General features: G+C 43.5%; 2 protein-coding genes across 14 annotated transcripts; one reads left to right on the forward strand and one right to left on the reverse strand.

Annotated features, from left to right (window-relative positions):
• Positions 1–17,468: 17,468 nt before the first annotated feature.
• Positions 17,469–45,216, reverse strand: LOC119038394 (uncharacterized). Its single transcript, XM_053664538.1, has 5 exons — positions 44,962–45,216; positions 44,244–44,407; positions 29,014–29,229; positions 24,448–25,133; positions 17,469–20,990 (listed from the first exon to the last, which is right to left on the reverse strand). Exons 1-5 carry the CDS (start codon positions 45,214–45,216, stop codon positions 20,968–20,970), a joined length of 1,344 nt encoding a protein of 447 aa, XP_053520513.1. The 3' UTR covers positions 17,469–20,967.
• On the forward strand, positions 23,708–74,419 carry EVA1A (eva-1 homolog A, regulator of programmed cell death). 13 transcript variants are annotated; one of them, XM_053664645.1, is made up of 6 exons: positions 24,622–24,708; positions 48,566–48,645; positions 50,949–50,981; positions 52,613–52,735; positions 59,132–59,298; positions 72,902–74,415. In XM_053664645.1, the coding sequence occupies exons 5-6, from the start codon at positions 59,199–59,201 to the stop codon at positions 73,276–73,278; spliced, it is 477 nt and encodes a 158-aa protein (XP_053520620.1). In that variant the 5' UTR covers positions 24,622–24,708; positions 48,566–48,645; positions 50,949–50,981; positions 52,613–52,735; positions 59,132–59,198; the 3' UTR covers positions 73,279–74,415. The 13 variants fall into 13 exon arrangements, with proteins under 13 accessions (XP_053520618.1, XP_036986751.2, XP_036986748.2 ...); XM_053664642.1 differs by lacking the exon at positions 50,949–50,981 and adding an exon at positions 45,100–45,249 and having other exon boundaries at positions 24,626–24,708; XM_053664643.1 differs by lacking the exons at positions 24,622–24,708; positions 50,949–50,981 and adding an exon at positions 23,708–24,031.
• Positions 74,420–144,179: the final 69,760 nt, after the last annotated feature.

Consider the following 144,179-nt stretch of genomic DNA (forward strand, 5'->3'; position numbering starts at 1 on the left):
CGCCTACATGCAGAGATTATCTCAGCTGGATTTTACTAAAACTTTTCTATTTGGGTTAAGATTTCTGGGCAGGGTGAATTATTTCTGTTCCCTGGTTAAGCCAACCTGAGGCTCCAAATTCCGAACCTAACTTGCCCTTCATTGAACTTGGAGGTGGCCTGAGAATCCCCACTGTGGATGTCTCTGATGCCCCTGCACCAGGCTCATGTGACAGTCATTAGCTCTGCTTGCTAAATAGTTATGCTTCTCTCTTCATCTTGGCACATAATAGAATTAATTTCCTGGCTCTGGTGACTGAGTGGGACCGTATAAATAAGTCTGATCAATGAGCAGAAGCGATGTGGTTACTTCCAGGTCACAGCGTTTTATTCTCCAGAATCTGGTCCCCTCTCTCCATCTGCACGGTGAGTGGCAATGTTCCAGGCGGTGGACGTTCTAACATCTTGGGCTCCTACGTGATAGTGATGTACGGGACCTCCTTGCTGACCCACAGAAGACATAGGATATTAGCAAGAAAGGAATTTTTTATTGTTTGAAGCCACTGAACTGTGGGGCGTGTTTGTTAGTGTAGCAGGATCTAGCCCAGGCTGATGATCTAGCTGGTGATGCAGACTTTATTACTATAAAGCCTCCTCTCTTTTCTGTTTTTACTGGGAAGGAACATGTCCCCTAAACAATTTGATTCTTTATGTTTTTCCACTTTGAAGACTTGTTATTCACAAAGTTCTGTCCCCATTCTTTTTTTTTTAACCTCACGCAAGGACAAGAGAGAGGGGAGAAGTGAGGGAATGAGAGAGGGAGAGAAACATTCACGTGAGAGAGAAACATCAGTTGGTTGCCTCTTGCATGTGCCCGGACCAGGAATTGAACCTAACTATGTGTGCTGACTAGGAATTGAACGTGTGACCTTCTGGTTTATGGGACAGTGCTCCAGTCAACTGAGCCACCCCTGCCAAGGCTATTCCCATTCTTGCATGAAAGAACACTCCACCCCGCTCCCCACCATTAAACTGGTGAGGGACCTGTAAGTATTCTCAGAACAGCCGGTAAGTGTTGAGAACACCATGTTATCCGTTGAGAGACAATGGCTGTTGTTTCCCTATCACATGGGACTCTGATAATCATGCACAGTGGAGCATAAAGCGTGTTAAAGAAAATTCTACTTGAGTGTGTAGAACACTTTGTGAAATAGTATCTTCTAAAGACTGTCTTACAAGGCATGTTTCTGACTTTTTTGAAAGCCAGCGGTGAAATGAGTGTGGGTTTTCTACACTCAGCAAGTGTGAGCTCTGTGTTAAGACTTGGTTTTCAGAGGTCATTTTTTCTCTCACTTTGCAGCTGAGAAGCTGAGAGCCCTGGTATTCAAAGAAGGAAAGCGTGGTGTCGCCTCCTGAGTCAGCACGTGGTGCTCCAGCTGTGCAGCCCTGACTTGTCATTATTATTCTTTCCCTTAAGACGAGAACATAAATTGAGTTGCTGCTTTCTTTTATCTTGTTGGCAAAATAGTCAGGAATGCTATAAAAATTTTTATTTATTTATTCAAGAAACAGAGAAACATTGATCTGCTGCTCCACCCACTTACACATTCATTGGGCGACTTGCACGCCCCGCACTGGGGATCAGACCCGCAACCGCCGTGCATCAGGACAGCGTCCCGACCGGGGGAGCCTCCAAGGCCTTTGGATGCTCTGGGTGGTGGGTTTCCCTTATCACCTAACAAGCAATTGTCTATCTTTCTACTTAATCTGTTATTTGAATTTGTTTTCCGAATTTAGATGCCTTAACTGTTTGTTCAAGTAATAAGCGTATGTATTCCATTAATAATAATTAGATATTGCAAATAATGCTGAAATCTCCCCTTGCCACCTCTCATTTCCCATTCTTCTTCCAGGGGGAAATTGCTGTTATCAGTTGTACATGCACATTTTTTTACTTTATGCACATATTTACACACATTAGGTACCTGTAAAATTATGCAATATTTTTGTTTTAACTTTTTTATACACATTGAATTTATTGTACGTACTGTCTACAAATTGCTTTCTTCACTTAATGATATATCTTACAGAGTTTTCCATGTAAGTATTGTATAAATACAGAAATCTCATTGTTTTCTGTTTGCTTTCTACAATATAGATGTGCCATAGTATATTTAACAATTTCCCCATTTAAAAGCATTAAGGTCACTTCCAAGGTTTAGTGGTGCAAACAATGTGGCCACACGTGTAGTCGCAGGTGTAACTTTGTACAGTATGTCAACACTTCTCTCGGGCTGATCAGAACAATGGGATGGCCTTGTCAAGGGGTCGGGAACTCGCATGTAATAGACTCTCCTCAGTCTCCTTCCGATTGGCTGGGTCACGACCTCGGAGCAGCCATTTCCCTTTGTTTTCGCCACCTTTCGTATTAAGAAACTTTTATCTCAAAGATGAAAACAATGTCATATACATTTCTCCAATTAATAGGGAGATTAAACACTTTTTATATTTTTATTTCTGTAAATTACTTCTTTAAAACGTTTTCTTATTTCCCATTGGATTGTATGTATTTTTTATTACTGATTTGTTGGAGTTGTTGATATATTCTGCATACTTGTTCTTTATCTTTCATATTCATTGCAATTATTTTCTGAGTATGTCCTTTTGAACTTTGTGGGGTTTTTTTTTTCCTGGTTGCCTCATTACCTCTCTTTTCCATTGGTCAAGTTCTTCTGTTTCCTGGGTTTGGTGCTCCTTTTTCATTGTGGTAGCTTTCCTCAAATGTTTAATGATTTGTGACTGTGAGTGATTCTTTGTATTTGTTTTTCTCTGTTAACTGCTCGTCATGCATGACCTGCCTGCGTGCCTGCAAGGGACAGGGTGGGAGGTAGGAGCGACGCATCGCTTGCTGCTGTGCTTGTGTGCGACTGTGGACAGTGAGCCCAGGTACGTTACTCTAATCATTGGGCTCCTAGGCAGGAGAGTTCCTTCTGTCTGCAGGGGGTGGTGAGGTGCCCAGGGCAAGAGTCCACTTCTCCTCCCAAGCACACACACTCACGACTCATCTCTGGGCTCAGAGAGCAGTGTGGTCTGCTGCCAGGTGCAAGCAGATCCATCCAAGTAGGAGATGGGAAGGCGGAAGGAGAGGAGAGATTCCACACACCTGGTGCCTCTTACTGTGGAACCTTAGACAGTAACCCTGTTAGTCAGTTCAGGGACCCTCCTGTCTACTCTCCTGGCAGGTTGCGCCCTGTCTGCACTTGACCTTCTGTAGCTGCCCTCTGCTGTGTGTATTTCGGTTGTGGTTCTCTTTTTCATTCCAAGGCTATCCGTATTCCGCATTTTAGTGATTTTTTTCCTGATTTCCGGTCCACTGAGGGTACATCTTGATTTCTAGAATAGATTATCCTTTCTAAGAATTTGGAATGAAGGGAGAGGTTGCCCTTCGAGATCTGTCAGCTGTCCTGAGTCAGGTCAGAAGTCATCCTTCCTGGTTTGCATTACACTATTCAGTCCGGTACTTCTGGAACATTGGATGCTTCTCCTGAGCAATAGAGAACAGAGGTAGATGAGAGGGGTTGCTTCATTAATGTAAATTTTCCCATCTAGCTACAGTTGTGAGATTTTATATACATATATACGGAAGGGACCCAGGTAACATTAAAAAATCCATTTTTAAATTTATCTATGACAGTTTTCTCTACTGGAATTTCCCCAAAGGCCTTATCCTGACTTATGAGCTGCATGTTTCACTTCTGTTTGAGTATAATTTACATATTCATATCCTAGTCAGTTTTCAAGTTGCAACATGACTATAGCCGTTACTCAGTGATATGTCCTCTGAGAACAAAACTGTCCTTTAACAAACCGGGCCGAATGAAGTGAAAACAAACTGGCCGTAGATCTCGCAGAACAGCCTTGGTTTGTGGCTTGTGGCTTATGGCTCAGGGCCGTATTTTCATAAGTTGCTCAGGCCTGGGACAAGTATGTGCCCTTGCAACTTCTCCTTGCGTAGGCCTTGCTGCAGGCAGGCAGGAAGAATTCTGCTCATGGCCCATGGGCCTTGGCGAGCACCCTAAATGCTCTCTGTTACTCCCCCCACCCATGAGAGTGGGAAAAGGTAAAGAAAACCTCAGTTTTCAGTGAATTTCCATGTTATTTCATCCTGGGTTGACACTCCCTGGGTGTGACCCCTCCCTACTAATATACACAATACCTTGGATAAATTTAGTTCACATGTCACAGATGGGCCACTATAATTAAAAGTAGAACTGGCGTCTACATTTACATTAACAGAGAAAGTGGGTGACCCCAGCTTCCATTAATCTTATATCAGGAAAGCATCTCTCAGAAGGCTTTTCTACACACTAAGAAAGGGAGGATGAGGCAGGCTCAGTTTTCTTCAGGACTATACCTTGGAAGATACTTGAATTAGTTGAAGCAGAGAATTAAAGTTCCTTTTATTTAATATCATCTGAAGAGGTTCACTGAATTTTTGTTCTCAGATCAAGAACTTTGGGATAAAAATACACACCCCCAGAGACTCCATTTGTCAGGCCCTCAGTGGCTCAGAGAATTTTATAGGCTTGGTGAAGTGACAAAGCATTTGAAAGTGCAAGGGGGAGGCCTGGCTGGTGTAGCTCAGTGGGTTGAGCTTCAGCTGCGAACCAAAGGATCGCTGATTTGATTCCCAATCAGGGCACATGCCTGGGTTGCAGGCCAGGTCCCCAAAGTGGGACATGTGAGAGGCAACCATACATTGGTGTTTCTCTCCTTCTCATTCTACTTCCCTTCCCCCTCTCTAAAAAAGTAAAATCTTAAAAAGAGAAAAAAGAAAGTGCAAGAGGGAAAAGTCGAGTAGCTCTGCTGGATTGAAGGAAGTCAGGTATTCACACTGAAACTGGATATATTTTCCTTTATCAAACTGCCCCAAGTTCAGCAGGAATACAAATTTGTGGAAATTGTCAATATTTCACGGCAATGAATTCAAAGTATTAAAAGAGTGTCAGATTTTTTTTTTAGTGCATACACATCAGTCCTTAAGTTTCTGTAGCTGCTGCTGACATGGAAAATTTAGGCATATTCAAAACAACAGAATATCACCTCTACCAGTGAGACTGCTGGGATTAAAATTATTTTGTGTCCACTGGGAAGAAGCTGTGTTTCTGAAGTTCAGAGACAGACATTTGCAGTGTAGACCAAACTATGAATACAGTCCATAGGTTTGATAACAGCTAAGCCTGTTGATCTCAGTTCTCCAATAACAGGGAAAAAATTAAACTGAACCAAGTAACAGGCTGTAAATGTTTTATAGAAGCAACATTTATTAAAATGTTTCCTGACTTTGTTTGGTATTAGAGATAAACAACCTGTATTTGTGGCTTGCAAACGAGACTATCAGTAAAGCTTACACAGAGCCCACGCACATGCGTGGTTCATCGGGGGGAAGACCAATTGCCCAGCTAGAAGCGTGCCGTGGAGGGTCAGTAATCCCTGCCGGCTGCCCGCAGCAGTCAGCCTTCCTAAATGCTTGAGGGCGGTTGCGCACAAAGAGCACAGGTGCTGGTGCCATTCTTCAGGCTGCTTTTCCTTCTGTCAAGGAGACGATGCTCTCTTTCACCCTTGTGCGTGAGATTCTGTTCTCATCAGTGATCTATCTGTAAGGAACCCTCTTGGAAGGGAAACGCCGGGCTCAGCCGAGTGACGGCTCTCGGAGATACAATGCATCGCTGTGTACTTAGTTAGCGTTTGGTGTTTTGCCTGTGGCATTTCAACTCCCTGACTCGGATTTTCTCTGCTCTGTATTTGACAGTTGCATGAAGCATTTTTTGGTAATGAGACTTAAATCTTTGCTCTGGATAAATGCCATCCTTAAATATATGTTTTTCAGCTTGGACTGTTGCCACACTTATTTTATGAACATTTGTCTGCACTAAGATGTAATTTTGGTTTTTTGTCCAAGGTCTGTGACAGATTTTAATCCCTCCCCCTCTGGCTTTGTTTTTCATCTTTACGTACAGGACACTCACAGCAGTTGAAATATCTCTGGCACACTCTTCAATCTTGATGGCTTTCTTGCCTCTAAGCCATTTGCGACTGCATGGAAGCACGTAGACAGTTGTTTTCCACGCCCACCCCCGCTCCAAGCTCTAATGGATTAAGCCGTAGTTCATGTTCTTTAGAAGAAAAAACCCTTATGAGTTACTTTATGCGGTGCAATCTTCAGACTTTTATTCTCAGTGCTTTATCTTTCTACAGGCAGGCAAAGCCCAGGGGAGAGGAGAGGGAAATTGACCTCTAAACTGTTTACATAATGAAATGAGCTCAAATCTTTTTATGGGTTTCTTTGATTGTGAAAGTAATACAGAAATACCTACTAGATAGAGGTAGAAAATAGAGGAAAAGAGAACCACCACTCAATAGCCAGTGAAAATGTGTATTAGTTTTGAGTTTTTTTCTAATCTTTTTTTCCATTTGCTTAAATTACATAACTGCTTAATAGCAGCTAGGGTTACGACTCCAAGTTGTATCCAGCTTTTAACTTTCATATTACATCATAAACAGTTCCTTATGTTAATATCAACTTCATAAACATTTGTAATTGCTTTAAGACTTTAAATTATAGAGCTGCAGCATAATTTAGCAACTTCTATATTGTTGAGCATTCTTTTCCAAATTGTTATGGGTGTGTGTGATGATGTAATGATTATCTTCGTACATATGGCTTTTTACAATTATTTTCCTAGGTTGGTAGTTTGCTGCCTAGAATCAGACTCAAGCCTTCAGAATAAGTCTCACTAACATAAAGTTCAAATATTTAAAGAGGAAAAACAGGGAAATCTGAATAAACATTTACATAAGCATGGTACATGTAGCACAACTAAGAAACCTGGTGTAGGTGCCATAATTGACTCAAGTATAGACTTTTTCCAAATTTCTCCAGTTTTTCACTGATACCTTTTTTCTGTTCTAGGTGCAATGACAAATGCTATATTGCATTTAAGATTAGACTTTTAGCCCTGGCTGGTGTAGCTCAGTGGATTGAGCACAGGCCTGCGAACCAGACGATCGTGGTTGGATTCCCAGTCAGGGCACATGCTGGGGTTGCAGGCTGGTTCTCTGCAGGCCAGTTCCCAGCAGGGGACGCACAAAAGGCAACCATACATTGATGTTTCTCTCCCTCTTGTTTCCTTCCCCTCTAAAGATAAATAAATAAAATCTTTTTTAAAAGATTAGACTTTTAGAACATGATGACAGTCGTTTACTCAGAAAGGGAGCTGAGCTGTGTGTTCTGGGCCATAGCACAGCTAATGAATCTTCCTCATACCCTTACTCATAAATGGCAGCCTTGCCATGGGTGGGATTCTTGAGTCACCATTTTCCTCCTTTAAATATCTGACCATAAGTATCATGTTTCTTATACATTTCTTTTTCTACAGTCTAGTCATGCTGAATCCCTTGAGGTTTCCTTCTGTGACCTGGATCGCTGTGGGATCTGGCTTCTCACATGGCAGTATCTGGCCAGGCTGCCCCACCCTGATGGCGGGCGGGCAGCCGGTCAGAACCGTGCTGATGCTCCGCTGTCTGGGCCTGGGGCCGGAACTCAGGAGGTCTCACCCTCCCAGAGTGCATCGCAATTTCCACCACCTCTACCTTCAGCTCCTGGCTGGAATAGAGTTATTAAAAGTTGCTTCAGAATGATTTCTTTTAATTTAGGGTAATAAGTGATAAACCAAGGAAATCAGTCTGAGGCTCAGTAAATTTGCAAGGTTCCATTTCTCTTTAAGGGTGGAGCTGCCCTTGTTCAAGGTTTGCCTAATTCCAAAACTCATGTCAGCGGGGCCTTTCACTCATACTTTCATTTTTTTTCATAGTCACCAATATGTACTAGACTTCATCTAATTGGTATAGTCTCAAGGATCCACGTTATTCCCTGTTTGAACATCTGAGTGTCATTTAATCAATCTCTACTCTGATTTGGGGGGAATTACTGACTGCTTTGTTGATCGTACTCTGCGTGTTCCTTCAGCAAACTGGCATGGTATGGATTTGGGCCTGGGAAGTTAACTTCACTTAACCGGAACCACTGTACTACTGCCAGCACAACTGGGATTACAATTTAGGGTAGAAAGAGTTTGGGCACCCTCCAGATTAGGTAATGATATCTGGTGGGGCTCAGCATTTTCTGAAACAAATTAACAAACAAACAAATCTTCCTCCTCTCCTTATTGATCCCAGCTATGAGAGGATTCTGCAGGGTGAAAACATGCTCTATTTTCAGAGTTTGTATGGCTGCAAATTTTAGGAATCACTTGGCTCTCTCCTATATGCAACCCTGGTCAAGTTTTTCTAAGTTCTGCCCTTGGGCTGACCAGACCATGGTCAACGTATGGGGTAGGCAGGCTCTTGGAACAAGAAGACTCCTTGGAGGCAGCTATAATGCTGACAGGCTGGTGGCATTCAGCATGGCTCTGGCAGGATATGGAGCCCTCTGACCACCTCTCAGTCTGGGCCACCAACCCCATCATGGCTGTTTTCTCATAGAACTGGGGCTTCTGGGTGAGCCCAGCCCCAGCGTGCAGTGCTATCCTCTCAACTGTTGGTGAATTCACTGTTGGTGAATGTTAAAGCAGAAAATCATTAAAACAGTTTGATGGAGTCACATGCTCTGATAGGGCAATAGCTCTTTGATTTATTTTAATTGTTGCCAAAATACAAAAGAAGTATAGAGAATAAACAGCAATGTATCCAACTGGAAAAATACACAAGTGCCAACATTTTATCATGTTCGCTTTAGTTCCTTCCTAAGGAAATAAACATCACAATAAAGCTGAACTCTGCTTTGCTCACCTCTCCAATTCCATTTACCTCCTTCCCTCCCCAGAAGCAAGAACTATCACGCATCTGTCATGTAAAAGCATAAATACATATAGACTCACAAATACTCCGTAATTGATGTTGTAGAATTTACATGAATGGTAACACATAATGTTATGTGACTTTTCCCATTCAACATTGTTGTTAACATTTATTTTTGTTGATGTATAAAAAATACAGTTTAGTAGTTTAAATTGCATCATTATATTATATCATATGTATATACCAATACTTCCTTATCTGTTTTTCTTCTGATGGAAATTTGGGACATCTTCAATATTTTGTGATTACAGACAGAGCTCCCTTCTAGAGCATAAGTTCAGAATTCCATCCGAGGTATGAACCCAGAGTGGGAACTGCTGGGTTGTCCATTTCCGTGTTGCAGTTATTATGAAACAGGACTCCAAAGTGCTTAAACTAAATCATACTTATATTTGCAGCATTTGACAATTCCTGTTTTCCTTTATCCTGGCCAATAGGAATATGTCAGACTTTCAGGTTTTGTTGTATAGAGAAATGTTAAATGAAAGTTCAGTGTTGTTTTATGTTTCATTTTCCTGTTAATAGCATTTTCACATAATAATTACCCAGTATGTTCTGCTTCTGGGAATATAAAAAAGGGATATTTATCCTCTCAATAAAATGGCCTTTATTGTAGTGAAGCTTTAAATTTAGTCAAATTAATCAAGCCTTTAATTTCTGCTCTTTGTGTCTTATTTAGGAGTTCCCCTTCCCTTTCTAAGGTTATACAGATGCTGTTTATTTTTTTCAAAAAATCTGGAATTTATTTTTGAATGGTGTGAGGTACAGATCTGGTGATATTTTTCAACTATGAAAACTTTCATGTGGAAGTTACATTGTCTCAGTTCCATGTATTGACTAGTCTTTCTCCCAGTGATTTACGATGCTTCATCTACTTTATCCCAAGGACTCATACTTGAGTCTATTTCTGGGCTTCTTATTCTATTCCATTGGTCTATTTGCCCATGTCTGGGCTGTTATTATTCTATTACCTTACTTGCTATATTACTTTATAGTAAGTCTGTAAAGGTTGTAGGTGAGTTCTTCAATTTAAAGTCATCTTAGTTACTTCTTGACCTTTTTTGTTCTTCTTATTAGAATTGCATATAACTTAGAGGTTAATTTGATAAGAATATTGTGCCAAAATATCTTTCCTTTCTTCCTTCAAAATCATCCTATTTAAAGAAATAAATATTATAATAAACTTGAATTTTTCTTTTCTTTCTTACTCTCTTACTCTGCAAGGTTGACTTTACTAAACCACCTTCTGGACCTTAGTTTCCTGAGCTATGATATGATAATATCGATGATCATTATAGAATTGTTATAAGTAATTAATAGATCTACCATCTAGTAAACCTATACAATAGACTATTGAGTAAATAAATAGACTATCCGAAGAGTTAAGAGACAGAATAATATACCATAAAGAGAGACAAGGAACTGTGAAACAAAAACAATTTATATGTGAATCCTGAATGAAAAAATTTCGACATACAAGAAACAAAAGGAATCAGAAATTTTGGAAAAAAATATTATTCTAGTCTCTGAAATTTAAAATACAAATCAGTACATAGGATAAAGTCTAGAATGGGAACTCTCTAATCGATGAGTTAGGGTAGAGAATGGTAGAAATTGCATAGAAAGCTGTACAGCTAAAGAAGTAAAAAAAATCGAATGAAATGACAAGGAAGTCAGGCAAATGTTTCAACAGAAATTAAATAAGAAATAAAGAAGTATGAAGTAAACAAAATGACATATGGCAGAAAGTCAATAGTAGAGGTGATAATAACAGAATGTCAGAACTATAGAAAAATGTGAGTTTTAAGATGATAAAACCATACAAGGTGCTGAACAGGATGAAACCAACTCACAACTAGACATATTAATGGGGATTCTAGAACATGAACAATAAAGAGAAATTATTGAAACTTAACAAAAAAGTAATAACAATTAGATTGGCAAAAGTCATTTCATTAGTAATGAAATGCCAAAATATTATTTTCATATTATTATTTGAACATAATAATATGTTCAAAGTTATGAAGAAATATCACTGTCAACCTGGAATTCTATACCCAAATAAACCATGGTATAAGAGGGAAAAAATAAAGATATTTTTCAGAAATATAAAAAAAGACAAACATCTACCTTTTATAAGCCACTGAAGAAAGAGTTATTAAAGAATCTATCTTAGCCAGAAGAGAAATACATTCAGAGTGTAAGAAAAGGCAAAGATAGTGATATATATTGGTAAATCTAATGAAATAATTGAGGGGGTTAAAAGGATAAAATTAATATAAGGAAGCTGTAGATTTCAGTGAGGAGATAATACTCTACTTCAGGACAGAGACGGGTGACAACCATTGGAATAGAGCCAGAGACACCCCAACAAGCAACCTGAGGTGTGGTCTTAGCTTTTAGTAACCTTTTACCTGGCCAGCCCAGCTCTGGTCTATCGCCAGGCACCGAGTGCTTTTGAGTCCCATCATCCCCTAGGAGTTGAAATCCCATATCTTAACAAGCTCAGGGTGCTGTATTAAAATACCATAGACTGGGCACCTTAAACAAAAGATATTTTTTACCCTCACAGTTCTGGAGGCTGGGAAGTCCAAGACCCAGGGGACTGCACATTTAGCTCTTGGGAAGGGCTGGCTTCCTGGCTCTCGAAAGGCTGTCATATGATGTGCTTACGTGACTTCTCTCTGTGCTCCTGGAGCGGGTGAACTCTGATGTTTCTTCCTCCTCTTGTAAGAACACTAACCCCATTGTGGGGACTCCAACCTCATGGCCTCATCCGTTACCTCCCAAACGTTCTACCTCCTAATATCTTACAGGGGATCAGAGCTCCAACATGTGAATTTTGTGGGGACACAAACATTCAGTCCATGACCCTCCTAAAGAAGTAGAATTCTAACCCTCTCCGCCCATTTCTTGATCCATAGGTTCAGCCTCTGTTCATTACCATCTCATTCACGGAAATGTTTATCTTGTTTGTGAGCATGTCTTACTTAAAATTTTAAAAATATGTATTTATTATTATCTTTGGAGCATAAGGATAAATTTCAAGCCAAAACACATAGTATTATGAATGTTTCACTGACTGAAAACCCCTCAAAGCCTGGGAGGGATTATCTGTTGTCAGCTCAGCATTACCACCAGCTGCTTCCACAGACTCCCTACAGCATTAAGGAGAGGCCAAGAGTAACATTTCCCAGAATCCCCTTCTGTCTATGATCCTAAATTAGTGTCAGTCAGTGAGAGGCATTTGCATGTTGGAAGGCAGATGTACAAGAGGAATTGCACTCTGCGGATGCAGATTTGAGGTTCTCAGCGGCTTCAGGGCACTCTTGAGTGAATGGCCCTCTGCTATGGGCAGCCGAGATAGCCAGAGGTAGCCTTTAGAGAATCTCTCACTTCAGAGTTTCCGGCTGAGATGGATGTTTGAAATTTCTCAAAGTTTTCTGATATTTGAAGCAGCTTGCAAGTAAACTCTTCAGAACCTCTGATGATGGTGAAGCAAGCTGAGATCCTCACAAATGGCCTCTTCGACCTTTGCTCCAAGACCTGCGATCAGATGTAAGCCTCAAATATCCTTTTTTAAAGGATTTAATACTTGGAGTAGATTGAGGAACGTGGTACCCGGCCTTCAAGATGCCCTCCATCCCCATGATTACTTTCTCCTGGTATCTGTGACTTTGTGGAGTCCCTTCCTGGAACTGGTACAGGATGGCCCGTGTAATCTGTAAAGTGGAAGGGCCAGTGTGTGATTACTGAGGCTAGATCATAAAAGGCATTGTGACTTCTGCCATGGCCTTTTGAAAGAAGTACTCTGTCTGAGGAAAGCCGGTTGTCCAGGCATGAGGCTATTCCAACAGCGCCCTGGAGGGGCCTACCTGATGAGGAGCTGAGGACTCCCACCACAGCCAGCACCCACTTGCCAGCAGTGTGAGTGAACTGCCTTGGGGAGGACCCTCCAGTTCCAGGAGTGTCTTCAGATGGCTTCAACTCCCATCAGCTTCCTGAGAAACCCCAAGCTAGAACTTCCCAGCTGAGCCACTTCTAAATTCCTGGCCCACAGAAACCATGACAGATAACAAATGATAACTGTTGTTATATGCCACTAAGTTTTGGGGGGAGGGGAGGGGTGATTGTGCAGAAATAGGTGACATAGTAGCTTCTATTTTCCTACCAAACCCCACATTAAAAATGTCTTATTCTTATTCTTTCCAAATTGTCTCATATACTATACAGTCACTGAACAAAGGGAGTTAGACATATTGACATTTTCTTGCCTGGCATTATTTGACAAGCCCAGGCAGCTTGTGTTTTTCAAACTAGTTGCCAATTTCCAGCTGGAAGAGTTGTTTATATCTCCCAAGATTATCAGAATGCTTATTCTGACAGAAGCATTGCTCAATCTCTTTGCAGAAAGATGACGACAAGTTTGAGAGTGGTCAGAATGTAAGTAATTGAATCCCATCTCTCCTGTTTCCTGGTTGTTTTATCTTGAGCCAGTTCCTAAAACTTTCTAAATTTTAGTTTTCTTGACTATTAAATGGGGTAGTACCTACCACACAGGTTCATAAACAGGTTAAAATTTTAAAACATCTTAAAAACTTACAACGCAGGGCCTGGTACATGGTTATCATTTATTGATTATTTCCATGGTGATGATGCGGTGGTGACGGTGATAATGATGACAAAGTGTAGACTTTGGTGTTTGGCCCTCAAGGCCTCCCACAAGTTCCTTCTGTTTCAATTCTCTGTTGTTGTACAACATATCACTCCCAAAATTTGATTCTAAGAGCGGGACCACTTTATTATCTCTTACAATTCTGTAGGTTGACTGGGATCAGTTGGGTGGGTCTTCTGCTCCATGTGGTATCAGCTGCAGTCATCTCGGGGCTTGACTGGGTTGGAATATGCAAGATGGTCACTCACACGGTGCCCTTAACGCGGCCTGTTGGCGGGGCGCTCAGCGGGGGCTTTGATCAAAGAGCCCCACGTGCCTTTTCCACATGGGCTTGGGCTTCTCAGTGTGGTGGCTGGATTCGAAGAGGCAAAGTCCCAAGAGCAAAAGTTCCAAGAAGCAGGAAGTGAAAGCTACTGATTTTCTTAAAGGCTAGGTCCAAAACGGGAGCAGCAGTATTTCTGCCATGTTCTATTTGTTCATCAGTCATGGAGCCAGCCCTGATTCGAGAATAGAAGTACAGTCGTCCTCTTCATAGGGATAGTGACAAAGAATTTGCCACCATTTTTAATCTACCGCATTCTCCAATTTCCTTTCCAACTATTTCCCAAATTATCCCTAAAAGTATCCTATGAAACGAAGTAAGTCTATTAGCTTCTCTAAATCATCCCTGGTTGTTCCTTACTTCTCTGTCTAGAGCAAGCCTAACCCCCTGTCCCCTATAAAACTTTCCCTCCCCAACCACTAGGACCAACCGTCAGCACTGATCATCGATCAGTGCCTCCTGTGCAGTTTTCTTGGTGACAACACGTGTGCCAGTGGCTTGACACTTTCCAGACTTGATTACTTTGTGTGTAGTTTCCCACTGAGTGGGTTTAATATGTCTTGGCTTTCCGCATGAGCCCGGTACGGGTCTTCCCATTAGTCAGTACTCAGTAAGTATTTTCTGATTGAATAATACACGTATACTTTGGGGAGGCAGTGCTGGAAGGGACTGGCGTTCACTGAACACAGACTCAAGCAAAATGCTAAGTTTATGTGCATCATTTCATGACCACCCTGTAAGTATTCTCAGATGAGGATACTGAGGACTTAACCTGACTTCACAAACATGGAAGAACCAAAACTAAATGCAGATCTGTTGGATGCCAAGACCTTTATCATTCATAGTATTGTCCTGTCTGAAACTCCCTTCAAATGAAGCTCTCTGGGAAAAAGAGGGGAAATCTGTGTCACTGTGGACTGCGGTTTCTGGAGCATTTGACCCGTAAACTCCCCGTTGGAGGGGCACGCTCACTTCAGCCTGGCTGCGTGCGGGCAGTTCCCACCGCCTGGGACCAGAGCTAAACATTAACCCGCTCCAGCTCTGCTTCTCCTTTCCTTTCCAACTCCCGAGGCTCCGGGTGGTTTTGGTCGCAGACCCTCTCCATTATTATTTCATTTTAAACAGCCTCTGGGCATCATGATGACATGTTTGGAAACACTGTGCATATTTGTGGTGATTAGACTTTACTAAAACGTCTACGTCCCTCCCCCTCCACGGGCCTCGTGGCTCCGGCATTGCCCGGGAGCCCTACTTAGGCCTCCATTTGAGGAATCTCAAGAGTGCTCGTGGCTCCGTCTCCCAGCCTCCGAGGGGAGCAAAATCGCTGGCCAGGCACTTCCAGAGGGTTTCAAGGGGATCAAAGAGAGAAAAGCAAACATGGAGGAAAAATGTGCTATTTATTCTTGGAACAAAGTTACATTGGCAGTTTCCTCCTCTCCAGTAATACTTGTTTTCCTGAAAGGATTACACGCGCCTTTGCTTCCTCCCATAGGATTTAACCACCGCCCAACTCTCGACCTGCAACTTCGACCTCCTGCCCCCTCCCAACCAGGCTTTCGGTTTTCTCACAAGCCGGGCAAAAATTAAAGAGATTAAAATCATCTATGAGAGAAAGTGGGTTAACGCAGCTGCTGCAAATGCCCACGTCAGCAATCCAAGTCAGCAGCTCCAATAAACTCAGCCATGTGAACGCACGTCCCTGGGCCACAGACCGGGGGTGGAGGGGTAGGTGGGGGTGGGGTGGGGGGTGGTCCCTGAGATTTTAGGCCTCTCTCTGGAGAAGGAAGAAGGCTAAGGCTGAGTGAGGTGGGCTGCACGGAGGAGGTGTCTCTCTTTGGGAGAGCAATTTCTTTCATAGACATTTCAGCTTTCACTAAATAATTGAACAAATTTATTGAGGGTTGTGGGACGGAATAATTTACTGAGATACTCTCTGCAGTCTTGTTTTCTCTGTTGTGGGTACCCTTCTCTCCTCTGGCTCAGAAAGTAGTAAGCCCCTGGCACACCCTGGTCTTTGGGTTTTTTTGCTGTTGTCGTGGGGCTGAAAAGAGACTTTCTAGTACAAGACATACTTACTCATCCTGCTTTTGCTTGAGCTGCCTGTCTCATTGAGGGGAAAGGTGCTGTGCTTGGCCGGGGCGGGGAGGGGGCTTCGGGTGTCTGAGGCTGCACAGCCTGACTGAAGGCGGAGTCCTGAAAAGGAAAGAAAGAGCCGGGTACCTGGGGGTGTCCATGGGATACGAACACCTGGACCCGCCATACCCACAACACAGCAGGTGTGGTGATGAGGCAGAAAGGACTAAACATTAAGAGCTGTGGCCTTGAAAAAACCCTGTGTGTGTATGGGGGGGGGAACCCCAAGGCCCAGCCTCAGAAGAAACCACCTCCTGGTTGGGCCCAGGCTTGGACAGTGAGCCTGGAGGAGGCGCCGGGGCAGACGCAGCCCGGGGGGCCCTGATTGCGTGCCCTGTACAGTGTAACTCACCAGGGGCCTCCCTGTGGGTCCAGAAGGAGGCCTGTCCCAATAGCAACTGAGATTACATTTTCAGGGAGAGAGTAGAGAGCTCAGGGCAAGTTAAATTCAATTTAGAGAAATAAAAGAAATGTGAGGTTTCTTGCGTCCTAATCAGCTAGTAGCACCTACAAGGTTCTTGGCACTGGACCAAGCTTGAAACAGATGAACAAGTACCTATTACCTCACAGGACTCCGATCCAGGGGAGGCGACCCGGGGCAGAGCTCAAAGAGAATGCCTGTCGCAGATGCTGGGTGCCTGGGAGGGAGTGCTGTCTCTCTAGGGGGAGGGGAGATTTCCAAGAATTGCTCACTTTTGTTCTGAGCCTCAGGAGATGAGCCGGAATTCTTCAGGGGAGGATGGGGGTGGAGTTGAGAACATTCTGTACAGAGGTACAGAGGCATGAAGTAGCAAGGCATGTCTGGAAGACTGTAAAGAGGTGGATACTCAAAGCGTAAGTGAGACAGGTTGTCCCCGGATGGGTGGGAGCGGCAGGCAGGGGCCACCGTGAGGGCTGTGCATCCCCGACAAAGGAGTCTAGACTTTATCCTGTAAGAGCAGCTGACCCCTGAAGAATTTTAGTGACGTGAACAGATGTGTCGGTTATGAAGCCAACCCATCTAAGGAAGATCACAGGGCAGAAGTGACCCCGGTGGTGGGAGGGGATCTGTGAAATGGGGCAGTGCGCAAGTGAAGACAGGAGAACTTGGGAAGAGGGAAGAGGCCGGCAATGAAAAACACGGCCAGAGGTCACCGACAGGAGCTCAGGGGCAGCCACTGGATTTCGAAATTTGGACGCTATCTGTGCCTTAAATAAGGGCAGTTTCTGCGGTGTGTTGGGAACAGAAACCAGACTGTTACTGAGCAGACTGGGGCCCCTGTCCATGTGATGCTTTGGTGAAAGGCCCAACAATTAAGGCTGGAAGGAGCAGGTCTTTATTTAGAACATTCCAACCTCGGGGAGAGCTTAGAGCACCTCAGCTCAGACTCCTTTCCCACGAGACCCAGCGCTTCCCAGGCTCTCCACCGGGAAGACCTATTTCTTATATGTGCAGGACCTATGTTGCCATGAGCCTCTGTATAATAGTTCAGAATGGCACATTCTGTGTTACTCCGGATCACGGTGAAACTCAGGAAAGGCACAGGGCTTAATAGTCCAGGTAAAATCCAGGTGCAGCCGGTCAGGATCTCTCAAGGAAGCCCTTTGCAGGTCCGGAGTCAGCTGCAGCAGGCACGCTCGTAGCAGCAGCAGCAGCAGCAGCAGCAGCAGCAGCAGCAGCAGCAGCATCTCCTTTCTCATCAGTCCAGGCTGCATGGCCTCCTTCCTCTCTATACACGACAAAGCTCCTCGTTCACTTCTCCCTTCTCACTGCAGACTGCATGGCCCAGAGCCCTTCTCCTTCCCAAGCCCCATGACCAAGGAGAGAATGGCTGCTGGGCTTGAGTTTAAATCCCAGTGCCTCTCTGTAACCCCATTTCTGACTCCTTCCACAGTGGGCTACATCTCCCTGTCCTGCGTGTCTTCTGCCTTTCTCTGGCTGCCATTGTTGGTCCCGACAGGCGTGGCCCCATGACCCAGAGCAAACCACCACCAAGCTCTTGAGCAGGCACCGTAATCAGGGAACTGCCTCCCAGTTAACGGTTAATGTGTGTGCTGTAATCTCCCAGGCTAAGACACAAGCCAGGATACATTCAGAAAATCAGGCCCATGTCCCTGGCAGCACAGGTCTTTACGATAACTATGGAGCTAGCGAAGTTGCTGTAGACATGCAAATTAACTCTCAGTGGCCGTCCTCAACCTCTCTGATCTCCCCAAGTCAGGTGTATGGTATTTTCCTGAACCTCACTCTACCTCCATATTGAAGACTACAGTCAGTTGAGGACTGAGTGGAAATTAAGAAAGTGATGATAATAAATGCACCCATTTGTTTGAGGTTTGGTTATGAAAACAAATAAAGATGGGGCAAATCTATCAATGGGTATACAATGTGGAAGACTTCTTTGATAGTAACTTATTCATGTGCGTAAGACAATGGGGCGGATTTTGACATGTTCAAGGTTAAGGGGAAGGAGGGAGTGGAAAGATCAAAGACAAGAATGAGGAAGTTGAACAAATAAAAAAAGTCCAGAAAGCAGGAGGTTGAGGCCCAGAGACTACCCCCTGACCTGACAGAACTTCCCATGTGCTCCCGGGGCATGGAGGGTTGAGGTCACAAATCCGAGTGGCAGCTCTGTCCCCTGTACCTCTCATTACAGTAGTTCCCCCCTTTTACCCTTGGGGGATATGTTTCAAGACCCCCCAGTGGATGTCTGAAACCTCATGTAGTACCTAACTCTATATATACCCAAAAAAGAGTACCTAACTCTTTTCCTAGACATACATACCTAGGACAAAGTTTAGTTTATAAATTAGGCACAGTACAAGGTTAACGACAATAACTAATAATAATATAATGGAACCGTTATATCACAATGTACTGTAATAAAAGTTATGTGAAGTCTTTCTCTCAAAATCTTACTGCACCGTGCTCACCTTTCTGCCTACAGGAAGCCCTCTATGATTTCTTTTCCCCATATCCGAATTGCAGCATCCCTCCTCCTGCCCTTGGGGAGATCACTGAGTAAAATAAGGGTTCCTTGTGCACAAGCACTGGGGTAGTGAGACAGGCAGTCCGAAAGCTTTGGCGGCTACTAAATAAGTGGTTAACGGGCCAATGAGCGTGCACAGCCCGGATACGCTGGGCAAGGTGGTGATTCACGCCCTGGGTGGGAAGTAGTGGGACTGCGAAAAAATTCATCATGTTACTCGGTACAGCCCACCATTTAAAACTTGTACACCGTTTACTTCTGGAATTTTCCATTTAATATTTTGGCCATGGGTTGGCCACCAATAGCTGAAACCATGAAGTGACATCACGAATAAGAGAAGACTACTGTACAAGTAAACCCTATGCTTCTGAGAAGTACAGTGAACCATGAAAAAGAAATCAAAAGCATTGTATTATAAATACATTAATCATGCCATCTAATTTAAAGGATTCCCAATGTGGACCTTTTGGCAAAGCCAATGAATCAGAATTTCATTTATCCCTGTGCCTCCCTTGTAATCCCACTTCCTGTTGCGACCATAATCTCAGACTCCTCGGTCAGACTGCCCCATCCCCACCCCCCCTGGAAAAACAAAAACAAAGTAGATCTCAACTCCCATCAACCGTGTCCAGACACACGCGGCCGACTGGCTGCCGGTGGCAGGTACCAGTTTAGGAGCGGAATTCACTCCAGGTTGGGCACTGGGGTAATGAACAGAGTGCCATTCATTCGGTTTGATTAGATCTAACACACCTGTTCTGTAAAGACACCGTGTTCCAGAACTTGCTACCAAGAAATTCATGACTTAGAGAACTGATTACGTGAATGCTCTGTGAGGCGTTCAGAACTCTCACAACCATCTGTTCTAGTTAGTGCCCACCCTTCAAGGAAACGGATAGTTTGGTAGATTTTGTCTTCTGTTTGCCCATTTATCTTTCAGAACAAATCACCTGATGAATTTCTCAAGCTCACACCTTTCGCAGTTGCGGAAAAGAAGTCAGGAATCTGGCAGGGCTGCAGGCAGCCTCGTAAAGGAGCATCAAATGCTGCGACAGGGCTCAGTCGTTCTGTTAGTTGAGCTACCTTAATTCAACGTTTATACTTTGTTTTGAACTCTAGTCTTTCTTATTCCTTTAAAATGTGACTTAATATTTTGCTACATATGAAGTAATTTTAATAGGTCATAGATGTCTCAATTTTATGAGAATCTTTGGTATTTTCAATGTAAAAGTAAACATTTACCTATTTAGGGTCATATTTGTGGTAGGGACCTCACTTGCATTTTCTTAAAGATCAATGATTAGCCATTTCACTGGGCATGTTTCACAGTTCCACTGCCTCATTTTTTTATGCTTGAAACCTCTAGTTTTTACAGTGGCTTCCTGTTGGTTGTAACAGAGTATTTTGTGTGAATGATTTATTAAAGTGCTGCTCATGCTTATTTAACCTTGTTGGCCAAGATGAAAAAGTAGAGGAGGTGTCAGCCTGGGCATGAAACTCTCCCTGTGGAAAATGAAGGGGAAAAAGAGAAGCAAAATTTACACTCAGCTATGTTTATACTTTAACTGGGGAATATGTTTTGATTTAAAACCCGTCATTAATCAGAGGTAACTTTGTATTGGGCAGCAGCAACGGGCTAGAGAAATATTTTGATTTCTACTCTATTAGCCGGAGGAAGATAAAGTGGTTTAGCCAGAAGTATTTAAAACTCTAGTCTTCTGACCAGGGGCCACGAGGAAATAATTCAAGGAAAGACAGGCCTCCAAGTCACAATAGGTTGAAGACATGCTTCATTGATGCTTGTTCCTCATTATCTCATCTCTTCTGGGCACAGGGCATTTTAAGAAGGGTGGGGCAGGTGATCAGAACACTGCGGGGACCCGTCGTGTGCTTATTTTCCCTGGCCTTCTTCTTCGGTTAAGAGTTCACTGAAGACTCTGAATGGTGCTCCCAGCATCCCCTCCTCCTCCTTCATGCAGGTAAAATGTCACTCTCTGAAAAGGAAGAGAAGGCCTGGTGAACATGGGTTTTACGACTTAGTTGTCTACATCTGGAAACTAGAACTTCAAAGGGAGCCTCTCCATCAACAGTAATTTATTTAGCGATTAAAGGCATCTATGAGACCTTGTACAAAGTTGCGGAGAGGTTGGACTGTATATGGGCGGTGCTATAGTCTTCGACCTTTGGTGTCCGGAAGCTGCTAGTGGCTAATACTGTCAAATGACTAGTTTCATTTCAGCAGGCTCCTATGAAATGAATGAATTTAAATGCCACCTAGTTAATGGCTATCCATGCACCTTAACAGAAATCCCATTACTTGGCCAAGGGAATGTAATGACAAAAGTGAGACAGTGGGTTAAAAAAAGAAGCAAGCAAGCAAGCAAGAAAAAGAAATTGTCCTGCTTCCCCACACTAATATTTCAAATAAGTACAGATCTTCTTTTCAGGTTTACTTTTGCTAAGAATAAATATGAAATGACTGTAGGGCAAAACGTTTTTTAAAAGTCTCAGCCTTCTGATTTTCCTCATTAGCAGTGACACATTGGTGTTTCTGTCCGCACATCCATTAGCCTCTCACTGGGCCATGAGGCCATTTCCTTTGTCTTTCGTTACCCAGTTTACATGACGGTCTTGCCCCAATGCTCCTGGAGAGCATTCACTACTTCTGGAATTCATAAGCTCTGCATGTTTGAGGCTTCTCATAAATAGCAATGCCATAGCAGACAGGGCAAGGATTCTGGTTTCAATAATTTGTGCTTTCTGGGGATGGAACAAGATTTCCTCTCCTTGACCATGTGGGGATGACCTCACTCACTCAAGGCTGAGATAAGTCCAAGAACTTTTGTCAGCTTGGCATTGTCTTAACATGCTTTGGACGGGGAATGATTTCGATAGTTTTCTTTTCCTGATGAATTCTGGAGATCACTACTAGACCGAGCTCCTCGCTGTTTTGTAAAGTTATCCGTTAGGACCTAGGCTTTGTCTCTGCATTTCCTATAGAAGCGGTTCTCAAACCTGACTGTTGTTTTAATGACCTGCAGAGGTTTTCTTTATTTTTTATGTTATTTTAAAAAATCCTTTTAAAGCTCCACTCAGAGATTCTGATTCAGTGGGTCTGGTCTAGAGCCCAACTTGTTATTTCAAAACACTCCCCAGGTGAGATAGCTTCTGGGAGCATAGGACCCTGGAACAGTCATTCCAAAACCCTCCCTTCAAGGTTGGTCTCTATGCAAGCATGCATGCTCTTGACCTGTAAGAGCCCCCTGTGGGACTCTCTGGCCACGTACGTTCAGCTGTACAAGAGGCAGAGGCTGATCTAGATGGCAGCTCACTTCCTTCCATATTTGGGACTCCTGTAGCCAGTACAGAGGTTCAACAGTATCTTTATCAGAACGAAATGAGGCAATGCTAAGCAAAGTATTTAGCTCAGTGCCAGGTATGTACTAAGCAGTCAACGAATGTCATCAGTTCTTAATAGTAGTAGTTTTAAATCCAAAGCTTGGGTCATGGGTCACAGTGCTTCCAAATGCCCTTTCTCTGGCTTAGGGGGCAAATGCATAGGCTCCAGATTAGGGCCAGTCCATGGAAAGTCTATGCCATCTACTGGCACCTGTGCCCTATTCATTCATTCATTCATTCATTCATTCATTTTGTACATGTCTACTGAGCACCAATTATGTGTGTAGTGCTTGGCACACAGTCCTTTGACCTCTGGTGTTTGTGCACGGTTGTGTACGTGGCAGGGACGCAGTGCTACATCAGGAGAACCTCTTCTCAACGCAGCCACCTCCTCTGCCTGCCGGTAAACCTGGGGAGTTAGTGGAGCTGTAATGATGGCGCTTTGCATCCCTGGGGGTAGAGTGTCAAGTTAGTCAGATGTGTATTTTACAGATAAGGAAACTGAGGCCTTAAAGAGAAGTACCGGTTCAAGTTCAGATAATAATTTAGTGGCTATGGGAGGCTAGAATCTGCTTTCCTGATTAGGCAATGCCCTTTCCAGCTGACAGTTGCCTCTATTAGGGCCACGACTTACCACATTCTCATCCACAAACAGGTGTTCTTTTCCTTTCTGAAGAGCTGCATTTCAAGGTTAAATGAAGTAGCCCTTGAATAAATCTAGAACAGTGGTTCTCCACTCGGACTATATTAGGTCATCTGGAAAGCATTTCCAAAATATTGATTTTGTAGTCCCACCCCAGACCAATTAAATAAGCATTTGTGGGGTGGAGCAGGGGCCTCGGAGTGGCTGTTAAAGCTCTCCAGGTGTTTGTAATTTACAGTCATTGTAACGTACAGTCAGCGGTGTAAAGAGCAGTGCTTCCAAAATGCTGATGAACATTTGAATCATCTTGGGCTGTGCTAAAATGCAGATTCTGATTCAGTAAAACAAGTGGCGCTGGAAAGTCCCCATATCTAACAAGCTCCCAGTGGATGTTAACGTCACAGTCCCAGGACCACACTTGGGGTGGCAGCTCCTGAGATGCCCTGGGATTCTGGTCATCCACTGTCACTATCAGCCTCTGGATTCTTGGGTCACTAGGTCTTACCAATTCTATCCCACTGCTCCCTGCTGCTTCTCTTGACAGGCTGCCTTAACGTTCTCTTCCCTGTTGGCCTACCTTCACCCCCCCCCCCATTCTGGCTGTGTTTTCTGCTAAACTGCCTCTTCGTGGGGCTTTTTATACGTCTTGCTGCTGCCTATGCTGTTTTTAGTCCGCAGAAAGTTCTTCCAGCCTTGACCTATTTCTTAAGAGACCACCGCATCCCTGGACCTCCTCTCTGCCAGCTCCTAGACAATGACGATAGCCTCGGGGCAATATGCCCTTCGGGTTAGATTCTGCCCAGCTCAGAGTCTATTAGGCTCTCAACAGTCACTGAATTAGCAAACAAAACCCTAACTCTGAATGAGCAAGGCCAAACAAAGATCTCAGCTGCTCTTCTTCCAATCAAAATGCACGCTACTTCAAGATTTTGCATCAGGCTGTAAACTCCCCACTGAGGGGGGGAAAAGGTTGATCAAATTTACGGTAACAAAGTAAGTACTTATTTCCTGTCTGGGTTGAGTGGTTTAATTCAGGCTCAAAGCAGGCAGCGGGACAGAAATGAGAGGATGGATGCTGGCAGGAGCTTAGAGGTCTGCTTTTAAATCTGGGCTCGTCCCAGCAGGGGAAAGACCGGGACAGGGTGGGCAAGGCCCCTGGGGAGCCTTCTGGGGGTCGGAAGCGCGGGGTGGGGGCGGGGGGCCGCGGCGGGAGCGGGGGAGGCAGGCAGGAGGTGGGCGCGTGAACTAACTTGGCGAAGAGGGAGGCGCCGCACGCTGCAACCGTTCAGGTTTCGCGTCTTCCGAGCGCCCACAGGGGCCGCCGGCTTGGGGAAGGGGGCGGGGGAGAGGGAGGGCAGGTCCGGAGCAGAGGGGCGGAGGAGCGGGGAGACCGAAGGAAATGAGACAACCTTTTCCTCTCACTGCCGCGGGCTCCTCCGGCGTCTGCGGGGCTCGGCGCGAGCGCCCGTGAGCACCGAGGCGGGACGCCGCTCTGCGCGCGGTCCCCGGTGACTCCTCCACTGCGACTTCCTCCCGAGGCGCCGGCTCCGGCCCAAGCCGCGGGCACCGATCGGTCACGGTCTCACCTCGGGGACCCGCTCTGGGCCCCCAGCGCGGCCCGCGCCCCCCGCGCGCAGCCCCCGGAAGTGCGTGCGGGCGGCCCCGCGAAGGTAAGCGGCGCCCCGCGCGCCCCGCATCCCCAGCCCGCTCGGGCTTCCCGGGAGCGCGCCCTCCGCGGAAACGCCCGGAGCACTTCTGACCTGAAGCCGCAGCTTTGTTCCCGACCCCCTGCCCAGGTGTGGTGGGCTGAGTCCCCTGGGAACTCTGCTGCACAGCGCTTTCTTTTTGCCTTCTCTTTCTCCACTTTCCTGTGGCTTCCCCCGCCCCCTGCCTTTTTTTTTCTTTCCTTTTCTTTTCTTTTCCTTTTCTGATCCAACAACTCCCAGTTCCCTGCCTTTGCAGCCTGGCTTCGGGGGGTGGGTCCTTCCCAGATCTCCGCGTCTCTCTCCTCTGCCTTCGGGGGCAGCGACTGGCTTTGACGCCGGGCCTGCCGGCTGCGGACCTGCCTGAAATTGCCGTGGCCCACGCTGAACTCCTTTACCTGGCTCCTTTTGGAAGCACCCGGCTCACCGCGCGCTTTTGGCGATTTCCAGAACCCCGAATCACAGCGGCTTGAGGCGTGAAAAGGCTGTTGGCGCCCCCTAAAGTCCCAGGGGGGCAGTCTGCTGGTGGAGAGGTGCAGTCAGCTCCTTGCCGCTCTGTTTCCCAAAGATTGGGCTGGGGCAGCAAGTGGGGGGAAGGGGTGGCGGGGGCGCGGTTGTGTGTGGAGAGGAGCACTGGTACTGGATAAGAGAAGATCACGGGGCATAGAGGTAATAAGGAAGGTTCTTAAGGCGAGGGGGACCAACCACATCGTGCTAGCTTGCCATTTTGCTTTTAATAACTCCTTGAATTCTCACATCAACTCTTTTGAGTAGAAACTTGTATTCCTATATTTGCAAACGGGCAAAGTGAGACGCATAGAGGTTAACTAGGAGCTCAAGGCCACTCAGCTGGGAAGGGGGCCAGCCAGGATTTGGGTACCAGCCGGTTTGTAGGACACCCAGGCCCAGCCCTACAGAGAGTCCTCTGTCCAGTCTGAGCAGGAACCTACCACCTCCCGCTGGCACAGCACTGGCAAACCAGGTTTTTTCCCTTTTGAGTCAATGCATTTTGATTCTATTCAAATCCAAAGACTTAATTAGTACCTACTATCCTTCCAGCTCAGTGCCAAGCACTGAGATTTCACCTATGAACCTCGCTCTTCCATCCTCTTTTTCTCATCCAGCCTGTCACCAAATCTGTGATTCTGCTTGAGAAGGATGCATTGAGTCTCTTTCCCGGAAAGACAGTTGAGTTAAATGGCTAAGAGTGGGGGACCCTGGAGCCAAAACTGCATTTGAGTCTTTGCTGAGGCCTTTCTGTGGCCGAATTTCCTCATCTGTAAAATAGGAGTGGGAGAATTTCGAGCAGTAGTTTTCAACTGGGGTTTTGATTTGCATCCAAGTGACATCTGGCAATGTCTGGAGACATTTTTGGTTGTATAAATGGAGGTGGGGGAGGATGCTGCTGAATTTCCTGTGATGCACAGGGTAGCACCTCTCCTGGCTCCCCACAAAGAACTGTCAGTCCCAAATGTTAACAGTGCTGAGGCTGAGAAACCCTGATGTCACGTATCGGTTTGTGAAGAGTGCTGTTATTCCCAACTCATCCTCTTATCTGCTCCAGTTTGGCCAATTGTACTAGGTTTTGTCTCCGAACCTCCCTTCATTCCAGTGCCAGAATACTGTTGTTAAAATCCCAGCAGGCCTTGCTACTACGGTCCCATAATACCCTGTTGGCTCCCAGAACTAGCAGCAGGGGTGGAATCTACAGCTGTTTTACAAGCACCGAGGGCAGAGTGTGTATCAAAGTTTGAGAATCACTGTCTTACAGAATAAAATCCAGCCTCTGATGTTGGCGCACATGGTTATTCATGACCAGCCTCAACTTACCTTCCCAGCCTAACGTGGTGCAATTTCCTGTGTGTGCCCGCTGTATACCCAATTCATTAATCTTTTGGTATTCTAGGTCCTGACTTTTCAAAATGCCCTTCATCCTTGGCTGGCAAATTCCTCATTGTCCTTGGGGTCTAGAACTCAAGTCCCTTTCTGGGTGGAGCGTCCTTCAGGTCCTCTAGACTGTCACTCCCTGCTACCCCAGGCCCAGTCCTCCTCCCCCTTTTTTTCTTTCAATCTCTCTCTCGTAGTATGTGCTGCATTGTATAGGGATCCCTAGTTCATGTCCCTAGGACCTAGCATGGTGCCGTGCTCACGTGGTGCTTAAGCTTGTGGGCTTTGGAGTGAGGCTGCCTGAGTTCAGGTCCCAGCTCTGCCATGCATTAACTTTGCTCTGTGACCTCGAGTGTGTTGACTCAGTCTCTCAAAGCCTTATTGGTAAAATAGGAAGAAAGAGTCTGCCTTCTCTGCAAAGGAGTGTGACGAACTAAGGAGATAATCATTGTAGGTTTTAGTACCGAGTGCCTACCTCTGTGCCAGGACATGGTTCAGGTTTAGCATATTAGGCTTTTCCTCACTTAATCTTCATAACGATGCTTTTGAGTTAGTACTGGTATTACCCTATTTTCCAGACAAAGAAACGGAGGCACAGAGAGGCTAAGCAGTTTGGCCAAAGTCACACAGTAAGTGAGGAGTAGGACCAGATTCACACAGACATCTAGACTATAGAACACACCCTTCACACTGTGAGGGTAAAGGCGCAGCCTAATGCTGTGCAGGTAGTAAGTGCTCAGTAAACGTGAGCTGTGGTTTGTTATGTGCATTAATGAGATCTGAAGTCCACTGGGTTTTCCATCCACACCACGCTTGTGATCTGAGACTGCCATTATTTTTACAATTCTTCTTTCTTTCCTCTCCTCCTCAGCTGCCCTCAGCCACAGGGGGACAGGATAGTGGGGTCAGTCCACTGGGTCACAGTACCAGCTCAGCACCAATGAACTTGATACTAAACGGAGCCTTCACCTTTGTCCTTTCCAGGCATGTGCCCCTTGCCCTGAGCACCTAGCACATAAATATTGCTGAAATCAGTCGGTAAATGTGGGATGGACGGGTGAATGCCGCCAACGGAGTCTCCTACCTTACACTGGATCAGGTGCAGAGTACGTTTTCTCTCCAAGTGTTTTGAGGAACATTTGTGTATATTAAAGGTAAAGCTTGCTGAGAGAATTTAATGACCCACATGGGGTTTTGGGGGACCAGGTTTAGAACTAGTCACTGACACCCTGTGTGAATTTGAGTGCAATACCAGATACTAGGTGATGGCCGGTCATGTCACCAGTTTGGAATCTTTTATTTCCCTGAATGCAGTCCTGGCTTTGAAAGCTGAGTCCCCCCCTTGCTGGACCCTTGACCACTTACTTGGTAGACCAGATCGCCTTACACAGATCCCTGCACATTTGTGTACTCTGGCTTCCTCCACATCTGCAGTCCCCTGAATTTGCTTATTTTGGCAGAGTGCCCCCCAAAAGTTCAGTGGGGTGAAGTTACCTGGTGTGTGCAAGGCCTTGTGGTTTTGTTAGAGGTTGCAGAAATACTCCAGTAAGGCTGCTTTGGAGGGTGGACAGGGTGAGAGCTTTTTTGGCCATCAGCCCATCAGAGACCCTTCAGACCCAGACTCTCTCTGCCTGCAGGTGTTACCCTGGGTCTCCCGTGTCACCAGCTGCCCAATCTGAGAAACAGATTGCCCTGGGGTCCCAATGCCTGGAGTAAAAGTCAGACCCCAGATCTCCAGGCAGCAGTTGCATTTTCACTGAGGCTTTTATATCCTGGTCCAGAAGAGAAGCTAGCCCAGCGGGGAATGTCCGGCCTGGTGCCAGGTGTTCAGACCTCTGATGTCACCCTTTGTTGACTGCTGTCTTGGGAAGCACCTGCTAACTGACCAGATTCTTAATTAAGCTGCTTTCTGCTTGTGTGTGTAGTTCTAGGGAGAGACATCTCACCCTGTTAGGTCTTGGGCTGTTTGACTCTATAGAATCCTGTTTGGTGCTGTAGGGGGTGCTGGGTCTAGACCAGACTAGACTAGAGTGGTGACGGAATCTTGAGGCATTAGGCTGTGCTTGGAATACATGTGGGATGCGTAGCTCTGTGCTGGATGCCAGAGACACGAACGTGAAGAAGACCTGGTCCTTATCATCAGGGAGGGTCACAGTCCATGGCATGTGACGGACACGCGAACAGGTCATCAGAGTGTGTTAAGTGGACCAGGAGAGATCGGAGCAGAGAACTGGCAGCTCAAAGGAACCAGCCATCGTCTCTGCTAGAGGAGTGAGGACAGTCTTCCAAGAGCAGAGGATGGTTGACCTGGGTCTTAATGGAGGAGCTTGCTGGGTTTGGGGGGACTGGTGACGATGGCTGTTGCAGACAGGAGACTGTGCGTACATGGTGCAGAACCAAGAGAGGGCCTGGCAGCTGTTGCAGTAATAGTGTGGTGGGACTAGGGGGCTGGAGGTGGGCCGGGAGGTGGGTTTGACCGTCAGCACTCCAGGAGCCTGTTCCTGCTGCTGGGAGACAATGGGGTGGTCTTCGAAGCTCAGGAGTGTTGGGCTCTTTGAGTGGAAGCCCGCCTCCTGTCTCTGCTGGCCGGCCTCTTTCCTCCTGGGACCAGGGACCAGAGCCCAGGGACTGGAGGAGAGACAGTGTCTCCAGTAAGAAAAGAAAGCACAGTCATAAACAAAGCTGTGCCCCTCAGTTGGGCATCGGTTTTTTTGTTTTCTTTTCGAGGCTGTGGCTGGTGAACTGTGATGGCCCCTTCTGAGTCTGGAGTTTTGAACATTACCTTTAGAGCATCCAAAAGTCTGGATGAATTGCTATGTAATTGATAAGTTTTTCATAACTTAGAAGGGGGGAGGAAAGAGGAAAAGAGACAGAGAAAGAGACAGACAGAGGCAGAGAGAGACAACACACTCAGATAGATATTGATCGGATCTGTCCTAACTAAACTCAGCATGGGGCCCAGCAGATCCACTGTCGGAATGGACACATTTCCTGGGAACTGAGTCATGTTTGCAGTTCCTCTCTTCGAACCCCAAGCCTTTGCATCGATTTCACCACAGGGGATGGATACAGATGCTTCTCGAGTGGATGAGCTATGTAGGTGTTTCTGTAGGATGTCCCAGACTTCATTCATTTACTCACCACCTAGTGACCTCTTGGTACCTAGGAGGTGCTTAGTGAGTGACAAAGGAGTGAATCAGTGCTCTAGCATGAAAGTCACATCCTGTCTCTGCTCAAAGTGCCTGTGGCCTGAATGGGGAGAGAGACAAGAAAACAGACCAGCACAGCGTGGTGGACTAGTGCCCTGACAGAGAAGACGTGCGGGCAGGGGCAGACCCAGACCACCCAGGAGTCAGGAACAGAGACAGGGGAGGGCGGTCTCTTCTGAACACCCTCCCCACAGGTCACGCGGTTCCTAGGTGGTTCCCAGTGTCTGATTATAGTAGTGACACGGATGCTCACAGCCATCCTCTGAGGTCGGGATCAGAGAAGGAGGAAGGGCCCCGCCCACAGCTAAAAGGCGGACCTGGGATCAGATTCAGACCACTGGACTCCTCCACCATTGCCCCCGACAGTCTCAGGGAGGTCATATTACCATCAAAGATGCTTTTAGAAAAGGTGATTTTCAAGAGGGAAAGTGCAGGTGGGTGGGCTGCTGAGGCCAGGGAAAGAACAGCCGTTTCCCCCAGTTCCCCCCTTTCCCTCTCCCCTGCCTAATGTCTGAGACCCTGCCCTGGCCAGCGAGAAGCTCCCTGCCCTGGGGCTCAGCACCTCTCCTTTCCTCCTCTCACCCCTCTCTGATCACCTGGGCAGCTTGCACTTTGTCCTCCACCATGAGAGGAGGCGGAAATGCCACTTAGAGGAGAGGTCACCATAAACTTGTGAGGAAAAGAAGGCTTTTTACAGAACACCTGCTGTAATTTAAGCCTCTCCCCTTTGCCCTGTGCCCTCCTGCCTGTTAGACAGGCAGCCGCTGCAGGGAACAGATTTCAGGGGATCTTGTTTCTGCGCAGAGACCCTGATCAAAGGCCTGCCTGAGCTGTCTTGCCCTGGGCATGGACACAAACACGGACATGCTTGTCCTTTCACTGGCTTGTCTTGCTGGGACAAGACAGGCCACAGCCTCTGTGCGTGGGATGGAGAGGGAAGGGCTGTTACTGGAAGACACATGCAGTACCTTCCTGCAGCTCCTGTTCTGTGTGCCACGTGGCTGAGCAGCCTCAGACAGCGGCTCCCTTCCTTCCTGCAGTGAGACGTGCCAGTGAACCTGGGGGTGGGTGCGGTGAGCCCTGGAAGGGGTGTCAGCGGTGCCATTTACCTGCTGTGAGGACCTGGCCCCTTTGTCTCTCAGCAGGTGAGTTACATGGGCGGGGTGACTGAAATTCTCCATTGTGAGAGCCTACTGCATGTCAAAGCAGTGGGGTGCAGAAAACGGTGACTTGGACTTGTGGAGTCTGGAAAGACACACACGAAAGTGGAGTGTCCCTGTGGGTGGGCTTGTGTGTCCACTCAGCTCCAGCTGTCAGTGTTTACTGACAGCCCTGTGTGCAGAACCCAGTTCTAGGCCTTGGAGACACAAAGATGCACAAGATAGTCTTCCTTCCCAAGAACCTTAGTAATCCGGTATGGAGACAGGTGAATCAGAGGTAGCAACACAGCATGTTACTGTCCATCTCTCTTGTTAAAGTGAGTTCTCTGAAAGCTGGACGTGTGTCTTATTGGTTCTCAAATCACTGGAGCCTACTGGAAACTTGCGCATAGTAGGTGCTTGATCAGTGCATGTTGCTCCACTCCGAAATGCTGCACTGGAGGCCATCACAGAGCGCTGTGCGCATCCAGACACAGGTTGCTAACTGAACTCAGCCTGGCAGCAGGTGGGTGCAAGAGGACGTGCATCTAGGAGGCCGAGATGGAGGCGTCCAGGCTGATGAGAGGATAAGGGCGTCCCAGGCAGAGGCACCAGCGAGAAGGACAGCATGGCTGGGCGAGCAGGCATGGTGTGCTCCAAAAAAGGGAGGGAGGGAGGTCTGTAAATGGACAAAGTGAGCACATCAGGAAGACCCTTGTTGAAGACCGTATACTTTATTCTGCGCTGGGGGGCTATGTCATGATTTCACACAGAAGAGAGGCTAAGTCAGAGTTTCATTGCAAAAATAGACCTCTCTGGCAGCAGCGTGGATATTGAGGAGGAACGAGACCAGTGGCAGGGAGGCTGGTTAGGACACCATTGCAGTCAGTAGGGTGGGAAAGCTGACTCAAAGTCAGACGAATACCAGTCTGCATCCCAGCCCCACAAGGTCTCTGTGTAACTTAGGCTGATAATTAAACGTCTCTGAGCCTCTGCCTCCTCACCTGAAAACAGGGACTCTAATTCCTTCCGTGTGGGTGGTGTGGACAGTGGTCAGCATTATGTGTGATGAAGTGTGTGAAGTCTCTACTACCCTGATTGATCCATAATTGGCATGTGATAATAGTGGCCATTATTAGTAGTGGTATTAACATTATATTATTATTTAATACTCACCCAAGGATATGTTCACTGATTTTAGAGAGGAAGGGAGAAAGAGATAAAGAGAAACACTGACGTGAGAGCAAAACATCTATCTTTTGCCTCCCACATGAACCTCGACCGGGGATCAAACCTACAACCTCTTGGTGTATGAGACAATGCTCCAACCCACTGAGCCACCCAGCCAGGGTGCCAATAATATTTTGCAATATTATGGTTGCTTATCATCCAGGTAAAAAACAGTGAGGTTCTATCTAAGACACAGGTGATAGCGGTGGAGAATTGGGCACAGACTCAGGAGATACTCTGGCAGTAAAGTTGACACAATTCGGTGACTGATTGAGTGGAGAAGTAAAGGAGGGGCAGGAGTCTAGGATGACTCTGGGATTTTGGCCCGGGGAACCAAGTGGCAGCGTAGTAGGGCTATTCATTAGGAGAAATAACGGAGGAGAAGGAGGAATAGCGGCATTTGCAGGAAAAGATGATGAGCTCATGGTCAGACACACTGAATTTGAAGCATCTCAGGGATGGCCAGGGGGACGTGTCTAGTGGGCACGTGGTTTTAGAGGCTGACATGGAGAGAGGTCTTAAAGAAGATGCACGTGTAAACTTCTGACGAGAACGATGAAGTCCTGGCATGGCTCGGCTGCTCAAGCAGAGTGTACAGTATGGGAAGAGGAATCGCATGGCTGATGCTAATTGAATGTGTACTGTGTGCTGTAAATCCTTTATGTGTATTAATCCTCTTAATAACCTTTGCTAGGAAACACTGTAGTTATACCTGATTTTCAAATGAATAAACTGAGGCACAGGGATAGTAATGGCCCAAGGTCATACAGACGGATCCAAGTGATGGACCTGGGATTTTAGCCCAGGCTGTCAGTGTCTGGGCCAGACTGACTGTGGGAGTGGGGGGCCTGGGTCGCAACACTGACCTCTGACAGAGGGGAAGGAGAGGGCCTAGTGATGAAGGCAGTGCGGGGAGAGGCTGGGCGGGGAAGGTAGTAAGACATGGGAGACTGGAATGAGGGAGAAGAGTTCCAGGAGGGGGAATCAGTAGCATCGAGTGATGTGGAAATGACTAGGAAAAGAAATGCAATATTCTTGGATTTGGGAATTCAGAGGCTATTGGTGGCTTAGTGGACTTTGAAAGCCGAGGTTGGCTGAGGACAAGTGTGGGGTGAGGAAGCAGAGACCCCAAGCACTGGCAATTCTTCCCAGAAGCTGGGCTGTGCAAGTGTCGGGAAGAGAAGGCGGTAACCAGAGCGTTAGGTAGAGGGGTTGTGTCGGAGATGGGGAAGCCTGTTAATATGTAACTGGGGAGAGATGAAGACGGAGGGGACCCCACGAGGTGGCTGCAAAGGAACCGTGCCCACTGGGAAGGGAGTTCTGCTGCCTTTCCTCTTCCACCCAGATTCGAAATATTTCTCCGAATGTTCTGGACACCTTCCTTATTAATGGTTAGAAGTCACTTAGAAGTCCCTGATAGGTGTTTGGGACTTTCAGCTTTTATTGGGTAGGGGAGACAAAATTTCTTTCACAATACCCAGTTGTGAATCATTACATGTTGTTAAGTCCAGACCATATCAAAGTCATGTGTGGTGCATCCTCCTCTGAATGTGCCTTTGAAATAATCTCTGAAAGGGCCCAGCGTGCTCCGTAGACACCAGGATGATAAGGGGAATGGGTGGCACAGAGTTGAGAGGGGAGAGGAAGGGACACAGCATAATGGGGGCTGGGCTTGGGGTGGGTGGGGGGGGGAGGAGACTGGACACTGGCTTCCAACTGAACCTACGACAGCAGATTCCCTGAGCAGAGAGAAAGGTGATTGGGCAAAAGGTAAGTCTGTGGAAGGAGACAGTTGCTTGGATCTTATAGGAAATGGGAGACACATTATAAGGAGGTTTGCTGGGTGACAACCCTCTGCTTAGTAAGAGCCTAGAAGCCTAGATATTTGGCTGCTGCCATTTAAGTTCTTAATAATGGAAAAGACTGACATTTCCTTACGAATGCTTCGTTACCAGGCTTGAAGGACACAGGTCCAGTAGGCTCTGAGGAGATGTATTTATTTAGAGCCAAAGACAATCTCTGTGTTTAACACATAAAACTCCTTTGTAGCTCAGACCAGAGGTAGATACCATAGAGGGTTAATATTTGACTTAAACAAGATACTCGGCTTTGCCTTGGTTCATGGTGCTGCCATCCCTAAGGCTCAAGGCTGCCAACTTCATAAACTTGCTTTGGTTGAAAATGCATCTTTGTTCTTCTTAGAATCATCTCATGAAATACACACGTCTCCACAGAGGGCCTTTATGGATGGGTCTGTCCTGAAGAATCAGAAAGGCCACATAAGAAATGGCCTTGGGGGGTGTGTATGTGTGTGTGGAAAATAAGCAGCAACTCAGATGAATTATTTGTTTGATATTGAGCTTTGAGTATCAGAAAGAGTGAATAGTACATCTTTCAAGGGTTGCATTCAAGCTTGAAGTTCCCCTTGGGACTACACACTGTGAGAACCAAAGGAGGATCCTTCCTGCTTAACCTCCTCCACCCCATCTTGCCAAGGTCTCTCACTGCATGTGAGCATGGTGCAGAGTGCCTTTGGCTGAGTGTGGGTGTGATGGACAGATAGGATGCTCTCTTTAGGGACAGAAGGATGAAACTTCGGGAATCTTGCCCACCTTTCTCCAGCAAACAAGGAGTGGACGATGTCCTCCAGGAGGGCACGTCTGGGATACTAACTGGTTCAGTGCAAACATGGACTCAATCGTGTAATCCTACATGGACTTCATCCCCGTTCCACAGGGTCTGAATTTGCTGTCATGGGAAAGGGCTACGGAAACATTCCACACTGGTTTCAAGAGTGACTAGGGCTGTATCCGTGCTCCAGAGTTATCAGTGGTGCTTATGCCCATCCAACCTTCTGGACCGCGGGGCTGCAAGAAGGTCTGAGGGGCAGAATTCAGCATGCCCAGAAAATAGCAGCTTTGATACCTTAGATTCATTCATAAAATCTTTTTTCCCCATTTATCCAGTCATTTGTTCACTGAACAAATTAAGCAACTACCACGTGGCTGGCTCCAGACCAGGTGATGGTAATGTGGGGGTGAATCCAGCAGTCTTAGTTCCTGCCTTCCCGCAGTTCACAGTTGTTAGAGAGAGACAGTCAGGAAATAAACACACGAAGAAATACACAGCCACAAACTATGGTGGGGACGATGCTGGAAAAGAACAGGTGCTCCGGGAGGGAATGGGCAAGAACAGGGAAGAGAAAGGGTGTCTGGTAGGGAAGACAGGTATGTGGACCCCTGTCTACTGTGTACGACACACCATCTGTTGGCGGGATGTTGCTTCTAAGGAGGGAGTTCCTGACCCTAGGATGGGACTGGGGGGAGTTTTGGAAGGTTTCATAAAGGGAGGGATATTGAAGAAGAATCTTGAAGACCAGGTAGAAAAGTTTTCTGTGTGAAAAAGGAGTGCTCATATTCTAGGGGAAGGGAGCCTGGCGTGTCTAGAGGACTCAGTGGAGATGGAGTTTAGGCTGCACGTAGGGGACAATGAGAAGCGCGTCCGGAAGGCTAGGGGAGGGCTCAGGCACACGGCTTAGACTGTATCACAGAGGCCCACTGGAGGGGGCGATGAGCTGCCAAGGGGAGTGTTCTAGAACAAGTTACCAGGAGACCAGCGAACTTTTTCTGTGAAGGACTAGGTGATAAATATTTTTCATTTTTATTTCATTTTTAAAGATTTTTTTGTTGATATTAGAGAAGGAGGGGGAGAGGAGGAGAAACATCGACATGGGAGAAATCTGGACTGGTTGGTTGCCTCCCATACACACCCCAACTAGGGATCGAACCCACAGCCTCGGTACTTGCCCTGACTGGGACGCTAATCTAACCTTTCGGTATATGCGATCAACTGAGCCACGCTGGCCAGAACATTTAGTGAACATTTTAAGCTTTCCTGGCTGTGTCACAGCTACTCAATTCTGCCACCGTAGTGCACAAGCGGCCACGGGCAGTGTGTAAATGAGTCAGTGTTCCTCTGTTCCAATAACACTTTACACATAAGAAACAGGCCATGGGCTGGATTTACCTGTGAGCTGAAGTTTATCAAGCCCTGCTCAAGAATGCAAGTGCTGGTGGCTCCGACTGGTGTGGGTTGGGCTTTGCCTGCAAACAGAAAGGTCACTGGTGCAATTCCCCGTCAGGGCACATGCCTGGTTTGCAGGCCGGGTCTCCTTTTGGGTGTGTGTGAGAGGCAACCAATTGTTATTTCTCTCCCATATCAGTATTTCTCTCCTTCTCTTTAAAAATAATAAAATGTAAAGAAATAAAAACTCTACTTCTGGTGGCTCCGTGGAGGGTGGACTGGACGATGGGAAAAGACTGGAGGTAGGGAGGCCAGTTAGGAGACATTGCTTTAATTCAGGGGAACTGAGGGAGAGACCATGGGGAGAAGTGGTTTGTGAAATGCTTCAGCATTAAAAGCATAGGACCACATGACCAATTTAATGAGACCATGTCTGGTTGTTTCCTTAATGCTTAGTGGGCTGATTTCTCAGTGGAAAAAAACGGTGGCTGTGGTGGAGGTGTGACTCAGAACCACGTGCAAGTCCCGGGAGGTTACCTGCTGGTCACGAGGCACCACGCTGGGAGCATTACACAGATTACCTCGGTGTTAAGCAGAATTCTTAAGGATATTAAGTTGTATTTGCTATTTTCCAGACTGAGGTTTAGAAATGGCAAGTCACTCGCCCAAAGTCACATGGCTGGTAAACGGTGGAATTGAGATGGAAGGGGGTCCGGTGGCAAAGCCTGTGCCATTTTTAAAATGTGATCTTCTCCCCGCCTCACCTGTGCAGCTCCTACCTCAACCTTTCTTCTCTCTCTTCAGACCCATCTTGCCTTTTAAAGTTCTCAACACGTCTGTGGCTTAGTAAGAACTGAACCAGTGTTTTAGCTGCAAAAACTGTTAGGTGTGAATTATCCTGTGTTTGAGGAAGGACATGTAGCCAAACTCAGAGCTGGACTTAGAGGTCTAACTAGACGATTGTGGTCATGTTACAACATGAAGACGGTATGGTATTGGGTGTTACGGGTCAGGAAATCCCTGAATTTCAGTACAATGCCTAGATCAGAACATTGCCTTATTCTGTGAGTAATACAGAAGCACAGGAGGTATTCGTCAAATGAGGTAATAATATCAGATATGGGGAAATTTGTAAGTGTAAACCCTGGAGGTCAAGGTTAACATCTGAAAGAACAAATCTAATGGGTCGAGATCAGTTCAGTTACCATTCTCTATCGGTTATCTAGTAACCCTACTGATCATTAAGTTAGTGTCTGTCCAGGTTCAAATAGAGACTGCCTCTGTGCTGAATATTTTCAGCAGGACTTTAGAGACATAGAAATATTCAAGAGCAACCCTGATTGGTGTGGCTTGGTGGGTTGGGCATTGTCCTGCAAACAGAAAGGTTACCAGTTCAATTCCGGGTTAGGGCACATGCCTGAGTTGTAGGCCAGCAGGTCCCCATTTGGGGGTGTGCAGAAGGCAACCCATCGATGTTTCTCTCCCAGTCTTTTTCCTTCCCTTCCTCTTTCTCCAAATATAAAGAAATAAAATCTTTAGAAACTTCTATGAAAAATATCCAAGAAGAACTGAATTATATCATGGATACAGAGGCCCTTTTGGTGAGACCTCCTGGCCAGGATTGCTTCACATGATAAACAGAATGGCAGAGAGACCTCCAGGACTGATGTGAGTCAACTGCATGACCCACGCCTTGGGCCAGGGAGGATGGACATTCAGCAGGAGTGGAGCTCGTCCAGCACCGAGGAAGGAGGAGTGCCTCTCGGGGAGGTGGATGTGTCTGCGTAATTGTTGATCTGTTTTGGCAACCAGGATGTATTAGTTTCCTGGGGCTGCTGTAACAAAGCACTGTGAAGTGGCTGGCTTCGAGCAATGGCAGTGTATTGTCTCACAGTCCAAGGGGGGCCAGAAGAGGTGTCCCTCTGAAGGCACCAGGGTGGCTCTGTTCCCTGTTTCTCCTCTGGCTTCCGGTAGCCTTAGGCATCTTGTGCAGAGGTGGCTTTTCACATAGTTTCCCCTCTGTGTGTGTCCGTGTCCAAATTTCCCCTTTTAATGATACCGGTCACATTGGAGGAGAGCCCACTGTACTGACCTCATCTTAACTTTGGTAAATCTGAAAAGACCTGATTTCCAAATAAGGTCATATTCTGAGGTACTGGGGGTTAGGACTGTCACATATCTTTTTTGAGGGACATAATTCAACCCAGAACACAGCTCTTTTCCCATGAAGAACTCAGACTGTTTCCTCAGACTGAGGTGACCAAGTTGGGCTCAGTCCAGATCCCACTTCAAAGTATTTTCATCTGTGGTCATTTTTTCTGTCCACTTCCTCCATATGATTCTTGGGACAGGAGGGTTCTGTCTCTATTTGCTCATAGTTTATCATATTTCAGAGGGTTTCCTGTCCTACCTGCCCCGCCTCTGCATTTGCCAGTGTTCTCCAGGACACTCCCTGCATGGTGCCCCCCAGCCTCTGCTTTCCCTACTTTGCACTTTGCTCGTTCACTCATATACATGCTGAGTTCCTATTGCATTCCAGGCATACACTAAGCTCCAAGGATAGAAAGATGAAAACAGTGAAAAGGACAGTTCCTGCTCTCAGAGTTCTCATGGGAAGCCATACAAGCAAACAGTGTGAAACAGTTGGGAAGGGGAGTGTGTGCCAAGTTTTACTGTGCTGTCCTCAGCATAGCGTCTCCCTTGGCTCCCTCGTGCTGGCAGGAGAGAGGTCAGGCTAGCAGAGCGCACCGGGCCCCTTCAGCAGCCCCATCTCTTGCCACCTCTTCTCTTTCACCTGGTGCTGTACCCATTTTCGATCTACTTACTCTTTCCCAACTGTACAGTTTTCTGTCTCAAATCTTGTCTTTCCGCACGAATGCTCTCTCTGTTACAATGTGTCCCCCTCACCATCCTCCCTGGGGCTTCCTCTTCCAGAAAGCTGTCGTGTGAAAGCTGTCAAAGAGAAGCCCACCCAGTCTTCTCCTAGCTCCTCTATGCTCCCCTCCCCCAAAGAGACCGTGACCAAGGCTTCTTTATCTTCATAACTCCAGTATGCCTGTGTTAATGGTGCTTAATGGACAAGTGAGTGGATGAATGATTCCTAGTCAGCGCTTTGCCTCTGCTCTGCAGGGTTTACGTTTCCCAGCCTCTTTCCCTCAGCACCGTATGTCTGGTTACCACGTTTTCTCTGCCACCAACCCGGAGACCTCGTGGCTCACCACTGTCTCTCCGTTATGCCGCACCTCAGCTCAGCTCGTCCGCCGGTCAGGGCGCACGCGTGGTTACCACTGGCCGTCACCTCTGTGGTGCGCCCCGCTTCACACAGTGAGATCCCTGCCTACTTACTTGTGGGAAGATGGTTCTCATAGGAAAAGCAGAACGTCTCTGTGGCCTTTATCCGCTTCTCCATTTCCAAAGCTTCCTCCCCACCAGTTCCATGAGCAAGGGCACTACGCTTCACCACGGATTAATGCAACAAGCATTTTTTTTATTTTCCACCTGGGGCTGTGTGTGAAGCACACTAACACACATCGAGTTTCTTTCCTTTCTAACCAAAAAGATATTTATGTTTTCTTCTTTTCTAGTCCTCACCTGAGGGTATGTTTATTGATTTGGGGAGGGAAGAAGAGGGAGAGATAGAGACACCAACGTGAGAGAGAAACATCAATCGGCTGCCTCCCACAGGTGCCCCGACTGGGGATCAATCCCTCAACCCAGGCATGTACCCTGAAGAGAGGAATCGAACCCGCAACATTTTGATGTACAGGGTCACGATTCACCCAACTGAGCCACCCAGCCAGGGCAGAAAGATGTTTTTTTATCCTTTCTTGTATTTCTCCTGTGCATTGAAAAACACAGTGATTTTCAATTTTGTAGCATTAAAGCTCTTCAAATGAAATGTTGTATGGAATATTAATAAATAAAATAGAAGAAACAAATATTTATATATATATTATTTGACAATTCTAATTTATAATATACAGCTAATGAAAACAATGGGATTGTCATGATGAATATGAAAATTTGAAATTGAGGGTTTGGGATGACAGTTGCAGCCTCATAGCATCCTCAATCCTAATACGTCCCTGTATTCTGTATGTTGGCTGGACAGACCTTGAGAAAACTGTGACAGCTAGACATTGGAAGTGGTAGCTCTTTCAACAGGATACCTGGCAGCTTCAGGTTACTCGGACTAAACTGACCCAGAAACTTGAAAGAGGAATATAGCAAAATGCGGTTAAAGTCGACTCACTAACGCTATGTAACTCTCTGCATTCCTTAATTATAAAGCATCTAATTAAAAGGATTGCATGAACAGGTTCTTCAACCAAGTTATTGCTTTATTTCACAGAAAACGCTTCCCAAAAAATGTATTCGCCATTATGAGTTGTTAATTATGTCATTGAAATTATTTTCAGAAACTTTAGTGCCTGTTTCTCTCTAATCATCACTTAAAACCTTTAACACAGTAAAAATTTCTGACATGTCAAGTCGAAACTCATCATCACGCTTTATGGACTGTAGGAGGGGTGGTAACGGCGGGGCCCTGCATTCCTGAGTCGGTCTTGCTTGGAATTTTAAACTCCACACTCATTGTTTTATGAACTAGTAAATGAACGAGCAAAGTGCAAGAGTGGGGGAAGGAGAGGCTGGGGACACAAAGCAGGGAGTGCCACCAAGCGCTCTAAGGATAAAATGGGCACAAAAGCTACCAATATACTCAGTCATCATGCCACCTATTATGCGGTCATTTACTACCGTGCAGTTTATTATTGTATCTTTACACGGCACAGGGATCCTGAGCCTTGCCTGGCATTCGGTAGAGCGTGGCACATGGGAGCCAGGGTGGTGGGCGTGTGTTTGATTCTGCAGTTTCACAGCATGAGAAGACTTGTATGGGTCTGCATTGTTAAAAGACACTTTTGGAACTACAGCTTTCCTAATGAATGCCATACCTACATGTGTTCAAACATATTCATGGCTTTGGCAAGAGAACCTCTGTTTTGCAGTAGGTGTGACTGTATGAACCTGTAGTTGATGGGGTCCATGATTGTTCACATTTGACACATCACACACTTGAGTGTGTCTGTCTACAGTTAAAAAATTGTTTTGATGTTACTTATATCTAACATTTGTAGACCCCTTGAAACAAATAGGTTGAACTCCGTTGTGTTAGTGTAAGGGGTGAGGCAACTGTGATTTCAGGGAAGCTGCGGAGCTGGCTGGCTGGGCCTCCCTGGTAGGACCAGAGAAACGTCTGTCCAGCTCAGGGCTTTCGCATCCCGGGTGCTCAGCTGTTTGTGTGTGAATTGAGTAGAACTGGCTCAGGGCAGGTCCTGTGCGGCTGTGGGACTAGCACCCTCTGCTGAGGAGCCATCAGGAAGGTCTCAGGTAGAAGCTTCTTGCCTCCCCAAGGAGCCACACAGGTCCCACCAAGGAGAGCTGGTACCCTGCTAACCTAGAATTTCTTTTTCTTCTGGCTCCATTAGGGACTTCCCTGGGCTTCGGAGCCCCCAAATTCAGGGTTTTTGATCCACCCTTCTGACTTCCTCAGGGGTCCTGTGCTTATGCTCTGGTTTTTATCATTGTAATAGACTTAGAAGTCAGCCTGGGACTTGTAGGGCAAAACAGAAAAGCATCTGATGGCCTGGAATGCTTCTTGTTCCCATGTGCGTGTACCTCGGTTGGGCATTATTTCTGTGAGCGTACATTTGCAGATGCCTTAGATATGCTGGACTTGGGAGGCCTCCCTGGTGCTAGACTGAAGTCTTTGCTTAAATACCGGTTAGGAATAAAATGGCAAGTGAATCGTCTTTTTAATGGCCTTGGTTAAGGGTCCATAAGTCTACCAGCATGTCCTGCCCTACTTGGAATTCTAAAGAGAAAAATCCACACAGGATGTGGTCAAAATTATTCAAGCACTTGTTGGTGTAACCAACAGGGCTAACATTCTTTTCATGCCCAGTGTGGTATGAAGGCTGTGATTCTGTCTGACCGCTTCCTGCCGGTCTCCATGACAGGTCCTTCTCCAGGCGACTGCAGCAGGCTGTGTTTCTCCAGGGTCCAGCCACGGGCCTTTTCCTTTGTATTTGGTGTTCTTTGTCGGGGTTACCTCGTTGATTTTCATACTTCAGAGAATGACTCTGCAATGCCTTAGTACGGATCTCAATATGGCTTCGATCTTCCTTTCCAAAGTTCTTCCCCAAAACTTCTTTGCATTTCTGTGTGTGTGTGTGTGTGTGTGTGTGTGTGTGATCAGCCCCAAGATTGTAGCTCTTAGTCTTTTAGCATATGGGGGTAAAGGGTGGGACAAGCTTCATCCTGGAAGCAGGTGTTGGTTTTCAATTGGCATCCTATTTTCTTCCTAGTGCCTTCCAGCTGGGTTGACTTCAGACATGGGAGGTCAAATGTTACTCAAGCACCCAGTGAATTAGACCAGCTGAGAATTGAACGTAGGGACTTTGCTGGGGCACAGCCCTTGCCCTCATCAGTCAGCTGCTCTGTTCCCTGGTGTAGCTACCTCTCTGTTCCCACCACACCACATTTCTAAGAAGCTGACCAAACTCAGGGTCCTGGGGTCTGCCTGTGTCTTCTCTATAAAGAAGAATCTGGTGATGTAAGGCCCTTATTCCCAAAGAGCTTGTAGACTAACACAAATATATAAAAACATGTGCTCTTACTATCTGCAAAACATTGCCACATGAGATTATGAGAGGCTAAAGGAGAGAGCAATTATATGGGGGTGTGACATGGATCTTGAAGGATGAGTAGGACCCAGAAATGCAGTCACGTAGAGAAGTACGTTTGGCAGAGAAAAACCCAGAGGTAGAGCCAGGTGGAAGCTGTATGGAGAACAGAGTGGCATCATTTGTCTGGACTTTGGGCTGCGCTGGAAAGGTTGAGACCCGTGAAGAGTCTTGATCTTCAGGCTCACCTTTAAATTTTACTCTGTAGGTGACAATATTAGAAGAGAGCTGTGGCATTATTAGAACACTGTTTCTGCATGCTCTGTCTGGCACCAGCATATGGTACTGGGGTGGGAGGGGAACAGGAAGGAGCTCCTGAGTCAGGTGAGTGGTAGTGGCGATGCGGAGTTTGAATGGACATGAGATATAATGTTCAGGACAAGAGAGAGGAAGAGTTTGTGATGATGCCCCATCTTCAAGCCTGAGTGATTGGGAAGCTCAGGATATTATGAATTCTGCAGAGAAAAGGGGAAGTGAGTTCATGGAGAGAATGAATTTCAGACACTGCTGGCTGGAGAGATCTTTGGGAAATCCAGGTAGAGTCTCCTGTCCTCCCCTCATCCAACCTCAGTGTTCTGGACTCCCCTTTCGAGTCATGAAAGTATGGCTCCCTGCCCTCCTCCTTCCAGCTAGGACCAGCCCCCACCTTATTGCTCAGGTTTATCTGACTTGAAGCAGTGAATCCTTGAGCCCTGACCCTCTGGGCATAGATATTAGCGCTCCACATGGGGCACCTTAAGGCTAGTCATGAGAACCTTGTCGCCTATCTCCAGTCTTGTGCTTTGCTTACAGGACCAGACTTTGCTTGTCTCTTCATATCCTCTTTCTGATGTTCTTACTCATAGAGGCCTTCCTGGGACAGAAACTCCTGCCCCCAGGCTCGCACCAGGGCTCTGCTACCCATGGACAGAACCCAGAGGCTGAAAGCTAGTCTGTGACTTCCTGGGTGTTCTGTCTGTTCCTCCAACCTGGGGGAGACATTATGGTTTCTACTCATTGATCATTTTAAGACCCATGGGGTTGGCTCAGCTCTTGTCTTCCAGGCCCAGTCTGCAGTGCCTGTACCATCCTCAGGGATGAGCCCTGGCCTTCTTATTCCCAGGTGCTACTTCAAGTTCAACACCAACACCTCACCAGTAATTCCCAAGGAAATGTCAGGTGTCCCATAGATGCACAGTAAACACTGCACCTTGCACTCACCTGGGACCTTTGATGAAAGCATCTCGCATCTTGCCTTCCAGGTTTTGATCATTCCTTCGGATTCTCACCCCTCCTGCCCCTTCCCAGATCGTTTTTCCACACTGGACGTGTGGCCTTCACACTGCACTGGAGGTCTTTGGACTGCGGTGCTGATGTTTCCTTCTTGGTTGTTTTTTGCTGCTGGTTGCACTGTGGTTCTCACGATGCCATCATCCGACTCCACGGGCGCTTCCTTTGTGTTTATGGTTTAGGGACTGTGGAAATAAACTGAAACTCGGGAGAGAGCTGGGAGCGTCCAGAGCCTTTGTGATTTAGTCCAACATCTTCAGCCACTTTCTTCTCATTCTGAAGACTTCACATAATTAGAACCATTCCTGGCCAACAGTAAATAAATTTTGCACATGCTGCTTGAATTACTGTGCAGTCTTGCCCCAGAGTGGCTTTCTCAGAGATTTAATATTTCACTGAAACTGTTCCTCTGGGTAGGCTGAAGCCAGCAGCTGTGGAAACTCAACATTTGCTTTACACAATGAAATTTTAGGACCAGGCTGCTTTTCACATTTCTCAGATATGCTGCTCATTTAGGGGAGGGGGGGCATTCTTGGCAGAGTCCTGCTGGCACGAGCCAAATATCCTAGCTTGTGTTTCTATGTATTTAGATATAAAGTAATGAGAAAATGTGGTTCAAAATGCCCATGACAGAACTTTGACCCACAGAAGTTAGAATTACCATTTACTGAGCACCTACTATGTAAGTGCAGAATATGTAAGTGCTAAGCATCTTACATCTTCTGCATCTTCACCCCACTGTGAGTGTGCCAGCCCTGGGTCTGTTTGCCTCTGGCCCCTGCTCTGCCCTGGAGGGCCGGGGCTGGCCTGGAGGCTGCCTTTCTCAGGCTCTGGGGTGCTCTGGCTTCCTTCTAGGTTTGGCCAGTGAAGGCACCAGTGGCAAGTTGGGGGTAAAGGAGAGGAGGAAGCCAGAGTACATCTTCCCTCTTCCTCTTCATCAAGCATCTCCTCCAATAGTGACTGCATCTCCATGGTTCCAGTTCCCACCGTTTGAATCCTCCAACGGTGATGCTGGCTCCTGGGTAACTCCATCTCCTCTCTTTGTTCCTTCAGCTGCCTGGAGGAATGAATGCTTATGGTTGCTCCCCTGTAGGTCACCTCATGGTCCCATCCTGTGTGACCTTACTCCCACTCATTCGTCTTTTTAAACTTATACCAAGTTGAGATCTTTAAACTCTGGCCTTTGTTGTCATTGCGGCAGTCTGTACATCTCAGCTTCTCCATCACCTTCATCCGTCCTTATCACTGCAGTCAGTTCCCTGCCTGACATTCCTTCTGATGCAAATACTTGAAGCAGTTTCTGTTTCTCTGCTTAGATGCTGATTGATGGGTTGGGGAGGAAATCGTGAGCCTTGTTTTAATGACAAGGAAACAGGGTTACTGACGTGTGCAGTCTTAAAATAGGAAATAGCGGACCTTGGTTTTAAGCTCGGGCCGCATCAGTCCTGAGGCTCGTACCCTTTCCCATACCCCAGCCTGCCTGCTTCTTGGGGCCGCATGAACCAAGTGTACTTTCTCCTGTTTCATCTCTTCATATTCCGGAAAGAGAAGACTCTCATAATCTCCCTCTCTGAGATTTCCCAAGGTGAAATGTTCTCTTCCCTTCCACTGTTCCTTATGAAAAAGAATTTCTCCTGACATTCTGGTTGAATCTTTTAGATTGATGCTTCTTAAACTTTAATGTGAAGACTATGATTTAGAATGACTCTGGAGATCATGCATAATTGCTTTTAATGAGACTTTTTGGAGAGAAGATGATTTCAGATTTACATGCATTTGCAAGAAATAATACACAGATCCTATGTTCCATTCAATCAGTTTCCCTAATGATAGCATCTTGCAAAATTATAGTATAATTGTACAAGCAAAACTTGACCTTGATATAGTCAAGATACGGAACTCGTCTATCATCGCAAAGATTCCTCTGCTGTCTTTTTATAGCTACACTCACTTCCCTTCTGACCCCGCTCTTCCCTTAACCCCTACTTTGTTACCAAATTAGAAACCACTAATTTCTCCCATTTCTATAGTTTTGACATTTCAAGAATAGTATACAAGTGAAATCATACAATATGCAACCTTTGGGATTGAGTTTTTTCACTCAGCATAATTTTCTAGAGATCTATTCATGTTTTTGCATGTGTTGAAGTATGTTCCTTTTTTTTCTTACTGAGTAGTGTACCATGGTATGGATGTACCACAGTTTGTTTAAACATTCACCCAGTGAAGGAAGTTTGGGTTGTTTCCAGTTCTTGGCTCTTACAAATAAAGCTGCTATAAATATCTCTGTGGGTTTTCGTATGACCATAAATCCTTATTTCTCTGGGACAAGTGCCCAGAAGTGCATTTGCTGGGTTGTAAGATAGATAATCCCACGTCTAGTTTTTTTTTTTTTTGAGAAAATGCCAAAGATTCTCAGAGAAGCAGTTTTATTTTACATTCCACCAGCAGTGAATGAATGATAGTTTCTGTACATCTTTGTCAACATTCATGCTGTTGGTTTTTAGCATAGCCATTTTGGTGTATGGGTAGTGGTATCTCATAGTGGTTTTAATTTGCGTTTTCCTGGTGACTGATGATGTTGACTGTCTTTTCATGTGCTTTTTTTGCTATGTATATATCTTCTGTGAACTGTTTCTTCATGACTTTGCTGCTGTGCTGAATGGATTGTTCACTTTTAAAAATAATTTACTTTTTAAAAATTTCACTTTTGATCTTAGAGACTGGAGATGGGAGGGAGAAAGAGGGAGAGGGAAACATTGATGCGAGAGAAACATCAGTTGCCTTCCGGGCGTGCTCTGACACAGGACCGAATGGCAACCCAGGTATATGCCCCAGCTGGGAATTGAACCACTGACCCTTCGGTTTGTGGGATGAATGATGGCCAATGAACTGAGCCACACTGGCCAGGGGATAGTTCACTTTTTTACTGTTGAATTTTGAAGGCTCTTTGTATATTCTAGATACAGGTCCCTTAAGTAAGTATATGATTTGCAAATACCAGAGAGGGCAAAAGCAGGTTTGCAGTTGTTTGTATAGAAAAGGCATTCAGATCATAATTATTGCAGTAGCTTTATTAACTCTGTGCTTCATGTGCTCACAATGATAAACCTACCTTCGCCCACCCCTCCATTTCTATGTCTTGTCTTTTTCATCCTTGTTAACACAGATGACATGGTTTTAATTTTGATGAAACCCAAATTATCCATTTTTCCTCTTTTACATTGCGATTTTGGTGTCAAGTCTAAGAACTCTTTGCCTAGTACTAGGTTCTAAAGATTTTTTCCTCAAAGTTTCATAGTTTTACATTTTGATCTGTGATCCATTCTGAGTTAAATTTTATACAAGGTTGAGGGCTTAGTTCCAGGCTCACTGTTTCACCTACGAATGCTCCAGCACCATCTGTTGAAAAGGCCGTCTTTCCTCCATTGAATTGCTTTTGCACCTTTGTCAAGAATCAGTTGGCCATATTCGTGTAGATCTATTTCTGGGTTCTGGGGTCTGTTCCATTGATCTATACATCTGTCTCTCTGCAGTAACACACAGTCCTGATTAATGTTGCTTAGTCGTAAGTCTTGAAACTGGGTGGACTCATTCCTCCCTTTTTGAAACTCGTTTTAACCCTTCTAGTTCCTTTGCACTCATATAAATTTTAGCATATCTTAACTATATCTACAAAAAAACCTTGCTGGTGTTTTTAATAGGAATTGTATTATACTCGTTTATCAGTTTGGAGAGAATTAGCATCTTTACTACGTTGAGGCTTTCAATCTGAAGACGTGGTATATCCCTTCATTTGTTTAGATCTTTCATTTCTCTCCACAGTGTTGTGTAGTGTTTAGTGTGCAAGTTCTGTGCTTGTTTTATTACAGAGATATCTGTATTTTGTTTTTTAGACAATTGTAAATGGTATTATATTTTAAATTTCACTGTCCATATGTTCTTTGCTAGTATGTAGAAGTAAACTTGATTTTTGTATGTTATGTTCACCTCATTGGTGACCTTGCTGAACTCACTAACTAGGGTTTTTTGGTTTGTTTTTGTTTCTGTAGATTCCTTGGGATGTTCTATGCTTACCACATGGCACCTGCAGACAGGCGCGGTTTTATTTCTTCCTTCTGACCTCCATCTGGTCATTTTTCTCAGGCTGCTTTCAAGATTTTTTTCTTTGTTTTTGATTTTCAGGAGTTTAATTATCTTGATTGTAATTTGCTCAGCTTCTTGAATCTGTAGCTTTATGTCTGTTGCCAAACTTGGGGATTTTACAGCCATGATTTCTTTAAAAAAATTCCTCACATAAGGATATGTTTATTGATTTTAGAGAGAGAGGAAGGGAGAGAGAGAGAGAAACATTGAACAGCTGCCTCCTGTACACGCCTCAGCTGGGATCAAACCCTCGCGGTAGGTGAGGTTTGCCAGTTCTTTCCTTTGTCCCTTCCATTCTGCTATTTGAGCCCATTTATTAGATTTTTACAAATTTTAGTTTTATTCTTTGTATCTTGTATTTCTTTGCTGGGACTTTTTATTTCTATGCTGAGGATTTCTTTTTTCCCCATTTGTTTTAAGCACATTCGGAATCACTCATTGAAGTGTTCGTATCATGGCTGCTTTGACATCTTTGTCAGATAACTCTAATATCTCTGTCATGTCTCGATTGGCTTCTCATTACCGCTGGGTGAGAATGGGCGTTCCAGACCCCACTAGAGGCAATGGCAGTGCTGACTCTGCAGGAGGTCCCCTCGGACACTACCTTAGCAGGGAGGGGGAGGGGCACCCAGTTCCTGCTGGGTGGGGATGGACGTCCAGGCTTCCCAGGTGGTCTCCACTGATACTGCTCATTACCAGCTGTCTGGGATGAAAGTCCCATATTCCTACGTGGCTTTTGCTGACACCAAGCCAGTATCTACCCCTTTGCTGCCCATCCCTTTGCTCCAGACATGCTGTATACTTTAATTCATGGTCTTCCTCCTCTCTCCAATGCCTTTCTTTACTCTGGGGACTTTGGGATGTCCCGTTATAGTCTCTCAAAGGTAAAAGCCTAGGCTCCTCACTCAGCCTTGGCTTGAGTTGGTGTAGGTGGGGCCACAGTTTTTTTTATGGGTTTGGCTGGTGAACAGTGGTTATCATCTTGCTCATCTGTTCCTCTCCTGGTCCTCTGTCTAGAGCGTAGGGGTTCATGATTGTTAACGTTGTGGTTTTGGTCAGCACCTGTTGGGTTGGGTTGAGTTGTCAAGGCTAACTCAGTAGTCCAGGTAAAGATATTCAAAACTAATGACTAGTTGTCTCAGCGCTGTGTGTCAAAAAGACTATCCTTTCGCTGTTGTATTGCCATATTCATTCTGTTCTAAAGCCTGTGTTTGGCCATCTTAGCCCCACTCATTTCAATCCTTGACTCTCACAGAATTCTGACAGAATTCATTTTAAAGAATTTGCCAGCTACCGTGCAAGCCAGCATGAATGAAAATGATACGAGATCCCCAACAGCCGAGACCTCGTAGTCTCCACCTCAGAACTCTTGCTAGAGGTGCCGGCCTGATGGTTCCGTCATGTCCCCTGACCAACAGATACTGTGGTAGATGGGCTGGATGTGAAGCCAGATGTTTGTGGGCCAAGGGGCTGAATGGCGGTAAAGAGATGGAGAGAGGAAATGTCAGTTTCTGTGAAGACGTATGTGAAGGGGAGGAGGGCAAGTGGCGGAGCTAGAATGGAGGCTGAGCAAAGGGAAGATCTTTAAGGATGAGGGAAATTAACAAGTTTGTTGTAGATGAGGAGTAGATAAGGCCAGGAGACTGAAAGAGAGATTCCTAGAGTGCTTGGAAAAGAGTAAGACAATGTTTGAAAGAAAAGGATAGGTAGGTGTACATATATGTATATCTATGTATATCTATACACACGTAAATGTATGTTTATAAATACATACATGTTTATGCATATATACACCTCTGTGTATACATGTACATATGTGATGTATATTTCATATATATACAGAGAAAGGGAGAGAAGAAGAGAAGGGGAAAAGGATGAAAGAGACTGAAAGTCTGAGAGAGAATTACCTACACAATCTCTTGTTTCTTTCCCCTCTCTCTCTGTCTCTCTTTCTATATGTCTTCCTATCACTATAGAGAGAGATGGAGATCAGTCCATAAAGGGAAGGTGAAGGAATTGATGGAATATTGCCCTGGCTGGTGTAGCTCAGTGGACTGAGCATGGGCCTGTGAACCACACAATCGCTGTGTGATTCCCAGTCAGGGCACATGCCTGGGTTGCAGGCCAGTTCCCAGCAGGGGACTCACAAGAGGCAACCATACATTGATATTTCTCTCCCTCTCTCCTTCCCTTCCCCTCTAAAAAAAAATAAAAAAAAAAAGAATTGATGGAATAACATAGGAAGAAGGAGGAAATTATTTGATTAAAAACAGGTAAATCTCCCTTAGAGACAGGAGTCAGGAAAGTCAGGACCGGATAGAACGGAGGAGGTTACGGTTTCTGTAGGTTGGCCTTGATTTTCTCTGGGAAGTTGGGGCACATAAGAGAGGTGAGGATGGAGAAGGGGACTGGAAGGAAGAGGTAGAGGTTTGGTACATTTCCTCCTGAAAATGAGAAAGTGCAATGCCTGGGACAGCATTTCCTAGCTCCACGAGGCCCTCACTGAGGATATAAACCAGACATTTGCAGTGATGCTAATACGAATGATTTTTTTTCAGAAACACTCAGCCTGCGGGCAGGAAAGCAGGCAGGTGAGGGCCTGTGGTTTGTCCTGCAGGGGGTGGAAGGGCAGCAGAAAGGTCCCAGTGAGAGCCAAGTATATGCAGCTACAGTAGCACAGTAGCCTTGCTGTGTAGAAAAAGGTGAAGGGAGGGCGAGGCTTGTGCACTGTGTCAGCTGGAAAGTATCAGAAGCCAGAGGTCTCAGAGAGGTTGGGGAGCAGGTTCACTTTGATTCTGGGAGTGAGAAAGATAGAAAGGTAGAAAATTCTGGTTGGAGAATGGGATTTCTGAGTGTGAGTCATTCACCCGACTGTCACTCAGTGTCAGCTCTGTGCTGTGGGAAACTCTGGGCACAGAGAGAAGAACAAAAACATAATCTCTGTCCTTGAGGAATTCACAGCCCAGTTTCAGAGTCGGCACTTTGCAGGTGACAGCAAGGTCCCGGGTGCACCCCTGAAATGACTTGCTGCAGTGGGTTGGAGTGGAAGGTGGCCAAGCAAAGGCAGCCGGCCAGCGGCCAGCCAGCCTGTTGGATGTCTCATCCACAGGTGTTTGTCAGTACTGCAGAGAAAATCGGGTTTGTCCCTGCTTGTCATTTCTCAGGGTCCACGTGTATCCTCTTTCCAGCCTGTGATATGGGAGCTATTTTTCTACTGAAGTCTTTGCACCTCAGACTCTGTGACCATGTTGGTGGTCTGTCCTGGAGGGGCGGTTCGTTAGTGTAGAGTGGAGAGTGAGTGCATTCCAGAGAGCTGCTTCCACACTTGGGTGCACGACTCTCTAAAGAACTACCAGTCCTGTGTTTCAAATTCCCTTCTTTAATTTCTTCACCAGTAAAATGGAGATAGGAAGGTGCCACAAATCCTTGTGAGGCAGCGGCAGCTGGGACAAGTGTCTACAAAGACGTAAATAAAGCAGCAGCAGCAGCAGTCGGGCGCTGCAGGAGTCAGCAGGAAGCAGTGATGATGAATGAGCATGTCCGCGTGGAGCGGGGGGACTGCTCAGGGCTCTGTGAGCTGCGTGACTGATTTCATTTTTTCTACACATTCCTAATTGAAGCTGGCAACTTAAAGGATCTGTGTGGGATCCAGGCCTTCCAGAGGCCTCTGCTGGCTCCCCTAGTTGAGGGAGCAAAGGCCTTGAGACTTTTGGAGGAGAGGAGCAGGCTACGGGAATCCACACGCCAGCATTTCCACGTGTTTCGTGCCCACATAGCCTTCATGAGACTTCATTTCATGGCCCATCTGGGCATTACTGTCTGGGAACCGAATCCCCTCCCTTCCTGTTTCAGAGATGCTGGCCAGCAAACTTCGCTGATGAGACGCCATGTGGACACATCCCACTGTAGCTGTTTTGTGGGTTTTGGCTCACAGGAGGGAAGAGGAAGCATGTGCCTTTGATCTTTTACCCATTGCATCCCTTTCTGCTGTGACCTTGGGAGTCAGTTTCTTTGGCTGTCTGGTTCAGATTCCAGATTAAACTCTGGCAGTAGGCTCTGCCCTTGCAGGGGATGGTATTCCATCTTCTTAGGGGTCCAGAGAAACATCACCAAGGCTGCTCCGCTCAGTGGTTCATGACAACGTCAGGTCTAAAGCATGATGTGATCTCCGGGGCGTGTGATGCTCTCTGATGGTATTTGTGCCATTTCTCTTCTCTTCCAGAGGCTGAGAAAACAACAGGGGCAAACCAAGTTTCAGGACCTGTACTACTTGATGCTAACGTGACCTGGGATGAACCGTTCTTACCAGAGATTCTTCTGTTCCTGACAGCACACCTCTCCCCAGGTAGCTAAGGGGATAACGAGATTTGTTACCACCCTCTGCTCACTATGTAAGGAAACAGTCCCCTGCGTGGGGGCTTACACGCCAGGGATGCTCACTGCTGATACTGTGATTTAAAAGGAAATGTTTCATTACCACCTCTCATTTTGTGCATTCAGTGCTTATGCTCAGCATAAATGGGCTCCAGAGAAGATGAATTTGCAGCACTGGAAATGAGGTTACCTTTATAATGAAAGCCAGTGGAGAATATCATATAATGTATGTGATTAGCCATTCAGTCTAGTACTCATAAGGCATGTTGTCATTTCATCAAGAGACTGGCATTGCCCTGGGTGGTGTGGCTCAGTGGACTGAGTGCTGGCCTTCAAACCCAAGGGTTGTGGGTTTGATTCCCAGTCAGGGCACATGCCTGGGTTGTGGTCCAGGTCCTCATTTAAGGGTGCATGAGAGGCAACCACATATTCGTGTTTTTCTCCCTTTCTCCCTGTCCATGTCCATGTCCATGTCTATGTCTATGTCTATGTCTATGTCTATGTCTATGTCTGTCTATGTCTATGTCTATGTTTATATGTAGAGTTATTATGAGGAAGGGGCTCATGTGATCAGGGAGGCTGAGAAGTCCCAGAATCTGCCATCTGTAAGCTGGAGACGTGAAAATCTGATGGTAGAGTTTAGTCTGAGTCTGCAGGCCTGAGAACCAGGGGAGCCAATGGTGCAAAACCCAATGTGAGGGCCAGAGAGGATGAGATGAGATGGGATGTCTCAGTTCAAACAGTGAGGCAGGAAGAAGAGAGCAAATTCCTTCTTCCTCCACCTCAAGGATGGAGCAACAGATTGGATGACGCCCACCCACACCAGAGGGTGATCTACTTTTATGAGTCCATCAAGTCAAATCCCAATCTCATCTGGAAACTCCCTTACAGACACACCTAGAAATATTGTTTAATCTGGGCGCCCCATGGCCAGTCAAGTTAACTCATAAAATTTACCATCACAGTAGGAGATGCAGTAATGTTTTAATTAGAGGGCAAACGGCCGGTGGAAAATAGCCAGAGCTACTTGGAGCTGTTCCATCACTATTAAGGGAGGGCTCAGGGAGAAGGGTTGGGGCATAAAGTTTAGCTCTGAGGTTCATCACTTCCATGCTGAGTCCTGCCCTCGGGCTTGGTGTCCTCTCTGAGGTGTTCAGAACCGCTTACAGCACTGACTGTGTGGCAGGGCCAGTGAGGATGCTCTCCTTCCAAAGGTCCCATTTATAAAGGGGGCACTAAGTGAAACTCGACCAGGTGGAGTTGCAGCATCTTAGTGCTCAGGCTGAAGCAGATCACAGATCTGCTGGGCAGACTTTCCTTGGCATCTTGTAAAGTGAGATTTTGATTCCAAAGGTCTTGGGCGGTGGTACCTGAGATTATGCCAATCTAACAAGCTCCCAAGTGATGTCAATGCTGCTGGTCCTTGAACCATACTTTGAGAAGTAATAACTAAGCCAGCAGCCTATGGTCCATGAGCCTAACTGGGTCCACCACTTATTTTGAAAGGCAAAGTTTTATTGGAACACAGCCACACGTTTGTTTACATATCATCTGTGGTGGCTTTGGTACCTCAGTGGCAAAGTTGAGTAGTTGAGACAGACTATCTGGCCCTCAAAACTTGAAATGCTTACTCCCTGACCCTTACGGTAGGGATGTCCTGACCCCTGCTCTAGGCTGACTTGTGCCACATGGACCACAGAGGGTCTTCCTGGTTGCTCTTTTGGATGGACCATCCAGAGGTTGTCTTTCTTCATGCTTGGCCAGCCTTCTCTGTCCCTCTTCCTCTTACCTCTGGCTCTTGCTGCCCTCTCAATTAGCACCTGGGCCATGAGGAGGGGCAGGAAGAATTTCTGTGCCACAGGAAAGTTCCATCCTGCATGTGGCCCTCCTAGTCCTGAGGAAGTGCTGTGCTTGGCACCCCACTCGGAGCCAGTCAGCCTTGGTATCCTTTCAAAGTGGCTCCCTCTCAGACCCGTCCAGAAATACCCTCCGAGACAAGCTCATGCCTGAGCACTCTTTTTGTTTTCCAGCCAGCCAGTCAGCCAGCATTTACTTAGAACCTCCTTTCATTAGGCACCAAGTTAGGTACTTGCGTAACAAAGATTTATAAGATGCCTCTTCGGCGGCGTGGGAGACAAACATGTAAATGGATAACTCTAATTACAATACTGTAGGTGTGATGTTAGAGGAAAGTTTGGATCCTTTGATAGCCCAAGAGTTTGGAGGATTTGGTGCTTCACTGCTGTAGACTTTTTTAAAATCATGAATTTTGATTAAATTGTACACAAACAGTTTTACATTTAATGATGTGGTTTTTTCTGTTAATCTATAAATGTGATAGATTAAAATTGCTTACTATCCAATATTTGATAAATGACATAACATCTTTTACTAAAAATTAGGCTATATTCACAGTGTGGTGTAAATTAGGATTTCTTCAGTTGCAGTATCACTACAAGATAAGCCTGCCGCCACTCCTGTTAACACCAAAGTTGGATGTCAGGGTCCTCTGTACGAAGTAACCTTCAAAACTTCCTGCTGTACCTCCTCAACACCTTCTTTTTAATATTATTCATTTGAAAGATTATGGTAAAATACAAACTAGAAAGCTTACCATCTTAAGCACTTTTAGGTACAGAGTCCGGTGGTATTAAGTACATGTACACTGTTGTGCCACCCACCTGAAGACATGCTTGTCTTCTTGCCACGCTGAAACTTTGTACCCATTAAACACTGCCTTCCCGTTCCCCTCTGCCCCCGGCCACAGACAACCACCATTCTACGTCCTGTCTCTCTGAATCTGATTATTCTGGGTACTTCACGTAAGTGGAATTGCCCAGTACTTATTCTTTTGTGACTGGCTTATGTCACTTAGCATAATGACCTCAAGGTTCATCTGGGTTGTAGCCTGCGTCAGAATTTCCTTCCCTGAGAAGGCTCTGTATGAGTAACAATTCACTGTATATATATATCACGTTTTATTTATTCATCCGCCTGCGGCTGGACACTTTGATTGATTCTGTCTTCAGGCTTCTGTGAGTAAGTAGTGCTTCATAATCATTGGTACACAAATACCTGTTTGAGTTCCTGTTTTCAGTTGTTTGGGATCTCTGCCCTGAAGTGGAATTGCCGATCCTATGGTAATTCTATTTTTAATTTTTTGAGAAATTGTCATACTGTTATCTAGAGCACCTTTCCATCAGCTATATAAGGGGTCCTATTCACATCCTCTCTAGCACTTATTTTCTTCTTTCTTTGTTTATTTGTTTGATAGTAGCCATCCTAATGGGTATGAGGTGGTGTCCATTGTGGTTTTGATTTGGATTTTCGTGGTGATTAGTAATGTTTTGAGTGTCTTTTCATGTGCTTATTGATCATTTGTATGTCTCCTTTGGAAAAATGTCTATTCGAATTCTTTGTCCATTTGTTTTTAATCAGGTTGTTTGTTTTTGTTGTTGATAAGTAAGTTGTAGGAGTTCTTTATATAATCTGGATATTAACCCCTTGTCATATATATGGTTAGGAAATATGTTCTCTTAGTCCATGGGTTGTCTTTTCACTCTGTTGATTGTGTTCTTTGACATACAGAAATTTTAAGTTTTGTGATAGTTCAATTTATCTGTTTTTACTTTTGTTGCCTTGCATAGCTAAGAAATTTTGGTCAAACCCGGTGTCATGGAACTTACCCCTATGTTTTCTTCTGAGAGTTTTATACTTCTAGTTCCATGTTTAGGTCCTTGATCCATTTTTAATTTTTTAAATATGGTGTAAGGCAAGGGCTCGACTTAGTTCTTTTGCAAATCCCCATGCAAATGTTTTGTCAACAACATTTGTTGAAAAGACTGCTCTTTCCTTCTTGAAAGGTCTTTGCACCTTGCTTGAAATCACTTGACCACACACATGAGGGTTTCTTGCTGGGCTCTGTATTCCATTGACCCACACGTCTGTCTATGCCGGTACTACACTGTCTTGATTACTCTAGCTTTTTGTTTTTTCCATCCTTGCTTGAGTGTACATTTATTGATTTGAGGGAGGGAGGGGGGAAGAGAGAGAGAGAGAGAGAAAGGAACATCAGCGTGAGAGAGAAATATCTATTGGTTGCCTCCTTCTCGTGCCCTGACCAAGGACTGAACCTACAACCTAGGTATGTGCCCTGATGGGGAATTGAACCACTGACATTTTGGTGCATAGGACACTCCAACCAACTGAGCCACATTGGCCAGGGTGGATTACTGTAACTTTGAAATAAGTTTTGAAAACAGTAAGTGTGAGACTTTTAACTGAGTTCCTTTTCAGTATTGTTTTGGCAGTTTGGGATGCCTTGAGACTCCATATGAATTTTAGAATGGATTTCTTCAAAAGAAGTCACTGGGACTTGAGGACTGCCATAGGACTTTTAAATTCTCCCTTAAAATATTTGCCAGACAGAAAAGGGGAGGTGGGCTTTCAGGTAAAAGGAAGAGAATAATCAAACACATGAAAGGTAAAAGAGCTTAGTATATTGGGGGAATGAAAAATAACCTGATATTGTTGGAGCGTTAGGCATTAGGCTTGTATCTGTATTCGTGTGTGGGTGTAGACTCGGGCAGGAGACGAATTAGGAACTGAGGTAGGGGTCAGATTGTTTTAAAGTGGATGTGTGTTGTACTAAGAAGTTTAATGGAGGTTAATTGAAGGGCTGGGCTGTGGGGTGGAGTGATCAGATTTGTGCTTCATAAAGACGACCCTGTTGGTGAGAGTAGGTACTCGACTGAGCAGGAAGTAGGTGTTAGCAGGAGGGCTAGGGAGGAGACTGTTGCAAAACTCCTAGAAATGAAATGATGAGATTTGCTCCCTGGTAGAATTAGTGGGGATCCATAGCAGGGAACGGGTCTGAGATGGCCTTGTCCCACCACACACTCAGCCACTTTCCAGTGCCTTCACACTCCTCCCGGGTCCCGCAGTCGCCAGACCTGCAGAGAAGTCTCTGAACTCTGGGGGTGATTCCAGCTATTCACTTTGCTGAAGCCGACGCCATGCCCCAGCAAAGTGCAGCCGGGGCAGCAGCCGGCCCCTCTCAGCGCTGCCCGGCGCCCACTCCTTACCCTGCCTCCCCGGGGCCTCTGGCTGCTCCCAGGGCCTTGTGGTTATTTCTCTCTGACCTGCAGGTTGGCCTGTCTTTCCTTTCGGTCTCCCTTAGCAGAGTGAGAGTTGGCTTTTCTGTTGCCACCTACATCCCACCTACCTCTGGGATAGCAGCTCTCAGGAGCCTAAGTGTGGCCCCTGTGACGATGTTGGCGATCCACCTGAGACCCTGCTTCTCTGAGAGGACTGGAGCCTTCTGCTTCTCTGGCTTTCCCCATCCTGACATCCTCCCACGCCCTGTGACTCAGTGTCCTGCCCTCAGCCCACAGCATCATTGAATAAATGTCATCAGGAGTCTTTGCTCAGCCCTGACCAACGGGGCTGTTGGTTGGGTGACTTCCCGCAAAGTAAAAGGTCATTGGTGTGATTGGATCAGTTTCTCTCTTGCATCAGTGTTCCTCTCCCTCTCTTTCTCTCTCCAAAAAATAAATAAATAAAATCTTTAGAAAAAAAAAGATTCTTTCCACTTCCATCCTTCAAGTGCTCTGCGAGGGCTTGTCTGAGTGAATTGAATAATGATATTGCCGCAGCTGCAACGTGATGCACTCCCGCAGCCAGAGGCCAAGCCCCTGAACACTGGGACCCTAGGGCCTGCGCCGAGCCCTGCCGCAGAGGCTCCACCAGTGGGCGGTCTGTGGCCCTGCGTGTGTATTTGGCTGGCCGTGACAGTCACGGGTGGAATCATGAATCTGTGTGCAGGGAGTGGGCTCCAGCTCCCAAGCTCTTGGGGGCATTTTAGAACAGGACCTACTTCAGCAGGTCTGGAGTGGCCAGCTCACACCCATGGCCAAGGACACACATTTGGTGACCTGTGGGGTGAGGCAAGCTGATCAAAGTCCACCGGGGCTGTCAGTTCAGGGGAAGCAGAGCCAGGCAGAGAGCCAGCTGGGCTTGGGGTTACAGCGCAGCGATTAAAGTGAGGGTGGGCTGCGCCTCCAAGGCAAACAGGGAGAATACAATAAAAAGCACCAGAAAAGGTGAGGGAAAAGCGACCGAATGGGGAGTTGGGAGGATATGGGGAAAGGAAAGGAGAAAGGTCAGGAAAAACAGATACATAAGGAGGTTTTTTTCCTTGAAAGCCAAGAAGCTCATTAGAGCACAAAGGACAAGACTCCAGATCCCTGGCTGGGGAGGCTGGCTGGCATTTGGGAGACTGGCTCTTTGTTTTGAGCCCAGACTACCTGGAACACAGCCTCGGGAGAGCAGAATGTGTTCTCAGCAGTCACTTTGTGTTCCCAAACAGAAGAGAAGAGGAGGGGGGCCACGCTGACCCAGTGGAAGCATCTCCAGGAGGCGCCTCTGGATGCCACATGGAGGCTGCCCTTCCGCCCAGCACGGAGCCTCTGACTGCCCAGCGCGTGGACATGGCTTTACTCAGCAACATCCTAGCAGCCTATTCCTTTGTCTCAGGTAGGTTGTCAGTCTCGGCTGGGCCAGGGCTGAGGCCTGGAGCTGGGGACAGGGCACATTCTGGAGAGAGGTGCTATGCAGTCTGAAGAGAGGAGTTCTGAAATGCAAGGTCTTCTGGTTTGAGAATTAAGCAGGGCATTCTCTGATTTGGCAGATGCCTGGAGGGGGCAGTGCCAAGAGCTTTACCTTGCTGAAAATGCTTTGTTTCCTTTGGGGCTTAACAGAGTGAATGATGTAGCCTGGGGCTATTGTTTGCTTCTGTCATTCTGCATTTAACTCTGATGCGAAAGACCCGATGGTTCCTCCTGGCTGTTTCTGTGCAGTGTGGTTCTCCACCCCCTTCTCTGTGTGTGTGTGTGTGTGTGTGTGTGTGTGACCTGTGTTGGGGGCTGTGTGCTATGTGAGGCATTTGATAACCTTCTGGGAGACATGGAAACACAGAGGGTATGCGAGCTGGGGAGAGTCTACTATTTGCTCCATCCTTGGGTCAAAGTTGTACTCTTGTAGGAAGATGGCTGACTTTCTCCTCAAGATCATTGTTTGAGAACAGACGCTCTTCATATAAGAGAAGCCATTTAAAAACACCTCTGAACCAAGCTGAAATTTAAGAAAAATACATGAAAATGCTTACTGGTTGGAATGACCAAACTGATTTTATATTGCTTGAGTGAGTTTTTAGGGTTTTTTTTTTTTTCATTGTTTTTACTTTGTTTTGTTTTACCTGAAGTCTCTGGATGTTGTATAAAAAGAAAGGGACTAAAGTTCTGATTGGATATTTTGTAGGCAAGGACTGGTTTTGCTTTCTAGTTCTCTAGCTGGGCTTGATATGTGGTGCAAAACCTGACATTTCCATTTACAATGGAAAATTGGAGCTTTTCCAATTTGTTGAGGATGAAGGAAGCTCATGTCTTCTCTCTGTGAGACGATCTCGGATGATGTACCACCTGATTTTAGAAAGGACGACTTCTCAGGGCACACAGGGCTGCCTCCTTTGTGTCTGGCCGGGTGCAGCATGGGGTCTACGCACGCCTCAAGTCTAGGCTTCTTCCTTCTCACATCAGCAAAGGCCCAGGGCCTTAGTCAGCTCCTCACCTCCCTCCATAGGTGGCTTGAGCCCAGTGCCTGGGGCCTCCTTCCCCTTGTACCCACACATCAGAGGAAGCTCGGCTTTGCTCTTCCAGATTGTTCTTGGGAAAAAGAACACTGGAGCTGGGAAAGAGATGTTTGAAACTCTGGTATCAAGTGTCCATAAGCAATTGAACAATGGTCCCTCAACTCTATAGTGAAGATACCCCCAAAACGAACTGAGTGTCCGAAAGGTGGTCTGGAGTTTTTAAGGACTCAAAAGACACTTGCAAATCAGCTGTTGCAAGAAAATATCTATGGCAAGAGCAAACAGGGTACTGGACTTTAGAACTCTAGTTAGCACGGGAGGTATCTGGCAGTTTTCCACTGTGCCCAGTGTGACCCTGAGCTGTGACCATCAAGCGTGGTAACTCATTGAATGGTCTGGTGTTGCCTGTGTGTCTTGTGATCTTGTAAAGGCTGAACGGGTGCACGGCCCTGTTGTTCTCTCTCCAACTTTTCTCCTTTCCACCCCATATTCTGGAATTAAATATTGCTTGAGATGCAGGAAGACAAGGCTTCTTTTAAGTAAGTACAGGCTAAGATAAAAAGAGAAGGTCAGGAAATGGAAAGTAGAATGGCTAAACTGTGTTCGATCCAATCGTTAGACTTGACAGTGGAAAATTGATTCTGCATGTGGTGGGGCACACTGCCTGACTATAAAGGAAATGAATAAAGAAACTGTAAAATAAGACAGGAAATAGAACAGGTACAAATACTTATTGTTTTAAAAAGAGAAGATAGAATGGATCAGAAGCAATAAGAAAAGTTTGATAGAGGAAAATTGTGGAAAATTTCCTAATCTTGCACCTCTCTCATGTTCTCATTCTGCTGCATCTGGTCTGCAACTACAGGGGGACCCCGACCCTTCCCAGCACATCCGTTGCCCCTTATCTTGTCCCAGGTGGCCCCAGTATTTCAGCAACACAATTGCTACTGCACAAAACTCTTATTCCTGAATCCTGCTTCTGATTAAATCAAGGAAATACAAACGCAAAACAAATCTTCTTTCCTTTCTCTCTGCATGCAAATGACCAAAGGCTGCTACAACTTTGCAGACTGAAGTCATGGGAAATTCATGCTGTCCAGCCTCAGCTGAGCCATTCAAATAAAGCTCAGGCTTGGTATTTGCCTTGGGCTACATCCTGTTCCCATTCTCACAATAGCCAATTCAAACCATGAGTAGTCCAACAGTTTTAAATATCAGTTGATCAAAACGTACCTTAAAATTAAATGGCAAATGCAAACTAAGGAAAAAATGTAGCATTGATGAAGGATTAAAGTTTATAACATATAAAGAGCTCTTACAAATCAATAAAAGGTAAATATACCAAAGAAAAATGGACAAAGCACAAGAATCAACAATTTGGCAAAGAAAAAAATACAATTGCTGATAAAACATAAAACAGTTTTATGTTTTAAAACATAAAAAAATTGATAAAAAATTTTTTTGATAAAACAAAAATTTTACTGAAGACAATTGATCTCAGCACTGTTTATAATAATAAAAAATCAGAAAAATGGGTGACTATTAGTTGAAGTAGAAAGATGGTATGCTATTAAGTGAATAAGGCCTGTTACTATTCAGCATTTGCAGTATAATACCATTTATATGTGTGTATTTACAGGTATATATAACCACATTTTACTGTAAATTATACCTAGAAGCCAAGGTTGTATGAGCATCTGTATTTTTAAATATTCTTTTGCTTAGCTATATTTTAAGTATTTCATATTTCATTGATAGAACTTGTGTAGTATGTAATATTATTTTACTGGCATTTAAAAATTTGAAATCTATCATACATATATTCTAAAAAAATTACAACTATCTTACTCTTTTCTGACAAGCTGTGTATATAAATGCTTTTAACATTACCACTGGGATGTGCCATAAGCATTTCTAAATCAAGTTCACCTAGAATAGAACGTTGTTCTTTTCTTTAAACATGCTTCTTCTTTTGTGTAGCACTTGGGGTATTACCTGTACCAGAAAAATGATTTTTCACCTTTGAAGCATTGTCTTCACTGCCTGTATCCAACTGCTCAGGGTTGGTGTATTCTGCCTCTCAGTGTCCCTCAGATGCATCCCCCCACTTTACTCCCACCACCACTGAGATGGATGGTTCAGGTCCCATCATGTATTTGTCAGTCTTGCCATAACGGCATTTTTCCATTACCTGCTTCCAATCTTGCTTCATAGACAGTATTTTGTAGCAAAATGATCTTTCCAAAATGTAGGCGTGACGATTAAATTCTTTTTTATTTTTTTAGAATCCTTTAATGGATACTCACTATCTATAATTTTGTAGTCAGAATGGTTTGCAGCTGCGAATAATAAAAAACCTCCACTGGGTGGCCTAAACACATAGGAGTTATCTTACTCACAAAATAAGAAGTCTGGAAGTAGGTGCTTGCCAGCATTAGTCCATGGGCCCAAAAAACGTAAGGGCCAACATCTATGTGATTCTCATGGCTTTTCTTTTATGCTTGTGATGGCTGCAAAGTGGCTGCTATTGTTCTTGTCTTCATTCAAGATCGAAACAAGGCAGTAAAAGGAAGGATGTTCCAGTAGACCTACTCTTGTATTTCATTGGCCAGAACTGTGTTACATGGTTATCTCTAGCTGCAAGGGAGGCAAGGAAAGTGAGAATTTTAGCATTCTTAACCTCCAAACCAGTGGTCCATAACCGGGAGTGACTTGGCTCTGCAAGGGGATTTCAGGCAATGCCATACCTGGAGCAGCGAGGGGTGGCTGCTGCTGATATCATGCAGGTAGAAAACCAGTCTACAATGCACAGGACAAGTCCCCACAAGAAAGAGTTAACTGGTTCTAGATCTCAATGGTGCCAAAGTTAACACGCTCTAGGTAGAGGAAAGCAGAGGAGAAGGGACTTGGGAATGGTTTGCGGTCCTCCAATCTGCAGTTTCTTACATGCCTTCCCGGAGCTTTTAGTGCCTGACCTTGACGTTTCCATGCCCTTAATTATTTATCGTCCTCACTGACGAAGGCCTCACTCTGGTCTTTTTGAACCACTTGTCAGGCCTTTTCTCACCTCTCTGCTTTCGTACAGTCACTTTTTTCTCCAAAAATTCTTCCCTCCAGTCCTGGACTGGCTAACTCACTTCTGGTTGTCAGATCTTTCTCACTGCCGTCTTTTCCCCTCAGGCCCTGCCCTGGCTCAGGTGTTCATGTGCTCTCCCCACACATGTTTCGTTTCCCGCTTGGATTGTAGGAGTTAGCATGTCTTGTTTCAACTATTTGCAAGCAATCCCTTGGAATCATAATACAATAATTTATCATGAGAGTGATAATCTTGTTAATAACAATAACCCCCCCAAATAACATCTAATAGGATTGCTAGAAAGATTAAATGGAATCTTTTTAATTTCATGTTTTGAATTGATAATACATTCTCTTTTTAACTTAATTTAATGTTTTAAATTGATAATACATTCTCCAGACCCACTCTTCTATTTCCTTTAGATTTTTCCCTAAAAGTCACTTTCTTGGGATGGCTTGCTCTGGTCACCCTGTCTACCTCCTCCCCTTCAGCACTTCATACCCTCCTACCCTCTGTTCCTGTTACTCCTCATCACCGCCCCACATACTGCCTGTTTTTTTTTTTTTTTCATTTATCTGGATTATTATCTACCTCCTCTGTTAGAGTGTAAGTTCCAAGGAGCACAGAGACTTCTCTTCCTTTTTGACCGCTGTGTCCTCAGCCTGTAGAAGAGTGCCTGGCCCCTGTTAGATGCACATCACATCAGTGTGTGAACGAGGGTCAGTGATCAAACCATGTACAAAGACACACGGTACGAAATCTTACCCAGAATTGCCCCCTCCAGCCAGTTCCCAATTTGACCCCCCACCAGCTTTCTCTGCATCCTTCCAGAGTTCTTTGTGCAGGTGTGAGAAGATGTGAACATGTAATCTCAAGCTCTCCCCTTTCATGCATAGGTAGCACGGCATACATACCATTTTGTACTTTGCTGTTTCCGCTGAACAGTATATCATGAAGAAAGGTCATATCAGTGTATAGAGATCTTCCGCATTCTTTTAGACAACTACCTATTGTTCCACTGTATATATGAAGCGTAGTTTAACCAGTTTGTTATAATAGCTCGTGGGAGTACAGATCTTTTCAAACAGGGCAGTGGTGTTGTTGGCAATAAATAACTGTTGCTTGCACACATGTTCAAGTGCTTTTGAAGAATGAGTTTCCAAAAATGGAATCCTTGAATCAAATTGTATATATAATTAAGGTAAATATTGCCAAACTGTAATTTAAAGGCTTTTATCAGTTTACTCTTTATAAGACATATGAGACGGCCCTGCAACAGTATTTTCAAACTGTTGGGTTTTTGACTGTCCAACAGATGAAAAATAACATCCTAATGTCATTTCATTTCTGTTTTTCTAGGCCATAGGTCAGCAAGCTTTTTCTATAAGGGGTCAGGTAATACATGTTTTCGGCTTTGCAAGCTTTTCAGTCTCTGTTCTAACTATTCAGCTCTGCAATGTAGCTTGAAGCAGACGCAGACAAACCGTACATGAACGTGTGTGCTGGCCAATAATAACACAGCAGCCGGTCAGGTTTGGCCTGTGACCCGCAGTGCATGACCCCTGCTGTAGGTGAGCACCTTTCCATGTGGTTAAGTATCATTCGTATTTATTATTCTGTCAACTATTCATATCTCTTGTTTATTTTCATTCTTGGTTGTCTTTTTCTTCATGCTCTTTCTAGGTGTTCTTTATATATTAGTCCTTTGTCTCTGTTACATATTTCAAATATTTTTCCTACTTGGCCTTTGTCTTTTTACTTTGCTTATAGTAATTTTTTTAATGCAGAAGTTTTGGGGGACCATTTATTATTATTGTTATTTTTTAATTTAACCATGTTCTTTGCAAGTGTAGCAGTGTTGACCTAGTAGCAGTCAGCCAGAAAACGAAGCACTTTTCCTCTGAGTCTGTCACGAGTGGTCCCTCATCAGCAAGGGCTCCTAACCCACCAGAGCTCAGCCAATAGTTACAGATTTGAGGATTTTGGAAAGTACTGTGGTTTCTGTTTTTGTTATTCCTCTTTATACTGGGAATCCTGTGAGGGCTGAGAAATTTTCTGTCTCTACCCCTAAGGCATTATAGACTCAGTAAACTTTTGTGGAATAAAGTAACTATTTATTGAACTATAAAATTTGAAAAAATTTTCACAGTTGGAATGCCCTGTCCTGGAGAGAGCTTGGTGAAAGTGGCGCTTTCATGCACAGCTGATGGCAAGACAAGTTGATGTGCTGCTTTAGAAAAGCCACTTGGCAGTATGTATCAAGAGGTAGGAAAGTATGCATCCCCTTTGGCATAGGGATTCCTTTTCTAAGAATCCATTATAAAGCAGTAAATAAAAGAAATAAACAAATAAAATTGGAAGTAGTGTTAAGCACAAAACTATTTCTTCCATCATTATTTTTAATTACAAAAAGTAATAACCTAAGTATCCAAAAGGTAGAAAACCCTTTCTGTAACTTGTAGTGCATTCCCTGGGTAACATACTATGTAGCCATTGTTAGGCCTGATGGAGGGGAGGATGATGGATGGAAGGATGCACGAAATGTGTATCCTTGAGAGGAGGGATGAATAGGTGGAGCACAGAAGACTTTCAGAGCAGTGAGAACACTATATGATACTGTGATGATGGATGCATTGTGTCCAAGCCCACAGAAGGTACAACACCAGCTTAGTGTCAGCTGTAAGCTTGGGGTGATTATGATGTGTCGGTGTAGGTTCATCAGTTGCAATAAATACACCACTGTGGTGGGGGGGGGTGTTGATAATGGGGGAGGCTATGCATGTGTGGGGCCAGGAGTAAGTGGGAAATCGCTGCACCTTCTTAATTTTTCTGTGAATGTTAAACTGCCCTAAAAATAGTCTTAAAAACAAACAAAACCATATAGCCAGATAAAAATATATACAATTGTGTGTGTGTGTATGTAAAATATACTGACTGTAACCAAGTAAATGTAAATAAATATACAAATAATTATATGAGAGAAAATAGAGTAAAAAATTTACTTTACTATATATATTTAGTTTGTGAGATTATGGTGATTTTATAAACATTTTCCATCTTCTACTTTTAATGTACTATTATATATACTCTATATATACACACACATATATACATATATATAGTACAACATATACTATATGTGAATAAATGTATTCACATATAGTATATAGATATAGAATAGCTATAGAACATAGATATAGACTATCTATATACATATTTATTCACATATAATAAATTTATTAACTAAACTTTGAAATTGTATGTCATTCATGATTTAATTTAATCATTAAAGAGATTTGCACTGCACACAAGGCACTGTGCTGGATGCCGTGGAAATCCGAAGTGACTCATGGATTTTGCCTTCAAATTTCTCACCGTCTATGGGGGAAAAAATAATGGTTACATAACTAATTATATTACAACTACATAAAGTGCTGCCTAGTGTAGAGAGGCTAATTAATCACTCTCCCTCCCTTTCAGACTCAAAGGAGCTGGAAAAATGTCAAATGCAGTATTAACTTCTGCAGCGGTTAAGCCAGCTCAGAGAATGAGTGGTCAGGGCTTCTTCCTAGCTCCCCTTGAACTAGAGCTGTAGGAGTGCAGGTCTGTCCCACTGCAGGTGACAACAGGTGGGTGCGATGGATCAGGACAATGGGATTAGGACAATGGTGGGCTGAAGGCCTCTTCTGCAGTGCTTATTGCTGGGGGGTGAGGGGAGGGGGATAAGGGAAGAAAAGGGAGGAAGGAAGAGGTAAAAGAAAGGCCCATACACCAGAGCTCACCTGGTAGGGACAGTGATTCTTCAACACCCCTTCTTCCTGAAAAAGGACAAGTCGGGGATAGAAGGAGAAGAAAGGAAGCTTCCCTGGCATTTCAGAGGGGGCAGAAGTGTTCATGGGAGTCTTCGCTTTTCTATGGGGAGGGGCAGAATCCCATGAAGAGATAGATACTCTGCTGTGCCTTAAAAGTTCAGAGAAGGGATTATGCTGAATAATTCCTGATTCCACACAAACCCCAATTATTATCTTTAAGGGCTGTTTTTAAAACTTTTTTCTTTCTTTTGGGGTCAACAAGAAAGTTCAGGTAGGGGAAAGGCTCCACCTGGGACACCAGTGGGTCCGGCCTGGATTGGTGTTGCTCTCGGCCTGTCGAGGTCTGCAGGGAATAACCTGACCTCTGAAGGTGCAAATGAAATTAGCCCTAGGACCTCCACACACAGCCTCTTCCTGCACAGGAAAACAATCACCCTGCAGGAAGCAAGATACAGCAATACATTTATTTTTATTTATTGAGGGGAAAAACCAACAATAGCCCTCCCCACTCTGCTTCCTGAGCAGTTAACAGCTGTCTGGATCTGCTCAAGACCAGGCTAGATCACTGGCCAAAAGGAAGTGACCTGGAGCAGAGGAGAGAAAAAACAACCACGAGAGAGCTAGTTTTGATTTTTGCAGAAGAGTGATGAAGAGAAACAACACGATTTGTATCAGCTCTGAAAGTCAGCCCTGAGTCACCACTCAGGACCTGGTGAGGCCCCAAAACTCCTTTGCCCTCTCTGGCTGCTTTCACTGGACTTCTCTTGGAATCCCTGTCTGAAGTTACCACAGGCCAAAGAGGATGTTTTCTGATCAGGTAGCACGACAGGATGGACTAGTTAAGCTAGAGGGACAATAGTGGTTTCCAAGGTTCAGTTCAGTGACCATGTTCAAAGTTAGCCTGTATAATAAATGGGTGGGGTGAGGACAGGGTATGAAAGAGGCAGGTAGGCAAAATGGATGGATGGATGGGAGGCAGGGAGATTAGATAGATAGATAGATAGATAGATAGATAGATAGATAGATAGATAAAAAGACAAAAGGAAAGAAAACAAAAAAGAAAGAGGGAAAGAAAGAAAGGGAGAAAGAAAGAAAGAAGTGGAAGAAAAAAGAATAAAGGAAAGAAAGAAAATAGTGAACTATCATTTACTTAATGGATCTAGAATAATCCCTTTATGCTGGTCATCTGTGGTACCTTTACTTTTTACCACAGTTCAGCAGGGTAGGTAGGTAATATTGTCTTTGTTTAAAAGATGAGGCTGAAATGAGGCTTCACATGCAGGTCTGCCGGATGGTTTTCCACCCTGGTAAAAGCATCAGTTTGCAAGTGTCCTCTAGAGAGTCCTCTCAGACCTCCATATCTCAGCTTTGCTTTTCTGCTCCACTCTGTTTGCAGAGAGTCCTCTTCACACTTTTACCGTAGCGCTTCCTTTGGTACTGAAACTGATGTGTTCGCTTCCCTGCTGGAATTTAAGCTTCTTGAGGCAAGAGATCTCAATACTCACTTTTTTTCCATTCTTTTTTCCTCTGTTCACCTCTAATTGGGTTATTTCAAGATTCCTATCATCTAGGTTGCTTATTCTGTCTTCCATTTGATTTACCCTGCTGCAAATTCCCTGTGTTGAATTTTTTCATTCACTGAATTTTTCAGTTCCAGAGTTATTGTTTCATTCTTTTTTATATTTTCTATCTCTTTGATAAACTTCTCATTTTGCGCATGTATTTTTTCCTGATTTTTTGAATTGTCGTTTGTGTTTTTCTATCTTTATTTCCTCCACACAGCTATTTTGAATTTTTTATCTGCTAGATTGCAAGATTCTCTGCCTCTGAACTCAGTTATTTGAAGGATTCTTATCTTTGGTGATGACAGTTGTTGCGTGTTTTCTTTAATTGTTGATTCTTCATGTTCCTTAGATTTACATTTCCCTAACTGCTGGATGGTTACGTTGATGATTCCGCCTTTGATGTGGTGGATACCTCCTTAGATCTTTACTAGTTGCCCTCACATGGTGTATACTGTTCGCTGGGGCACTCTCTGACCTCATATTTACACATCTGCTCTGCAAGTCTTCTTGTAGCAGAATTCTTAAGCTTTTATGTCTTTCTTTATTTGTTGATATTTTAGAGAGAGAGGAAAAGAAAGACAGAGGAACACTGATTTGTTGTTCCATTGATTTGTGCATTCATTGTGTGACTCCTGCATGGTTTTTACAACTCACCTGGCTGGTTGCTGAAAACTTCTGTCGTGTTTTCCAGAAGGTGGTGCTATAGATCAAGTTTCTGGTTTCTCTCTTGCCCACAGATCCCGTTCTGTTTTTCTGATAGCAGTCTATTTACCAAGCTTACTTGCTGCCAATTTTGGAGAGTGTGCAGGGAGCCACCACAGAGTGGGGACAGATGTGGGTTTAGCACTTGGGGTACTGGGGTACCTGCTAGCTGGCGGAAGCATTCTTCCCTGAGGTCTCCCAGAGGTTCCTGGGAGAACTTCCTGCTGAACTCCTGAGTGTAGTCAGCAGTAACTCTGTCACTTGAATGCCCTTTGACATTTTTACCTGTCTTTTTTAATCTCCTCCCTACCTTCAGTCATGGGGACCCTGCTCCAGTACTCTGGAGTTGCTGGTGAGAAATGGGTTTGTCCTGCAGCATCCAACCCAGCTGGGGTAGCTGGGCACTCACACACTGCTCTTCTCTTCGCCCTGTGGAGAGGTCTCCGTGGGATAGTCAGTCCTGTGCTTTGTCACTTGGGGGGAAGAACCGGAGGTTTCTCTTCTCCTTTTTACTGAATCCCTACTCATTTTGTTTGTTTGTTTGCTCTAATGGCGTGCTAGTATCTCCTAGCATGGAAGGATGGATTTACAAATTCTGCCTGTGGGTCTTTGCCCAAGTCACCACCCTCCAGGTTTTACCTAACTGCCGGGTGGTTGGAGCAGGTTGGCTGGCTCTTCTGGTTCTGCAGCCCAAACTGAAGTCTGCCTGTTACCAGATGCACATGTGGGCGAGACTCCTCCCGGGTCCCTTGGCACATGTTGTTGGAAAACACAGTTCCACAGAGAAACTTCTGCTTGTGGATAGATGCCTAATGAGTTGTTACAAAGGGGAGGAGAACAGAAAGTAGAGATGGCTTATGTGCCATGATGCTGGTGTTGCTGCCCTTTCACTGCATTTGTATCGCTCATTGACTGTTTTTCATTAAGATTTTATTTATTTATTTTTAGAGAGAGGGGAAGGGAGGGAGAAAGAAAAAGATCAATGCGTGGCTGCCTCTTGTATGCTCCCCACTAGGGACCTGGCCTGAAACCCAGGCATGTGCCCTGACTAGGAATTGAACCGGCAACCCTTTGGTTCACAGGCCGGAGCTCAATCCACTGAGCCACACCAGCCAGGGCTACTGACTGTTCTTGTACTGACTATTTGTGTTTTCTATTTCTTTCTCTACTCTTCTCTTTGTATCTAAATTTCTATTTATTTTATTCACACCCCTGGCATTTTGGCGGGTTTCAGAGAGGAGAGGAGTCATAAACATGTATGTTCAATATGCTGTGTTTAGACTGATAGAGCCTTGTGGGATACAACGTAGAATGAACAAGGGTTCAAAATGCCTATTCCCTTTGGTGCAACTGTTTCTAGATAACTAACCTGTAGAAGTAATTCTGCTTGTACATAAAGAGATGTATACAAGGACATTAACTCTAGCAGTGATCGTAATAGTGAGAAATTTGGAAATAATTTATATGCTATTCATAAGGAAATAGTTAAATAAACTTTGGTAGGCCCTGGCTGGTGTAGCTCGGTGAATTGAGTTCGGGTCTGTGAACTAGAGGATTGTGGTTCGATTCGCAGTCAGGGCACATGCCTGGGTTGCAGGCCAATTTTCAGCAGGGGACACACCAGAGGCAACCATACATTGATATTTCTCTCCCTCTCTCCTTCCCTTACCTTCTAAAGATAAATAAATAAAATCTTTTAAAAAATTAAAAAAAACCCTTTTCTAATTAAATAAATAAACAAACAAACAAATAAACTTTGGTAGGTCTAACACAGAACACTGTGCAGCAGGCAAAAACAACGCTGTTGACATATCTGAAACTCTCTACGAAATATCCTTAAATTTAAAAACCAAATGTATATCATATATGATCCCACTTATAGCCTTTAAAAAGCCACCAAACAAGGTATGTTTTCATTCATACTTACTGGTAAATAAAGACTATAGATGACTAAATTGCTGGTGTGAATTTTAGGTCTTGTCACATTGACGGTGCCCTGTGACTCAAGACCAGGCACATCCCATGTTTTCACACTTACCTAGAAAGGGGACCTGGGTACCCAGAGCTCTCATTCTGTTGAGCATGTCATGCAGTGATCAACACTGGGTACACCAGCCATATCCATGGAGCGCTAAAATCTACAGAATGATCACTTTCTTCCCTTGCCAAGGAAGAGTTCACGTACCTCTTCTGCAAATTAACCTGGGGCGGTCATTCCAAAATGCCTACACTGGCTTTCAGTATGTGTTCATATAAATTATCTATTGCTGCATAGCAAATTACCTCAAAAATTAGTGACTTAAAGCAACATACATTTATTATCTCTCAGTTTCTCTTGGTCGGAGATCTGGATTTGGCTTGGCTGGGTTCTCTGATTCACAGTCTCCCACAAGGTTGCTGCAAGGCCAGGGCTATGGTCACCTCAAGGCTGCAGCAGGGGGTTCACTTCAAGTTCACTGACATGGCAGTTGACATGATTCAGTTCTTTGCAGGCTGCTCGCCAGAGGCTATGCTTTAGTTCCTTTCTATGTGGGCCTTTCCATTGGGCAGCTCCCAACATGGCAGCTGGCTTTATCAGAGTGAGCAAGTGAGAAAATCCGGAGAGCATGAGCAAGTTGGAAGTTAGTCTTCTGTCACCTAAGCTTAGGCTCAATCCATCACATTTGCCATATTCTATTTGTTAGAGTAAGTCACTGGGCCGAGCCCAGCCCACTAGGTCCAGCTGCCCTCACAGGGAGGTGCTTGCATCTCAGAGTGTGAGTACCAAGAGGTGGGGGGCACCTTGGAAACTGCCTGCCTTTGTAGACAAGTCCTGCGATGATATACTTAGAATAAAAGAGACCATTTGTCCTTGGCATTAATTATAAATTTATTGTCAAAAAAGAACAAAGAGGAGGAGGAGTGAATGGGGGGAGGAGGGGAGAAGAAGAGAAAGGAGAAGAAAAAGAAGAGGAAGAAGCAGCAGCTGCCTACAAATGTGACTAACAGGTTACTCAAGGGGCTGCCGGAGCAACTGAAGAAGCGAAGATTTTTCTAGTATAAACTAAAATAACCTTTAGACAGAGGCTCTCGGTCAGATGACATCTAATAGTAGATGCTAAAATTTTTCTTTCTTTTAACTTTTCATTTTGAAATAATTTCAAGTTACAACAAAGTAAAAGAATCGCATGCACTCCTTACCCAGATTCAGCACTGGTGGGCAATTATATTTGGAATACACTATGTAATTTGTCGCTATATTTGTAACTATAAAAGCTTTGGGATCTGGTGAGAGGGGTAGGAGGTGGGCTAGAGTTGCCATCTCTCAGATGCTCTCTTCTTTCTCCTGCTCCAGAAAACCCTGAGCGAGCAGCTCTGTACTTTGTCTCGGGCGTGTGCATCGGGCTGATCCTCACCTTGGCTGCCCTGGTGATGAAGATCTCTTGCCACATGGACTGCCAGCGGCGTCCGCAGAAGAAGTTCCTGCAGGACCAAGAGAGCAGCAGCAGCGACAGCAGCGACAGCGAGGATGGCAGCTCAGACACGGCGTCTGACATCTCAGTCCGAAGACATCGTCGCTTTGAGAAGACTTTGAACAAGAACGTCTTCACCTCAGCGGAGGAGCTGGAGCGCGCCCAGCGGCTGGAGGAGCGGGAGCGCATCCTCAGGGAGATCTGGCTGAATGGCCAGCCCGAGGTTCCCGGGACCAGGAGCCTGAACCGCTACTACTAGGGGCGGGAGCAGACCCGCACCGCTGGAGGCCGCAGGGAAGGGAGAAGGGCTGCGGGGAGGGTGGGCACGGAGAGCTGAACGCGGTTCTGCTAAGGTTACTGCGGAAGCCGGAGATAAGCAGTGCACCCCGTTTTCTAGCCCAAAGGACCGATTTCTCCTTCTTGCCTAAATTTATGGAGAAGTAGAAAAACCGAGTCGGTTTATCAACCTTCCCAGGTCTTGGAATGGTGCTCCAGAACTCTCTCCAACAATGTGGATGGAGATTAGAGAAACAGGACTGTGGTTTCTCATGATTTCTGAGGATCTCAGAAGTTTCTGCAGACTTCACAGCTACATGTTACTCCTTTATGAAAGGAGAGATGACGGTAGCGTGGGGGTAGGAGCAGCAGGGTGAACCTGACCCAGGAAAGCCAACTTTCTAAGTCACTTCGTGCTGCGGAGGCGATTCTGACCCAGAGAACGTGAACCACGCTTATTATTTAAGGCTGATTTTTTTATGTCATGTGTTGCAACGGCAACCTCGTCCATTTTAAGCGGCACCTCAGGGATTAAAATCCTATTTTTTAGTGTATTTTCGACTTCATTTCTGAAAATGAATAGAACTAATGTATTATGGGATATGTGTCAGTGAACTAGACAATGCCAATAACCTCAAAGGATGAAGGGTTTTATTTTAAATAGTTTATTAAAAGTATATATTAACTTGGGTATTTGAAAATGCTACATAAGAATAAAAGCTGTGTCCCCCCTCCTTTTTGGAGAGAAGAAAATTTTATTTTGACTCTAGATAATCATGATTTTAAACATTCTGTTTTAAAAAAAGTTTGGATTTCCAAGAAAAGAATTGAAACAAGAGATGAGAAATAAAGCCAAAATTAGGACGGGATAAAAAAAATAAATGTTACATGAAATCGTTTTTGTTTTATGTCTGTCATTGTGACTATCTTAAATGGCAACCCATTTATATAAGTGAGTTTGGTCTTTTACCAGGCCCCTGAAATAATTGGAGAATTGGTAAAAAAAAATGGAGAAATAGCCCCTGTGTAACTAAAGGCTTCTCATTTTCTGTTCGTTATATGTTATGGTTACAAAATAGTTGAGTAATTGTTAAGCAGACAGAAGAATAGAATCACCTAAGGCTAGAAATGAGGTGGTAGCCCCATATGGAGAGAGGTTAGTAGGGAGGGAAGAGAGGTTGGTAGGGAGGGAAGAGAGGCAGGGCTGTGCCACTTTTAGAAATGGATTACAGAGGAGGAAGCAGCCTCCTCTGGCCCCATAGAAACAGTGAATTCTATCTGCCCACTCCCTTCCCTTGACATGCAGTGGGTTCCATAGCCTGTGAGGATGGTTCAGAGCCTTCGACTGGGAGGATCTGCCATGTCCATTGGCTTTATCACCATGCCTGAGAGGATGGTCAGACTTCCTCCACTGGGGTCTCTACTGTTTTGCAACCCACTCTCTGAGATAGAGGCTTGGAGAGCTGGCTTAAGAAGTGAACAATCACAGATCTCTAGTTTCCAAGGGGGCGATACAGTTTGCTTGAAACCCTCAATGGCTGGCCCAATTGTTTTGGGTGGCCTCACTGGCTAGTAACAATTGCTAAAAATCCCCTCAGCTGTAGATGAACGTTATCTATCTTGGTCTCTGGCTCACAGGAAAATGAAATAATGGAGCGCTGCCTCCATCCCCAGGATGCATGTAGAGCTGGAACTGGGGAGGGATACAAGCCTTGTAAGGCAGGGACTGGGACTGCAGTGGTAGAGGTGTTTGTGGAGGCTCTGGGGCGTTAGCTTTCCCGGTTCTCCAATACCCTGAAGCCTTTCTACCGAGTTTATAAAGTTGCCATTTCTAGGGCGGTCAGGGCTTTGCCTGAGGAAAAATACACTAGGTAACAGTCTACCCACTGCTTTTACTTCTATGTACCAGTGATTCCAACTCTTCAGCCAGAGACAGGGAAGCCTCCATTGTTATCTTCCCTATCTTGATTCAAGCAGTTTCACAATTTAGGTCTGTCACTCACTCCTGGTTCCAGTGTCCTTATCAGGACACTAATTTGCAACAGGAAGATATGGAACTGAAGAGCATTTTTATATAACTGGGAAGGGCAGCACTGAATCTGGCTTCAGGGGTGACTGCGTCCTAAGGTTCAGATGCTGTCAAAAGGTTAGTCTTTCTCATCTCTCATTGCTTCTCTGTTGCTGGCCTCATTTTCCTCTACTTCAGATGAAATAGTCATACACATGTACCAGTATACTATGTTGGAATACTCCCTACTGATCAAACTCCCACACAACTCACAGGTTCTACGTGTATTTGTGTATTTGGCACAAATTCACAGCTTATACACCTCAGAAGACAGCATGGAAGGGGTGCTTTTGGTGCAGCTCCCCTGGTCAGCTTTCACAGTTCCAACAGAGAAGTGCTAGCTGACAGTTACACATCTGAGGAGATGTTAGGAAGTGTAGGTGTCTCGGAAAGCTCCCACCAACTTCCCTTAAGAGCATGTTCCTGTACTGAAGCTTTTTAGTCTGATGTAGACCCACTTGTTTCTTTTTGCTTTTGTTGCTTATGCTTTTGTTGCCATACACCAAAACATCATTGCCATTGCCAAGACCCACGTCACGGAGCTTTTCTCTGACTTTTTTTTCCTAAGAGTTTTACTATTTCAGTTCCTACATTTATGTCTGTAATTCACTTTGAGTTGATTATTGTGAGCTGTGTAAGATAGGGGTTCAATTTCATTCTTTTGCATGTCAATATCCAATTTTACCAACACCATTAATTGAAGAGACTGTCCTTTCCCTGTTGAGTAGTCATGACTTCCTTGTCAAATGTCACTTAACCATATACACATGGTTTCTTTTAGGTTCTTGATTCTGTTCCATTGGCCTATTTTATGCCAGTACCATACCGTTTTGATTACTATAGCTTTGTAGTATAATTTGAAACCAAGAGATGTGATGCCTCAAGTTTTTATCTTGTTCTAACTTGCTTTGGCTATTTGGGGTTGTTTGTGGTTCAACATGAATTTTAGGATTTTTTTTTCTATTTTGTGAAAAGTGCCATTGAAATTATCAGGGATCGCATTAAATCTATAGATGGCTTTGGACAGTATATATATTTTTAACAATATTAATTTTTCACTCCATGAACACAGGGTATTTTTTATTTATATGTGTTTTCTTCAGTTTTTTAAATCAAAGTCTTACAGTTTTCCATGTACAGATTTCCTTTTTACTCTCTCAGGTAAATTTAGTCCTAAATATTTTATCACTTTTTATAAAAAGTGCTAATAAAAATGGGATACATTTCTTTCTTTTTCAAATAGTTGTTAGTGTATAGAAAAACTATGAATTTTTGTATTTTGATTTGTAACCTGCAGCTTTACTGAATTAATTAGTTCTGAGAGATTTTTGGTGAAGTCTTTAGGGTTTTCTATATTTAAGATCATACCATTCTTCCATTTCTGTTCCGATGCCTTTTATTCTTTTTTCTTGTCTAATTTCTCTGGCTGCAATAGTACTGTATTGAATACGAGTGGTAAAATGAGGCACCCTTGTCTTGTTGCTGATCTTAGAGAAAACATTTTTAGCCTTTCAACATAGAGTATGATATCATCTGTGGGCTTGTCATATATGGCCTTTATGATGTATTTTCTGAGAATTTTAATCATAAAAGGCTACTTTCAAATTTCTGTGCTTCTTGGACTTACATTATGTTCATCAAGGATATTTATCCATCTCCCTTTGCAATGACTCATATCAGATTCATAGTTGATATGTTCCTTGCCTTTTCTCTCTTCATGCTAAATATTTGCAAATTTATTTACATGTTTCTCATGGTACTTCTTCCTTTCTATCCTAGCATTTTACTTATATGTAAACATGTCTTAAATTCACTTTGCTGAAGTACAGTGTTTCAGGCACTACTTCTTGCCCTCTGTTGGAGCTGTCATGAAAGCTTCAGCATTATTCTCATCCAAGTGGCAGTTCTGATAAAGACCGTTAAACTTGCTCTTCCAATCAGTTTTAGGCAGAGAAAAATTAGCCTCATTTTTTATCTTTCCTCATCTCAAACTATTTTAGATTGCATAAGTTGAAAAATGGACTCCTCTTTAAAATCAGAGTCAGAAAAGGGGTCCCAGAGGGTCAGTCCTCTATTGCATGCCAGTCCAAATCGGTCTCTGCTGATCAGGATACTTTATCTCCTTGCCCTAAATATTGGACTTAATATTTAAAAAATTTAGTATCAGCCTGGAAGATGATAATCTCCTCAAATCTTCTTGAAAATCTGCATCATGACTTTGTCACTAATTAGGATTTAAAAGTTTATGATTTTTTAAAATTTTTTGAATTAATAAAGTAACAAGACTCAGAGAATGGAAAATAAGGCCTATTGTAGTGTGTGATTCTATAGTGCCTCAAAGCATTCATTGTTAGTTTATTGTTTTCTCTGCTGTTAATCATTTCCTTGCCTCTTTCAACTTTAGAGTTGGCCATCTTTTTCTACATTAATTCGTATGTGACCATGTGGTATGGCTCTCAGTGTACTTTTTCAACTTTGATTCAGCATTGGGAGTCTTACAGAGTTCTTACAGGTTTATAAGGAATCCATGTTCCTTCTTGAAATTACAATGGCTGTTCTAAACCTCATTACCGATCAATTTTCTAGTCCCTCAGGCTTGAAAAAGTAAAGGGAAAGTTTTGGAACTTAACTGCTGGGAGTGAGCCTCTTGTGCCTCCGAAACAGTCACATCATATATCCTTTATTATCACTATGTGTAACATCATAGTTTCACTTGATCTGAGGCACTTGACTCTCAGAGGCATTTCAAATCTCTTTTCTATTGGAGAAGTGATCACTCAGTCACTGTGAGAGGGGACTGCCAGATGAGAGTCCCTTTTCCTGGCCATCTAGTCCTCTTGACTTTCTTTCTTTCAACAGAAGAAAGAGGTCTGGACCTAACACTGACAACAATAACGTTAGAAATAACCTGTACTTCCAATTCCCATTTGGAAAACACGAGGAACTCTGAGACTCTAAGAAAAAATATTTCTTTGGGCCTGAAGCCAGGACCCATATTTGGGAGTCCATTCAGACTCAGAATTGTGCAACCAGCTCTGTGTAGTCAAAATGATGTGGTGATGAACTAAAAATTTTCCTTTGTACTCCAGATAATTTGCATTTTTTACTCATAGTCTCTGGTCTTTTCATGGAGGGTATCTAATGCCTCATATTGTGTAATGACACAAGGTCTTATATATGTCTTTGAAATGAAAAAATTATTTCTACTTCTTGCAGTATCTGTATATTTGTGAGTGAGTTCCTTGAATGAAAAAGAAATGCATTTCTGAATTAGGAACTTTTGATAGAAAGGAAAGATGCATGAACAGAAATATATTTTCTTTTTATGATGTTATTATTACTTTGCAGAATTATACTTTTGCATATTCAGGACTCAAGAAACTATTCCTGATTTTTTTAAAACTTCTCCAAGTGAGTAATTCATGACTATGTATGACAGCTGCATATCTGTGAATAACAAAGGCAAGTTAAAGTAGAGAACATTAGTTGAGGCATGAGCTAAGATAATATTTTATAAGAAACTGGAGAGTAGAATTGGGTAAACTACATTCCAAGGGCCAAATCCAGTCCTCTACCTGTTTATGTACCATTTCCAAGCTAAGAATGGTTTTTGCATCTTAAAATAATTACATTTAAAATGGTTATACATGACCTACAACAGGGCCTTCAGAGCCTAAAATATTATTTGGCCCTTTATGGAAAAAGTTGCTGGTACCTGTTGTAGAGTAATGGCCTGGAAATATGAGTAGAGAATAGGAATAGTGCAGACTTCTGTCACCTCCCCAACTGTGGCAGGCTGAATAATGACCCCAAAGATGTCTGTTCAGAGGACTTCCAGCCAAGACGGAGGCATAGGTGGAAACACTGTGCCTCCTCCCACAACCAAATTAAGGACAACAAAGATTTAGAAGCAAAAACACAACCAGACAGACAGAAACTGAACTGTATGGAAGTCTGACAACCATTCAACCAGACCGGTAAGAGGGGCAGAGTCAGTAGCCAGCGGAATCAGCAGCCATCGGAGAGGGATCTTGGCAGGAAAAGGTGGTGTCTGCCAGACCCGGAGCATAGGCAGAGCAGGGAGGAAACATGCAGAACATGCAAGGTGGTTGGCTGACCGTGGTCACACATTTGTGCACAGATAAACTAGGCAAAAACGGGCAGTGAGAAACACTGAACAACCCGGGGCCCCAGTGATAGGAAATAAAGCCTAAAAAGCACTGATTGAAAAGGTGCCAGGAGAAATTCCCAGCCTCACAGGAGAGTTTGTTGGAGAGACCCACAGGATCCTAGTACATACACAAGCCCACCTACCTGGGAACCAGGACCAAAAGGGCCCAATTTGCTTGTGGGAAGCAGCAGAGGGGACTGAAATCCAAGAGAGAGCAGAGCAAGCGCCATTGTTCCCTCTCTGACTCTGCCCCCACATACAGCATCACAACCCATTGGCTGGGTTGCCCAATCCTGGTGAACACCTAAGGCTCCGCCCCTCACTACACTGGTAAGCAGGATGCTCACAGAACTGATTAATTTTGTTCGCAAATTACATGAAAAAATGAAGGCTACAATAAGTGAAATGAAGAAATAGCACAGGGAACAAACAGTGATGAAAAGAAAACTGGGACTCAAATCAATGGGGTGGACCAGAAGAAAGGAAAAAACAACTAAACAGAGAGAAATGAAGAAACAAGAATTCAAAAAAAAAAAAATGAGGAGAGGCTTAGGAACCTCCAGGACATCTTTAAATGCTTCAACATCCAAATTATAGGGGTACCAGAAGGGAAGAAGAAGAGCAACAAGTGGACAACTTATTTGAACAAATAATAAAGGAGAACTTCCCCAATCTGGCAAAGGAAATAGACTTCCAGGAAGTCCAGGCAGCTCAGAGAGTCCCAAAGAAGTTGGACCCAAGGAGGAACACACCAAGGCACATCACACTACATTAACCAAGATTAAAATGAAGGAGAGAATCCTAGAAGCAGCAGGAGATAAGGGGACAGTTACCTAGAAAGGACTTCCCATAAGACTGTCAGCTGATTTCTCAAAAGAGACCTTGCAGGCAAGAAGGGGCTGCAAAGAAGTATTTGAAGTCATGAAAGGCAAGGACCTACATACAAGATTGCTCTATCCAGCAAAGCTATCATTTATAATGGAAGGGCAGATCAAGTGCTTCTCAGATAAGGTCAAGTTCAAGAAGTTCATCATCTCCAAGCCCTTATTATATGAAATGTTAAAGGGACTTATCTAAGAAAAAGAAGATAAAAAATATGCACAGTAAAATGACAGCAAATTTGTAGTTATTAACAATCACACCTAAAACATAAGCGGAGCCACAGAAATGGAGATCACATGGAAGGTTAGCAACAGGGGAGTGGGAGGAGGAGGGCAGGGGAGAAGGTACAGATAAATAAGTCACGTAGACAGTGGGGAGAACATAGACAGGAGAGGGCAAGAGTAGTATGGGAAATGTAGAAGCTAAAGAACTTACGACACATGGACATGAACTAAAGGGGGCAAATGTAGGGGGAGGGGTGTGCAGGGTGGAGGGGAATGAAGGGGGGAAATGGGACAACTGTAATGGCATAATCAATAAAATATATTTAAAAACACAGAAAAGAAAAAGATGTCTGTCCATGTCCAAGTCCATAGAACCTGTGATTGTACTACCTTACTTGGCAAAAGGGACTTCACAGGCATGACTAATAAGGATCTTGAGATGTGAGATTATTTGGAGTTATCTGGGTTAAGCCCAGTGCAGTCACAAGGGTCCTCATAAGAGGGAAGCAGAAGGGTCAGAATCAGACAGGATATGTGATGACAGAAGCAGAGGTTTCAGTGATGCCACTGTGAGGCAAGAAACTGGAGTATCCCATGGAAGCTGGAAAAAGCAAAGAAACAGTCTTCCCGTGATTTTAGCCACATAAGACTCATTTTGGACTTTTGAACTCCAGAACTATAAAATTATATATCTGTGTTGTTATAAGCTACTAAGTTTGTGTTAATTTGTTATAGTAGACATAGGAGACTCTCTCTCTCTATATATATATATCAGCCCTGTGCTTCTTGGGTTGCAGAAGAATCATAGGCTTTACCATAGAGTCTCCCAAAGTATAATGAACTCCTACAGGCAAGCTGGGTCAGAGGGAGGGGTGAAGTTGTGAGAGGAAGATTAGAGTGTAGGACATATAGCTAATTGCAGATTGATGGGTGAGACAGCATTTGGAAAAGGCAGCCAAGGAAGAGCTCAATTGTAATCCGTTAGGGAAGAAAGAACTGCCCTAGGGAATATGACTGAAAGTCAATGTAAATGATTGAGGGACCTGGAAGATGAGACATGGTTGCATTAACTAGACTCAGGTTTTGAATGGGCTCCACCCAGGTATCTGTTTGAACTCTAATGATGTCTCCATTGGAAGAAGAGTAAAAGGGAAGAAAGCCCTTACAACTGGGGTGTGTGTGTTTTTGTCAGCCAATCAGAATATTTATCTCCACCTGCCTCTTAAGTTCAGATGAATTTTTCTGCCTCTGATGAAGAATCCATCTGTGCATTATATTTTCTGTTATTTTCACACAGTGGTATCCTTGGCAACCAGAATTTGTTGCAGATACAGCCCTTAGAGTTCAAAATTATGTCCTTATTCCAGAAACTTTTTACTAAACAGACCAATATCTCTTAAGACAACACTTCTCAAATTTTGTCCTGCAGATCACCAGTTACCATTCTCTGGAACTAGGAGTTTGTAGAACACTGGGAAGAATCTCCTTAAGTTTTTAAAACTGAATGCAAAACACAGATTGAAACAGAAATTTAGCATGAGTTATGGCTTGTGTTCCAGATCTTGGAAAATATACCAGTACATGGAATTCCTGTGGATTTTTCAGAAATTTTGGTCTCTACTGGAATTCAAATTACTTATGAAGAATATGAATATAAAAGCATGAAAATACAAAGCTACTTTTGGAGCCACTTTTGGAACTACTCTACAAATATCTGAGTAGTTTTTAAACTTTCTGAAATGACCTGCATATGGGTACAATGACCCACAATGTGCCTTGTCCCAAGATGCCTGCAGCCCAAAATGACCAGTTCCTTCTAGGTGATGGGAACCGTAGTCAAGACTTCTCTAGGGACCAGAGAGGCAGCAAGGGCCATGAAAGTCCTCCTTGATCTACTGAATGCCCAATGCTACCCTATTTGCCTAACTCTGAAAATGTGAAGTATTTTCTGACTGGATATAAAACAGAGCCTCAACAATCAACGTTGAAATATTGCAAGTAGAGAAGCAATTTGTCCATTGACTTTAACTGTTTTATGTACCCAGTGCATAAGGGGTATTGGCAGGCGATTTCTTGTTTAATTTTCTGTCTCCTCCAGTAGATTCTAAATTCTGTGAGGTCAATAAATTATCAAAGTTCTTTGTGGGTAAACAAGATGTTCTCAGATACGAAAGAATCTGGATTAGAAAGGGTGGACTTCTGTGGAAAGGAGTTTAAGCAGAAGACTTTTGCAATGGTTTTGTTACAGAATCAAGATCTGACAACTGATTAAATGTTGATGGGAGACAATGAAGGGGAAGAGAAAGTCAAGGAGGGATAGAGGTGTTGACGTGCGAATTATTTAAGCGTGTGATATCATTCAAATAGTAGTAGTAAGATTAATAACATTTGAGAAATAGTTTAGTTTACATATTATTATTTACATATATTATGTCTTTAACAGAAACAAAGAAATCAGTGGGGAAAACTTATTTTGGGGATGGATGGATTGTAATTAATATGTTTCTTTTATCTATTCAATATACTTCCTCATTTTTCTCAGTTTTTCCAGAGGATAAAGTTTATTTGATTGAAGCTAAAACATAGCTTCCAAGGGTCAATAATTAACAAGAAAAGAGATTCAATTTCAGACAACATCACTTGAGCTGCTGGACTGAGCTCAGGATTCTTAGGGTTACAGAGGGAAATATTTCTCATCCCCCACGTAAGTTACTTTTGTAACTTAAGTTACTATTGTCCGATTTTTCATTTGCAATGCAAAACATCTGGTAGATACAGTGATGATGTGTTTGACTCCAAACATATAGAATCTCAGTTTCCAGAATGACATTTTGGTGGACTTAAAATCAGAAGAGAAGTTATAACCGGGGATAAATATTTGAGACTCATTTACATACTAAATCTGTGGTAGTGACTGAGGTCCCTGAGAGGAAGAATGTAGAGAAAGATGGGAGGAAACAAAATCAGGAAAATGCTTAGACATAGGAACTAAAAGAGGCAATTGGATGAAGAGAAAAGTAGTCATTAGAATTAAGAAAAGCTCGAATAAAATGAAGATAGCCACTGAGTTGGCAACTGGAAGTTGTTGGTTATCATTGAAGTAATGATTTGCAGGATCATGGTCTTAAAAAAAATGATTATAAGAGCATAAGATTTGGATCTTGCCCTCTATAGCACTTTACTTTATTCTCCATTGGCATTTGAATAAGACTTGAAATGAGTCATTATTTTCTTATTCATCTTTAACACTCTGTGTCTGGTGCTCAGTAGGTACTCGATGAATGAATTAATAAAATGCAGGGTGTATATATAGAACATTTTACATGTAAAAGTGGATTTTGTCAGAGGACACATGCTATTTACAATGTGCTTCAGGTTGAAATCAGAGAATATGCCTCTAGCATAACAGCATCCATGATTTAAAGCCAGTAGTTAGGCTGAATCAGCCCAGGTAGCTTCAGAGCTCAGTGAATGTGAACAGGTCAGGAAACACTGGAGGGTTGAGTTATAAACTCAAACATACAGAATAAACACTGCAAAGGGAGGCAAACATTTTGTATTTATGACAAGAAAGGGAAGAAGACAATTGATCCTGCATCTTAGGCTCTTAAATGAGGAAGAGTAAAAGCTGGTCCCTAATCATTCTCTATTTTACATTCTCCTTCTTGCTTTAGAAAAGAAGGTGTTTTTGGAACAGGGTGGAAAATAGGCCTAATTATACAGGTTGACCATCAAATAGCAGTCATGGCCTGGAGTGCTGAGAGGACTGTATGTCTCCATGGAAAAGAATTGATGCATCTGATTGGTTATTGATGTCTGCCATGGACAAGAGAAAGAGTAAGGACTTCTAATTTCATTCGGACCTTTGCTCGCATGACACCTCCTTAGAGGGGTCTTCCTTGATTGTTCTATCCAAAATTATCTTCTTATTTTTCTTTATAACACTCAGCATAATCTAATATTATATCATATATACATGTTTTATTGTCCGTTTTCACTGGAATGTAAGGTCCGCAAGGATCTGCTACATTCCCAGTCTCTAAAACAGAGAAAGCCTCCTCAACTTACATTGGTTGAGAGAATGAATAGACTTCCATGATCTGTATTAGTCAAACTGGGGTAAGATAAAATTTATCTTTGAACCAGAGGACTCACAGGACAGTACAGCATACAGACAGTTGTACCCCTTTCAAAATTTTTTTATTGTGTTTTAGTGAAAAAAAAAAAAAAAAAAAAAAAAGGAGTAGAATCCCTATAACCCACATGTACAAGTACCAACATCCATTGCAAATTACGTTTTAGAAAAGGATAAACAAGCATAACTTCTCTTCCCTCCCCTTCTCAGAGGCTATCTTTGGAACACACAGCTGGACCACCCACAGATCTGACATGTGTGTGTTCTATGCTGGCTCTTCCACCGTAATGGAAGAGCTGCTTAAAAAAAAAAACCAACCAGAATATTGAGAGAGATTTAGAGCAATGAATCATACAATTGCAGTGACACTAATTTAAGATTCAAAGAGTTTGGGAGGCACAACTGTCAAACAGCAGGATGAGTGATGCTGGGTTGAAAGCCTTAGTTATGAATGAGCGAGCGTGCACTCACCAAGCAGGAGGGAGAACAGAAGCACACAAAGGGAGATCCAGGTTAACTTATTTCATTGTTTGGGGTTGGGAGCCAGGGTGTGAAAATCCCGGATCTAAATTCCACTTACGTGCCCCTAACTGAACACTTGAGTTCCTTGGGGGAGGGAATTCTTTGTGGAAAGAAAGGGGACCAATCCCATTCAAGAAAAACAAGCGCCAAGATCAGGGAGACAGAGGCTTCATAGAAAGGAAGAATGCTGAACTCTAACCTTAGGGGTCAAAGCAGGAGTAGGAGCCAAAGCAAGGTCAGCAAGTGGAAATGGAGGAGAAAATGAAGGGAATGAGAGGTTCCAAGAGTATGTTGGTGCCTGCAGTGACAAGTAACAAAGGATTATGATGGAGACTGGGGAAAGGCCGAAGGGCGAGGCAGTGTTCACACGGCAATGTGGCTAGTCCCTGGAGACTTCAGGGATTACTGGGTGGGAGAAAATGGACACATGGGTTCTATTTATTCATAATTTATACATGCATCAAGCTTTCAGAAATTTAAGGCAGCTTTCGAGAACTGCAGAACAATTCTTCAAAACAATTGCAGTACAGCTGTTAAAATAGAAATGCAAATATATATGTTTTAAAACAAGGAGAAGAAACAGGAAACAAATGTCCAAAATGCCTAGAAAAATCTGGTTATTTTCATTGGACATTGACTTTAGATCTGAATTTTCTAGTACCAAGGGAGAGTCAACAGAGAACAATTTTCATAGCTGGAGTCAAAGAAAAGAGGGCAGAAGGATTAAATATCAGGTTTTTTTAATTATTCAAAATTTAGAAAAGGGAACCTGCCTATAGCAAGAGATGCAGAACCAAGATGAAAAGCAAAGGGGATACTGAGCACTGAAGTGAACAGAATCACACCGCACAGACGCATCTTTCCCTCTGACGCTGGCTCCGCATTCACGCTTATTTCTGGCCATAAAACTTTCACTTACGGTCTGTCCTCTTTCCGCCTTCTAGCTGCTGGCTGCTTTACAGGAGCGTAAACTTCTTACAACCCCTTTCTGCTGCTCTGAGCAAGCCTGCCTCCGGTTTTACTTTCCGTCTTTTGCTGCTTGTGACTCTGGGGGAAGCTTCAGATGCCACAGAGACTGACTGGGAAAGTGGCCCACCGCCCACTGACACTGAAATAAAAGTGGTCCCAGACTTCTGTCCTCACCTCGTCATTCTCCGGGTGGTGTACAGCTCTCCACACCCTGTTGTAGTTCTCTGTTATTCCCAGGGGGCTGAGCATGCCCAGTCTGCCTCCCACATTGCCTGTCGCCTGGGTCTTCTTAGGTCTAACCCAACATGGGCTCCCACAAGGCTGCAGTGGGGGGAGGTGGGGGGCATCTGCATTTGAATGGTACATATAAAGGTGTTAGACCTTTCCCTCTCTTCAGTGGCCTTTAGACTCACTGACCCAAACCCTAATATTATTCTCACCACTCTTTATCATAATGCTCTTTAAGCTGTATTATAATTGCTTGTTTAGTCAAGTCTGCAGTCCCCTACTAAGCTCCCCCAAATACCTGAGGCAATGATCCAAATGGGCCAGCCTAGTCTGCAGGGCAGCCCCAGCATGTAGGCCAGAGCCTGGCACAAGGTGAGTATTCAAAAAACATTTTTATTTAACAGATATTTATTAAGCAACTACTATGTGAGTACTCATCTAAGAATTACTCACTTAGGGATACATCAGTGAACAAAATAGACATATACTTGCTTTTCCTTGTAGATCTTCCATGACTGAAGTTCATGGAAGAAATAAGGAACATTCTATTACGGAGAAAAGACGGCAGTCAAAACATGCCAATAGTGATCCTCAAACTAGAATGTGCCTGAGAGCGTATGTGGGGACTTGACAGGCATTCACAGCTGAGCACCGGGAGCCTGCAGCTTGGTGGGGGTCTCTCTCCTGTGGGTGGTCCTCAGACCACACTTGGAGAGATCTGGCCTGGCCTCCTGGTGGGGGAAGCTTGAGAGGAGGGTATTGATGAATGGGGCCATGCTTTACATTCAGGTCAAAAGTGACATTCTTGACACAGAGCCGCTCTTTACAGCTCCTTGACACTGAGCTGTAAAATGATAGAAAAACAATAATAAAATCAGGTCCTTTGGTCGCATGTGAAAAGGCTCTGGCTGACTTCTTCCCTAAAGCGATCACCTCAGGAACTCCCGTCCTGAGTGCAGGCCAAAGCCCAGACCCACACGGCACCTCTGCTGGCTCAAACGACCAGGGAGCAGAGGAGGACATGGGAAAAGACCTGTGCCACACTTTTCCTGAGAGGGCAGGGTGCTCCCACCAATTTCTGGCTCAGATCTTCCGCTTTCTATTTCCATATACATGACGGTGGGTTGAGAGCAAATCTGTTTTTGAGTCCATGTTCTTTGCAACTTGAGGCATGTGGGTAATGGCCCAAAGGCACCATTTTCCCTGGGGTTTTCTCTATTCTACACAGCTTTCCTGTCTCAGCCTCAGTCCTTCGGGTGGTCCTTGGTAAGAACACACACACACATTGGAAATGCAGGAGAGAACAATGCCCTTCCCCCTTCCCCCTCTCTCCTTGGTCCTGGTCAGCCCATGCCTCAGCATCTGCAGACCAGATGCCAGCACTCTGGAACCTCCCCCTAAACTAGCCAGGACAAACCCAGGGGATCTGTAGGGCAGGTACCCCTCCTCCCCCACCAAATGCCTCTATTGCCTGTAATGCGAGCCCTCTGGTGGGTCATTCTGTTGTGGTCTCAATACTATACAACCCTTGCTTTCTTTCCTCTCTCCTTTCCAAACCCTTCTATCATGCCCTGTGGAGACCCCCTTATACGGTAAAAAACAATTTATCCTATACCATCAACCTCTTTCCTCAGGGTTTCCTGCACACCTGTTGGAGTAGAAACCTAACTTCTCTCCAGGGCGCCCCTTCTCCTTGCAGCCTCTGCATGCAGGCTGCCCAGCCTCCCAGTCTCGGGAAGCACAGGACCAGGAGTGGTCTGCCTTCTCCAAGCTCCTTGTTGCTCCTTTAAAATCATTCTCCATTCTTGAGTCAAAGTCCCATCTTCTTTGAAATATATGCCATCTGGTTGTGTACTGGTCTGGAGAAACCCAACTGTTCATCTTTTTTGTTCTAACATATAGACCACTAATTGAAAACAAAAATCACCCAAGCGTGTGGACTGGTGCTTCTGCAAATTCCCACTCTTCAGCATGCGCCACGGTTTTTTCAATCAGCACTAGTGAGATCTCTCTCTTTCCCTCTCTGTCTACTTCAATCTCATTTCAAACACTTCCCAGATTGTTAGTTAACCTGCTAACTAACCTGGCTCACTTCACTATCAGCAGATAAGTTTATGTTCTACTATGAGCTACAGGCTGGGGTCTAATAAGAGCAGACTAGAAGTAAGAGCTGCCTGGGTTGAACCTGGGCCCCTCCCTTCCACTTCTTGGCTGTTTAATGCTGGGCCTTTTATTTTCCCTTCTCTGTGAATTAGTTTCCTTCTATAACATGGGGATGATACCATTTATTTTGTAGGGCTATTATGAAGATTAAATGAGGTAATGCTTAAGAAAATAAGAATAGAGTCAAATATGATATAAATTCAACCTTGTTTATCATCTTCTTTAGTATTTCCAGGACTCCTCTTCTCTGCAGAAGTGTGGACTTCCAGGTGTAGAAGCTTCAAGGTGGAGGGCAGAGGTGGTTTGTGTTTGCTGAATACTAGGATGCTTTATCTAGGCTTGCACTTACCATGTACTCGTCATGAACAGGTAGGTGACACCTCAAGTCCAGCTCAAAAGAAATTTGCACAAAAATTGGTGTAGCTAATAACCTCCCTCCCCACTGCATAATCTCCTCCTAGTTTCATGCTTTTTCATCACTCTAACAACTTATGTCCCTTAATAAGCATAAGAGAAATTTGTAGGAGAAATAGGAAGTGTGTCTACACAAGCAGTCTTTCGATTCAGAGTTGCTCCCCCTCATTTTGTAGCATGCGGGACCTGCTTGTGAGCTCTGGGAAACCAATGGGTGGACCCAGTGGATTCTAACCTCTCTGTAGCAAGGTGATTCTTTTCTCAATGCCCAGGAAATACTTAGGAAGATGTATCCAAATCACAAGAGGAGATCATGGTGCAAGGCAAACAAAAGCTCTGTTCTAAAGGGCAGAGAGACACACTCCTAGGCAGGCGTGAGCTACCAAATGCAGGAGCTTTGGCTCTGTGACTCACCTTCACTTCAAATGCACTGACAATGTCTATAAACCTTCCTAACACTGGTACACTTTGTTTTCATAGGAAAGGTTTTAGAATACACATTGAAGTGCAATAAATTCCAAGCAGTCCAGCGTGGCTTCGAAGAAGACCAAAGTGATCCACTGTGAGGAACACATAATGAAGCCCAGCTGTGGGGACGGTGCTGGCTCTGCCAAAGGCCCAAGCTGACCCCACTGGCTGCCTCACACAGACACCCCAGGACAGACACCTGAAAGAAAAGAAACCCGAGGCTCCCAGGACGAGGAACATCACCGGGACTCAAAGGATCTGATCTGCACAGGAAGTCCCTAATCTCTTAATAAAAAGCAGTAAGAAAAAATAAGAACAAGGAAAAAGTGTTATTTTAAGATAATCCCTCCTTACAACTTTTCTTTCCACATAATCTCAAATATTTTGCCATTGCTCTCCCTCTGGTTCAGGCAGTATAGACCCACTTTTTTTTATCGTCTCCTTAGACCAGGTTTATTGCCTTTTCCAATATCTTGTTCACCTCCTGTTGCCAGGTAACAGTTAACGCTGTCAGAAGACTCCGGGTCCTTATCCACATCCGCAGGAGTTTCTGAATCCCATTAGTAAGAGAGATGGGAAAGGTTCATATTGGGTTCAGTAGGACAGATGTTGATAACCCCAGACAGTAGTTCCAGTGGGACTCCCAACTTCATCAAGGTGACCAAGGTTTGCAGAGGATTTTCCTGGCTTTATTACCAAACCCCTCAGTCCCAGGTACACTAGGACAGTAAGTCACCTGGAAACTTTATAAAAACCACTGATGTCCAGGGCCCCTCTGCAGATATTATCTTTTAACTGGCCTGTGGTGGGTCTGGGCACCAATATTGTTTAACAGCCCCACAGGGATTTCTGATGATCAAAGAAGGCGGAAGGCCACACCTCTAAGAGAGAATTGAGTGTCTTGCATCAGGTCGGAGAATAAAAGAATTCTCTTAGGCCTTGATGTGTCCTCTGATTTATTTCTCACCCAACCCCAATTTTTCAGAGACCTTTGGGGTATGCAGGTACTTACGGTTTCACACTCTCCCAGTCCTCAAAAGATAAAAAAGAGCCAAACGAGGAAATAAGAAAAGCCAATGAAATAAAATGTCTAAAGTCATCATAGTGACTCCAGTCAAGATGGCGGCTTCGGCAGATATGGCCTGCCTCTTTGCACAACCGCATCAAAATTACAACTAAAAAATAGAACAACCATTACTTAGAACTGCCAGAATTCAAGTTGAATGAGAGTCTGACAATTACGGAACTAAAGAAACCACATCTATTGAGACTGGTAGGAAGGGTGGGCTAGTCTCTATGGAATGGGCTAGTCTCTAACTCACAAGTGGTAGATAAAAATTCAGAAGGATTATCTCAAGAGTAAGCAGGCCCTGCCCTATACCCAGGTCCCCAGCCCATCATTCCAGTGTCAGGAAGACGAGTCGCCACAACTTCTGGCAGCAAAAACCAGCAGGGATTGAGTTAGTGGAAGAAACTGCTAGGGCACCAAGCAATTCCTCTGAAAGAACTCACACACAGACTCAACTACTCAGCCTCACTCCCTCTGAGCTCTAGTACCAGGGTGGCATCTTGAAGGGCACCAGAAGCATACCTGGAGAGGCTGAAGTGTTAGCACTGGGGCAAGCAGAGGCCATTGTCCATTTTCTGAGCCCTCCCCCTGTAAAACCAAGGAGCCGGCAGGCTGATGCAGTATCTGAATCTCCATCAACCTGGCTAATGCTGTTTGACCTGCCTTGGAGATGCCCAGACACTCTGCTCCACCCAACATATGGGCCCACTCAAGTTGCTTTTTCTCATGATTGTCTGATTTACAACTTTCTAAATCCTATCAAACAAGCAAAGTTGGCCTCAGTGAGCTCCAGACAGGGCACTAGCAAGAGCCAGATTAGCATCACAGCTTGGCTTTCCCTGGGAATCTCCAAACCCAGCACAAGTAGCAGCCATCTCAGATTGCTTTTAGCTTAAGAAAGGCAGCCCTGGGCAAAACACAAGTGGGGGTCGACCTTGGCCTGTACCACCAGGGAAACTTCAGGTCCAACTAACCCACTGGACAGCTATAGACCACTTCAGAGCACCACCACCCTGCCCCTGCACAGCTGATCCTCCATGGAAAGCAAGGTTGTTGGTCAGTGGTCATAGCCAATCCTTGCAGCTGACTGGCCTGGGTAAATCCCTCCCATTGAACTTGCAATAGCAACCAAGTCTCAACTACAAGAGGAGGGTGTACTCAGCCCACATGAAGGGTTCACCTTGAATATATCCGGCTTGGGTGAAAGGGGAGGCTGTGCCACTGGACCCTACAGGACACCTACTGCATTAGGCCACACCACCAAGGCACAGAGTCAAAGAAGCTCTGCCTAATACATAGAAACAAACACAGGGAGACTTGACAAAATGAGGAGACAAAGAAACGTGGCCCAAATCAAAGAACAGATCAAAATTCCAGAAAAAGAGCTAAATGAAATGAAGATAAGCCATCTATCAGATACAGAGTTCAAAACACTGGTTATAAGGATGCTCAAGGGCCTCAGTGAGGACCTCTTTAGCATAAGAAAGACCCAGTCAGAAGTGAAGGATTCATTAATTGAAATGAAGGACAATTTACAGGGAAGCAACAGTAGAGTGGATGAAGCTGAGGATCACATCAGTGATTTGGAACATAAGAGAGCAAAAAACAACAAATCAGAACAACAAGAAGAAAAACGAATCCAAAAAATGAGGGTAGTATAAGCGGCCTCTGGGACAACCTCAAGAGGTTCAACATTTGCATCACAGGGGTGCCAGAAGGAGGAGAGAAAGAGCAAGAAATTGGAAATCTATTTGAAAAAATAATAAAAGAGAACTTTCCTAATTTGGCAAAAGAAATACACAGGCAAGTCCAGGAAGCACAGAGAATCCCAATCAATTTAGACCCAAAGAGGACCACACCAAGAAATCATAATTAAAATGCCAAGGTTTAAAGATAAAGAGAGAATCTTACAAGCAGCAAGAGAAAAGGAGACAGTTACCTACAAAGGAATTCCCATAAGACTGTCAGCTGATTTCTCAAAAGAAACTTTGCAAGCAAGAAGGGGCTGGAAAGAAGTATTCAAAGTGATGAAAAGCAAGGACCTACAACCAAGATTCCAGCAAATCTATCCAGCAAAGCTATCATTTTAAATGGAAAGGCAGATAAAGTGCTTCCCAGACAAGGTGAAGCTAAAGGAATTCATCTTCACCAAGCCATTGTTACATGAAATGTTAAAGGAACTGATTTAAGAAAAAGAAGATCAAAACTATGAACGTTAAATTGACAACAAACTCACAACTATCAACAATTAAATCTAAAACATAAAAACAAAAACAATGTAAGTAAACAACCAGACCAGGAACAGAATGGGGATTATTTGCAGGGTTATCAGCTGGGAGTGGTAAAGGGCAATCAGGCGGAAATAGTGCAGGACTGAGAAGCATAATTAGTAGGAACAAAATAGACAGGGAAATGTTAAGAATAGTATAGGAAAGAGAGAAGTCAAAGAACTTATATGCATGATCCATGGACATGAACTAAGGGGTGGGGATGCTGAAGGGAAGGGGGTGGCAGAGAGGGGCAAAGGGAAAAAATTGAGACAACTGTAACAGCATAATCAATAAAATATACTTTAAAAAGAGTCATTAAGTAATATACCTGACACAGCACTGAGGTAATTGCCCAATTAGATCTGATCAATTTTGAGGAAACTATGCATCTTACACAGTATCACCTGGCCTCTCAAAAAACCAACATCAGTGAATTAAAACTGCAAACTGAAAAGGCATCACCCAGGCTCAGCTGATGCCCCAGGGGTGTGCGCCTGCGCCTGCTCACTGCAGCATCCCAGCCACTGACCCATATTCCTCCAGCATTCTGAGATCCCTCAACACATACAAAACAAATCCAGCAACCCCTGGCAAAATCCAAGGGTGCTTTTTAAGGAGAAACATCAAACTAAATAAAAAAATAAAAGAACAAATAAAACCAAGCCAAACAAAAAAATTAAGAGCCAAAAATGCAGATGTATATATATATATATAGATATAGATATACACACACTTTATATATATAAATATGCTTTATATATATCATATATTTGATATATATCATATATGTTATTTTATATAATGTAAATATATATACTTACATATATGCTTTAGTATTTACTATTCAGTACATACTTTAGTATTTCTCTACATATAATTTAGTATTTCTATTTATATATAAACATACTTTATATATAAATATATATTGTTTTAGTGCAGCTTGGATGGGTTTTTCTGATTTTCAGCTCACTGTCTTACAGACCTGATAGGAACCAGCATGAGGCCTTGGGAAAGGCTCTCACTCTGATTTGCCTCTCCAGACAGCAGGAAACGGCTGGCATCTGATTCAGCCAATTCAGGGCTAGAGTTTTGCATAAGGGTTTGGACTCAGGTCAGTACTAAAGTGTTCCTTGACCTGACACTGTCCTCTGTGCACTCATGGGTACCTCATCAGCAGGGCTGAGAGGGGACAATGTGAACATGTTTCATCCAGATCCTGGGTCCCAAACCGCTCTTATCTTCAGAGTGGAGCCTCATCCACTTTGGCCCAGCTAAGAAAAGGGACCCATTGCAACCAATAAACAATAACTGTACAATCATTAGATTAAGGCAAGATAGGAATTTAGGTTATGACAGACACCTGAGAACTTAAATTTAATGTGTAAGACTAGCCGTAAGTAATAAGCTGCTATTTAAAATAGTATAATTGTTAGAACTCTCATATTCGGTACAAAATTCTGTGGATCCACGCATCAGAGTAACCTGGAGAATGGAAAACGTATGGATTCTGTGGCCACAACTCTACAAATCTCAACTAAATATTCTGGCACAGGTATGTCGGAAACTCGGTTCTTCCTGCCACACAGTAAGGAATTACAGATCAGCATGTCAAGTAGTATGTAAGCAGAATTTATTGTACATTCTCAAGGAAGAGGACGGGGCTTGCTGAGGGTGGCAAGAAAGACATAGGTGCTTTGTCCTGAGGACTTACATAGCTCACTGAGTGAGGTGAGGGTTCGTATAACGTCAGAGAACCAGAGTTACATATTGATTGGTGAGTAACGGTGGTGCTGACAATGCATGCTTTCCCACAGAGGTCGTGACCCCCTAAACATAGGCATGGGTGGGGGTCTGTTCCCAGGTCCTTATTTTCCATTTCAGACAACATCTGGTGAAACAGCTATGTGACCAGAGGCAGTTAGTTAAAATTATTTTGGGCTGCTTTTCTGTTAAGAACAACGGACCTCCTTTCACTCTTTCTCCTCATTTCACATTTTCTCACTTCTACCTAACACAAGGAATCTCTATTTTGGAAACTCCTCAGGTGACTTTTGCACGTGGTAGGTCTATGAGCAGACTCCGCAGGCCTTTTCACTCCATCAGCTGTGCCTTTGAGAAGATTAAAACACAGACCTATGTTCCAAACTGCCATGATTCTAAAGGAAAAGTGAAATCCTTGGGGTCTTCAGTTCTCAGATACAAGATGTAGTGAAGAGTAGCTTCCGCTACTGTTCATTTTTCCCATGTCCACCTCTTCATTCACCGAATGAGCCCTTCTGGCCTCTCCAGGGAAGCCCTGGACAGATGCTCACTGTCCATCAGTCATAGGGACTGAAGGTGCTTTACTATTAGTGCGACCATACCATTAATCTTCCAAACCGGGGCACCTTGAAATGAAGGGGCACTATTAGCAATCATGCTGGCCAATAGGTATAAAATGAAACCATTTAGGATTGGATTCTATTATTTCTCACTAAGTTCCTACCACCGCATGGCAGTCCCCTGTCCTTAAATCTGTTGGTTAGAGACAAATATGTCTGAAACTTTTTCCTCCCTTATCTACTATGAAAGCCTTGAACAGTCTGACATTTGAAGGTTTGTGGCCCCATTTCTAACTCTATTCTTCTGTCAAGTCTTCTTTATTATAAGTTTCCTTAATGTAGAAAAGTGCACAGAATTACATGACCACACCTGACTCTATCGCAGGGGTCTCCAACCTCCGGTCCAAAGACTGATACTGGTCTGGGCCTGTTTGGGACAGGGCCACAGAGCAGGAGGTGACCTTGAATGTAATGCTCTTGAATCATCTTGAAACCATGCCCCACCACCCTGGTCCATGGAAAAATTATCTTCCACGAGACCGGTCCTTGGTGCCCAAATGGTTGGACTGCTGCATCGGACGTCTAATACATTCAGCAGGACTCCTCATAGTCCCTTCCCCTTGCCCTCTCTCATTCCCTCACCGGAGAATCAGCATTGTGAATTAGCATTCCTGGGCTTAGCCTTCCTTTGCATGTTTTACCGCATATGCATGAACCATAAATATCATCTGGCATTGTTCTCCTCGTTTTTAAATGGTATGTGTGACTCTGCAGTCTGCCTTTTCTCACTAACATGTTTTTAATAGACTTCTCCATACTGATGCAGATTACTCCAATTAATTCATTTTAAACACCGTGTGAAAACCCATTTTAGTAGGTCATAATTTAGTTACTCATTCTCCTATTTATGTACGTTTATGTTTTCCCAAATTTTTGTTCTTTTATAAATAAAGATTCTATGATAGTTTCACTATGTATCTTCTTTTGGAACATGTATGAGAGTTTCTGTAGGGTATATTCTTAGAAGTTGCATTTGGGGTGGTATGTTTGTGCCTTTTCAACTTTAGCATATTTTGCTAAATTTCTTTCTAAAATGACTAGACCAGCATCTGCATTGAATAGTTGCCATTTCTACCCACCCTTTCCGATGGTATTATCAGCTATATTAGTTTTATCACTCTGGTATATGGAATGGTGCCCTGTTATTTCAAATTGCATTTCCCTGATAACTTCTCATTTTGAACATCTTTTTACTTATTTTTTAGCCACCTAGCATTACTCTTCTGTCAATTACCTATTCATATTCTTTTCTCTTATCCCACTTCGGGTTGTTTTGCTCTTGCTGATTTGTGGTGGTTCCTTCCAAATTCTGGGTACAGCCCTCTGTAAGTTGTATGCTTTGTAAATCTCCCAGTCCATGGCTTGAATTTTAGTTTTGTTTGTATGTTCCTGTTGAAAGTGTTACCGAACAAGAGGTCTGAGGGAGGGGCAATACAATATTTGGCCCACCTAGGGATGCCCAAAACTGCTATACAACAGGGGCCCCTCCCAAAAACAAAATACTAATATCTACTGGGCTCTTCTGTCCACTGCCAATTGGAAAGACATCTCTCAATGCCAGAGATTTGTGAAAAGTAAACAAAATGTTTATTTAATGCTATTCAGGCCTAACGCCACCACTAAAATAGCAAAGTCCTTTAGGGTGTACACCTACACCCACACAGTTCTCCCTTCTCCCACTGTCCCAACTTCGGGTACCGTAAATCAGGAAAAGAGCACACGTCTGTGTTGCAGGCCGCTGGCACCGTCAGCTGTGTCACTGTGTAGGCAGGATCTCTCGTTAATCCAATCATGTGGTACCCTCTCATGGTCCACTGGAAAGAGTTCTTTGTACCCAGTTCCAGTCAAAGTCTCTCTTGCTTTCCAGGCCCCGCGGCCAAAGGGGGCACCCCAAAGCCACGTGGGCCTCTTCTACCAAAGCTGCAGGGGTTCGCACTCACCAAAACCGTGTGGCTTTCTTCTTCACCTGGCTGCAGGGATCTCCATTCTGGCAAAGCTGCGTGGTTTTCCCTTTCATCTGGGCAGTTATCCCCTCATGTCCTGGAGCCCATCTTTTCCAAGCTCTCACACAGGCACCCTCACTTAGGAATGCAGCCCCCTTGTTACATCCTGAGTCCCAGCTACTACCTTCTCCCCAGCTCCAAACTTGGCCAAAGCTATTTAACATATCCATGAAACTAGTTAAAGGTTATAGATATGTTAAATAACTATTCCAAGAGGTTAGCTGCAAAACTGTTGCTATGCAAAACAGCTCTCAATGGCCCTGCTCTATTCATCCCTTCCCCCTGGGGTGGGGGACATGAGGACATCTTATATGTCTCTCCAATATTCCTATACACTTTGAATTCTGGACACCATTCCAAATATTTTTGGGGGGAGCCCCCCCCTGGCTGCACCCTGTATCAAAAGTAAGTTTCAACATAGCTTTACGACAAGTTTTAAGATCTGGTAGGGAAAGTTCTCGTTCTTCCACATTGTCTCATGTCTCAGCTGTTCTTGGTCCTGCCCCTTATTGATGCAACGCACTGGGAATAAGCCAGAGAGCGAGATGCCTTTGTTAGTTCCTTCACATTGTATAATTTCCATTTTTCCCTCAGGAAACTTCATGTGCTGCTTGTGATACAGAACCATTGATGCAGAGACCCAGTGAGGGAGCCAACATCAATTCATGTGGTAAATACTTATATAGCTTAGTTTTTTCCTTTCTCTTTTGAATAAAAATAACAGAGAAAGCAGTTCGACAATTTTCTTCCCACCGCTTAGGGGATATTTACACTCCCAAAGAGTGCAAACTAAATTTGAAAATGTTTTGTCAAGGTTAATGTGCCTCTTCAACTTTGGCAGATATTGCTAACTTTCTCCCTAGAATGACTGGACCAGGCTGTACTTCCAGCATCTGCAAAGAAAAGTTCCCATTTCTCCCCATGCTCGCCAGCACAAGGTATTATCAGCAATATTAATTTTATCACTCTGATATATGAAATGGCCCCGTGTCACTTCAAATTTTATTTCCCTGATTACTACTGATTTTGAATATCTTTTCACATACTGGCAATCTAGGGTTCTTCTTCTGTGAATTACCCATTCATATTCTTTTAAAATAATAGGTTCCTAGCTTCATCATGTGACTAAATCAAAATTTCTGGAGATGAAGCCTGAAAATTTGTCTTTTAAACAGTACCCTGCAATTCTGTTGTACCTCCAGATTTGAGAACCACAGTACTAATTCAGCTTAGCAAAATGGCTCCTTATTCTGGGGGTGACATTAGATTTTCTGGCCTCTAGGTGGCGCTCAGGCATCTCTCTTCCCCATCTACCACCTACCCTTTCCATTTCCAAGTAGGACTCGCTAACTGCTCCATAGCCCCAGGGCCGAATCTTGCCAGCCTGTCTTTGTACGCTTATGCGCTACGAATGGTTTTTAAATGAACTTTAAATGAAAGTTTAAAAAAAATTAAAAGAAGAAAATATTTTGTAACACATGAAAACTATATGAAATTCAAACTTCAGTGTGTGTAAATAAGGTTCTATTGGAATACAGCCTACAGCCATGTCGATTCAAGTGTGTACTATCTGAGGTTGCTTTTGCACTACAACAGTGCAGCTGGGTACAGCTGGCCCCTTATCCGTGGGTTTTGCTTTCTGTGGTGTCAGTTACCTGTGGTCAATCAGGACCCGAAAATATTTAATGAAAAATTGCAGAAATGAACAATGAATACGTTTACATTGTATGCTGTTCTTAGTAGCATGATGAATTCCCATGCTGCCGTCCCACCTGGGGGTGGATCCCCGCTTTGTCCAGCGGACGGCACGGCGGGCGCTCCCCGCCCCTGGTCCTTAGGAGCCTCCTGGGCGATCATATCCACTGTCACAGCATCACAGCACTCGTGTCGAGTGAATATGCCAAAGAGAAGGTGTAAGCACTTTTAAATGAAAAGGTGAAAGTTCCCAGTTTAATAGGGAAAGAAAAAATATATGCTGAGGTTGCTAAGACCTGTAGTGAAAACAAATCTATGAAATTGCCTGATGTATAAATTAAACTTCATCATAGATATATATGTACAGGAAAAATCATATTTTTATAGGGTTCAGTACTATCTATGGTTTGGGGCATCCTCTGGGGGTCTTAGGATATATCCCCCACAGAAAAATGGCGACTACTGTACTTACCACAGAGCCTAAAATATTTACTGTCTGGCCCTTTGCCAAAATAGTTTGCTAACCCTTAGTGTAGGGTGACGGGCAAGGCTGTTAACTGGGCTGTGGAGCAAGGGATGGCTTCTTCACAGAGGCCTGGAGTCTGAGAGCCATTCCGCCCTGCGACTCTGTCAGCCACTTTCTGTTCAAGGCCTCTAAGGGCCTCAGGGTCAGAACCACTTTAAGACATTTGGAGTCCCTAGCCCTTCCTACTGTACCACATCAAACTTTACTAAAATGTACTGCATCCCTCAATAAATACAGTATGTGAGGTCTGTCCAGCCATTGTTAATATAACGGGAATGGTTTGCTCAACATCGATGTAACCTGGCAGCCAAGGAGAGGGGACTGGAATGCACACGTGTGAATGATGATGACTTCACTGTACTAGTTGGCGGGGGTGGTAGACGGCACTGAGTGAGCATGTGTACTGTGTGGCTGTCGCATTCAAAATAACTGAGCGAGTAAAGCAACGAATCTATATCACATTTTGCATTAAGCTTGAACATTCCTCTGTGGAAAATATTTGGATGATTCAGAAGGCCGCAGCTATGGGCAACTGGTGATTGGCAGCTTCATCACGACAACGCATGATGGCACAGCTGATGGCGATTGGGAGAACTGTGTGAGGTCTTGTTAGGTTAGGTTAGGGTTAAATTAGCAGGGAGGATGAGGCAGGCACCATAGGGTTAAATTAGCAGGGAGGACGAGGCAGGCACCAGACTGTCTCAGCAAGGGAGATAAAAAAGTAAAAAAAAAAAAGGTAAAAGTACAACCCGCCCGTGTATGGCCTTGTCTTTGCATGGCCTTGTCTTTGCAGAAAAGTATGCATTGTAGTAAGCAGAGATGTGCGTGTGTCCTCTCAAAATAGCCAATTGCTAACAGCTACGTCTGCTTCTGTATTTGCTTGCTTGCTCACCCCAATAAAAACCCCAGGCTGTAAGCGCCAGGTGCGACTCTCATTTGCAGCCATTTTGGCACTCGTGTGTCTCCGGAGGCACCCCGAGAGTTTGCCCCTGCGCAGGTAAAACTTTGAAACTTTGGCCAATAAAACACCTCTGACTACCCAGCAGTCTCCGACCCTTCTTGCTCGCAAGGACGGGATGTAACAGTCTCAAGGTGCCAACTTTGAAGGAGATTGAGGCACCACTGTCCTATGTACAATGTGTCTTGTATCTTGTATCTTCTTCAATAAATGTCTCTATTTTTCATAGCACATGGACAGATACCTTATGGACAGATCTTGGTGTATGCAACTTACCAGTTGTGTTGGAGTGCAGTTTTTTTCTAGGTGACAGAACATTACATTGTGTAGATATTTCAATTCAAATGCACTATTTAGAGGAGTGTCCTTGCTTAGATTCAGAATCAAGGACTCGGAAATCTATTGCTTCTGTTCAAATCCTGGTCCTATCACTTTTCTGGCAGAGCGACTGACTACTATGTGCCTCAGTTTCCCTGACTATTGCATGGAAGTAGAAGTAACAGTACCAGAGGGAGGCTGAGGAGGAAATGAGTTAGCGTGAGAGAAGCTCTCAGAACAGAGGCTGGGCATAGCAAGTACTAGAGAGTTGTTTGCCAAAATTTCATTTTTTAAGGTAGTTCTCTTTTCATATTTCATAGCCTCTACAATTTTCAAGTTAGTTCTCACATACTCATAAAATAGGCCCTTGAAAAGTCCATTGGTCCCTGTCTGGTGTGGATCATTGGATTGAATGCTGGCCTGAGAATCAAAAGGTCACCGGTTTGATTCCCAGGCAGGGCACATGCCTGGGTTGTGGGCCAGATCCCCAGCTAGGGGCGTGTGAGAGGCAACTGATCCATGTATCCCTTATATATCAATGTTCCTCTCCCTGTCTTTCTCTCTCCCTTCCCCTCTCTCTAAAAAGAAAATATTTTTTAAAAAAGAAAAAAGCTCCACTGGGTCTCATGCACTGCGCCTGTAGCACCTAATGGCTCAGATGAGCTGTGCCCATCTTCAGGGAGCAGCGATCTCCCTGCTGTTCCGCGGGCGTGTTTTCCTTGGGTTTACCTCTCGTTTGGTTCACCTTTGTTTACCAGCAGAGAAACAAGACCCAGAAGGCTGAAATTAGGGTTATGCCCTTTGGAGGAAAGGACTAGGAAAATCACTAGGCCCGTTTTTGTCCTAAACCTTGGATCGGGGCTCCATGAAGTCAGCTTAATCCGTGTTGAAGTTGTCATATTGTAACAGGGTGCAGCCAGGAGGGAGGCCCCAAACAGGGTATTGGAATGGGGTCCAGAACTCAAGGTGACCAGGAAATATTAGAAAGACATATAGGATGTCCTCCCACCCTACCCTCCGCAGATTTGAGTTGGGGGAAGGGACACATGGAGCAGGACCATGCAGAGCTATTTTGTACAGCAACAGCTTTGCAGCTAACCTCTGGCATGGCCATTTAACATATCTATAACCTTATACTGGTTTCATAGATATGTTAAATAGCTGTGGCCATGCTTTGAGCCAGGGGGATGGAAGTGACCTCCACCCATGATGTAACTGGGAGGCAACTCCCCCTTGTTACAGGACCTGTGAGAGCTTGGAGAAGATTGGCTCCATGACATGGGGCTATGCCTGCCCAGATTCACTCTGGCAGCACAAAAAAACTGGAAGAATACAGGAAAGCTGGCAGGTGTAACTGATTGTGGGAGGAGTCAGAAATGCAGTTGCAGAGGAAGATTGGCTTGGGGATTCAAACCCAGGTGTGGCAGCCATGAAAGAGGAGAACCATGCAGCTTTGGTGAGAGTGAGGACCACGTGGCTTTGGGGTGCTCCCTTGTGCCATGTGGCTTAGGAAGCAGGAGAGACTTTGCCTGGAAGAAAAGGGGTGAAAGGACTCTTGCTGGTGGGCCATGAGAAGGTGCCACGTGATTTTGGATTAACTAGGGATCTCAGTGGTGACACAGCTGCTGGTGCCAGGAGCCTGAATCACGGACTTCTGCTTCTTTTTCTGAGATCCGGTAGTCCAGACTAGGGCAGAGGGAGAAGGAAGGACTGTGTGCGTCTGTGGGTATTCTAAAAGACTTTAATAGTTTAATGAAGATATTAAGTCAGTACTCTAAGTCTGTATAGCTCTAAATAAACATTTCCTTTCCTTCTCACAAATCTCTGGCATTAAGAGACGTCTTTCCTCTGGTGGTGGACATAGCGAACCTAGTGGGGGGTCCTTTCGGTAAGAGTATATCATACAACCCCCGTTTGGCTCTGTTCTGTAACAATATGATTAGGAAGTGGTGTTCTACAGGTTGCGTAGTTTCAGAATCCTGGGTGCTAGTCAAGACCTTTATATTCAAAATGTTTCTTCACAGGATATGTTCTACAGTAAAATAATGCACTTGACCACAACCATCTCTGACTGTAGGAATCCTCCATATCTGATTAGCTTGAACTTCCTAGGCCGGAGTCCAGTCCTGGGTGCATTGCTAGCCGCTCCTCCCTCAGACCAGGCTGTGGAACTGTCCTTCAGCAGCTGAGACACTCCGTCTGGGCTGAAGAGAACTTTGCAAGGCTCTCCAGGAGCTTGACTGCTGTGTTACTCTGTTTCCCTTGTCTGTTTGCTGTATTTACGTAGATTTCCAGCGAACGATAACCCTGGTTGACATGATTTTATACCAAGCCATTTTTCAAGTTCCTAATGGTCAACTTTTTTTCCCTGTAAATCTGAGTGTTACTATGTAATGAATAGCATCTTTGTCAGTAGGGGAGAGGCCTCCCTAACTTATATCTGTATTTAGAAAGAATACTTATTTTTACATTACATTTGAAAAAAAGAAAATAATTTACTAATTATTTACTGTCTTTGGAAGGAAAAGCTTCCCAATACAGTTGATCTTACTCTCGGATGAACTGCCACCAGGGCTCCCCTCCTTTCCTGCTTTCCTTTACCGTTTGCCCAAAGCAGCCAAGTGAGCGTTGCTCTGACCCATCACGGTAACGACCGAATCACCAACGACAGGCTCTCATCAGCTTTTTCAGGGCAGGGATATGAACAACTGACACACAGCCAGCAGGCAGGGTCGAAGTGACCTTGACTCAGTCCTGATGGAGAAATTTATTCTGAAGTCAATTCAGGCTGTGCGTGGATTCAGTGGAGATGGGTGCTAAGTCCTGTGGCTTCCTAATGCAGGAGAGTGTTTCTCATGCCTTGTCCGGGGAGAAATTCTGTAGCCCTTCTCACGACTTTCCTCTCTCCCCACAGCTCTTTTTTTTTTTTTGTTCATTCTTAACAAAGAGGTGGCCAGGCAGATGAAACAGCTGAGAGACAGGAACGGGTTGGATATACTGTGACTGTTCTCCGTGAACTCAGACTGACTGGAATAGTGGGAGGCAGAGGAGATGATGCTGGAGAGGCAGGCTGGATACAGGCTGAAGAGGCCTTTGACTCAGACTTTAGACTCTATCTTGGAAGAAGAGTCACAATTTTAAAAGCCTATAGGGGACAGGTAGACTCAAAAGGGACTCAAATAGCTGAGTGGAAATAGGAGAGAAACTGACCCAGTCAAAGGGGACAACTACAATGCTACCAGCCAATGGTGGCCATGTGCAAGTAATTTTTTTCAAACAAACCTGTTTTCAAAAATGTTGCCAGTTCATTATCCCTTCCCCACCATGGTGGAGGCTCCCCTGTGAAGAAATTTAGTGAGCTACTGGAACGGACAGAGACAGGGCCGTAGACGAGGGTTCGGTCAGTGAGAGCGACCCCATCTCTGCTCTTCTGTCCCTGGAGTCACCGCTAACTGGTTGGTTGTCCTCGTCCAGATTTTCGGAGTGTTAGTGGCTGAGTTCCTAGCCTGGCCAAAACTCTTCAGCTTCTCCTCAACATGCCTTGTTCGACTGTAGAAGTAAGTCTAGTGTTTATGACAAATCTCTTTTTGTCTGACTGTGGGCCAGTGACTATGCACACAGTAGGTGCTTAGTTCACATTAAATAAATAAATTAATACAAGAACGTTTTACTTTTTCTGACAGAAAATGCAATCCTTTGAATTAGATGAAATCCTCTGCCTTCCATATTGATGACAGGTGGTTTTATTATAGGACTATAGAATAAAAACATCATTTCCAGCTCATGGCTGACTCAATTATATGGCAACACAGGGTGCTGAAACCTATTTTTTTATGTGTGAAGAAGGGTATATTGTGAGGAGAAATCTCATGATATGCTGCCTTTGCAAGATATTGGGAACAGTCTTCATATTGGGGCATGCAGTTATTGGAGCAATAATGAAGTAAAGCTTTCAAGAAAGGTAAGGGAGATTGTCCTCCAGAAAAGGAGGGTCTGCTGTTAGACGGTGCTACTTGCAGGGGGGCACTTTCCTTTCATCACTCGTTCAATGTGCTTTTGTTAAGATAGCACTCGTTTATCGGGTGCAGGGAGTATGGCAGTGAACCAGACACTGCCCTGGCCCTTATAAGCAGATAATCATAACACAGGATGACAAGTGACAGAAGGGAAGGTGCAGCAGTGTGTTGGGGGAACTCCTGTAGGGTGGGATGAGTGTCCTGAAGGGGTTTTGTGAGTCAGCGAGAGTAATCCAAGAGCAGATGCTTTGTGGGGCATGGCATGGAGTGGGTAGAGGAGACTACCAGGAATGAGGAAGAGCTTCCCCAAAGCCCAGGAGACAAGAGCAAGCTTAGTCTGTCCCTAGAAGGGGAAAAAGTTTATTCTAGCTAGAATTTAGAGTGTAAAAGGGAACTTGTAATTTCTGAGGCTAGAGCCATAAGCAGATCCCACAGGGTCTCGTAACCATGTTAAGGAGTTGAGACTTTATTACAAGCACAAGGGGACACCATAGAATTTTAATGAAGAAACTCATCAAGGAATTCACACAATCATGCTTACATTTTAGAAAGGTCGCTTTCTGGGAAGGAGAATGAATTGAGTAGGTTCAAAGTAGAGGGACCAATTAGGACAGGGGACGATTGATGGTGGCCTGGAGTAGGAGACTGGCAGGGCAATTAGAGAGAACTGCATAGATGTGAAGGGTTCTTAAGAGATAAGAGTCCTCTCTCTTACACACACACACACACACACACACACACACACACACACACACTCACAGAGTCCTCCAGGGCTTGATTAGTGATGGCGGACTAAGGAGAAGCCAGGGATAAAGTCTCCCTGTGGGTGGTGTTGGGCCCACTGACATAAGAAATGCAGGAGGGGGAGCAGGTTGGGGCAGGGTCCAGGGGATAAATATGGTTCAGGATAGCGAGTGTTTTTTGTACACTCAAACAGTAGTACTCAGTAAGCAATCTGATAAATGGGTCTTGAATAAAGAGATTTGAGAGACTTGGTATTTTGGTGGTAACTGAAGCTTATGAAAGGATGGGCCGAGTGTTTGAGCAGATGCTCTCATTCATTGCCATGGGCCAGCAGGTGAAAGGTCATCAAAATGGTGGTTAACATTGACGACAAAAGAGGCACATTTGTGTGTAAAATGATCAAAAATTATATGTTAACTCGAAACATAAACATATTTACACGACAGTCTTTATCATAAAATTATGGCTTTTAAAAAGCTTAGGTCAAGTAATTAGAGTTCTACACGGTCTTTCTTGCTTAGCTTACACTTAGAAGGTATCCTCTGTGATTTCCAGGGCCAGTTTCTATACAGCGGAAGCAAGGACACTTGCAAAAAAATGTATACATATGTTCTCTAGAGATCCACTTTTTCTGGTTATTTATAATTGCACAAGTAAAAAAGCTATTGATTTGAAACATGTTTTGGTTGAGAGCTCGAGGGACGCCTTGAGCAACCAGGAAGGTGAACGTGGTCAGTCCTAGATCAACAAGCATAAAACATCGCTGGAGGCAAAAATGATAAAACCGAAGTTATCCTGCTTTGGCCGGGTCATGAGAAGGCAGGGTTCCTTGAAAAAGACAAACAATGCTGGGAAAAACAGGAGGCGTCAGGGAAAGAGGAAGAGCAAACATGCGATGGATTGACTCCAAGAAGGAAGCCACAAGTCTATAGGAGCTGAGCGGGGCACATGAAGACAGGGCACCGTGGACGTCACTCATTCACAGCTCACCAGGACTCAGAACTGATTCAACTACAGGTAATGCACACAGCCTAATTCTTTGTTGTTGTTATTTTAAATCACTTTGTCTTTATTGGGTCTTTTAAAAGCATTCAGCTATTTTTTTTGCCATCACATTTTTTACATTATGTGGAGTATTTAATTATAGTGCACGTAAAATAACAAGTGAACTGAGATGCGGAACGAATGCTCCCAGTAAGTACAGTGGGTGGGGGAATTTTACAAAGTAGTAGAGCAGCCTGCACGTGGGTCAGAGTGTTTTACAAAGAGAATGAGCAATGCTGGTTTATCTGATAATAGCTGAGAATGCTTAAGAGAGCTTCTACTATAATAGAAATCTTATGAATATAAATACAGTGATATTTGTTTTCAAATCCTGAATTCTGTTTTGCAAATTCAACCTTTAAAATAAAACATTTAAAACATTTACTCATTAGATTCCACTTATAAGTGAGATCATATGGTATTTGTCTTTCATTGATTGGCTTATTTCATTTAGTATAATAGACTCCAGTTCCATTATGCTGTTGCAAAAGGGAAGAATTTTTTTTTTACTGCTACATAGTATTCCATTGTGTAGATGTACCACAGGTTTTTTAACCACTCATCTCCTGATGTGCACTTAGGCTGTTTCCAGACTTTGGCTATTGTAAACAACACAGCTGTGAACACAGAGGTGCATAGGTTCTTTTGAATTGGTGTTTCGGGATTCTTCAGATATATTCCAAGAATTAGACTAACAACCAAAATAGAATCAGAGTCGCAGAAGCATGGAACAGACTGGCAGTTGTAAGTGGTGAAGGGGAAGGTGGAGACTGGTTGAAAGAAGATGAAGGGATTAGTCAAAGAATACAGTGCATGACCCACGGACACGGACAACGATATGGGGATTAACTGTGGGAATCCAGGGCAGGGTGGATGGAGGGGGGCAAAGGGAGAAAAATGGGACAACTATAATAATATAAGCAACAAAATATTTAAAAGAAGAAAACATTTATCTCTGCATCTACCAGAATTACTACTCTTGCCTTTCTGCTTATTACGGGAGCAATTAGGCATGCATAAACTGATATTTCTTATTTTTCAAATAAATAAACAGAATTTCATATCAGAACCATGATCTTAATGTTATACCAAGCATTGGTGAGCAACACCAAATTTTCAAATCAAGAGAAATTTTTTCTTTCCAACTGTTTTTGAAATGTTTTGAACTTTTCCCAAACCTCGCCTTATGCACAGTTGGTGATCAGATTGCTTAGTTTTAAAGTCACTCTTTTGAACTTGGAGTCTTTTATTTTTATGCGTCATTATTTTTTTTTTACCCAAAGATATGTTTATTGATTTGAGAGGAAGGGAGGGAAGGAGGGAGGGGGAGACAGACAGACAGAGAGAGAGAGAGAGAGAGAAACATCAATGTGAGAAACACAGATCCATTGCTTCCCATTCACAATCTGACCAGGGCTCGAACCTGCAACCAACGGACCCACCCAGCCAGGGCATCATCAGCCTCTTTTAGCAGTTTGTGTTCAACCTGGTGGCCTACTCATCATCAGAGTGGCTTCATGTCTCTCTCTCTTCTCTCACCGGCTGCCCAAGAGTGTCTCAGGTGACAAGGCTTCATTTCCCAGTCTGCTAATAATTCCCTGGGCTGCTTCTCCTGTGCCTCCCTGAGCTCCTCTGCACAGGCAATACTGTTGACAAAATAGAATTCCTATTGCAACGACAGACCTCCCTGATTTATTTTGTCTTAGTACAAGAAAGAAACGGCTTCTCTCTTGAATTCAGTATTTCTCTTCCTCACCTGACCATATCCTGCCTTGTTCCTGCTTCTGTCTTCCCTCTGGTTTCTTGACTCCATCATCCCTCTGTCCACCTGTGATCCCAAACCATAAACAGGAATGGCATCCAGGTGTCTTTTTTTTCTTTGAACCTCCCACCCTAAATGTCACTGTGTGCTATCAATTCTCTTTCCTAGACTTACTCTCCTAATTTTGCCCTCATTGCCACTGGGTTGTTTTCCAACTGGATTATAGTTTAGACTCCTTATCCACTTTTTTTCATTAAATTCAGCTCATCCTTCATCAGTCGTCTACATTACCACCAAAGTGATATTCCCAAAGTGCAAATCTGTGTACATCATTTGTCTGTTTAAAACTCCACCCAGTTGCTCCTCACCTTCAGGACCAAGTCCAAGCTTCTGCTGGTCTCTTCAGCTGCCCCTGCGTGTACCAGCCTCCTCTGAGTCCTGCAGCTGCGCTGCACGGTTTCACACCCTCTTGCACTATCTTGTCCCTTCAGTCTAGAAGCTCTTCCCCACTTGGAAGCACAGCAGACCCTTCTCATCCTTTAAAAACCATGCCCTACTGTGTCCCAGCAGCCACCTAGTGCCACCTGTCCTTCACTCCTTCCTGAATGTCATTTCAAAATATTGGTCTGCCATCTGTGTGCAGACCGCTACTGGAAAGTCTGTACCATCTATGGCTGGGATCTCCTTGACTACTGTCTCACTCATCTAGCAAAGTACTGACCTCACTGAAGGAAACATTTAATAATGGTTGGTGTATAAATTACTAAGCATCTAAATGAATGCCCCTAGCACAGTTCCCTCTTTATCTCCTGTGCTAGTAGGGAAAATTATAGTCTTGGATACAAGATACGGTCACTGCATCTGGTCCTAGTGGAATTAAAGGTGAGAGAGAATATATCTCGATAGGGAATAAAATAATAAGCTTTCAGATGCCCCAGACACCTGGCGCTCCGGGAGTTAGAAAGGAAGCATCACTGGTCTCTCTGTGTTCAACCTGGTGAACACAGCATATACTGGACCTGCCTCACTCCCATCATCACGGGGGGATATAGTGGAAGGAAACCACACCAGCTGGCTACTAACACAGGACTTTCCCTGGCTTTGTGGAAACTCTTCCGATAAAATCAGGTAAACCATGTATAACCATAAATGTCACTAAAAATTTCTTAGATCTAATGAGCTTTCACAGCGTTCTGTGGCAACCTTACAGAGAGAGACTTCTTGGCAAGGATTAGGGCTTAGTGGGTCAGCCATTTAGAATGTGGGTTTTATCATCCATTTAGTGGTGAAACCTCTAAGTGCCGAGGTGACTTTATCTGCGAAGCCCCTCTCCGCTCCCCAGCACGCCAGCTCCAGAATAACTAACACCCAGTTGCACCAGCGATTCCTCCCGCAGTTAGTTAGGACTCAGGCTTGCTGATGAAACAGCCTAGCTAAATTAGCTTAAATACAAAAGGGGGATTTATCACAAGAGTGTAAGATTATCTCATGGAACCCAAGAACGAGAAAGCAGCTACTGGAATGACTGTGCCCCAAAGGGCTCTGGTCCGTCAGTCACACCTCCTCGCCTCTCAGCTGTTTTAATCTTTACCTTCCACTCTTTGTAGATCAGCCATGTCTCCCTTCGTGGGTGAGAAAGTTTTTCTTTTTAGCAAGTTTTAATTTTTATTCTTAAAACTATTGTACAGTGTCTATATGTGCCACATCTTCTTCATATGTGCAATGGAATGCTACTCAGCTGTAAGAAAAGATGAAATACTGTTATCTGTGAGAGCATAGAGAGATCTTGAGAGTATCATGATATGCAAAGTAAGTGGGACAGAAAGTCGAGACCCATATGATTTTACTCACATGAGGGATATAAAACTGAAGGCAACAAATGAACAAACAGGACAAAGAAACAAACAGAAACTCAGAGACACAGACGACAGTGTGGTGGTTACTGGAGGGAAAGGGGGTGGGGGAGTGGTACAGGGTGAAGGGGGTCCAAATGTATGGTGGGAAGGAGGCTTGACTTTGGGTGGTGAACACACAATGCAACACACAGATGATGTGTTGTAGAACTGTACACTTGAAACACATTAAATTTTATTAGCCAATGTTACCCCAGTAAATTTAATTTAAAAGGTAAAATACAATAAACTTTTTCTTTTGAAAAATACTTATGAATTTTGTGAATTTTAATGCAAATATAAATTGTGTAACCACCACCACAATCAGAACCCAAAACAGTTTCATAACCCCCGAGTCTGTCTCAGGCTACCCCACGCATAACCACTGACATGTTTTCCATCACTATAGTTTATGTTTTTGAGAATGTCATATAAACAGAAACACAGAACTATATGTAACTTTTTGGGATTGGCTTTCCTCTGGCAGCATAATGTCTTTGAGATTAACTCAAGTTGAAGTGTGTACCACTAGTGTCTTCCATTTCCAGCTGTAGAGTATTCCACTGTGTGGATGCACCAGAGTTTGTTTCTCCATCCACCTACTGAAGAATGAGATTGAGTTTTAAATTTTACCTCTTTCATTACCTGAAACAGATAACTGACATTCTGGGTTTCAAATCTAGAAACCTCTGTGAGGTACTCATAGGACCAGCATGGATTATTGCCATCCCTGCGGAAATACACTAGCACTGGGGCCAGATGTTAGGACTGGTCCAGCTTGGGCCCATGCTCAGCCCTGATGCATCACCTGTGGCTGGGAGTGAAGAGTTAGGAGAGAGCAGGGCAGCTGTCACAGAAACCATGAGGATAAGAGGGAGAAATGGGATAGCAAGGCATTCTTAACCTATTCCACCATGAACTTGTTCTTTATCAAACCCCTTCTCAGATAAATTAGTCTAAAAGCTATGGCTCCCCATCCTTAATCCATACACTCTGAGAACCGCGCTGCAAACTCATTTTGGTAGAAATGATTACATTCCTTCATTGTCTGAGTGGTAACAGACAAGGGTAGTGATTGCCCATGTAGCCCAGCCCATCACCTTGGCCAGAATGGCCCTACTCTAGTAGCCCTGCAATTTGTCCTTAGCAATGACCTGGATCCAAACAGAAGATGGAAGGAATATGTAGTTTAAGCCCAACCTAGTGTTACAGGCAACTACGTTCTTGGTGATTGGGATAAAGAATTGAACCAAACACCCAGAGTTTATAACAGAGAACATGGGAGCAGGCCAACTACAATCAGAGATTAACCTCATGGGCTGGAGGGACTCTATTCTTCTAGGGTGGATCCCTCCTGGATAGTTTTGGTGGGCTTTTACTGTGCATGTACAAGTAGTTGTATTACTTTCAAGCTACTGTGCATGTGGTGTCTCATGATTTTCCTAGACTGGCCACCAGAGAAGGGGTTGCACGATGTTACCAAATGGACCCCCCTTCTCCTGGGGTTCCCCTGTACTAGGTTTGCCTTGCCTACCACCAGGGAGTTATAGCTCTCCATGTCAGAGATTGGTAAAAAGGAAGGGAATTATTTATTCAAAAATTTGTACAGACTCAAGACTAACAACTTAATGTCTTTGTTAAAATCCCAAAGTCCCTTAAAATGCCCACAAACACACACAGTCTTCCCTTTCCCCCTTTTCCCAGTCAGGGGTATCATATCTCAGGAAAAGAAATGGACTTTTGTAGCTCAGGTAGTCCCCAGTTATCACCAGTTATCTGTGCTCGGCTGGCAGCCTCCTTCGGTCCCCAGCACCACCAGCTGTGTCACCCGGATCTCCAGTTCTTAATCCAGAACCACAAGGCACCTTCTCATGGCTCACCAGCGAGTCCTTTCACTCCTTTCCTTCCCACAGCGTCTCTCCTACTTTCTCCCAAACTGCTAAGAGAGAGCTCTGCATCACTGCCACATCTTGCTTTTTGGTTTCCTAAACTGTGGTTCTCCCTTTCTAGCCAAAGCTACCTGGCCCCCTCCCAGCATAGCTGCCACGCCTGGGTTTAAATCCCAGTGCCAATCTTCCTCTGCAGCCCCATTTCCAACTCGTCCCACATCAGCTACACTTGCCAGTGTTCCTGTGTTTTTCCAGCTTTTCTGGGCTGCCATAGTAAGTCCAGGCAGATGTGGCCCTGTAGTGTGGAGCCAGTCATCTCCAAGCTCTAATGCAGGTGCTGTAACCAGGAGGAGTTGCCTCCCAGCTACATCCTGGGTTGAAGTCACTCCCAACCCCCTGGCTCAAAGCATGGTATAGCTATTTAACATATCTATGAAACCAGTTAAAGGTCATAGATATGTTAAATGACCATTCTAGAGGTTATCTGAAAAACTGTTGCTATGCAGAACAACTTTCAATGGCCCTGCTCCATGTGTCCCATCCCCCAATTCAGACTTGCAGGGGTGGGAACATCCCATATTTTTTAATATTTTCTGGACACCCTGAATTCTGGACCCTATTACAAATCCTTCATTGGGGAGCCCCCTGGCTGTGCCCTTTTACACCAGAGCAGGCATTTTGTTTGCAACTCATGTTCTCATTCTCTCATTTGTCTTTTCTTTCCTTGGAAGATAAAAGATTTCTCTTTCCTGTTTTCCCATCTAAGGCGTCTTTTTAATCAGTGCTGCACTACCTTCAAATACATTTTTCTACCCAGTGCACAATAATGTCTGTGATTGACTATAGGCTGAAACCAGGCTTGCACTCAGCTCTGCCTGACTCCCATATATCACATGCATCAGGCAGAACTGCCTCTGCTTAAATCCCTAAAGCAAAAAACAAAAACAAAAACAAAAAACTAAACAAAACAAAACCAACCAAATAAACAAAAACCAGAAAGGGAAAAGCCCAACCATTGTTGACCTCACCCTCAGAGGTGCCTTTGCCTTTGGGGGTGAGATAGAGGAGGCACCTTCAGGCACAGGTAGAACAGCAGGAGCTCAGGTCCTCCTAACCCTTCAACCAGAGCGATGCTTCTGTGATCTCTTATTCACAGTACTTCTGTGTAGATTCTATTGGAAGAATGGATTCCAATGCTGAAAAAAAATCCTGGTGAGCACCGCCCTAGGCAAACAGAGAGACACAGATTCCTATTACTTACACGGGCCAACAGCTGGTCTTTCTCCTGTTTTATCTGTTTTGCTTTTCTTTGGAGCCCTCTTCTCCTGTAGTCATTTCTCCAGGATCTGCCTTGCACATAATCTCATTATCCCTTTTTGGTGTATACAGAAAAAAATTTCTTTTTTTAATTTTTCAATTAAAAAAATATTGAAATAATGTTCATTGTGGAAAAATTACAAAATATATACAAGAAAAAAGAGGTGACTAATATTTACCCTTTCATTCTGCCTCCCAGAGATAGCAACTTTCAATATTCAGTTCAACACTTCATCCTACTGTTACACTTCAACATATTTGGGAAATCCATTCATTTTATTCCATTTCTACTGTCAGCACTCTAGTCCCAGTCTCTTACCTGGCCTCTTAATCTATTAAAAAATAGAAATCCAACACACCACTCCCCTGGTCAAAACCTTCCAATGGCCTCAATAGACAAGTAAACATCCTTCCTATGAGCCACAGGGGCCATGTGCTTTGGCCCTGGGAACTTCTTCAGTCATGTTTTACTCTCTCCACTGTGTTTGAAACCATAATAAAATAAATTTCAGTTGTCTGAGCCACCTAGATTATGGTATTTTGTTATGGTAGCTGAGGTACCGAAGACACTGGGCTAGCTGTCTTCCTTAATCTCTAAGAAGCTCAACTTCAACACACTTCCACCCCAGGGTCCAGAAGAAAAGGAGGAACTTGAGAGACCTACCTAGTCATGGTTTACCAGTCACATCATTGAAGGCTACATTGTACCTCCCCACAAAAGAAAACAAAAACAATGCAAAACAGCAACACAAAACCCCCCCCACAGTTTCCCCCAAACAGTTCAAACCAGAAAACAACATGAAAAGGAAAGAAAAAAGAAGGAAAGAAGAGAAAGCAGGAAAGAAAAAAAGAAAGAAAGGTAAATGGATAGCAGCCTAAATTTCCTGGCAAAAATCTCTCACTTGGAGGCAAATGAGATTTTCTGAACAGCATCAGGGTCTATTGCTTGGGGTCCCTAGCGGAAGACTTTTATGATAGAGAGAAACCAAATGTCAGACCTGAAACTTCTTTCTTTTCTGACAACAGGTACAAGCAACTTTTGCTTCTAGAAGTTCACGGCTCTAAAGTAACTGACAGGAATAAATTAGACTTAGTAAATGCCCTGTCTTGGAACCAATCTTCTCTCACATTTCACAGATCACTCTATTTTTGTTTGAATATGTAGCAATTTAAATATTGATGTAGTAATATTAGTTACAAATGATTTTTCACATACATTATCTATATAATTCCAGTTCCTATAGTCAAATACAAAATAGACACATCTCAGGAATCTTCAGTCTTGAGTCTCTAATCTCAATATTTTCAATAATTTGTATTTAACTTTGCATTAAATAAGTGTCTCACCTTGAGCATCCTACTTTCCCTTCCAATACTCCAAGGCTACATTCTCCCCTCTACTGTCCTGTGGTCTTTATCTGACAAAATGCTCAGTGGGTGCTCACTATATATTTGTTGAGTGAATAACTGATGAATAAACACAGGAAAAGGAATACATTTAAATTAATAGCTTAATGCATTTTTCCTTCTTGTGTGGGCCCCTTAGTTAATTTTTTCATGGTTTTGTCTTCTTTGTCTACATCTCTTTCATATCCCACTTGTCTATATTGAGAGCACAGTAGGCAATACATTGCCCACAGAACATACCAAGTACTTTCCCTTTAAGCATCTGTTGCAAGTTCTTCTCTTTGCCTAAAGTGCCCTTCTCTCCCACACTCTGTCCACCAAATGAACTCTGTTCATCCATCACAGCCAGTCTAAACACCATGTCTAACCCGTAGATTCCCCACTCCATTCTCCCAGTCAGTATTAATTGATTTCGTCCATTGCACTTTATAGATGCTTCTATTGTAGAATTTATAACACTGAATTATAATACCTTACTTTATGGATGTCTTTGTCTCTTTCCTAGACTGGTGAATCCTAACTCAGACTGCATAGTGAAATCACCTGGAGAATGTCTGTTGAATCGGAGTATCTGGGATGGAGCCTGGGACTATTTAACTTTATTTAACAATATCCTCAGTTACAATCTTTTACAATCCTTGGGCTGGCTTTAGTAAATGGTTGCTTAGACTATGTAGTTCTTAAATCAAGCAATGCACTTGACTCATCTTTGTATCCTAAGCCTAGCATAGTATTGGTCTACAGGAGGCACCCAATACCTGTTTATTGACCAAAACTGAATTGATCATAACTTCATGCCTACAACTTTCAAATTCTTGAATTTAATAGAGAAAAAGGGCAGGATATAAAGGGGAGAGGGATGCTAATTGCAGAATTTTTGGCAGCAGTTAGTAGATGTTGGAAAGCAAAGCAGTCTTCCTAATAATTGTCAATATGACCCATAAATAAGGCCTTTGCATAAAGCGGGGAGTCTTTCTCACCCCAAATTTACTGGAAGCTTACACCCTGACTTCGATTACAAACTGTGTGAACTGGATAGGGGAGTTGTCACAATCAAGTGTGTTCACATCAGCTTCCTCCAACCCTGTTGTGTAGGTCACCAGGATATAGAGTCTTGGCAAGCGTTGATTGGTCACCGGTCAGCAGGATAGCTACTGATCAAGTTATTAAAAGCATTAAAACATGAGAAAGTGAGTTTTCTCCTGCTACACTCCAGAGAATTTAAACTAAGAGCTTTCAGTAGTTCTTTGTTGTCTTCTTCTTTGTTTAAAAGCAGTGAAGTTTCACGACTGATAGTAGAAAATCTACTGCTCTAATAAAATGAAAAAGCAAAAGAAAGCTTGAGAGTACTGGTAACTATGAGATCTCCTTTTCAGAGTAGCCCTAAAGCACTTTGAGAATATGAACCCTCAGGACCATAAATAACTGTCAGATCTTCATATCTAGTCAAATTATTTAATTGCTTCTCTGGGGCAATATTGACTTTCTACTTCACTGCACATTGTAAAATTATCAATTCCTTAAATTATTAATTCCTCATTCCTCTTTGTATTTATCTTATGGCTGTACCCAGTGTAGTGACCAACATGTTAAACTTGTTAATATAATGTCCTTTGCTTTTATTTTTATTTTATTGTTTTGATTATAAAGGTAATATAAACTTCTAAATCAACCCCCCTCAAACATATGTAAATATAATCATGTAAAAAATTAGTTCATAAAGATAGGGTAAGGCTAGAATGATCCCTGTGTTATCACTGAGAAGGGATTACTGTAGTCATGAGGCTTTTGCCCCGATCAGCATGCCATTTATAGCTACGTTCAATACTAACTACCAGTATAAAAAAACAAAACCCCCAAACCACACACACACACACACACACACACACACACACACACACACACACACAAATCACCTTTAATTTAGGATAAGATATACAGACTTTTTCTGCCATAGATCTCTTTCTTCATCTCCCCTCAGTAGTTTTTCTTCTCCATCTCTCTATTGTCCAATAACTGACTTCTGGAAAACAGGCTCATCTCACCTTCAGTACTGACTGGTCAATTTGAACAGTATGGTCAGAGGATCAGAAACAGGAGTTCCAGGGACTAGAATGGAGCTGAAGTCAATGTGATACCTGAAGGGTGAAGCAGGGGTTGGACACAGAGGAGGCAGAGATGGAAGGAACTGGAAGCAAAACTGAATGACCAGGAGCTCGTCTAATCCTTGATTTCAAGCATTATGTCTCTTAAGTGAGGGAGTTGGGCTTTTGACTGTCTTCCTTCCTATGGGACCCCCCCATATATATACATAAATCTTTTAAAGCTTTTATCATGTCATTGTAAGAATGTTCTGAGGCTGTTTACCTGCTCTCTGCCTCTGTATTTTATTCATTTTTGAGTTTCTATAGCCTGGATCATATCTAGAATGTAGGAAAAAGCTTACCAACAGGTACTGATTGAATGAGGGACTGAACGAATCGTGGTTGGGATGTGTGAAGTATGTGAAGGTGATCATAATTTATGTACATCAGGTGAATTAGATCAAATGCATCCTAACACACTAATGTATTTTACTGGGGAGCTGGGATTGCTAGTGGTTAAAGAAAATTAATTTAGAGTCTAAATATGACCAAAATCCTCCCCAATAACTGATATATAGTCACCAAAATAATTCTGAATCAAGAATTTAGTAGAAACTTGAGGACAATCAATAGATAATTCAACCTCTCTTTGGAATTTCAATTTCACCCCTTATTTGCTCTATGACCTTCGGCAAGGTACCTCCCATCACTAAGCCTCAGTTTCCCTATCTGTAAAATGGCGTTATGTTTTAACCTACACCATAGAGGTTGGGGTGAATGTAATTGAATTAAGTCATGCTTAAAATAGAAGCTGGCACATACTAAAAAATCCTTTTTTTTTTTTTTAAGATTTTATTTATTTATCTTTAGAGGGGAAGGGAAGGAGAGAGGGAGAGAAACATCAATGTATGGTTGCTTTTCATGCATCCCCTGCTGGGAATTGGCCTGCAGGGAACCGGCCTGCAACCCGGGTATGTGCCCTGACTGGGAATCGAACCTCGATTGTCTGGTTCGCAGGCCCATGCTCAATCCACTGAGCTACACCAGCCAGAAGAATCCATTTTTAAAGTACTTCTTAGTTCCCCACCAACCACATGCCTGTGATTTATCATCCAAAGTGTTGCACCTCTCATTGCCACCAATTTCTCCCAGGCTATTATCCTTATTTGCTCCCCTCTCCCTCTTGGTGACCTCTCCAGTCCTGATAACTTACCCTTTCCAATTATTTTTACTAAGCCCTGCATATGATTAAAATAATACCCAGCCTTTATAAAATTTTAACCTATTTCAGACCCAATGCCAAGTGCTTTCCATCAATTATTTTATTTTCCCCCACAACTTTATGATTTAGGTGCCATTATTTTCTTCAATTTCCAGGTGAAGAAACAGAATCAGGCACTAGGTAATTTGTCCAAGATCACACAGCTTGTGATTGATAGAAACTAGGATAAACCTGGTTTACACTCTGAATCACTTCATTATCTTTCCTCTCCTGTGTGCAAAAAAAAAAAAAAAAAATTCTCCTTCTCCATTCCTTTCACAAGGAACTCCCTGTCCCTTCACGAGGATACTCTGCTTCCTTGGGTTGCAGCACTTTGAGGTAGAGACTGTCTAGGTCTATGCAACGCAAGGCCACATACTAGTGGCTAATACCCCACTGGGTCTGGATTCTACTCACCCCTTCTGATGGGTTGCATTTCAGGCCCCAGGTCTTCTAGATTTCCCGGCCCTGCTTATATAAAATACATGGGCAACAGGATGCTGACTCTAACCTACTTCTACCTCACAAATTTCATCCTCTCTCTGATGTTCTCTCTACTTCTACAAGATCTGTGCCCTTTTCAAAACTGTCCCCCCATTTTTATCTTGTATGTTTGTTTTTCTACAACTATATTTATCATAATACAGAGCCACGTCGCACTTTTTTGCTTTATTCTGCTCAAATGCATCTCTTTAAAACAGAACAGTGGTTCTGGAGCCACATGGACCTGGAATCTCTACTTTTTGACTTTGTGATTTGGAACAGGTTACTTAACCTTCCTGTCCCTCAACAATTTTATTTATATAATGATAATAATACCAACTTCCTAAGGTTGTCATGAGGTTTAAATGAGATAGTATGCTTGTAAAATTCTGTGCCTAGTCAGTACTCAGTAACTCATGGCAATAACTACTGGTGGTAGTATCTTGTCTGCCAGGGCCAGCACCACCCCACCAAGTTGGGGAAGGGGTAAGGCCATACATGCTGGGCACACCAGGACATGTAGTGAATGCGGGCTGACAGCTTGAATTGATGGCCAGGTTCAGATGTGTTTCAGCCCACACGAAGCCAAAGGAGAGAACCCAAGTATCCATCTTCCCACGATATGACCTTGAGCAGGTCGAAGTCACTTCATCTTTAGCCATTAGAAGTAGATGACCTAAGGCTCCCTTTTCAATGGGCATGCTACAAGTTTGTGTTACTGCAGTCCCGTCTGAATTGAACTCTTCCGCCTTATTCTCATGTATTTCTCAGACTTCCTCCCCCTCATCTGATTCTCTTGAAATCATCGCAACAGAATCTTCTCAAGAATGTAATCACTCAGCTATTCATGGTGCTTCAGGTCGCTACAGGGAGAGGCTGTGTGAGTGGCACCTTTCTTTCACACATAGAGATGCTTCAGATACATGTGGCTTTTATTCTGCCTTCAACCCCTCTTTGAGAGTCAGGCAGAACATTTCAGTGCTCAAACTTTTTGGCTTGTGTTTTCCATGTTAAAATAATGCCTTCAAAACAGAAGTTACCTGGTGAGTGGTGCTATCATTTAATACAAAGTTGCCGATTATGCTGTAGCCAATTTTTGACATGGGTGGGATGGCATCTCAATCAGAAGCTATTGTCCCCTACAAGCCCCAATTGAAATTGCACCTGTGCGCTTCTTGCTGCAGCAAAAGGAAGATGTCAGACTTCAAAGCTGTGGGCGAGGGCACCGTTGGGGGGCCAGGTGCCAGTTGGCTTGGAGTCATTCATAGATATGTACCTGAAGTATCTCTATGTGTGAAAGAAAGGTGCCACTCACACAGCCTCTCCCCGTAGCGACCTGAAGCACCATGAATAGCTGAGTGATTACATTCTTGAGAAGATTCTGTTGCGATGATTTCAAGAGAATCAGATGAGGGGGAGGAAGTCTGAGAAATACATGAGAATAAGGCGGAAGAGTTCAATTCAGACGGGACTGCAGTAACACAAAATTGCAGCATGCCCATTGGGAAGGGAGCCTTAGGTCATCTACTTCTAATGGCTAAAGATGAAGTGACTTTGACCTGCTTGAAGTCATATTGTGGGAAGATGGATACTTGGGTTCTCTCCTGTGGCTTTGTGTGGGCTGAAACCCACCAGGCAGAGATTGCCTTCATTGCCCCTGTTGTGGTACTTGAACAGTAATGAGATAAATAAGGAGCGAGTGGCTGATGAGTAAGAAAGGAGTGATCAGGGAGGAGACCTGGGTGCACATAAAGATAACTAAAGGAGCATGTAGCAAAAACACACTCTTCTACGCCACCCCAGACATGCTCAATCAAAATTGTGTGGGGCAGGGGCATTGTACCTGAAACTGAATTTTGAACTTAAATGGCATATTGAGGATAATATATACAGTCAATTCTTATATTGTTGTTACCAGGTGGCAAGCACTGTCCAAAGCGTTCTTGTTCATTAACTCATATAATATTCATAGCAGTCTGGTTAGTAGGGTGTATTTTTTTTGTTCATTGTAATTTACAGATGAAGAAACGGGGCTTCCAAGTCAAGATGGTGGTATAGGCTCGCCTTTTTGTAAGACCACATCAAAATTATAACTAAAATATAGAACAACCTTTGCTCAGAACCATCAGAATTTGAGCTGAATGAAAATCTGACAATTATGGAATTAAAGAAACCAAATCCATCCAGACGTGCAGGAGAGGTACAGATGCAGATGGGCTGGTCTCTTACACACATGTGATGGATAAAAAATTCAGGAGCGATATCCCAGGAGCGAGCAGGCCCAGCCCAACACACCAGGGCCCCCAGCCTAGTGTTCCAGTGTCAGGAAGATAAGTTCCCACAACTTCTGGTTGTAAAAACCAGTGGGGATTGAGTTGGTAAGAGAAACTGCTAGAGCACCAAGCATTTCCTCTTACAGAAACCACACACAGACTCACCTACTCAGACTCACTCCTTCTGAGCCCCAGTGCTGGGTGGCAGCTTGAAGGGCACCAGTGGTATACTGGGAGAGGCTGAAGGTCTAGCAGTGGGGCAAGTAGAGGTCATTTTTCCTTTTCTAGATCTCCCACCCTCTGAGCCACTGAGACTGCAGGCTGGTGCCATATCTGAATTTCTATCGACCTCACTAATGCTGTTTGACCTGCCTTGGAGATCCCCAGAGACTCTGCGCCATCCAACATATGGGCCCACTCAAGCTGCTTTTTCTCATGAATGTCTGGTCTTGGCTCATGCTTCACAACTTCTTAAATCCTATCAAATAAGCAACAGCTGGCCTCAGAGAGCTGTGGGCCAAGCACTAGCAGCAGCCAGATGAGTTTAACAGCTTGGGTTTGCCTGAGAATCTCCAAGCTCAGCACAAGTGGCAGCCTTCTCAGATTGCTTTATACCTCAGGAATGGTGGCCCTGGCCAAAGCATAGGTGAGGGCTGACCTTGGCCTGCACTATCCAGGAAATCCCAGGGCCAGCACACCCAGTGGACAGCTATAGACCACTTCAGAGAACCCCTACCATCCCCCTGAAGAGCAGATCCTCCATGGAGGGTGGAGATTGGTGGTAAGTGGTCACAGCCCATCCTTGAAGCTGACTGGCTTGGATAAATTCCTCCCATTTTTCTGCCAACAGCGCCCAGTCTCTGCTATAAGAAGAAGGGGTACTCAGCCCACACAAAGGGCAAATGTTGAGTACCCAGCTTTGGTGAAAGGGGAGACTGTGCCACAGGACTCTACAGGACACCTACTGCATTAGGCCAAACACCACCAAGACATGGAATCAAAGCAACCCCACCTAATACATAGAAACAAGCACAGGGAGACTGGCAAAATGAGGAGACAAAGAAACATGGCCCAAATCAAAGAACAGATCAAAATTCCAGAAAAAGAGCTAAATGAAACGAAGATAAGCCATCTATCAGATACAGAGTTCAAAACACTAATTATAAGGATGCTCAAGGACCTCAGTGAGGACCTCTTTAGCATAAGAAAGACCCAGTCAGAAGTGAAGGATTCATTAACTGAAATGAAGGACAATTTACAGGGAAGCAACAGTAGAGTGGATGAAGCTGAGGATCACATCAGTGATTTGGAACATAAGGGAGCAAAAAACAACAAATCAGAACAACAAGAAGAAAAAAGAATCCGAAAAATGAGGGCAGTATAAGCAGCCTCTGGGACAACCTCAAGAGGTTCAACATTTGCATCACAGGGGTGCCAGAAGGAGGCGAGAAAGAGCAAAAAACTGGAAATCTATTTGAAAAAATAATAAAAGAGAATTTCCCTAATTTGGCAAAAAAAATACAGAGGCAAATCTAGGAAGCAGAGAATCCCAATCAATTTAGACCCAAAGAGGACCACACCAAGACACATCATAATAAAAATGCCAAGGTTTAAAGATAAAGAGAGAATTCTACAAGCAGGGAGAGAAAAGCAGAGAGTTACCTACAAAGGAATTCCCATAAGACTGTAAGCTGTTTTCTCAAAAGAAACCTTACAGGCAAGAAGGAGCTGGCAACAAGTATGGGAGGTGATGAAAAGCAAGGACCTACAACCAAGATTACTCTATCCAGCCAAGCTATCATTTAGAAGCAGATAAAGTGTTTCTCAGACAAGGCGAAGCTAAAGGAATTCATCACCAAGCCATTGTTACATGAAATGTTAAAGGGACTTATTTAAGAAAAAGAAGATCAAAACTGTGAATGATAAACCAAAAACAACTAAATCTAAAAAATAAAATAAAAAACAAAACAAACTGAGCAAACAATGAAAACAGGAACAGAATCATAGGTATGGGGATCATTTGGAGGGTTATCAGCTGGGAGGGGGAGAAAGGGGAAATGGTGCAGGGATTAAGAAGGCTAATTGGTAGGAACAAAATAGGGTGATTTTAAGAATAGTATAGGAAATGGAGAAGCCAAAGAACTTACATGCATGACCCACGGACATGAACTAAGGGCAGGGAGATTACTGCATGGAAAGAGGGTACCAGGCAGAAGGGGGTATAGTGAAAAAAATTGGGACAACTGTAAGAGCAATAAAAAAATATTGACTATATATTTTATAATCAATAAAATATACTTCATAAAAAGAAGTAGAAGGTAACTAACTGGTTTAAGGTCACATAGCTAGTAAATGACCCAGTTGGGCAAGGCTCATACTAGGGTTATTTCCCAGGGCACACTATTTAAAGAAGTATTCATGCTTGGAATTATGCAAGTGCCTCTCAGGAAGTCAGGGCCACCTTAAATTTTGTGCCCAGGAGTCTCCTTTTTCTGACTTGAGTCCTAGTCTTGGAGTTGTGATTTAAAGCCATGGGTCTCTCTTCAGAGTACAGACTCCTACCTGTGGTGCATGGGAATGCCACCAAGATTCTAACATATGGAGACAGTTTCCCTCTGACAGCCAGGGATCTCCCTTCAGGAGTACCTGCTTCAAAAAGTTTAATTTGTAGACAGCCACCAGAGCTGCATTTCAGAATCTGCTCCCTGTTTCATGCCAAGATTATGTTCTCCCAGGGTTGGGAGTAATTTTTTTGCTGGACCATTTCTGCCCAGCACAGGACTGCTCTAGAGGTCAGAATTTGTTCTGGCATCCCCATCAGCCTAGCCAAGACTGTTTATCTCAGAACTGTGCTAGGGTCTGAAGGTCTCTCTGCCCAAACCACCTTCCTGCCCTCTCTCCTTTTGGGGTTCCAGACTGGCATCACCGTCTGACCACAGCCTTCTCCTGCTCCCTGCTTCTCTCTTCTGCACAGTTGTTTCCACCAATAAATCTTCTGCACGCCTAATCTCTCTTGACATCTACTTCTTAGAGGAACTGAAATGACACACCACACCTCTCTCTTTTATATCAGTGGCTTTGAAATATTTTTGACTGAGACCCACAGTAAGGAAAGTATGTTCCATCTTGTCACAGTGTGTGTGTATGAGTAATTGTCCTTGTAACCTACAAAATGGCATCAAGACCAGACACATGCTAGAAATGCCAAATACTTTCACCTACTGGCAGCATTTGCTGAGGATCACATGACAGAAGCACTGGCATTTTCTTGCTCCATCATCAGTCAGTTCAGGAGGGCCCTTGCCTTGTACTGACCTCCCTTATGGTATCTTTCTTGTATTGGCTTCTTTTGCATGAACTGTAGCCCGGCTTGGATGGGCTCAAGAAATAGATGCAAAAAAAATAATAATAAAAGAGAGATTTACATGGCTAATTTTCAATTGTTTCCAGTGTCAGGAGCATCTGCAAGTCAGGAGGGTCTTTCAGAATACCTTAGATTTGAAAAATTTAAGGTCATGATCTACAAAATACATGTGTATATGTATACATTAACTTATTTAAAGAAAACATTTCTATGTCCCCCATGAATACTAGTCTCTTAATTTTTCTTTTGATACCTGCTAGGCTCATTATCAGCAAGCAGAGGCAGGTTCTTAAGATTAAGAAATATTTATTGGACAAAACATTAGAATGGAGAAATTACATCAATTGAATTTTTGATTAATTAAGCAAGAGCTGCTGTTTTTCTAAAATAAATTTTAGCTCAAGGCAAGTCATTTGTCTCGAGAAGCGTGCTTTGAGAGGCAGTGATTCATCTACCAGACACTGTGCTCCTAGCCTGTGTGGTCCACCTGCAACTTCTGCTCATGCATTTTAAGACATCTTCAGTTCTGTCTGGTGTGCTAATTCTGCTTTGAGACACTTATCCTAGAGAAATCATCAGAGTACAGAGATGATTGATGCACAAGGGTGGCCATCATGACATTATTTATAATGATGTAAAATTGGGAACAACCTTAACTTCCAACACTGGAGAAGGCTCCATAAACCATGACATATCCATGAGAATATATAGTTTGTTCCCGATGTGCTGTCAGAGAATTAAAGCAGGAGCCTGAATTGAGCACAGAATTTAAAATTTACATTGTAGAAGCATAAAGACCAGTGGTAAATGACCAGAGTTAAAAGTGATACTATATTCTAGAAGAGTGGTTCTCAGTCAGGGCAATTTTGTCCCCCTGGGGACATTTGACAATGTTTGGAGGCATTTTTGGATGCCATGAGTGGGAAGAGGTCAAGGATGCTGCTGAACATCCTGCAGTGCACAAGACAGTCCCCTCAGGACAACGGAGAATTAATTAGCCCAAAATGTCAGTCATGCTGAGATGGAGAAAACCTGCTTTCAGAGCATAAGTGATTGGTTCCCTGCATTATACTTTTTTCAGCATCTTCTAAATGTTTATTTTCAATGATAGACACATATTACTTTTATTGTTAGAAAGCACATGAGTGGTATGTGATTTTCAAAGCTCTGTCTGAATAACAAGTCTAAAAGAGCTCATATTATGGTTTGTTTCTTCTTTTATAATTGGTACTCTTCTTACTTCTCTAACCAATATTTTTCAGATCTGCCTCCCAAGTTTCAACATGTGAAGTGGAGCTCCCGGGGCTTTGTGCTCAGGTGTGCAAGCATCTGCTTCTGTGCAGGCTCCCTTGGGAATGGTGCCCTTCTCTGGGCTCATTCCTGCATAAAGGCTGCAGAGCCCACGTGCAACTTTTAGTCTTGAAGATTCTTATGGATATTCTTATGGATATTTTCTTTTTAAAAAAAGATTGTATGTATTTCATTTTAGAAATAGGTGAAGGGAGGGAGAAAGAGAGGGAAAGAGACATTGATTGGTTGCTTTCTGTACGTGACTGACTGGGGACCAAACCTACAACCTAGGCATGTGCCCTGACCAGGAATGGAACTGGTGACCTTGGGATTTACAGGATGATGCTCAACCAGCTGAACCACACTGGTCAGGGCTATGGATACTTCTTTAATTTATTCTTTTTCTATTGACACTGACTCCATGATAATTGAGACTTTATTATCTCCTTTATGTTAGTTTTTTTCACTGGCCCACTCTAATCTCTAGCCTCTTTCCCTCAGAACCGCCTTCAGAAGTGTCCCAATACAAGACATTACCCAAGAGAAAAGCTCTCGTAGAATTCCAACAGAGGCTGATAAAATTATAAAATTAATAAATTTCACATAAAAACCTGGACTCCAGCTTCTCTAAAATAATCAGGTAATAGGACAACAATGGCTTGCATTTATTTTGGGTATTCCCTTCAGATAAGGCATAAAGTCTCTAATTTGTCACTTTCTCTACTCTTTCCTAGGGTCTAATACACAGATTGCTTCATTTAGTCACTTGGCCTACCTGGCCCTGGCAGGCACTGAGGTTTTGATCCTTGGCTGACATAATCCAATCGAAATCCCTAGACATGGTATGGTAGGTTGAATAGTGCCCTCTCCCTGCAAAGACATCCAAGTCCTACTCTCTGAAACCTATGAATAAATTACCCTACAGAACAAAAGAGACTTCAGAGAGGTGATAAAGGTAAGAATCTTGCAATAAGGAGATTATTCTGGGTTACTTGGGTGGCCCCGGGGCGATCACAGGGGTCTTTATAAGATGAAAACAGGAGGATCAAGCTCAGAGAGGGGCTGTGGACTGGATCAGAGGCACTTGTCACGTTGAGGAGAGGCTCTGGGTCAGGGAATGCAGGTGGCCTCTAAAAGCTGAAAACGGCGAAAAAGGAGATTCTTCCCTAGAAAACCCCAGAAGGAATGCAGCTCAGCTGACACCTTGATTTCAGGCTGTAAGGCCCGCTTTAGACTTCTGGCCTTCAGAATTATGAGATAACAAAGCTGTGTTGTTGGTAATTTTTTAATATTTGAAAAATATTGAAATTTGTGGTAATTTTTCAATATTAGTAAGAGAGAACCAGTTCCCACAGTTGTCGAGTTCGTTCGCTGCCTGATGTCAGCCTTCCCCTTAATTTTCATTTCTTTCTCTTTGCTCCATTCTCCATACACCACATAATCTCTCCACCCCGAATTACTCATCGTTCCCCAGGACACCATGTTCTTTATTCCTTCATGTCTCTGTGTCATCGTTTTTGTCTAAAATTCCTCTCTTTTCTCTCCGTCAAGCTTCCAGAAGATAAAGAGGAAATGCTTTTCTTAGTATAAGTAACTAGTCAAAGAATTTCTACCACCTATGGTATAGACAAGCTGGGACTGATGAAAGACACCAAGGATCATCCCTCAAGTTTCGTACTTGACGCAGTAGAGCACATCCAAAGAGCCCCATCAATATACCATAATTAGGAAGGACTAGAGCTGGAGGGATAAGCATATTGCAGAGCAGATGGGGAGTTTCTTGGCATGGAAGGCCTTTCAGCATTGTAGAGCGACAGCCCTGGGAAGCCAGCCCGACAGGAGCTGCGAGGGCTAGCATGAGCCTGGAAAATGGAAAGATGGCCAATGGTGGGGCTTCCCAGAGATACAGCCTCTCTGTGCCTTTTTGTGTTCCCTAAGCTTGAGTATTCAGCATATCATCCATGTGTAGTTAAAGTATAATTAAAGAAGAGCTGGAATTGCAGTCAGCCCATTTCAGTTTTACTTGTAGTGCTGGCAAGCCCAACAGAGGGTGGCTGTCCATTGTGGAACAGACAGACTTGCTCGGCCTGGCAGAATTCACATCTACATTGACTTAGGGAAAAGAGGAGCACCTCCTTCCACCTGCCCGTGTGAATGGACTGCTCTTGGACTGGTGGACACCACTTGGTCAGAGTCTTGGCTGGGCCCACTGCCAAGTCCGCAGAGCTGCTTTGTTTTCCAAGCTCCACAATGCCACCAAAATGAACTAACAATATTGCCGAAGCCCCTGAAACAGCTGGCCAGAGACTCTAGGTACAGTAGGGAACACATACACCTGGAGAAGATACAGATCAATCTTGGGTGAAGTTCCCAGCATTTTGTCCAAATTGCCTCCTTTGCAGCGAGGAGACATTTTCAGTTTCGGATCTAGGGCTCTTCATCCAAGGTGCCCAGTCACTTTACTCCGTAGCAGTGATTTTCAACCTCATCTCATGGCACATGCAAACTAATTACTAAAATTCTGCAACACACTAAAAAAATATATCTTTTGCCATCTGACCAAAAAAAGTAGGTATAATTTTGTTTCATTCACACTGGACAGCTATTATTGTGTTGGCTGTTGTCATATTTTTTATTTGACATTCTAAAGGAAAAGAGGTCAGTGCCCCTGACTAGTCAGATATTGAATGTTTTAAAAATCCTGTGGTCCACTTGTTGGAAATCGCTGTTCTAGAGAGCTTCCTCTTTCACATGTAGAAGTACACCATCTTAGACCCAACACCCACCCCCTCTCCACACTTCCTCTTCATACAACCCTACAGTATGGCATATCACAGCACAACAGAACTTTCCTCGCACGTCCCAGGTCTTCTGTGGCTCCTCTACTTAGTCTGGCCCTGGTGAAGCAGGAAGACTTCAGAATCTACCATGTTGATATCATTGCCCCTCTGCTCAGTTTGCAGGATGGGAGCATCTTATTCCAACAACTGGAGGCCATTCTAAGGCGCCAGCTCCTAGTGTTGTTAATCCACCTGGTGTGTCTCTGCGGGACTAGGGGACAGTCTTGTAACTATACTGTTTGGTATCTTGAAAACCTTTCAGTTGGCTTCTCTGTACCTACCTTTCAGGATTTCTTCTCCACAATTGGCCCTCGTCATACATTTAGCCTGTTGTTTCCAGGGAATCATGAACTCCATCTGAAAAGATTCTATTTAGGAATTGGTGGAGTTGTGGGGTGGAGGGGGACACCGTGTTATAGGTGCTTCAAAACTCAGTCAAGCTCTGTAGAGATAAAACAGCTTAGATTTTTGATATTTTCTTGGAGCTTTCCAGACAAGATACAGATAGTGGGCGAGAAGGGCCACATCCCTCCTCCCTACCTTTCTGTTGTTGTTGCCAAGTTTCTCTCTACTTCTGTTAAAGCTCGTGTGGGCTGCTCCACCAAATTCCATTCCTCTAAAATCTTTGTGATGTATTTATTTTCAATCCAAGATGAGGAAATTTTGTCTTTTCTTCCACCTTAGTCCTCATAGGCCTTTAAATGGAAAGCTGAAAAAAGGTTGTTTTGGGGTCCACTAGCCATACATATCGCTTGCTAAATTGAAGTCTTGGAACTTTCAAAAACCTATTTTCTTCTCTTTGATTTTTCTCCCAGTGCTTGTCTATTCAGAGAGCCCATTCTATGGATTGTAAAAGAGAGCTAAATGGAAGTGGTTATTATAGAGAATGAGAAGCTTCATTCAGTACTTAACTGTTTTTTTTTCCTTAGAAAAAAAATCTGATTTGAAAGGAAAGCTCAGAAACCCTTAGCTTTTACATTTATGTACTCGCTGCAGTTTTGATGCCAATTTTTATTTCCTTTGGATGAGAGATAGGTAATTTGCAGTTGATTGTGCGTATACAATGCAGTGCCTGATGTCTCATTAACAACAAAAAAAGCCAAATTGCATCCCATGTCAGTTAATGACATATCCTCTCCCACAGCATATGACAAGCCTGAATACTGAGAAATTAGTTTAAAATGTGAAGGGCTTTCTTTAGAAGTCTAGCTGCCACACTCTTCCCTTAGTCCCCTTTCAGTCTCAGTCTTTGAAAGAAAAATCTGTACTTGCTGCCAAATTTCCACACTCAATCACCTCTTTGCTCATTGGATTCTGGGCCACCATCACCCCATGGCAGCTTGTCTCACAGGTCACCATCCAATTCCTAGTGGCTGGATTCAACTTCTACACCTTTCGGCCCTTTGCTGTCCTGAGCTCTGTAACATTTGATTTTATGTCCTACTTCACAGGGAAAATGTATGTGAACCAACTTGATCTTTCTCAACTTACTATCCTGAAATAACCTTTTCTTACTTTCTTTCCAATGGATTGAACCTATCTTTTGTTCAAAGCTCCATTCTGTTTTTTAAATCCTCACCCAAGGATGTGTTTATTGACTTGGGTGAGGTGAGGGGAGGAGAGAGAGAGAGACATAGAGAGAGAAAGAGAGAGAGACAGAGAGAGAGAGAAAGAAACATCAATGTGAGAGGGAAACATCGATGGGTTGCCTCCCATGCTCACCCCAACCAGGGGTAGAGCCCACAACCTTTTGTTGCATGGGACAACATTCCAACCAACCAAGTGACCCAGCCAGGGCTCAAAGCTCCATTTTTGATGCTATTGTCTTCCATATCCCCTTTCCTCTGGAATCTCACTCCATCAGTAGCTCCTCTCTTTTGATCTTTATCTACTGATTCCTTCCAAATCAACCTATAAACATATTCAAGGGCATCCCATTTTTAACACACACACACACAAACACACCATACACTGTTCCTTCTGAATCCTGAACCCTCCTTCAACTACCATCTTTCTTTCCTTGAGCAACCAAATTTGTCAACAAAACTTTCCATTGCTATCTCCAAATTCTCACCTGTTTTTTTCTCTTGAATATTTTGAATGATTCTTTTGGCATGGAATGAGGTGATTATATGTTTTCTTTTTCTCATCTGATCATTGAAGTTTTTTTCTTAAGTCAAGTTACTAATGTTTTATTTGACATTTACATATCAAAACAATTTAACTGTATGTTTTTCATCTGAGAGTTTTATAGTTTTAACTCTTACATATAGGTTTTTGATTTTCAATTTATTCTTAAATAGAATTTGGAAATTTAAAGTATTGCTTCCAGACAAGCAGCATCAGAACCTCCAGGAACCTGTTAGAAATGCAACTTCTTAGGCCTTATCCAGATGATGGAACTGAAAAGGCTGGGAGGGGGGCCCACCATCTGTCCCTTAGGAGACTCAGACGCACAGTCAGGTTTCAGAATCCCCCTCCTAGAAGTTTATTCTTTCATCCATATTTTTAAGTTAATTGGCACAAGTGATATTTATTTATTTATTTAATACTCTTTGAATAGTAGATAAATTTTTTTAAAGATTTTATTTATTTATTTATCTTTAGAGGGGAAGGAGAGAGGGAGAGAAACATCAATGTATGGTTGCCTTTTGTGCGTCCCCTGCTGGGAACTGGCCTGCAGGGAACTGGCCTGAAACCCAGGCATGTGCCCTGACTGGGAATCGAACTGTGATTTTCTGGTTCACAGGCCTGTGCTCAATCCAATGAGCTACACCAGCCAGAGTTAGATGAAATATTTTGAATATAAGGTTATAATCTCTCTCATTGCCGATACTGTTTTTTTTCTGTTCCTTGGTGTTCAGACTTGTCAAATTTTGTTTTATTCATCCACTTTTCTGATTTTGTTTATCTTTCTTTCATATTGCGTTCTAGGCAGGAGTCCTGTTAGGGGAAGAAAAGTGAAAGAAAAAAAGGAAGAGAAAGCACAAATTTTAAAAAATGATATGGAAAAATCAAAGGCATTCTCAGACTTCCACTTATGTGTCAAAAATCATGATAAAATCTTATGTCTATTTTCAGTTGCAAATGAGGCTGAGAAATGGACTGTTTTAACTTTCCATTGTCCCATTGTTTCAACTTTCCATATATATATGTGTGTGTGTATATATGTATATATATATATATATATATATATATATATATATGAAACCATTAGAACTTTCTCAAAATATACAAAAGCAAAATTTCTCAATTAATTGTAACAAACCAAATTGGGAAATATAATATGGGAATAACATATCATAGGCAAGTTGACCTTATCTCAAGAAAGCAACAATAGCTTGATATTAAGTATATAAATTTTTTATGTGAAATGCTAGATAAAAGAAAACCTGAGAGAAATGGTGTCAGTAAGACAGCCCAATAAAACATCTCTTGATCACAATTTCACTTCAACAACAATAATTTGGTATCTATCCATGGACAAAAGTGCCTTTGTGGGAGCTGTAGGGTCCAAGCAGGAAGCTGTAAAAATCTAAGCATGTAGTCTAAGATGAAGAGAGCCATTTTGAGAAAACAGGCTCATACCCAGTTGACTGACTCACTGACCATGGTTCTGGTTATAGACTCATTAACAGTTCTGTGCCCCTAAAGACTCAGCTACAACCCTGTCTGACTTTGGTTTTGTCACCAGCATCATATATCAAAGGACTCAAGAGAATTTTCATCCTCCCATGTGTTGGGTAACAGGCATGCAGACCTCCATCCTGGTGGGGACCCTGAAGTGGCTCATGACCTGGCTCCAGCTCTGCGCCCCCCCCCGCCCCCCACCACCAGCTGCAGCCCAGGAGCCCCTGGAGAACACTGACTGAAACGATCACCACAAATGAGAGAGTGCTGTGGAAATCTTGGAGTTCAATGGAGAAGTTCCAGCACATTGTTGAGCAAAAAATTTGATAGTCAATGCACTGGAGAGAGCAAGCAGAACAGTCTGACTTTGCCTGCATCACCTCTCCACCAAGGCAGCCACAACTCAATGCCAAGAGATCCCTTCTCAGCCTGTGATTTCGCCCATGGGGAAAAATGAGAGCATGTGATTGAGCATACAGCTTCTCCAGCTATACGGTGTGCTGCCAATAAGGCTACGTTCTCTCTCAACCCATCTTATCTCATCCCTGTTCTAAATTGTGAGATGCACGAATGGGGCTCCAGAGTGGCTGGAAGAACTGCAACCAGGGCTTGGAAGGAATTAGTATAAGGATGTGGATCCCACTAATTCCAAATGACCCACCTACACACCCAGTGCTCTGATACCTCACCCTCACCATCTCTACCCTACAGCCAGCTCCCTGTGCACACTCGACACATGATGAGAAGAGCTTTTGCAGATGACAAGTGAGTACATGCAGAAAGCAAGCCCGATCTGTGGGCCTGGGAAAGACCACGTACTTGATTATTTAGTACTGCCCTTGGGAAAGCAAAAGGAAGACCATCCCTGTACATCCAGCCTGGCCCTTTGCAGGATGTAGAGAAGGCAAGCAGGCCTAAGAATGCTGCCATGGGGGAGCACGAACTGTGGAGCAAGTGTATCAATAGAAGTCCCAAGAAAGCCTCCGAATCCCGAAGAGGGCTGACAGAGGCATTCCTCTCCTGAAGTCGGACAGGAAAGACTGAATGAGGTGATGAAGATAGGGATGAAGCAAAGCTTCAAGGAACACGAAAAATCAAGGAAACACGACACCACTAAAATATCACAATAATTTCCTAGTAACCAACCTCAAAGAAATGGAGATCTGCAATTTGCCCAATACAGAATTCGAAGTAGCTGTTTAAAAGAAGCTCCATGAACTGCAAGAAAACAGAAATATAATTCAATAAAACAGTATAGTACTGGCATAAAAACAGACACATAGATCAATAAAACTGAAACAAAAGCCCAGAAATAAACCCATATATGTGTAGATGTTTAATATTTGACAACTGAGCCAAGAAAACTCAGTAGAGAAAGGACATTCTCTTTGAACAGTGTTGGAAAATTGGATATTTACAGGCAAAAAAAAAAAAAAAAGAAAAAAGAAATTGGATCCTTATACCATTCACAAAAATTAACTCAAAATGGATTAAAGACTTAAATGTAAGACTTGAATATGGTGAAACTCTTAAAAGAAAATATAAGGGGAAAGCTCTTGAACACGGATCTTGGCAACAATTTTTTGGTTATGACACTAAAAGCAGAAGCTGCAAAAACCAATATTTTGTCTTGTATCAAATTAAAATGCTTTTCACAGAAAGAGAACAATTAACAAAATGAAGAGGAAACTATGAATGGACTAGAATATTTGCAAGCAAGCTAACTGAAAAGGGGTTCATTTTCCAAAATACCTAAAGAACTCATAGAACCCAATGTCATTAAAACACACACACACACACACACACACACACACACACACACGTGAGTATAAAACGGCAGAGGAACCGAGTAAACATTTTCCAAAGAAGACATGCAAATGGCCAACATAAAGATAGCCAACCTCGCTGACCAACAAAGAAATCACAAATCAAAACCACAAGGAAGTATCACCACACACCTGTGAGAATGGCTATTGTCAAAAAGATGAAAGAAGAGTGTTGGCAAGAATGTTGAGAAAAAGAAATCCTTGCACACTGTTGGTGGGGATATAAGTTGGTAGAGCCCACGATGGAAAATAGTTTAAAGGTTCTTTTAAAAAAAATTAAAAATTAGATTACCACCTGATTCAGCAATCCCACTTTAGAATATATATCCAAAGGGAGTGAAAACAAGATCCTGAAGCGATATCTGCACTACCATGTTTATTGCTTCAGTGTTCACAATAGCCAGGCTGTGTATAACCTAATGGTCTATCAGTGGAGGAGTGGGTAAAGAAAATGTGGAGTACATATACAATGGATATTATTCAGCCACAAGAAAGAAGGAAATCTTGCCATTTGCAACAACATGGCTGAACCTTGAGGCATTATGCTAAAGGAAATAAACATGACAGACAAAGACAAATATTGTATGATATAATTTATTTGGTGTATCTAAAAAAGATAAATTCATAGAAATAAAGAGTAAAATGATGTTTGCCAAGGGTTGGGGTTGAGTCACTGGGGCAATGTTGGTCAAAGAGCACAAACTTTCCGTAACAAAATAAGTTCTGGATACCTAATTGAAAATTATAGTTAACAATACTGTTTTATATGATTACTTGAAATGATTAAAAATGGAGACAGTTGACCATGGTGACTACAGTAACAATACTATTTTATGTTGAAAGTCACTAAGAAGTAGATCTTAAATTTTCTCATCACACAAAGATGATAATTATGTGAGTTAACAGAGGTGTTAACTAACCCTATCGTGGTTATCATTTTGCACTATATAAGGGGGGACCCCCCCAAAAAACCAGAATTACCTTCTGGCAGGTGGGCCCCTTGTAGACAGGCATTCCCTCGCTAGGTGAGTGTTCTGGGAACCCATTTGTAACCCATTTGTACCAGTTGGTATTGTTGTGAGAACCTGTGTTTGGCTTTAGTGAACTTTTTTTTGGAAAACTTTCAACATATTTGCCCATTTCATGGAGGGTGATTTACCAGCACACCTGCTCCCACTGCCCAGAGTGTTCAGCAGTTTTTGACCAATAACAGCATGACCCCCGTGCCTTACCTTCCCTATTCACCCCATCTCACCCTGAGCAACTGTTTTTGTTTCCCAAGATGAAAAAGTCCTCAAAGGGAAATGTTTTGCTGATGTGGAAGACGTGAAACAAAAAAATGGCAGAAGCACTAAAAGGCATCAAAATAGATGAGTTCAAAAACTGTCTTTTGTGGGAAAAAGTCTTGATAGGTGTATTGCATCAAATGGAGAGTACTTTGAAGGTGACTGAAGTTTAAACATGTAAGAATAAATACACAATTTTTTATAAATAAATTCTGGGTTTTTTGGGTCCCCGTTCAAGTCATAATTTTGTATACCTTAAACTTAAACAATGCTGTATATCAACTATATCTAAATAAAAGTGAGAACAAAAATAAAGTGCATCATAAAAGTTTTAAAAACCAAAATAAAAGAAAAAATTTAATGCATGGTTGAACAGGCATTCATATAATTTCACATTAATCCCTGACAGAACTTGTGTTAAAAATAGAATGTTGTTTTAAACATGAGAAACATGCACACACTATTGTGAAATAGTGGAAGATTCCCACTAAAACATGCACAGGAGGATAGCTACTATGATCAGAACTGTTTAAAACTTTTCTGGAAGTTTCAGTGAACAACAAGCTCAATAAACTGGGTAACCATCGGAAATGACACAACAAAGTTATGTCATCAGGGCCAGAGTGTCCTTTGGTGCACATTGTATTGTCTGCTCCATAACCTTGGCTGGTCAATGTCACTGACCCGCATTCGAGATGGAAGGAAGAATGTTGAATGAATTCTTACCTAGAGTAGGAAGTTGGGTAAAGGTAAGTCATGCCCTCGACTGACCCATGTTTTTAAAATGTAGGGAGCGATTCTGAAGACCTGGAGTTACTGAAGTGATCTGCTTACTTATCCCAGGAGGATATGATGAACCAGAGACAAGAACTAAGAAAACAGACCCCTTAGCCACCAGGATTTCCTTGATTCTCCATTGATGTCCCCTCACAGAGGCAAAGCCACAACCCTGGGGATCATAGTATTCCTGTAAAGAGTATAGAACCAAGTAGAGAAAAAACAAAAACCAGTCTATGTTGGCCTTGGTGAAGAAGATGTGGAAACACTTGGACTTCTCCTTACCTGACCCTGAAATGAGTCCTGAATAAAGGTTGAATCTGGATGCCTTTGGGATTCTAATTCTGGTGAGGCACGCTCTCCAGGAGGTTAAATAGTTAACTGTGTGGAAATATTTGACTATTTTAGCAGGGGAGAAACGGGCAACTATATCATTTATTATTTAATTACAAGTGTAGTGGATGCTATAAAGGAAAGCCTCTTAGACTTATGTCTTTATATCATGTCTTATTGAATTAGCCTCATCTTCAATAAGAAAAGGTTTCCTTGATAATGGTGGTGATATGGATAATGTTCTTCTTTCTAATTTTAATAGATGTACTTCTAATGTATAATCATTAAAACAGAATTTTTAGTAAATGTGTTGAAGAATTACCTATTTATTCCTACTTTTCTAACACGTTTTTCCCCTCATAAATGACAAAAGTTACCAGATGCTTTTCAGTATCTCTTGGAATTTTCAAATAAGTTTTCATATTAGACCTGTTTGTGTCATATTTTATGTTTCAAGATATTCTTATAGCAAAGTCTGAGGGTGGTCAGTGACACGGGCTATAAAGGAATTCACAAAAAGAAGAAAGTATAAAGTTTTATTCACTTTCCAAGAAAGGAGAGGGGTATGGTGTGGAGATTTGAGCTTTTATTGGATTGTAATTGTATTAAAAATGGGTGTGGGTGGTTGCTGTGTGGTCCCTGGGCTGGTAGGGTGTTGTAACCTGAGGCTGCACTTTGTTCCAAGGTTATCTTCTGCTTGTGGCTGTAGGGAGCCGTTAGTCTTGTTCTGCTCTTGCTTCCAGTTATTCCGAGTCCTGGGGACAAGCTCAGAAGAGTGAGATGCAGTCAGTTTAATAAGGTCACAAGCCTGCTCAGCTAATGGTGCTATAATAGCAAATGGTGCTGACTTTGTCCTTTCATGAAGTACCTTGCATAACTGGAGTAAAATAGTAGATGAGGGTGCATAGGCATTTAAATTTACTTGAATTTAAATTGCTGCTACTTTATTTAGTGTTTTGCTGAAAGTGAGATTAGGCTATTATTTTGGTTCTGACATTTTTCAGTTTTCAATCTTTTAAAATATTTTTAGGTTCTTTAATTTTTTATGCACAATTTTTGGAAAGTATGAGACATTTTAAAACGAAAGGAAAGAAAATAGGAAATTCTCACATATGATCTCAGTTAAAGGTCAGGAATAGGACTTAGACCCTAGTCTCACAAAAATAAACCATTTTATAAATATAGCTTGAAAGAAATTTAAAGATTATCTAGTTAAGAACACAGTCCTCTAGCCCTTAAAAAAAAAACACAAATAAACAAACAAAAAAACCTTGTCCTTCAAAGTTAATCTGGCTGGCTTTTGTTCGGTAACTTTGAATAGAGTTCAAAGTCATAGCAATGACAACTTATTGAGAAGGGTAGAGAAACACCACTGGAGAGAAAGGAGTGATTTCCATGGCAGGAGTAAGTATCTTTCTTGCAGAACTTACTTCTTCTGATTAAAATTCTTTATGTACACATAGCTCACCCCCACTGGCCAGCAGCACCTTGACAGTGATGGTGATTACTTCATCAGGTCTCCTGTCTCCACATCCTGGGACAGCTCTCAACATGTACAGTTTTCTGTAAATTTTTACTGTATGGAGAAATAAACAGGGCCGAAGAGGGCACCTTGCAATCTAAAAGCCGATTCTTACTGTTTCAATGTCTCAATAAAAGACTTAATAAAAGACCAAATAAGAGTTTGTATAGGGCCATAGATAGAGATGGTTTAAAGATGAGGGTTAAGGATAACACACAAATGTCAAGGACTTTCGTAGCTAGTAAAAGTCACTTGATTCTTCTGCTAAGGGTTCTCACTAATGAGAAAGGCAGCTTGTTTGCTTGGAGATGGCTTTAAGCTCACAGAGACCTGTACAGACTATGTGTTCTCATGAGGTCCCACATGTAACTACATGAGTTCAGGCAGCTGGAGCTTAGGATGTGCTGGATCGGTCTTCCTGGCTGTAACCAGGAGGGTGATTAAGTCCTTCTGAGAGTCTCTCATACACCTCACATCTTTTAATTCCAAGATGAATGAAGAACAGGCAGATGGTTTTTTCTGAAATATTTTTTAATCAAAAATAAGATTGTATATGTTTATAGTAATAAAAGTGAGTTGGAGATTGCCAGGCCACTGACCAGTTTTAAACATCCCATGAGCAGAAAATCTCTGCTAAAGAGAACAGAAACTCAATTCAGTCCCAAAATGTCAAGACTTTATACTTGTCGGAGAAGAAATGATTGTTCGCTCTCAGTAATGTCAGAAATGTATCAAGTCAAATAAGATAAATTGGTTTACCTTCCCAATATTTGAGACCGGGACCTTGCTTTCATATTTCTGCTCTGAGAGTGTTTGAATTGGTTAACATTTAGCAAAGGGAAAAAGGAGAGAGATTGCCAATTGCTGCCACTTTTCTTCCACAGCCACAGGCTGTGATGTCAAGAAGCAAATGATAGAAGCTGTCATCTCTGCTATCTATAACTTCATGCTTTGCATCTTCCCTGGGGCCCCATGCACTCTTACAGCTTCTTAAACAAGAAATAGACTGACAAAAATGTAAGTGCAAAAATGTAAGTGCACTGGTTACACCACAGTCTCACACAGTGTTGTCCTAGACAGAAAGCTTCAGGGAGCATGCTGATACTTTTTTTTCTTTTGTCAAAGAACAGTGTCTCCTTCAAAAATGCTGACCTTGAGATCATGGACATTCTTTCTGTTGGAAGGAGGAAATTGGTGCAGCTTGCCCTCCCACACGATGGCAGTTGATAAGAGACAGTAAGCCAGTAAGCGGCACTGGCAGGTACTGTCGCGAAGTAGGGTGGGGAGCAGGGAAGAAGGTAGAGGAAGCGGAGTCAGCGGAGAGGAGAGCCTGATCGCACCTGGCCATGGGAGGTCCTGCAGGAAGGGGAAGGAGAGGTGAGGAGGTCCTAATGAGAAGTCTGGCCGTGTCTACACCTATTGTAGAGAATTGGGGATTTGTATAGACTGTGCACCCTCCTGGGGAACCAAAGCTGACTGCTCTGAGCATTTCGTGGTACAAACTGTGGGACTTTGACTAATGCTGGCAAAGTTCTTTAATATCTTCCAAGGAATGTCGTATACAGGAATTTTTTTATTACACAGATCAATCATTAGAAATAGCTTAGATGACATTATTTATACAGTTAACCTGAAATAAGTATGGTAATAGTTAGAAAAAACAAGCAAGAATTATCCTCATAAACTGGGAGATTAAATTAAATCTTTTTGTTAAGCTCATTTGTGGAAAAAAATTTATTGATTCTCCCAGTAATAATGTGATTTTTGTGAACTGAATGTATGCTATTTAGGGACGTCAGAGTAAAATTATTCCAAGACTTGTTTTTTGGGGATGAGAGGCTGTGAAATCTCATTTAGGATGTAGAATATTATCATTGCACAAATTACTCAGAGCTTATGATACATATTTTTTTAGACAAATAGATTTTTTGCTTTTAAAAATTCAGGGTGCATGTGTTTCCCTGATGAGATCGATTTCTTTTCAATCTCAAATGAGCTTTATTTCTTGGCTCTTCCACTAACTCTGCTCTCTGTGCTACAAATATTTCTATAGGAGCTTGAGTCACGTGTTTCCAAATTCTGCCAAGAGTAAGGGCTCCGCTGCTCCCAGATGCGTTAGTCCTGGTAAAGGGGCGTGGCCAAGGGAAGAGGTCGGTGCTCTGTTCTTACCAGCTGTGTGTCTTTAAATGTCGACTCTACACTTGGACTGGCCTTATAAAATAGACTAAGCAGATAAATTAATATTCCCTTTTAAATAACGGATAAAATATCTCCATTATTATAAATAGAGATTGTTTTAGATTTTCCCAATATGTCGAATCCAAGAGAAAATCTTGTATGTAGATAGTTTGTTTTTTGGGGGGAAATTATCCTCAGGCCAGAAGTAAAGGACAAGGGAGGAAGAAAAACAATTCAAGTCTGTGTTATCAAACTTTTCACCACTATTGACAGCTGGGGATTTATCCACTTAGGTACATCTGAGTAACTATTTAGAATTTGTTTTAGAATTATTCACTTCAGAATTCAAAAGGAAAATATTTATCAAGCAACTTCTACCCACATTGGTCAATGCCCAGTGGGATAGCAATGCTTTCCCTTTCAGGTTCATTCACAGATTGAAACACGCAAGTGAGTGCCTGCAGGCATCCAGGAGGAGGTGGTGAAGCCTTCGCTTTGTTCATGCATTGTTCTCCTGACCTTGGTGAGCTCTTTATCATCATTATTTTTGAACTTTCTACCAGATAAATCTATTATCTTCCTGTCATTAAGATCTGTTTCTAGAGGTTTTTTTTCCTTCTTCTTCTTTTCTTGACTTCCCATGTTGGTTTCCATGCATTAGATAGAACAGCCACCTCTCCAAGTCTTGGCATTATATACTCATGTTGGAGATCAGTGTTGTGGATCAGCCTGGCCTGAGCTCTAGTTGTCTCTCAGACCTTTGTGATTGTCCAAGTCTCCTTATTTGTTCTTAATGGCTCCCTGTAGTTGAGGGTGTGCCAAGACCCATCAAAGTCCCAGAGGGGGGATTGCAGTCAGCACCTAGATGCAGGTACATTAGAATCTGAACCCTCGGGCAGCAACTGGGAAAGTACGTAGTTGAGTTTCTTTTGGGGAGAGACTGGAGACCTGTGCTTTGGCTTGCTCCCTCTATGCTGAGCTCAGGTGTTAGCTGCAGGTGGGTGCACCCGTTAGGAACTGCTTCTTTGTTTGCTACAGTACTGTGGGACTCATGAGTGCAAACCCCATTGGTGCTTACAGCCAGGTGATCTGTAAACCACAACAGCTGGAGAACCCTCAGGTGACAGTTGCAAAAACCAGGGCCCGTGATGTCTGTACAGGCAACTTCTAGAGAGATACTGGTGACTTGGTTTTCTTACTAGAACAGGCTGAAGGGAGGTTTGTACCTTGTACCACCTTCACCTATTTTACCCACCCACCCTCCACCCCTGGCAAGCACCAATATGTTTTCTGTGTCAATGTTTTAAAAAGATTCCAAATATAATTGAGATAATTTGGTATTGGTCATTTCTGACTTATTTTACTAAGCACAATGCCCTTAAGTTCTATCCATGTTGTGGTAGATGGCAAGATTTTCTTCTTTCTTTTATGGCTGAATAATATTTACATCCATATTGAAGTATGTAGATAAACCCCTTTCATGAAAAGACTGGGATTGAAACCAGAAAAGACACCAGCATTCAGGCTGCCTGTCACTACCAAACCCAATAAGCAGTGACAGAGATTGAATCTTTATGGCGCTTTATTCAGATGGCTGGTGATCTGAGAAGATGGCAGGTTCAGGTTCATACCCTAACAGACCATCTTGTCTTTTCTTTCCAGGCCAAGATTTTTACAGCAGGGAATAAACAAGGCGTGGTGGGGGTTTTGAAACTCAGGGAGGAGTTAACTGGATTTAAAAAAACAAAACAAAACAAACTCCAGCATTCTCTCCCTGGGTGGTGGGTCTTAGGCTGTGTCCTGGGCAGTGGTCATCTCACCCTGGAGTTCAATGGCTTAGATATCATCTTGAATTGCTTGCAGTCTTCCTGAGGCACAAAGGTGCTTATGGTCTTATGGAGTCAGGGTGGGTCACACCCTCAGCTCCTGGAATGAAGCTTTTACATGCATTGGTTACTAAGCTTATTAGCTATTACTTAAAATAAAATTATCCAATTCTTAAGTCCCCTATCGGATGACTTACCTGCTCCCTCTGTGCTGAGCCCTGGGTGGATAGCCACAATGAGTGCTTGTTCACCCCCGTAAGAATGCTCTTTGGTAGCGATAGTCTTGTGGGTCTTGTAGACATGCGCTCCATTGGCTAGATGTTTTGGGATCCCATCCCTCCAGTGGGAGTCTTAAAAGTTGGGGCACTAGATATGGGGGCTAAACCCTTTGCTTTTCAGGGAGCATCTAGGAGTCAGGGGTACCTGCTGATTGTCTGGCACTCATTTGGGGTGGGGTTAATAGCACCACTGTATCTCAGCCTTTCCTACCCATTTCAATGCTGGTAGTTCATCCATCTGATATGTAAGAGTCACCCAGCTACTTTCTGGATCTCTTTCAGGGGGAATTTCTCCACGTGTAGCTAGCTATGTGCTTGGTGCCTCTGTGGGTTGAGGAGAACTCAGAGGCCATCTCTGTACCGTCTTGGTCCACTCTACCTGACACACCTTACACTACTCTTCACATTCGAATGGAGAGCCAATGACAATCAAACTTTTGAGACTGTGTTGTGACCCTTCAAGGCAGGGAAGGTCCATGGTATTCATACAGATGGAAAAATATTCACAGAGCTGTTGGGATGTCTGGCATGTCTTTATTCACAGGTGGGCGAGCCATGCACACTGCAAGCTGCCTGTCTATCTGCATGTCTCATGTCATAGCCCTTGCTCCCCAGCGTGGAACCCATTGTGGCATCCGTTGCATGTTTCCCATCACCATCACCCCCAGCAGGGAGTCCCTACCTGTTTAAGAACTAGAGGGGAACAAACCCAGAAAACTGCCAGAACATTGCATAACATAACAGAATTGTGCGCATGCCAGCCCACTCCATGTTATGGGAACAGTTTATCAGACCCAGTCTCGAGGCTGTGAGAACACTGGTTATCAGGCCCCTCCGAGGCTGTGGGAACACTGCTCCTCTTAGTTCCCCAGACACCCAGGCGAGGAAGCCAGTCTGTCTCCACTTAGCCTCCACTATCCTTAAATAATCCATTTTTTTTCTGTCTTCATATTAAAAAATTCCATTCTGAAAGCAACATTTTTCCTATGAGTAAAGACCCACTTAAAACATTTGAGGAACTTTCTTTATTGCTCTGGTATAAGACTTTAATCCTTGGTCCTTTAAAGATATTAGTATCTTTAAAGGGGTCCTTTCTATAAGACCAGTACCTCTCTCCTTGTCCCTCGAATCTCCCAAATGACAGGTTTTTCATTTTGACATTCAGAGGGTCTTGGGACCACTTCTTGATTTACAACAGACCCAATTCCCATTGCATTTTTTGCTTGACCTCAGTTTAGTTATTTCCCTGGATTCTTTAGTAAGTTGGTATTTTTTGTTTTTCCTCATATTTTATTTCATTGTGTCATGTTACTATGCTATATATACATTGAAATCGAAACTGCTTCTCTAAGAGTTAAAAACTAGTACTTTAAAGTTTAAAATAAATCAAACCTCTAATCTATTTTTATAGTTAGCACCTTCCGGTAAGGTCAGGAAGACTTGGAAATTTTATGTCATTAGTTTACATTTGTAGCTGAGAGACTGGGGTTTGTTGCTAAATAAACTGTTTATGTAATTTTAGAAAGTTCAGTGAGGCATATAAATTTGTACCTATTCTAGGCTTTAAGAGAAAAAAAAACTTTCAACAAACTTCAAACATTCTTCTCATTTACTTTGTATTACAAATATGTAGAAAATTCATCTATATGGAGCTCTTTCTTATGTACAGTTCAATGTAGTTAGAAGTTTCAGTCTCCTGGTCAGTTTAGTGAAAGAAGGGGAAATAGAGGCCTGTGACAGGGGCTGCCGGGTGGGCAGAGCTCTGCTGAAGGGCAGGCTGCCTCTGTGCCCAGAGATAAGGGACAAAGGGTCCTTACACCCTGAAAGCAGTTTCCAACAGCGCACTGAACCATGTAACTACCCTCATGAAATTCTCAAAACATGCATTTTTCTTTGTGGTGAAAGGGCAGGCGGCAATGAATGGTTGGTGCAGAAAATGGATGAAGAAGTAGAAAGGCGGCAACTTCAATGTGATGCACATTTATGCAAACCCAACCTCTAAAACCTGAAAGGGTCTTATCTGTACTGTGAAAGTGACTGAAGTGAAGGAGTGAGAGGCAGGGACATGGTGAAGGTCTGCTTAGCTCTGTCGAGTCAT

Source organism: Artibeus jamaicensis, unplaced genomic scaffold (genome assembly GCF_021234435.1).
Source record: "Artibeus jamaicensis isolate MK-2021 breed Jamaican fruit bat unplaced genomic scaffold, CSHL_Jam_final contig_384, whole genome shotgun sequence".
In the NCBI taxonomy this organism is placed as follows: Eukaryota; Metazoa; Chordata; class Mammalia; order Chiroptera; family Phyllostomidae; genus Artibeus; species Artibeus jamaicensis.

Bases quoted from the DNA above. Each gene is read 5' to 3' on its own strand.
- LOC119038394 (XM_053664538.1), bottom strand. From the start codon at position 45,216: ATGGAGATGCAGTCACTATTGGAGGAGATGCTTGATGAAGAGGAAGAG. The intron at 25,134-29,013 runs GTACGCACAGTC...AGCCAGGTAAAG, and splicing joins CTCTCTTGGTTCTGCACCAT to GAGTTCAGCGTGGGCCACGG. The intron at 20,991-24,447 runs GTTGTCTCATTT...CTTCCTTTTCAG, and splicing joins CGCGGCAGTGAGAGGAAAAG to AGAGTGACATTTTACCTGCA.
- EVA1A (XM_053664643.1), top strand. From the start codon at position 59,199: ATGGAGGCTGCCCTTCCGCCCAGCACGGAGCCTCTGACTGCCCAGCGC. The intron at 59,299-72,901 runs GTAGGTTGTCAG...CTCCTGCTCCAG, and splicing joins AGCCTATTCCTTTGTCTCAG to AAAACCCTGAGCGAGCAGCT.